The 110,216-nt window shown below is 37.7% G+C and overlaps 4 protein-coding genes across 7 annotated transcripts in view; 1 reads left to right on the top strand and 3 right to left on the bottom strand.

Annotated features, from left to right (window-relative positions):
* Window positions 1-1,155: 1,155 nt before the first annotated feature.
* On the bottom strand, window positions 1,156-40,112 carry scai (suppressor of cancer cell invasion). 2 transcript variants are annotated; one of them, XR_005709695.1, is made up of 18 exons: window positions 39,847-40,112; window positions 38,460-38,584; window positions 30,460-30,555; window positions 30,141-30,227; window positions 28,303-28,401; window positions 27,802-27,898; window positions 22,473-22,571; window positions 22,207-22,359; window positions 19,343-19,444; window positions 18,717-18,818; window positions 17,646-17,724; window positions 15,121-15,220; window positions 14,597-14,678; window positions 12,878-12,950; window positions 10,849-11,022; window positions 10,188-10,288; window positions 6,518-8,033; window positions 1,156-1,844 (listed from the first exon to the last, which is right to left on the bottom strand). XR_005709695.1 is itself a non-coding variant. In XM_040157556.1 (17 exons), the coding sequence occupies exons 2-17, from the start codon at window positions 38,564-38,566 to the stop codon at window positions 7,887-7,889; spliced, it is 1,698 nt and encodes a 565-aa protein (XP_040013490.1). In that variant the 5' UTR covers window positions 38,567-38,584; window positions 39,847-40,112; the 3' UTR covers window positions 1,848-7,886. The 2 variants fall into 2 exon arrangements, 1 of the variants encoding a protein (XP_040013490.1); XM_040157556.1 differs by lacking the exon at window positions 1,156-1,844 and having other exon boundaries at window positions 1,848-8,033.
* Window positions 40,113-43,280: 3,168 nt separating this feature from the next.
* LOC120806408 (serine/threonine-protein phosphatase 6 catalytic subunit-like) lies at window positions 43,281-53,824 on the bottom strand. 2 transcript variants are annotated; one of them, XM_040157572.1, is made up of 7 exons: window positions 53,621-53,824; window positions 52,812-52,907; window positions 52,110-52,175; window positions 50,916-51,057; window positions 50,746-50,825; window positions 43,983-44,192; window positions 43,281-43,870 (listed from the first exon to the last, which is right to left on the bottom strand). In XM_040157572.1, the coding sequence occupies exons 1-7, from the start codon at window positions 53,693-53,695 to the stop codon at window positions 43,622-43,624; spliced, it is 918 nt and encodes a 305-aa protein (XP_040013506.1). In that variant the 5' UTR covers window positions 53,696-53,824; the 3' UTR covers window positions 43,281-43,621. The 2 variants fall into 2 exon arrangements, with proteins under 2 accessions (XP_040013506.1, XP_040013507.1); XM_040157573.1 differs by lacking the exon at window positions 53,621-53,824 and adding an exon at window positions 53,240-53,560.
* Window positions 53,825-56,193: 2,369 nt separating this feature from the next.
* On the top strand, window positions 56,194-85,273 carry LOC120806244 (stromelysin-3-like). The gene is made up of 8 exons (XM_040157182.1): window positions 56,194-56,406; window positions 68,961-69,244; window positions 78,261-78,404; window positions 79,710-79,843; window positions 79,975-80,189; window positions 80,306-80,510; window positions 83,646-83,906; window positions 84,036-85,273. The coding sequence occupies exons 1-8, from the start codon at window positions 56,293-56,295 to the stop codon at window positions 84,161-84,163; spliced, it is 1,485 nt and encodes a 494-aa protein (XP_040013116.1). The 5' UTR covers window positions 56,194-56,292; the 3' UTR covers window positions 84,164-85,273.
* Window positions 85,274-109,599: 24,326 nt separating this feature from the next.
* Window positions 109,600-110,216, bottom strand: part of LOC120806245 (SWI/SNF-related matrix-associated actin-dependent regulator of chromatin subfamily B member 1-like) — a 21,051-nt gene continuing 20,434 nt past the window's right edge. For both annotated transcript variants that reach the window (XM_040157183.1, XM_040157184.1), the window contains one exon: window positions 109,600-110,211. In XM_040157183.1, the coding sequence (XP_040013117.1) occupies window positions 110,172-110,211 (40 nt within the window). In that variant the 3' untranslated portion in view covers window positions 109,600-110,171. The remainder of the gene's footprint in view (window positions 110,212-110,216) is intronic.

The raw sequence follows: 110,216 nt of genomic DNA, 5'->3' as shown, positions 1-110,216 counted from the left end.
GGCAGGTCAAACAGTGAAGTCTGGGCAGAGTGATAACATAGCATCTTAATTTTCATGTAAAATAACTGAGTAATATGAATGCTAAACCTTAAACGCTGCAATGATGTCCCCAGGTCGCCTGTATTGGAAAATGTTGAAGATACGGCTGTATTTGAGTTGCATGACTCTCACTCAGTCACTGATGGTACCAGTATTCGGTAATTAATATCACCTGGCACCTATCATGGAGACGGGGTAAGCAAGGAGCCCTTATTTTCTGTCGACCGCGATATTTCTTGCGATAGTTCCGTTTGTCGCAATTTCACGTTGTGCAAGGCGACTTGTTAGTTAAAAATGTTTTTTCTCTACAATAAAAAAAACCCCCCCAAAAAAAACGCAGTTTTGAGCGCTAGTCCGCGAACCAAATCTGCTGATGTAAGGCCAATCATAATGTAGGGTTTAAATAACTGTATATTTAAAACATGCTATCAGCTGGGACTTTGCAGTGGTGCCCCGATGATCTCATTTAATGTAATGCTGTAGTCCTTCAACATGGCCACAGGAGGGCAGTGAAGAACCACAAATTCTCATGTCACTCATGACAACCGCCAACCCCAACAGCATCAAGGTAGACACAACAGCAAACTACCAACTCCGGAAACATTTTAATAAAAAAAAAATAAATCATGTATGTAAATATGAGTGGATAAAAAAATCTAGGAGGTAGTTTGTTATGAATTAACTTCATTAAATATTAACATTAGCACTAATACCAGAATAATTATCTCCAAGAATAAAATAAATAATACAAATAATAAAAATCAGTATTAACGCCTGCATCATTCCCGTGGGAGAATGTGGAGTTGTAGTCGATCACTGTGATCGCTGCAGGGCCTCGAGAACTAATGATTTCATATCATCCGTGTTCCACTCTAAGGTCAACTCCAGTGTCAAAGTGTCAAGGCAGACACTACCAATGAGTCAACTATCTAGCCCCTTTCTTGGTATGGCATATGTCTAAGACATACAAAAACAAGTAAAGCTGATTATGCAATTACACTACCAATCTTTAAGTGTTTCCATTTTGATCTTTGCTCAAATGTTAAACTTTTCTTGACAAACTGAAGGCAACAAAGCAGTCCGGCAATAAAGACACTTATCGGTCCTGTTATGAAGCCAGATTTTCTTTATTGGCTCCATCTGGCAACATACTGAAAAAAAAACAAACACCTGATACAATAATTTATCTCAATCATTGTTAAGATGGGAAAGTGACAGTACAACAGTCTTTGGCACTTTCTATTCTAAACAAACATGCTGCTTACAGAGATAATCATCTGTGCATTTTTTAAAAACTGAAATATTGAAAATACATTTGACAATTTGACACTAAATGAAATTCACAACAAGCAAGTCACACATGTCGCTATAAGGAGGGCTTCACCCTACTGTTGGACTTTTTTTTTTTTTTTACACGTATAAAAAGATAGAAATGACCCCTGCATATCTGGGGGAGAAAATAAGATAGATCACTTGGCAGTTATTTGTGATGTGTTCCCAAAAGGTGTTTTGGACAGGCTTCTCCATGGAGATGGGTCCGGTATATCGAGCAGTGGCCTCTGTACTAAAGTTTATGTCATGTGCCCTGGTGGATTGGATTCTAATACTGGTTGTGTAGGGCGAGCACCGATTTGGTCTCATCAGCTCATAATTCTACGACTGGCCATCAAATCCGGACTGTTGCTGTCTTCTCTTACTGTCAAGTCTGTGTTGGTTTCTATTTTTCAATGCACTTTCTCTGTAGGAATGTTGGATGGAAGTGCATAGTGGCAGCTTTAAAAAAAGAAACCATTGATGCTGTGGTACTGCAAAAGAAAAAAAAAAAAAAAAAAATTTACCTAAGTAGCTGAAACATTTTTTGCTAGGAAATACTGTAGCTGTTGGAAACCACTCAAAGGACTCAAATCATCTGTTTATCTAGGCTTGAATAGTTATCCATGGGAATAAGAAAAACAAACAAACCCCAATAAGGGGTCTGATATGCCATATTCCTAGAAGCAGCAAGGCTTTAAAACAGTGACACTACTTATCCAACAAGGCTAAATCAGGTTACAACACATGAATCACTTATGATCTGTCTAAATACACTGCAGTTTGCTAACTATTTAATTATAGGGAAAGGAAATAGCGGTTGAGGAGGATGTAAAGCCTTATGTTTTTTGAGTTGGGTTTTATCTTGGCTGTGTCACAGTGTCCCCCCCTGCATAAGGCTTTATTATCCCATGAGTATAGTATGAACTCTGCATGGTCCTATATCCTATATCAGCCACCACTTCCGAGATCTGATAGTCACTTCAAACACACTATCAAAAAGATCGCAAATGATCTTTTTTGCAGAAGTTAATATGTTCTTCGTACAAGTTATTATAATGTGTGCATAACTTGTCTTCTTTGCACAATATCTTGTTAATTTTATTATATCTTGTTAAGTTATATTGTTTACACGTTACTGTCTTGTCTGCACAAGTTAATATCTTTTTTCTGTTTACACAAAGTTTATCGCTAAGATCTTGTGATAAAAAGAAACAATCAGCTTCCAGGACTTAAGGGGCTGTGTAACAATCTGTTCTGATATACACATCAAATTATGTGAAGCAGGAGATTCCATTTGCATCATAGAGAATCAATCAATGATACTGCACTATGCTCCATGTGCTGCTGGGTACTTTATGTAAAATTGCAAATATGAAATAAAAAATATAAGACATCAATACAGCAAACGGTCTGAGGAGAGGCTAGAAGTTATCTTGTTTATTTGTTTCTTTTTATAGTTATAACTATGATGGAGTACAGTGTCACTTAAATGTTTGGGGTTATTTTCCCTTAGATAAAGCTTATTTTGTGCCATTAGGCAACAATATTTTCTCTTTTCATGGATTCTGAGTTTAGGGAACACACCATACAATAACATGTAATAACATATAAACGTGAGTTTTTGACACTTAACATACAAACTTGTCAACATGCAATATTTGACAATTTAAATGAATACAGTTCTTCACTTCTTCTTCTTCTTCTATCCCAGTTAATGTCCAAACATGTAAAAAAAATTTGTTGGTATTCCTTTGGAAAGTAAAAAATCATGACTGGCGTTGCAGTCCCCACTGACAGCAAGGTTTTAGAGCACCACTGGCTATAAAACACTAGGGTTTCTAATTCTTTCACACGTGTAAATGAACATGTTATTGCTGTCTTTTCGACATTTTTTGGAAATCAGCCAAAATGTTTGATGACGAAAAGTTTCTATAGGAAAATGTTTGAAATCACTGAAATCACACAATTTTTTTTTCTTTGTAAAAACGAAGTTAGCCATCGTGAAGGGCTAGCATGAAGAACAATAACACGGAAGGATTTTTTTTCTTTTTTCCTTAAAGCACAACAAACAAGATCATAACATTATTAAACTTCATAAAGTGCAAGCCTACAATATCTTAATCATCATAAATGTCAACACAAGGGAATGTAGAAGTTGATATTAAAATGAAAATAGGAGAAAATATAGAAAACTGCTTATGTAAAATGGAGAAAACAGCGGTAGTTTTCCTCTGCCGCTCTTCAAGTCCTTGGAAAGTTGGAATGTAACATCTTTAGAAAAATGGCCAAAGAACAAAATGGCCTCATTAACATTTTGCTCCTCCTTAATTTTAACTTCCTATGTTATTTTATAGACTTACTAAATACTGAACAAACACATCTGTGCCAAAACTTTGCTTTACATTATCTGTACACATACTCTCACAATGTAAATAAATATAATAAACACTAAAAATAGTGTTCTTCCCATTATTCCTGTCAATTCACAAATCTTAATTTCAACCAGCCGGCTTGGCTACTTCCTGCACTGCTGCATTCTTTAAACATTTTAGTCAAGGGCAGTTAACTGTGAGCCGGTTTCAGGATCAGCGTCACTACAATGGCCTGTGCAATTACCCCCCCCACGCTGGTGCCAAAAAAAAAAACCCCTGCAGAAACACTTGCTTAACGTTATGACTTTCTGTAACTGTATTCCTTTTTGGGGTATGTTAAGATTTAGAGCATAATTCAAAATGCATGAAAGTGCCCAAACAAAATTGAGAAGCCTGAAGCCTAGCTTGTAGCCTTAGCAGTGTTGGACAAAAGGATATTACGTTGTGACAATTCAGCTCTTCTAAGACCCTTACCAGAAGTGGGGCTAAAATGTTTTAAAGGATGAGGCAGGTGACACTATATATTTTTCTTACAATCCATAAAGACCCAAACCAGCAATAAATGTATCCTCCTAACAAGTATTGTGTGTGTGTCCAAATCCTGATATATCTTATAGCTCCTTGCCACAGAGCTCCATTGTTGTCCAAAAACTATTGTCCAAAAAACACATTAGTGAGCTACACTGTTGCACTGGGTAACTTGTTCCTTCATTACCATGAACACACACACAGTAGTTTATTTGGACTCTGTCCCACACACACCATCCTACTGCCCCAATACTCACTAGAGAACCAAATGTGATGAATCTGCTGCTGAATCCACTTGATAAAAGCTACAGTGTTCAGCTGTTTTGCGAATAATTGAGCGTTTAAAAAAATAAAATAAAAAATAGGAAACTAAATTGTTTTATTTTAAATATTACATCTTCAGGAGGAACCTGAAGAGGAAATATAAATAAGTAAGGAGCTTTATTTTTTATGCTTAAGCAAATTTCATGGCAGGCTCTGCCTATTAGAATGGATTAGATTATCATTGGGGAGAGGTCCAGGAGTCATCAAGAAAAGTATTCATCATCTGGGGACCATGGGCAGTCCTAGTAATGTTTGGAAATATGGTCAGTAGTTTTGGCACGACCTTGTCTTGAACAAAATGTTAAGGCGGGTATCAAAATCTTTAGGAATCTACTTTTCAGTAAATAGGCAATCTCTTGGCAATCTGGCAAGTACTTGTTTGAATATCCTTCTTCGAGTCAAAGTATTGGATGGAGAATTGCTGACAGGCACCGGCGTCTTTGAGCCCCTCTGCTTGTGGGACAAGTATGTAGGTTACGATGGCACCTATTCATGATAACTAGTCAGGAGCCTGCACACCCTTTGGCACAATGCAGCAGCATATACAGTAACCGCCTGCCCTAAGCAGCCTGAGTGCTGAAGGGCTTTCTGTGAAGCACAAGCTAACTACAAAATTTGTAGTTTCTTAGATTCTGGAAACTAAAATATAAAATACAATATCATTAAATTGTTTAAATGTCATTTGCACACAACTGATTTAGCTGTTGTCACCACCATTGTTCCCATGACCCCTTAAGTTGACTTAAGTCAACAAGTATACTTTTTCTTGACTCAGCAGCTCTTTGGGCTCTCATAATGCTTTAGGAATAACTGCAGCGTGAGACTGCATGAGGGATTTAATTCTGTCACAAGTCGGACAACAGACTACTGAAGTCTACTGAAATGTTATCTGCTACTGCAGAACAAAAGTCAAAAGAAACAATGCATGAAGTGAAGGAAAAAGTACATAGACTATTTCTCTGGAAGTGCTAGCTAGGATAGCAAATGTTTTGCAATCTGATTCTTCATTATTCACTGGTTTGTTCTGAGCATGTCTTTTACAACTGTGGAGACAGAAACGACTGTGAGAAAGAGGGGTGAATGATAATATAGGTCTTGTGCCACATTAGAGCCCAGGGAATCAAGGGAAGCGCATTTCACCTGCTGACTGGATGCAATGCCTCAGCACCAACTACACTTCAGTCAAAAGCAGAGTTCCTCAGGTGGCTGCTTGGCTTAAGGCCACTGGCAGGATCAGTTTAGACAACATGATGCTCCCTGTTATCCACTTCATTCCTCAGTGAAAATTTTGAGAATTTAGAGAACAGCCAATTTTAACTACCTACAAACTACTAGGGGTTTTTAAAATCTCAAGAGTTCTTGCTTAACAGGCAGCAACTAACATGAATGAGTGATGAAGAAGTGCAGATGATGCCATTTTTGTTTTAAAAGAAGAATTTAGATGGTAACAGATGCTTTGTGGCTGTACCTTAATACAACAACCTTTTTGTGCTTCTAACCTTCTCTGTCACCACTCGTTTTAAATGTCAGTATAGCCATTCTCACAACACGGCTGCTGTGCCTGTATTTATGTTTATTTTGTCTGAATGTGTCATGATGATAAAATAGTGATTTTATCTGCTGCTCAGCATTTTAGGAATAAATGACTGCTAGTCCACATAGAATTTATGAGCCTCAATCCAATTTCACACTGCTTCAGCTGACGAAACAACAGAAACAAAATATGTAAATGAGAACTACTATAGTAGATGGTGAATTCCGTTGCATTAACAGAGGAACCTAGTAAACGGGTCACTCAGGTTAATGGTCAAGGTACACCCCCAACAGATGCAGTCAAAATCAGCAGATGCAAAAACTAATATTTGGGCTTTATAATTTAGCAGCTTGTCTTTTCAAGATAAAGTGAAAAAGAAATCCACAAAGGTGATGGTGAAGAGTACCTTCTCAGCAGGTAAAGTAAGCCTGGTTGCTGCGGCTTGTTCATCCTTCCTCAGCTCCACCCGGCCTTCCTCTCTTTTCACCACGTTTGGATTTTTTTGTGGTTCTAGTAACTGACAATGGGGGCACCATCTGTAAGCTTGAGGAAGTGGGTCAGTGGCGGACAAATAACATCCACGAAAGGTAACAGGACTGCAGGTCATGAAAGGGGGACATGACTGGTGTTGCCTGTAGTTCGGAAGGAAGCGAACCAGTGATATTCCATTCAAGCTACACAACCGGTAGCTGACGTAATAATCCTGTGTTACAGAATGTTACAGATGTGTTTTCATAATTCATTTCAGTAACAAATAGAATGGTATTTGTTATATTGGTATATAGTATCATTGAAAAAGTGGGTGTGCATACCACATGTTACCTCTTTACAAGGTCAGCTCCTCTGCTCTCTCTAACTAGATTGTCTTCATTTGTTGACTCAACTATAAATGCACAGGCTCATGAAACACATGCACCAGCTCCACTTACTCCCATCTCCCAACCCCACGCCTTTGTAAAATCTACAACCCGTTTTATATCCTTAAAGGTGGATGCCATTCTTTGTGGATAAAAGAACGACATGGATACGTTTCTTTGCTTTTTTACATTGAGACACAGCAAAGTGATGTGGAAAAGAAATAACTACCACTGTCAAAACGCACAAGGCTGAAACCAAGGATGATGGATTGCTGGTAAATGGCACGAAGGAGTGTGATGTCTTTACAACTAATGATGTCCTACAACAAGCAACAGAACAAAACTGCATGCACCTCAGCCTGTTCTGCCTTCATACAGGTAAGTAAAGTCCCACCTGGAAGCTGCCCAGGATTTTTCCACTCTCTATCCTTTAGGCTTACACAACTTTCACTCTGATAAACAATGATAAATATTATTTCAAAAACAAAGCACACAACCAACACTGCCAACTTCTTTACAGTTGTGTGACATGAGGAATAAAGTCACAGGCTGTAGTTTTTAAACCTTGCGTTTGGATAGGGAATGATGAGTTGAAAGGTTTTTTTTACATTCTCTAATTTGTTTGTTCGTTTACGTTTATGTCTTAAATGATAATTCTATTTACGAGGCAAGCTGTTGAGACTCAAACTGGGGAATTTACACCATATTAAACTCTGGCTTACCTATTTTAACATTTTAGTGCTGCACTACATTTGCTTCAACAAGTAACAGTTAAATGCAGGACATGAACTTGTATGTGCTAAATCAGTTATTTCATTACCTGTTATTAAAAAAAAAAAAAAAAGAAACCCGAACAGCGAGGGCTCTGGCAGTTGAGTCTGTATGTACACATTTGCTCTTTTGCCCGTTGCGAAGATGTTAGTAGGCTTCCAGTGAATCATCCCAAAAAAGGCTCTGCACATCCAGCATGGTTGCCAGCTCCAAAATATGCTTCTGTAGAACGCTGCTCTCCACTGTGTCCTGTTTTGGCAGCTCAGGGTAGGACTCTGGGAAACTCCGGGACTCCTGCAAGGACAACAACAAACAGCTCTGACCCCATCAAACATCACAACAAACATGGTTTGAAGGAATTCTATTGATAATTGGACGTTTTCTATCATTACTAGTTGCCATAAATTGTTAGGCGTTTCACTGTGGTCTGAGGTTTCTACTAAACGACCTTGGAGGCACATCCACACTAAACTCATTAAATTTATAAACGCACCATTTCTCTCTATTTCAGCCCTCCATCCAGACTGAAAGGGTTTTTCTCCCCGGCTTGGTGTTTCACTGTGTACAGGGTAAGTGAAGCTTTTACAAAATGATGTAAGGTGCTGAGTGAGGGTCAGGGGCTGTGTAGCAGTAAAGTTGAGAGGACAAGCTTTATTCTCCTCTGACTTTCTCTATGATCATTCATTCTAAATGCTGACCTTGAAATAATGATTTGGTCCCACTCCTTACCAGAATACCAAGTATTCACTCAGAAGGCAGCCCAAACCTTTTCATAAAACTGTTATTATTCTGGCTAAATATTTGTCCTTTTTCTGTTTTCAGACAACAAAGTGAGTATTTAATTGCTGCCTCAAGAACACTACATGTTAACCAGCAGTCATTCCCAAGCTGCTGCACTACAGTGATAAAATCGTTTTTTTTATAATTGCAATGTCATCCATCAAGATCAAGGTGAAATCAATGTAAACAAGGTTAATGATAAGAGCTCTGCTGTGTATTATGCTATATCGGGTTCATTACATACATCCTAATGAGATTTCCTGGAATTTGAAGGCGTGGGGTGTTGGGGTCTTTACTGAAACTCTTTTTGTACTCTTCTAATGTGTGCTTAAACAAACTACAAAACGATAACTGGCCAATAAATTAGGCACTTAGTCCACATAACATTTTTTAAAGGCACAGAAAACAGAATCAGTACAGAATTTGTAGCTAAACAGGTGTCAACTGTGTTGGTGGTCTGGTCATTAGCTCTTAGAAACTGCTGTCGGTTCTCCCCACATTGTTTGTTAAATTTGATCATCTTCATTTCCTGGTTTAGATACTGGTTTTAAAATAGTTGGGCAGTTTTCTGGTCAGTAGGGATGTCTGAACCGTCGGAATCGAATGCCTCCGAGCTTTTCAATTCCTTTTATCAATCCCGGCATGTTTTTCTGACGGTTGTGCATCGCAAAACAATGCAAACCGTCATGGCGAAAAGTAAGAAATGGTCCAAAGTGTGGCTTCATTTCACGAAGAAAGATAACAACAGTGCTAGTTGTAATATCTGTAAAATGGTAATTTCAAATAAGGGAAACACCAGCAACATGCTGAAATGCAGCATAGGCTTCAAAAATCCCGGAATGCCATGTATGTACTCTATGCACGAGTGTACTGCTTCCCAACTAAGTAGCACATCCGTTACTGAGAGTAAATATTCTGTTATAATAAAACTAGCACCACGTGGGCAGGCTTAGCAAATTTTTTCTTTGATTAAGAAAACCTAAATGAAAACAGTGGATCCTTTGCACACCTGAATCACATGCATGCCTTTTTCCAACTCTGCTTCTACTATGTTTTCAGACTTGGAGATAATAAAACAGTCGCACTGACGCTGAAAACCTGTGTGGGGCTACTTTTTTTTTTTCGACAACAAAAAACTGATCAGGAATCGTTAACAGAATCAATAAGAACTGGACTGATAAGCACAATCGATAATGCCATTAGTATCAATAAAATTGATATCATTGAGGCTTTTATTTGTATTATTAAAAATCCTGTATGAGTTAAAGAAGGATAGATTTTCTATTTTAAGTGATAATTATCTGTAAAGACCCAGCCTTCAAAATTCTGAAGCAGGATAAATATCCTCTTTTTTTTCCACATTTCTACAGCTTTGGAGTGTGTTTTGAATATGATCAGCAAACCAGCGTCTCGGTGTATTACCAGCAGGTGTAGTGCAGTAGGCTGAGACAAATTGGACAAGCTTGCATCAAGTGTGGGTTAAGTGTATTGTGTGATGGCATTTTTCAGAAGTGGGACACGCTTTCCTATGTGTCTGATGGTGTAGGAACGGGCCTTAAGTGCTCAAGACTACAAGACTGAGTACTGGGACAGACCCATACGATGCCTTATTGGCATTCAAATGAACAAGGCAACTTACTCAGGATAACTACAGCAGCAGTGACTTACCCGGAACAGTTTATGCAGTCTCAGTGCAGCTGAGCAGAACACAAAGCGGATCAGCAGCAGTCGAAGGAACTCGTCACCAAAAAATTGCAAAAAGGCTTGATCTGTGCAGACAATAGTAAAAAACAATATTAGCACTGAACCAAGAAGTTGATTCTTCGATCAGTTGATCAACAACAAATAATCTGCAACAATTTTATATTCTATTAATCATTTAAGTCATTATTTCAGGAAAAGAATGCCAAACATTCATTGTTTTCAGCTTCTCAAATGTGTCCTTTTTTTTTATATCCTTCTTAACTGAATATCTTTGGATTTGGACTGTTGGTCTGACAAACAAGCAATTTGAAGACATCACCTTGGGGTCTGGGAATCTGTGGTGGGCTTTCTGCACTGCTTCTTGACATTTTACAGACTAATAATAATGTACAGATTGTGAGGCACCCTACAGTAACCCTTAGTTATTATTGTGAATTTAATAATAATTAAATGACTATTGGCCAAAACACATTACTTTTTTTTTTTTTAAACCATGATTAATACTATGTTTGACATACAAAAATAAAATAAAATAAAAACATGTATGAAGAAAGATTTTTCATGGTCCACTCTAATCTTAATAACAGACTTGCAGACATAAAATAATCTATTGCAGATATGCTACCTATGGTCCGCGATCGAGTTATCATCTGCCCAATGTCACGGTAGACTTTGCGAAGAAATTCTTGAGCCCTCTCCCACAGTCCTCGTCGCACACTGTTTAAACCACAAACAGAGGAAAAAGCCAAGAGTGGGCTGTAGAGGAACAAAGTGAAGAGACTCCCACGCTGAGACTGATCTGAACAGGTAGGCAAAGACATAGCACAGGTCAGAGATAAAACGTAAGACACATTTTCTCTCCAGCTAAATGGACTTCCTAAAAATGTGAGTACATCATAAAATACAAATACACAGGAAAATGTAAAACCAAAAGGGAGAGTTCTTTCATAACTCTGTTTACTTGAGGAAAACATTGTAACAGCATCTTTGAGATAAGGACCGATTGTCAGCAAAACTGACTGAGAAGGACCTTGATGCAGACAAAATGGTAAACCTCCGAAGGATGCACCTCCACAGCTGAGAGCAAATCACATGACCTCAGCAGCAGAGGGTGGTCTTCTTTGTGTTGTTTTTGCGTGAACATCTGCATTATGCATGTGCTCAGTCCACTTGTGGCATAAAAGGCGAGAAGGCGGGAGGACTTTACAGCGGTAAGATACGGAGTCTATTAATGATCTTTTCAATAGTTTGACGGTTTTTCTAAGGTTTTATCCAATGTTGTCTATCAAACTTTGAAATACTGAAGAATCCAGTGAGCATAGGTATACCAATATGGAGAAACTACATTTGAAAATGTTAAGGGACTCCAAGCATTTAACAGTACTTGGCCAATAATAATAATTCTGATTCTGAACAATGTGTTCATTGCTGATGTTCTGAAGTGTAAACTTAGGAAACACTTTCAATTACAGTAATTTTTTGCAGGTTTAGGTTGTAGTTTACCCCAAACATTAAAGATGTCAGATTGACAACAGAATATGCCATAGAAGTTCTAAGGATCCCTTTTTTCATTAGTAGCTCACAGGGTCTTCCAGTTGGGCAGACCCTATTCAGATTGTTTAATTAATTGTTTGTAAGAAATTGTTTGATAAATACATTTTATTTAAACATTACATAAACATTTAAAATAACTGGTGACTTCTTAAAGACGAATCGAATCAACTTTATATTATCCCATTTTTAAAATCTGTACTAATTGCAAACTTAATTTAAATACTGTATAAAGCCTTAATGAGTCAATTGACTTTTAAAATATATTTGTAGTGAATAAACTTTGTATATTTTTTTTTTAAATCCATGTGCTATTTCACTGAAAAAAAAAACAAGAAGAAGAAGACCAACTTCCTTCTGCTGAGGTCACTTGATTTCCTGTCAACTGTGGAGGTGCCTCTTGCAGAGGTCCACCATTTTGTCCGCAGTCTTGAAACGGACAGCTAATAAATAACTGCAACTTTTTGTTAACTTAAAGGGTGAAATTCTATAGCCCCATGATAAGACCAAACCAACACCGAATGTATCCTACTAGTAAGTATTGTTTGCTCGTATCCAAAAAATATTCATTTTGTGGATTAATCAACTGCTGAAAATAGTAAATAATTCTCAATAATGGCTGCATGGTTAAGGTATGAACAGCTAATGTTTTCATGTCTGAATGTGCCGATGTGCACCACATTCATCTTTCCCTACTGCTTGTACAGCGTGATTGGCTGCTTTCCGTGTATATTCAGTGTGTCCATTGTCAGTTGACTGACCGCACACTTTTTGTAATATAAATTTTTATGTTTGGGAATAGCGAAGGTATCAAGTCATCTCAAGTCAAAGGGCTAAAGTCCAAGTGAAGTCAGGAGTCACTGGTATTAAAGTCTAAGTTGATTTGCAAGTCTTTTATGATTTGATCAAATCTAGTCTAAAGTAATCAAATTCATGACTTGAGTCTGACCACAGTCCAAGTCATATGACTCAGGTCTAGAGAGATGAACTAACACGTTTTTCATTTTGTCTTTTCATGGAATTTTTTGACAGCAAGACAAATAGAAAATAGAATATCACCAGCTTTCTCCTTTAATGAACTGTTGTTCTAGAGTAACACACACCTTGTACACTTTTGGGATATACTGTAGGTGATAGTAGGCACACCAGAGGCTGGCCAAACAAGTTTGTGAAATTCTATTAGGACAAAGAAAGGACAGAAAAAGTCTTGTTAATTACAAGAATATAAAGCCACAATGTGATCAGATCGTGTGTGTGTCTATATATATATATATACAGACAGACAGACAGACAGACAGACAGACAGACAGACAGACAGACAGACAGACAGACAGACACAGACAGTTACACTTTTTGTTCTTCAGGCTCTGAGCTTCAGCACATTCAATTTGAAATAATGGATACTACACCAAAGTGCCAAGTCCCTAAATTTTAGTGAGTTTACATTGTGACTGTTTGACTTTTTGGTTTTTAAGGGTGCCAGCCAGTGGACTCATTTATAAATGTTGCATACGCACAAAAAGGGGCTTGAAACATGCGTACACTACTTCCCATGGAAAAGTTGGGATTTAAAACAAACAAACATGACGGGACTGTACGTGAACTCTGACCCATGCATACTATAATTTTGGAGACGGGGGAAATTGGCGGCACAGATGGTGAAGTAGTGAATTGAAGCCAGATTTTATGGTGACCCTTTCATTGGTTTAATTTCACCTCATATTAAATGAATAATCATACATCATATCCACTGCTGTGATAAACATGAAGGTCAGCTGTGTTATGTGGTGTTTCTGCTTGTCCATAAGCACCTCTCTGATTTAAAGGTACAGAAGAACTGAAATATTAACCCATTTACATCTGTAATTCATTATTAAACTATTATTCAACTATTGAGTTCCTGTTGCTGGCTCATCTCCACATTCCCAAACCCTCAGAACTCAGAGGAGAGGATCAGGACACATGATGCCCTGGTCGGTTGCGGAGTACACCACAGTGCGGCTGATCTGCCAAGGATGATGCTAGTTTTCGTCTGGGTCGCCTTTCTCCAATTTTAACCCTGAAAATCTTGTTTCTTTTCATCTCGACCGCATTAACAAAACAAAAAAAAGAAACTGGGGACTGATTAAACTAAAATTAACCTCTATCAAAAGGATGGAAAGAGGAAAGGTTGCAGAAAAAAGTAACAGCATATGGTGATTCTGTAACTGGCACACTGACATTTATTGACGATTTCACTGCTGATGGAAGCAACGGGATGAATGCAGAGGTATACAGAGGTGTGCCCAGATTCAATCAAATGCATCAAAATTCATTGGATTACATTTTATCATTCAGCAGGACAATTTTATCAAGCAGCATTCCATTTGTTTGGTGTCTCTGCCTTTAGTCTGGTCTTTACCAAGCAAAAGCTGAAGGAGGCTGCAGTGAAGCTCTGGGAGAGCATCACTAGGAAAGATAAAAAGTGTCTGCTGATGTCTATGGGTCAAAGACTTCAACCACTCATTGACTGCAAAGGATTTTCCACAAAGTGTTGAATATGAGGATTTTGTTTGACTTCATGTCCAGTTACTTTTGCATCAATAAACCTTGCACCTTGTTAAAAGAGCTATATCTCACACACAGCTCTTTCTATATTGATGTAAACCTACTCAAATTAAAGCTGAGACTTAGTTATTTACTTTTTAATGTAGTATCCATTATTTTAATTGAAATTAATAGTGCTGAAGCACAGAGCCTGAAGAACAAAGTGTAACTGTCCAAATCCTTGCAGTCTGCACTGTAGATGTTTTTTTTCCAGGTAACTTAAACTACTTACATACCTTGTAGGCTGTGCTGTTTGAAGAATCCACAATGACAAAAAGAGGCTTCCGAGTGAAAGGGAATAAGTCCCCTGGATGAAGGCTGCAATATTACAAACAAGTAAATATCAGGAACCTACATTTCTATCCCAACTAGCTCATGGATAGCATCTGCACTGCTAAGATTGTTATTACCACAGAGTGTGGGCAGCACTCAGATGTCAGATGACGGAGATGACGGACACAGACATAGCTGTTATTTGTCAATAGTCTCAAAAAGCAAAAGTAAAACATTTAGTCCATTGGTTTTTTTCTTGGGTTAAGTCAAGCAACTACCAAATAACTGAACACAGGAAGTGGGAGGAATTGCTGGGTACACTTTCGAAGTTTCAACAACCTATGAAAGCTCACATTTTATTATTTGAAATAATACAAAATCTCAATTTTAACTTTTCTAAAAAAAAGTAAATAAAAATTTGATGACATCATAATAAATTTATCAGGCAGAGAGATGAATAATCAACACTCTTGAGGCAGTTTCTCACCAGTGCATTTCTTTCTGGGCTTGGTTCCTCTTCTGCACTGTCTCTCCATTCACCACATCCCGATTTGTATTTGTGAGAACTCCTCCAAAATCATATGGTCCTACAGGGAATGTCCAAGATAAAAGCTTGATTTCATTAACTTGAAAAGACATGACAGACTGTGTCATGTAGATCATAAGTTTCACTGAAACTCTCTGAAACACCAGATATAACTATCTACCAGATGATCTTAGATACTTGTTTAAGAAGCAAGGATACCTGTCGCTATAAATGCGAGCAAATGAGTGACCTCTAGCCTGATTCAAACATAATCTGAATATCCCAGTAGCCTTAAAGGCACCCTGGGGAGTTTTGACCACCAGTACCACTATGGAGAAATGCTTTTACATATGGGTCCTCCATTTATTTGTTCCTGTGCATTCGCACAAGAAAATTCATACACGCACATTTGCATGCAGGTGATGTGATACACATTAGTGCCAATGGTTTCACATTATTCCACTGATCTACAGGTGATGGTAATGGGGCAAGAAATGCAGAAATCCACCGACAAAGGCAGTTAAGAAGAACACTGCAAGTAGATAAATGCAAATTCAAGTTCAAACTTTAAAAAAAAAAAAAAAAAAATCAGCCTTGCAAATGTTTTATGAAGAAGGAAACGCATTCAATAATTGTTTTCGATGACAAACGACCTTTAAATAGAATGACACGGCCTTATGTCTACTTTAATAAATAAATTGTACTGTCATACAAATGGCAGACATGAGTTTGACTAACAAATGTTTTTGATCAATATCAGCTTTTCCTGGTTTTTGTCTTTTTCATTCAGTGATGTTTGCCATCACAAAGCAGCAGTATTAAACATATACTATGGGTAGTAAAATTATTTTGAAAAACTAACAAAACCACTGAAATTAACAACACAAAAGAGAATTTCTGGCAGTATGTTGTAGAACAGCACTGAGCTCAGGTTTTGACACAAGGTCAGATGAATTCGAATCAGCTAGAACTCTAGTAATGTTAACTCTAAGTTAACTAAGTTTGTTGAAGCGTTCAGTTTGTAATTATGTCATCTTGAGTCCCAGTTCAGTGTGAATAATCTGGATTCTCTTTGTATCATAAGTGCTGAAAATTAATATAGACATGTATAAGATGCTACATGACATCTTATGTGTTATGCAGCATCATATGATTACAAGTATCATATAGGATTCCAGCCAGGTAGTTTATTTCATAGCAAGAAAATAAAATATAATTTTTCTGGATGGATTGGATTTTACTAATCGACATAACAGCCACTATATGGTAACAGACTGCCTGTCTGTTCCTCTTGTATTTTAATAGATGGATTTCTGGGTGTCTGATTCTTTAATTTAATTTTAGTGACATTAAAAAGAACAACAAAAGGTGAAAAATTACTATGAGGCTACGCCGTTTTGTTGTAGTGTTTGGTTGTAGTTGTTTTTTAGTTTTTACTTTAATTGCAGTGCATTTAAAAACACAATGTGACTGGACTACTGTGCAGATACTTTAGACTGAAAAGCATATGAGCTTAAATTTTAATTACACAATAAACATAGCCCATGTCAAAATGTGATCAATTTGACATGTACTGGAAATGGACCTATGTTCACAGCGCAGCAGTAAAGAGAAACTTCCGAGAAGGAACATGGAGAAAACACTGTGTACAGTCTGACAGACTGATTGTAACACTGGCTCAGCCTGAGGTGAAAATAAGATTGAAAGCTAAATTGACCAGGACCAGGCTAGTCTGAAGGGATAGGTTTCCATGGTAACTTAGGTCAGACTTACTGAAACCTGCTTTATGAAACAGATCTTCCTAATAATAAGTCTAATTTAATATGCCTAGTTTAGCGGGTATTCTGACTTTATGAAACACCCCTCAGGAGACCAGGAGGTGATGCAACAGAGCTGACACTCTGAGCACAGAGCTTTAACTGGGCTTCGTCTGTCCCACTCCTGACCACAATTTGGCTGTGATGCACTATTTTGCTGTTTGCTGATCAAAACAGGAGAAATTGATGTGATTACTCAGTGTGGATGGGGAGCTTTATGAGAATGACCTTAAAATGTTGGTGTGGAGGCATGTCCTTTTCACATGTAAGCAGTGTTTTCAGGTTCAGCAGGCTTAGTGTGAACGCAGGCTGAGAGGCTAGATGCTGTGCTAAATGCACATGTTTAGCCAGTCTTTGCCTTTTAACTTGTAAATGTATTCTAATATTACATTGTACAATCTTATTTTGTATATATATTCTAGGATCCCTGATTTGGTGCATCACAATTAGTCATTGTACTTACATATCTAAAACAAAATGGAGCAAGGATTAAAAACCTAAAGTATATAGCTAAATGAATTTGCACTAAGAGGTGAGATATCTTTTGTTATTTTGAAAGAAACAGAAACAATTAAAAGAGTTTGGTGGCAAGTCCTGACCTTAAAATTTCATGAATATTACATATGATATTAGAAAAACAAATGTGGGGTCTAGTAAACGGCATTTTACCCTCATAATCTGTATGCCCAGCGGGGAAGACTCCAGTAGCTGACAGGTAAACAAGCAGAACGCTGTTGGCTGGCAATTCCTGGAAATTAGAACAATGAAAAAAAAAAAAAAAAAAGATAATATAGAAAAGTAATGTCGAAATGAAATGATTAAAATAGCAAAAGACCACATGCTGTGTCCCTAAAAGCCGAGGTCCTCACAACCTCACAGTGACAGGGAATATTTGCACTAATCAACAATTTTGGAAATGATAAATAGCAGCAGATAATGTTTAGATACATTAATTTCCCCTCAACTTATTGTGAAGTTATGTAAAAACAAGCTGCATACATGCAAATCATTGATTTATTCGTTTAACTCTTTATTTAAAATTACAAACGGTGGGGCTGTATTTCTGATTTTTGCATAACCTAGATATCTTAGTTACCCTTATTATCTGTCTATACATATAAAATAAATGTTATTTCTGGCATTTACAATTTTACCACTGTCTAATACTCTAAACAGCAACTGTCAGAAAAACTACAACACATCTTCATAATTCCTACTTTGCAGGTGAGAGTGATATAAAATAGTGATGTCACACTCTCTCCCAGGAGTTCTCCTTCTACTGATGAAAGTCAGTGTGGGAACCCTCAAACTCATCATGCCTCTCAGTCGCTCCCTGAGGCAGGAGAGATTTTGGTCAGGAGGGATTAGAGTTCAACTTTCAGCTCAATTCCTAGAAGTGACTCTGAGACGCTGATAAATACAGGCCCCAATAAAATTTAAAATGTCCCGCAGTCAGTAAATTACTTGACTTTGTTACAATTAATGTTCTCTGCGTAAGACAGGACACCCCTCCTTAAAATGTTATTTTATTCTGAAAAGAACCTTTGGATGTTCACATAAAAATAGCAGAGAAAGCTGAGAATCTAAATAGTAACAGTGTAACAACTTCGATAGTCAAGGATGACAGATACTGTATTTTTGACATCTCTTGACAACCTTGCATGTCTAGTAATAAACCATTAACTTTCACCAGTACGTGATATTTAACTCAAAATGGCTATGATTAAAGTGAATACTGACCTTAAAAGAGGCAGACAAGAAAGTAAAAAGCTGGCTGAATGTTGGCTTGTACAGCAAATACTTGTGAGGGTTTTCTCGTTTAGCTGGCTTCTCATTGGGTTCCTGTGGAGATATATTTTATATTATTACTATTCATATTTCAGTTCAAGTTTACTTACTATGTATGACGGCGTAACTGTAACTGGTCTTCTGTTAGGTGAGGGTTTGTCCATTTGTTCATCATGTTTGTCACCCAAAATTAGTCAGACACCACTGGGGATCGATGCAACTTTCGATGCATCTCACCTAGCTCACAATTACAGCATTAATTACAGGACAGCTGTTACAGGCCAAGACATGGTGATATATAGGTATTTTTTACTGATTTGCCCTGAGAGAGGGTGTATCATTTATGAGACACAATATCTTTACTGTTGCTTTGGTGGGAATATTCTGCACTGAATTTTTTGATGCAAATTTAACGTCCTTATTTCATTTGAGTGAAATATAACAGTAAGAAAGAACAGTGCATCATAGCAGCTGGTGGCTTCTCTCTTTATGCTGTAAAAACCTTAGGTCACCAGAAGGTTTGGCAAAAACACCACCACAGGTACACCATCCTAAGACATGATGGACATGACACTCACCAGCGTTCCTTGTTTGGAGGTCTGTGTAGCCAAGTTTACAGGTTCCCTCTCCAAAGCCTGAAGCATGCGGAACATATCGATGGTTAACTCACTGAACTTCACCTAAAAAAGGAGGAAAACAACACTGACGTCAACTAACTGTTGAGAGATCTGTGGAGAGTCAATAATTTAGGCATTTTGCTTTTACTGATGATATAAAGGTAAGGTTTAGTAAGCTCCAATTCACTTTCATAGGGATATAAAACTTTTGGCCAGACAGATATTACAGCCAGCAGAGGGCACAGCAACTACTGGTAGCACCCCCTAAACCTTGCGATGTAGAATGGGTTATACAGTTACTGTAGGCTGTGCTGAGAGCTGAAAGAAGTCAGATTATGTTAGAACAGTAAAATAACACTTGACTGTGTTCTTGGGAAATACTAAATATAAATGTTGACACAGACCTAACGCCAACCAGAAGGTGCTACTTTCAGAATACGACTGAACATTTTTATAAATTACAAGTTCCATACAAAGCTTGTTTTAGTGTTTGGATGTCATCTTTTCATTGGTGTTGTCTCTTCCTGAAAATTCTGTGTGTATTCTGTAAACTGCCTGTGCGTTATAGGACACCATCAAGACACTCCCATAGCCTAATACAACTGTTTATGGGCTAAAATATTCTAGTTTATGTGGTGGGACCCGGAAAAAACAGAAAAAGTCACATAAAGTAAATGTAGGGTGGCACATGAATTCATGTTTACTGTACATTATCCTCAACTGTATGGTGACCAATTACTTAAAGATTTCTTCCCCCTCATACAACTCAGGGGGACAATTTCTTGTCCATCTTGTCAACTGAGCAGAAAAAACAAGTCCACACATGCAATATCACCAGGCTTTCATCAATTTGTGTAAGAAGCTAAATGGGAAAAGTACCCTTTGATAATAGAGTTTCTTCCTCAGACAGAAATTACTTGAATTCTCCATATACTCTTGTATTAAAAAAATATGAAGTATCTGTGATTAAAATTAATAAGTTTCAGGGTTTGTCATTATATTTTGAAAATTTGTCGATGATGAAGATTCTGCTCTGTTAGAGGACAATGACTTGAAAGTGAAGGTCAACACTTTCCTTCCCCATAGTGTTGTGTTAGTGCTGCTGTCATGACCAGTGGGAAAATTCAGACTTGTGTGTCAGACTCAGGAACGAGAGGCACATGAAATGCTGACAGTAAGTCTATACAAGTTGTCAAGCCAAAATACTCAATCAATCAATCCTGTCTTCGTCCTTCTCAGTAAATCGGCGGATGTAGTCTATCAATATGCTGAACAGAATATTAATTTTACATTCATTTTCATTGTTATTATTTTTATTTTAGTTGACATCAGTAACATATTTAAACTCCAAATTCATTAACTATTATAATCCTTTAGTCAATAATTTTACCCAAGTGGAGAAATGCAGATTATCCTGTTTGTGATTTTGTAAATTTCCTTCATACCTTGGGGAAAACTCTAAATTCAAAAAACTTGGTAAATGTGACAAGTTTTCCTAAATCACTCTTCCCTTATGAAGTAATCTGTTTGTATGAGTGCTTCTTGCATGAGGGCTACTGACTCTAACCTACATAAGAAAATGCCAATAAACTACATTATTAACAAGACTAGGTCAAATCCTAGTATATGGCTGGACCACCCTTAATCTGTTTGCTTCTCTTCCACCCTCTGTGCTCACATATACAGTAACTGAATACAGTCAAATTCCCAATAAACCTGTTCTCATTTACATGTTGTTCTTTTTTTTGTCAGACATTGGAAGAAGTATGAAATAGTGACTGAATTGCGGGCCATTAAGACTACATGTTAATCAGCAGTCACCTCCAAGCTATTTTCAAGCTGCTGCTCTGCTCTGCTAAAATCCTGATTTTATAACTGCAACGTCATCTTACAAAATTACCATACACATTAGTTAAAGACAATGGTTGTGCTGTGATTTCAGCTATATTTACTTGTAAAATGATCAGTCAAAGAGAAAGTTAAAAGCTCATTCACGTCTGTGTCAACTGCCGTGGTCAGTTCAGTGAGACACACACAGGCATGCATGTGCAGGGAAAGCCTGACTTCATGCTTGGGGGCAAAACAAGCGACTCTCTTCTATGGAAAGTTGCTAAAGTTTGTCCAGTTTTGTAAAGTTTTGTCCAAAAAGTCGATAATAATAATGTATCGTTAGGTGCTTTTGTGAAGAAAAGTCGCCAAAGGGGTCTGAAACCTCAGTAAATCTAGCGACAAAGGCGCTAAGTTGGCAATGCTGCCTGTAAACGACCCCCTGATGATGCAGTAGAAACTGGTTGTGCCAGTTCATTTTGAAAGAGCAACGGCCAATTGAGGAACTCAGCACTCAGTCACACGGCATTCGGCTGACCAATGGTATAACTTTATCACACACTCAGTCAGTCAGTCAGTCACAGACATTTGCGTCTGTGACTGGCTGGCCCCGGCAAAAAAAATCATGTAATGCTGTTATTTTGTTCTACAATGACTGTTGTCACTATACTACTGGTTGTGATTAGAAATGGTGGGCTAGGACAAGACCTAACAGTTTGTGAAGCAGTACATGGCATGCAGCTTGACTCTATGAGGACACGCATATCAATTAGAAAAAGTTTAAACAACTAATACACTTCATCCATACTGTAGTACAGTAGTGAAAAAGGGGCAATATAAGATGAAACCCAGACAACAGAGCAGTAAGTAATACTGATTTCTGTATTGTTTGTTTGAGAGCTAACATCACACAAGTTTTCTTCAGTAAGGCTGGTCAACAACTGTGTTGATGTGTGTGACGCATTAGGAACTGTAAATTAGAATTAGTGGGTTAAAACCTGGTTGTTACAGTTGCCGATGATTAGTGCATCTGCAAGGACGAGCTGCCCAACCACCATGCCTTGTTCCAGTGGAGGCACACTTCCTTCCTGCAGCCGATTGCTGATGACGATGACAGAATTGTTGTCATTCAGAACTACCACTGGATCTGCCTTTTTTACACAAACAAAAGGAGAGAGTCTGTCTATAAAGATGACAATTTGTATTATGTATGCTAGATAATGAGTCAACAGTTGAGTCGTGTCACATTTGGAGGGTTGTTTACCTCCACAAAAGCTGCCACTTCCTGTAGAACCAGGTTCCACTCCAACTGATCCTCTGTGTTGAATCGCTGTGTGTAATCTTCGATTTCCTCAGATAACTCCTGCAGGTAGCAGACGGGGGAAGTTTGAGATGCGATTAGCAATCTTTAAAAATACAAACACTTTTTTTTTTTTACACTAATGCAAAAGTTTGACTTGTGCTAGATTTAGAAAATAAGGTCTCATACAAATTTCATGAGGGAGGCTATCTTGCCCCACTATTCTGAATTAAGAAAGTGGAAGCTGTGAAAGTTTTTGTTTTGTTTGTAAAGCTAGTGCATTAGTTTCAATGTCTCACTAAAGGATGCATCTCCATTCATTCTTAGAATAACCTTAACAGTTGTTTTATTGACACTACTTCAGGGTCCATTACCAGGTTGGGTACCTGCAAGCAATTATATGTATCAGGTAAAAAATATGTTTATACTAATTCACGGGTAAGGGCATGGGTAAAAATGAACTAAATGCGGGCAGGCAGCGAGTGAAATAAACATGAGAATGAAAAAAATAAAACAGAAAACACTAATTAAAATAAAGGCTAGTTTTTCAAACTTCTAAACCTGCATAATTTTATCAAGCCTAATTAACCGCCATGATTTTTTTTAATTTTGAAGGCCTGTGACAGAACCTTTTACCCCTCAATTCATCATCATTCCAGAACTGAGAATGCATCAGACTGACAGCAATGGGGAGTCATTTTAGATATGTGGACAGATGATTACTGCATAATCGGTTAACTTTGTGTCAATTTGCAGTACATCAACAAATGGGAGCTCACTGATGGAGTATTATCTCACATCTGAATGGGACAGTAAATTACACAAACCAGTGGACAACCTCAGACCAGCCATTACACAAGCCCTGCTTAAATGCAATCTGGATGAGTTTTAAAGTGAATGACTGTGTGTGTGTGTGTGTGTGTGTGGGCCACAGATGAAGAAGAAGAGGAGAATTCTTCCTTTGTTCACCATGCTCACACTGTCAGTTCTTCCACCTGGGCTGCCTAGCCTCAGCCCTCTTCTCTCCCTTAGCATTGACAAGCACAGTATGTGCAAAGATGGCATGAGGAAACTGAAAATGTCATATCCCACCTTCAAAATAGAGAACCCCTTGTCTCACTAACATACTTGGGGAGCCAAGTATGTTAGTGGGACCAAGTGACAGGGAAGCCTGTGGACATGCTGGTCAAACTGACCAGCTTCACCAGGAAAAGCAGGATATTTTGGACATTCAAGTTGTCCCAAGGGCATATTTGGCACAGCTCTCAGGTGTGAAGCCAAGAACCATGTGGATAATGCATTGCAGCCCTGTCTTCCATGGAGAGACTTAGGCCACTATGTATCTGCTCCCAGGCAGACTTTAGCATGGGTGCCTAGGTTGTTGTCATTCAAAGTGTCACATACACAGCCAGAGCGTGTTTGTAAAATGTACTGAGGCAGGTATACTGTAGCTCTACTGAGGCATCTTCCTGTACAACTACTGCTGACATGCTATGAATGGGAAACTGTGATGCACCAGGGCTTAATGTTAATTATCTATGCACCTGTCTTTGTGGTAAACATGGAAAAATAACCAAACAAGAAAACAGGAAATAGCCTTTCTGGGATTTATGCTGGACTCTTTTTTTACTCCTGGTCCACCAGACTACGAGAGATCTCCAGCATTTTGTGGCCTCTCTCAAACTAAACCCTGTGCTCCAGAGCCATAGCATGATTGCAGTCTCTGTGACCATCTGAAAAATGGGCATATTTCCTCACAGAAGGCATGTTACTGGCCACAGTTCTGACCAGAAAGATGATAACTACATATTTCTGTCTGCTTGGCTGGAGTGATGTGTTTGAGGGGAGGACTGTGAATAGGGTTTGGAGCAGTTGTGTCAAATATGGCCATATTAACATTTTCTTCCTTCTCAAGGGCCATCATGTACTGCGGAAAAGGATAAGGATAGCAGGGGTCTGAAAACCTCAGACCCCTGGTTTTGTATGAAACTTTCTTCTTGTGGTTCTTCCTGTGAATCAAATCATTGCTGAATTAGCCTAACACATTCTAAGAGGGTCTACATCGTAGTACATGCCCGAACATAAATTCTTGAGTGCAAGTTCCACCTAGAAAGCTTTGACAGTGGGCCAGTTGTTGTTGTCTGTTGGCTAAACCATGCTAGCCCATGGATATATAGCTCATACAGTGAGTACTGTTGGTATGGTTAACGCAAATGAGAAACCAAGTCTGGACTTGTTTGCTAGTAAGTTACAGCTACTGCTGACAAAAAGTGGAATCATGTTGGATCACATGAAAACTGTGCCAGCACTAAAGTTGGTTTGTGTCAACACAAACAATCAGTGCATCCATTACAGGGCCTGAGCACCACTGTAAGTTTTACTTACAGGTGCATCAGTGAGTCAAGCCTACTCTGTATAAACAGCAAATACAGTCATACAGGTTGCTGTCTGCAACGTTGAATGGACTTCCTCGTACCTGTTGTGGTGTTTGAGTATTTTTACATGTTCACCACAAAGACAGCTGACTGAAATAGGAATATAAAGCTGAAACGGCACTGTTGGCTGTAATAGTCAGTTTACATCAATTATAAATATGCTGCACTTATCTTAATGGATCATTTTGAGTATACCAGTTAGAATCTTTTGTATTACCAATGGAGTATTACTGACATATTGAAATTTGTAGGAGATTTTGTTCTTGACCATACGCATTTTAAAGCCAATGTTTTTTTGTTTTTTTGGTCTTTTGACAAAAATGTATGTTAATTTTAGTCAAATTTTAGTAATTTGATTTTTGTTGCTTTTAGTAAACAAAAACTTAGGACATGTTAGTCATAGTTTTTGTCATGCATTTTTAATTACTATGTCTTCTAAGCATTTTGAGGCTACAACTGTTGCCATCTTTGTTGTGTACAGTACTCTCCACTGCAGAGTAACTGGTCATTATGAAGGTGATTCACTAACTTGTTGATTTCAATTAAACTAGTAACTTCATTGTCTGGGTTTAGCTTGAGAGGAGAAGCTAAAAGGGTAACACGTAGTGATATTTCTTTACCAAACATCTAGAGAAAGACTTAGATGTTTGACTGTCGATATTAATCCTGGAGCTTACTCATTCCCTCGGATAGCAACATGAAAGATAGCTGACTGAAAGTAATGTTAATGTTATCTCCACATCCACAGTACTTGATAATGTGACATTATTTTACCTTATGCCATGTCCACTGAAAATTTGGGATTGTGATTGATCAGAGGGTGTGCATGAACTTTTAGTAACTGGACAGTTTAAGCAGACACCTATGACGTAGGTGTTTCTTTGCTTTTCTAAATTAATGCAGCAGTATTACACTGTACATAAAGACTACAACAGCTGAGCCTCAGAAACAGAGATTGGAGCTGGGATTATTTTTATAACCACCATCCAAAACCGAAAAAAGGATAAACGGCTTCTCCGTGAGGACCATGCAAATGTAATTTTAAATGTATATCATATTTGTCTGAATGTGGAAGTCCGAGGGACAGCTGCAGGATGAGAGGATCACAGAGCAAAGGTGACCAGAGAGGTGGAGAAGTTACAGGTAAGAGTGATGGGGAGAGAGAGGCTCTCTGTTCTTAAGATTGACAGCAATCAGTTAAAGTTCTCTTTCCTGCTTTTTAAACTTTTTTATAAAACTCCTGGCCAATCAAGCCTTGCAGACACCTTACTGTTTAACTAGACGACGGAAAATATGAGGCTCAGGAACCATATTTTACGATGTTTAAAATTGGAGAGTGAGATCAGAATTAGTTATATGTGTAAGTGTAAGTTAACAAAGACTATATTTTGTTTAATTACATATGGTATTTGTTGGCAAGTGGCCATGGTGCAAGTGGGAGAATACCTGACAAGTTGAACATTCTATGATTGTAATGCATTCTGCAGAGGAAAACCACCTAGCCCGCGTTCATCCATTACAATCATGTAACTTACAACCTGATGGGTATTATCTCGTACATAAATGTCGGCATGCCTAGTAAGTGATTTCATAGTTTGTCTCAGCTGTTTTGTTGCTGCTTTTTGTCTAATTTGTCTAATAAATCTGTTTCTTCCAAGAACTGGGAACGTTTGATAACATTTACTGACAGAGACAGAATGTTACTGCGGGCAAGCTGCTGCTTATTAACGGCAGTGGAACTTGTCAACCTGCTAAATGAACATCTGAATATTTCGGACATTTTGAATGGTGGAAGAAACTTAGCTAATCAGGAGCTAGGCCACAGTGTGTGATTCCACCAATCCTTACAGATTGTCAAATAAGACTTTGCATTAAAAAAAGTCATTAGTTAATATGTCCATCTTTTACATTATCATTTCATTTTTATTCAATGACAAAAATTGTAATACCTTTTGTTACCGTTCTTGTTTTTAAAGGTTACTTTTTAATTTTTGTTTTACTCTCATTTTCTTTGTGGAAAATATGTCATCAATGATTATTTTTGAATCATATTTTTTGTTGAAGTAATTAACACTGTTGAAAACATTTTAATGCTGTAATTTTCCAATGGCCAATGAGCTACCATATTTACATTTTTCAAAACAAAACATAAAAACTGTATGTTCTGCATTTCTCTTGTTTTTCCTGCTGTACAGAAACTGTACCAAACCATGACCTCAGACCCAAGGTATGTTCTAAACCGTGAACCTTGTGTACCATTACACCCCTACAATGTATGCATTTTTTCCACCTGCCTCAAGTTCCCAGAATTCGGGAGCATCGCCTGAACCAAAATTTAATTGCTCTTCACTTGCCATCTGTGCCATGGCTTGCAGAAGGGAGGCAGCTCCTCTGCTCCCTTTCCACCATGCAAGGACCTGCTTTCTTCAGTAATAGAGAGTAGCTTTCACTTGGAACTTGGCCCGTGAATACTAAAAGTACTAGGCTGCCACTGAGAGTGCGCATCCTCCACCAGGTCTCTGTATGACTATAAATATAGAGTGTTTGAGGATTGGTGTGCTAATGTGGAGGGAAATCTGTCCCATGATCTAATTTAAGCACAATCTTATCATTCCTACAGGAGTCCAATTCTGTTACTTCTATATGAGGGTGGTGTTGGTCTGTCAGATTAGCTTTACTGGTGTACAGGCGGGTCCATATCCTATAGCGAGACACTGAAATTAATTGTATGAATGCAACATGAAGTGCTCCGGCAACTGGGCGGTGTTTTCATGTACCTCAGGAAAACCAGGGTTGTACAAGTAACAAAGTTTTTGGTCACACAGCATGCTGTAGTCAAAAGAATGTTGCTTCTATACCTTCACCAAAACCTTGACTAGGTCCATCTTGTTCAGCAGTAAACAGACGACTATGTAGCGAGCATAATATCGAAGCTTCTTCACTACTAATTCTGGCCTGATAAAAGAAAAAAGAAAATAATAAGAATTTTGTAGAGTCAAACAAACCCACACTAAAGGACAGGCACATTTCAAGCCATGTTCATTGAGGCTACGGATGACACCTTATGGTTCACTCTTCAATCTGAGGATTATAAATTAGCATGTTTCTGTTTTCTTGCTTACAAATGGTCATCTTATTTTCCTTGCTAGTGTCTATGGCTGAGGAATTTAAATAGTAAGTCTTATAATTCTATTATCTTATTAAATCTATTTCTCTTATTGTAAACAACTCCCATGTTGAGACCCAAATAAACAGTGAAACTATCCTCCTAACCCTATTGTCCAAAAACTATTAAAATGACTCATTCCCACAAATTGCAGTTCACAATATTTTAAGAAAGAAAAGTTACAGGAACTTACCTGTCCTCCTTATTGACCTGAAAATAGTAGGATCGCTGACGGATGGCTGAGTAGAATGAAAAGGCCTCATTCAGGTAACTTGTTTCTGAGGTACGAAGGCTATCAATCAGAATAAAGATTAATGATAAAAAAGAAGATGTTAATATCTCTGGAGTGGAGCACATCTCAAATAACATTTGATTCCGATTACATGCAGCATAAATTAACAAACTTGTGGTTGAAAGTTTTTTTTTTTTAAATCTCTTATTTAATCAGTAGAAAATCCAGAAAGAAAAAATGTTAGAAAAATCGAAGTTAAATTTATGAAACGTGCAGACCCCTCACACACAAAAATCCATGTTGCCTTTCGTTAGCAGCACAAGCCTGACAAATTGCATTTAAAAGAAATTAACCTGTGGAGTTTTCTTGTAATCAAATTCAGTGTTTCTCACCAAATGAATAGTGTGTATCCTTAAGATCTAACAAACATACAGAGTATGAATGTCCCAATCAAGTTTTTTTGGCACCGATCCCAATCCAGGTCCTTTATTATTGTTTATCTCTGGATATTCAGTTCGATCTGTCACTTACATTTTCCTACACGTTAAATAAATATGTTTCTGACATATTGAAATAACAGCTGTAGCCTGCTTAATCTGATAGACCTTATTTTTATACAAGGTACTTATTCTAAATCTAAATACTGAAGATCCTTTTTAAAAAAAATTAAGTCCATAACCTTTAACTATTGATATGATATGAATGAAAGTTTTACTGGGAGACTGCAACTCCTGAAACTGACACGACTGATTCTGTTCTTCCTTCAGAAGGTCTTTGACCTAGCACACAGACGACACCGGCTGCAGAGAGCACACAAACCCGACAACAGACAAGTTTAGATTTGACCTGCCATCAGGTTACTCATGGAATGTTAATGAGTGACAGCTAATATGACCTGCCACTGCCGCTGTTTGTAATTTTAACCAGTAATAGTGATGGTCAACGACAGCTAAAAAGGAGAAGCTGCTACTTTAACGTTTCGTACACTGCTGTTTGTAAATGATAATTAGCTTCAGAGCTTAGTGAATCCATACATTTTGTCAATCTCAGTTTCTGAGCTAAGTGTGCCCAAATAAATTTTCACATTCACCCAATCTAATTTTCACACTTATATATAGTGGAATGCTGCTCTCTAGAGGAATGTATATAGATTGTCTGCATGCATCTGTATGACTATCCTTGTGTGTGTGCACGAGATACAGACAAAAGGGGGACCTGCTCCACAGCGTAACTGAAGAAGAGTAATTTCCCACGTGGGGTGTCATGTTACCATGATTTCCTGGGATAGATTCCAGCCCAGGACCTTTGCCCCATATTTTTGGCCACCCTACACTGAAAACTATCTACAGACGAGGCAAAAGAAAAGATATGATATGATACAATACGATATGCTTTGTCCCCTTAGGGAAATTTTTCTCGACGGCACATCATATCACATTAGGTTTCAGTACACTTCGAACCCCTGGAGGAGCCAGGGATCAAAGCACCGATTAATGGACAACCAGCTCTACTGCTCTACTGTGAGTGTGTCTGTGTGAATGGGATGTATGAATGTGTGTGAGACTGGGTGAATGTGGCATGTAGTGTAAAGCGCTTTGAGTAGTCGAGAAGACTAGAAAAGGGCTATATAATTGCATTCCATATACTGTATATTATAGCATGACTCATGGTATGGGCCAGGACTACATCGGGTGGTAATTACACCTTTTCTCTATTATCAATACATGTCTATAAAAAGACAACTGTGAGACAGGGACAACAGTTGGTGATGTGTGTGGTTGAGACATAGTTTGACTTACTAATAGTGGTAGTAAAGCTGTCCAATTTTGGATGCAACTTCCCCGATCTGCCATCTCTTCAAGCCGTACCGACTGTCCAAAACCTGCCTGTCAGTTAATACAAAAAATACAATACTGAGCACTAAACAATGATATAAATCAACCAGAGTGTGACAGAACATCTGGGGAAATCACTGACAGTCATCACTAATTATAAGTGCATCTTTCTTTGTGTTAATGAACTGAGAAACATATATAGTGCTGTGTTACAATTTGACCCCATTTAGATTCATTTGCATCATATGTGATGGCATGATAAGGGATAAGAGATAGAAATAACCTGTGCTGCTGCTGAAATTTCCACAGTTTAGTGTAGACGTCAAACGTCCGTCCAAAGTAGGACTGCCACTGCTTGTGTCCATACTGAGGAAGGTCTCTGCAGCAAAGAGCACAATTAAGAACAGAGGATAAGAGAAAGGAGAAAGAGTCACAAACATAACATCTTTGAGTGCTATCATTTTGCAAACAATCAGAGTACAATAAAAGAGACAGTCAATGGTCCTGGTGCTTTGGTTCCTCAGAATGTCAAACGTTTCAGTTTTCTCTGACACTTTAGACATGATCACAGTGAATTAGTGGTTGGTGGGAGGGGAAAGGGTGGTCGATTGGACGGCTAAACAACATTTTTTGTCCTGCTCTTCTATGATAAAAAAAAATTTTTTACAGTTATGTAGCAGGTCAGACTGCTGCATAAGACAGCTAACCATTGCTGGCTGTCATAGTAACACATTTCAGTACATGATTTTTCCAGGCACACAGTGGTTAGGATTTGCGACTGTTAGAGAAAACTCTGGAAAGAGTTATCACTGTTAAGAAACACCAATACATCTCAATCCTCAGACTCTGAGACGACTGACCCTGGGCTGACTGTAAGAACTGTAATCACACTTAAAACTATTGGCTTACTGATTTTTATGGATAGGGGAAGGTACATATCCCACATCAGATTACCTCATCTAGAAGAAAAAGAAACTGTGAAATGCAGCAATGATACCAAATGAGCTCATACTTAGCAGCTCCCATCGTTAATTTTTTAAATCATGGTTTAGTTTAAGTTCAATATTTAGCTAAATCTGCACAGTGACATAAAACAAATGACCTCTATTCTGAGTTAAATCATTTTTTGTGTGTTTTAAAAGAGTAAAAGCATATATACAGTTAGGTCCATTAGTGTTTAAAATTGACACCATTTTCTTAACTCTGCCTCTGTACACCAGCACAATATTTCATTTCTTTGTCTTGAGAAGCTCTTCGGTTGCTTTCACAGTATGTTTTGGGTCAGTACTTCCAGTCTTGACTGTATACTTTCCTACTTTCAACATATTCCTGTCTTCTAATATTCTATACAAATTCTCATTTCATTAATGTCAATAAAATCTATACAAAGTCCTGCCTGTCCTATGTTCTACTTCCTTACATTATTCATAGCATGAACGTACTTCGAAAGACCACCTCATGTGGCCCTATAGCAACCTTGTCTAACTGAATAATTTATTGATGAAAAGATGGTTTCCATGTCACATGTATTTGTGTCACATTTTATGATCACTATAGGAGAAGATGGAACAGCCAGATGGATTTTAGGCAGTGCTTTGTTTGCTGTGACCACTTGGTTCAAATCAAAGCCCAATGTTCACTGTAAAAAAAAAAAGAAAAAAAAAACACTACTGTAGATAATTATGAAAAAAAAAAAATTTGTTTCACAATTTCAATCATTTAACATGGGTCTGAATTTGTGAGCACTTTAAAATGGGCGCTTTGAGTTGATGATCAAGTCATTTTGTCAGTGATTCAAACATGATGAGAACACAGCAATTCTGACTTATACAGCACAAACTCAGCATGTCACTCTCAGCTCAGATAATAAGCAGAATGTACCAAAATCAAGGTGACATGGTAAAACAAGGGAGCAGTGGGTGGATGGATATTTATCTAATCTACTATATCTAGTAGAAAGCAAGACTCTTCTAAAGTCTGGCCTTTTTCTTTCTATCTGTCAGTTTTTGCCTGCTTGGCAGATAGCAGGTTAACAAACACAGCAGGAAAACTTCTGCTATTCCAGATGGCCAGTCTGTCTATTTGCACTTCAGTCTTTCTGAGCTTGAAAGACTGAAGTGATATTCGTGAAATTCACTGTAACAATATCACAACAAAAACATCCAGAATGCTTAATCAAGAATCAGTCTGAGGACTTGATCCTGGCCTGACTTAAAAAAATAAAATGAGCTGCTGGATTCTGGTATGAGGTAACCTTAAAAACCATGGTGCATAAGAACACAGATACAGTTTTAAGTGTGAAGCAAACGTTTTATTCATTCTACAGGCGCCAGGCGAACTAAAATAATTCCGTACTGTGCTCCAGAGAGGGGCATTTTTTAGCCGCATTCTCAAACTGTCACACTACATTTGTTTACTGTTCGGCATCAATAGTAAACCAGAGCATTTTGAGCAATATTAAAACATCATTAAACTTTAATGTTTCCTAATGAACACAGAATATACAAAAGAACACAGAGCCTGATTTAACAGACAAAAAGTGTCTCTGCTCTACTCTCTAGAGTAGTAGAGTGTAGTAAGTGTATCTATCATTTTAATATCTACAAAAGTATTTATAATAAAGCTTAAATTCAGTGCATGAATTCACTGAACACAAATTACCAGAGAAGATACAGTGGCTTCAGAAAGTCTTCAGCCCTCTTCACTTTTTTCTCACGTTATTGTGTTGTCTTATTTTAAATGGATGAAATTGACATTTTTTCACATCAATCTATACTCAGTAACCCATAATATCATAGTGAAAACATGTTTTCATAAATTTTTGCAAATTTATTAAAAATCAAAAACTGAAATCTCTCATCTACAACAGTATTCAGACCCTTTGCTGTGAACTCCAAATGGTGGTCAGGTGCATCCTGTTTGCTCTAATTATTCTTGAGATGTGTCTAGCACTTGATTGGAGTCCACCTGTGGCAAACTGAACTGACTGGACATAATTTAGAAAGGCACGCAACTGTGTATATAAGGTCCCACAATTCACACTGCATGCCAGGACAAAAACCAAGCTATGAATTCAAAGTAACTCTCTGTAGAACCTCCATGATAAAATTGTGGTTAGGCATAGATCAGAGCAAGGGTATAAAACCATTTCTAAAGCTTGGAGTGTTCCAGTAACCGGACAAGAAGGGCTTTGGTCAGGGAGGTCACCAACAACCCAAAGGTCACTCTAACGGGCCTTCAGAAGTCCTCTGCAGAGATGGGAGAACCTGACGGAAGAATGACCATCTCAGTAGCACTTCATCAATCAGGCCTTTATGTCAGAGTGGCTAGACGGAAAACACTTTGAGTAAAAGGCATATGACAGCCTGATTGGAGATTGTCAAATGGCATTTAAAGGACCCAGAGCACGAGGGGAAAAAGATTCTCTGGTATGATGAGATAAAAATTGAACCCTGTGAGCTGAACTCAAAACACTATGTCTGGTGGACACCAGGCACTACAGCGAAGCATGGGGGAAGGAGAATCATGTTGTGGGGGTGCTTCTCAGCAACAGGGACAAGGAGACTGGTAAGAACTGAGGGAAGGATAAATGCTGCCAAATACAGAGAGGTCCTCGAAGAAAACCTGCTCCAGATTGCATGCCACCTGAGACTGGAGCGACTTTTAACCTTTCAGCACAACAATAACCCGAAGCATACAGCCAAGACAACACTGGAGTGGCTTTGGGACAAGTCTCTGACTGTTCTTTGGGTGGCCTGGCAAAAGCCTAGACTTAACCCCTGTAGAACATCTGTGGAGAAACCTGAAGGTAACAGTTCACAAACGCTTCTCATCCAATCTGATGGAGCTTGAGAGGATCTGCCAGGGAGAATGGGATACACTGCCCAAATCCAGCTGTGTAAAGCTTGTAGAGACTCACCCAAGAAGACTTGAAGCTGTAATTGCTGCAAAAGGGGGCTTATACGAAGTACTCAATTAAGGGTGTGAATAGTTTCGTAAATGAGAATTTTTGATTTTTAATACATTTGCAAAAAAATCCTATTCTCCTAATCCTATTTGTCATTATTTGTAACTGCAATGGTTTGCTGATATTATCATTTATTTGGTTTGTTTCACTAAAATTTAACTTCTTCCTTCTTCTCTTCTCCTTCTGCTGAGATGGACTGATTAATAAATTCTTTTATCAGCTTCTGAAGGGGGGCATGGCAGAAAAAGTTTGAGAGCCACTGGGTTATTGAGTGTAGACAGATGGGCAATTTTATTCATTTACAATTAAATCTATAACACAGTAAAAGGCAAACAGTGAAGGGGTCTGAATACTTTCCAAATCCACTGTATGTTAGACCTTCATCAATAATAGCTTTCCATCTTTCATGACTTGCATGATGTAGGATATTAGAAAGAAGGTTCAAATTTCACTCTTCCACCTGAGCACCTCCATCATTATTCCTCTGGCACTTCTCCATGTTTACAGCTGTGTGCAGGAGAGCATTCATGTCATGGAACATGTAGAAGTTGGCACACTTGGTTAGGCAAATACATTTTTTTTTGTCTACCGATATTTTTAGTCTCTTCACTGGAACTGAAGCTTCAGTGAATGTTTAAGTCACATGCTTCATGAACATCATGGCTTATTTGCTGTCTGTTTCCACTGCACTTTGTAACATTTTACTTTTCTTCATACACTAACTTTTCCACGAGCCAAGCTTAAAAACTTTTTTGTGATATTTGACTTTTTATGGGATTTCTGGAGTTATAAATTTATAAATTTCACATTTATAAATTTCAAATGCATATATAAATATGCATATGTATACAAAGAAACACACGCATGCAAGCTTATACACACACACACATACACACACTCATATACATTCATACACACACACACACACAAATACATACATTCATACACACACACACACACACACACACACACACAAATACATACATTCATACACACACACACACACACACACACACACACACACACACACACACACACACACACACACACACACACACACACCACATCATCTGTCAAACATGGTGGAGGCAGTGTTATGGCATGGCTATGTAGGGGCCAGTGGAACTGGGGGGCTATACTATCTGCTCAGATTCAGCCAAATGCTGCAAAACCCAAGAGCTTCTCGAGTCAAAGAAATGGAATACTCTCTAATGTCAGTCAGTCCAATGTCAGTCAGTCGCCTGACCTCAACCCCACTGAGCACACTTTACTGAAGACAAAACTGAGGACAGAAAGACCAACAAACAAGCGGCAACTGAAGGCAGCTGCAGTAAAGGCCTGTCAAAGCATCTCAACAGAGCAAACTCAGTTTTGGTGATGTCCATGGGTTCCAGACTACAGGCAGTCATTGACTGCAAAGGATTTTCATCCAAATATTTAAAATAATCTGTATATTTATAATATCTATATATAATATATAAAAATCGAAAAGTTACACAATGGGAAAAATTTACTCAGAAAACGTGTCGATATAAAGAACCAAAAGATTTTAGCACTACAGAAAAACAGCACATAAAGGAAGAGATGTGCAAAACAGCAAAAATGGCAAAAAAGCGTCGTGCAAAGAAATCCGCCTGTTTTATTACTGACGGCCGGGCATGTGTCTTAGGGGCTTTACCGATCTTCTCTCTTTGTTTCAACTGGTGAAGTGAGTAATTTTCTATAGAATTTTACAATTCTTTAATCCAGAGTTTACTTGCAAAAAAAAAAAAATGTCAAAAAAAAAAAAAAAAAAAACACATCCACCTTCCAGCATTACCCATTGAATAAATCAATATATAATCCTATTTATGACAGAAAGGTACAATACAAATGTGGATTTCACATCAGTGCATTATTCAAAACTTGAGCATACTGCAAGTGGTTAATTGACTAAAGAACAAAATGGTTCCCAGCACTAATCATAAATGAATGGTGATAACACAACAGTTTTTTAATTAATAATTATAGAATATATATATAAGATAAGTAAGTAGAAGATAAACTGATCTCCAAAAGGAATAAAGTTAAAAGTGAAACATACTTTACAACATTTTAAACAAGATTAGAGTATTATTTTTATTTTGTAAAATTTTACAGTGAAAAAAGGAAAGAAGCTCCATTTAAAAGTTTGGGCGCCCCAAGAGATTTGAGCTCTTAATTAGCTTTTTAGAGCTATGGCTTGTTCACAATCATCATTGGGGAAAGGCCAAGAGGTGCAAATTTTAAAGCTTTATAAGTACTGTGTCTCCCCAAACCTTGTCCCAACAATAAGCAGCCATGGGCTCCTCTAAGCAGCTGTCTAGCACTCGGAAAATTAAAATAATTGATGCCCACAAAGCAGGAGAAGGCTATAAAAAGATAGCAAAGCTTTTTCAGGTAGCCGTTTCCTCAGTTCATAATGTAATTCAGAAATGGCAGTTAACAGGAACCAAGGAGGTTAAGTTGAGGTCTGGAAGACCAAGGAAAAATTTCACAGAGAGCTGCTCGTAGGATTGCTAGAAAGGCAAATCAAAACCCCCGTTTGACTGCAGAAGAACTTCAGGAAGATTTAGCAGACTCTAGAGTGGTGGTGCACTGTTCTACTGTGCAGCGACTCTTGCACATTTATGACCTTCATGGAAGAGTCATCACAAGAAAACCTTTCATGTGTCCTTACAACAAAATTCAGCAGCAGAAGTTTGCAAAAGAACATCTAAAAAAGCCCGATGTATTTTGGAAACAAGTCCTGTGAACTGATGAAGGTGAAAGAGAACTTTCTGGCCACAATGAGCACAGGTATATTGGGAGAAAAAAGGCCAGTGGCACAGGGAACATGCCACTGGCTGAGGGAAGAATAGAGAGGGAAGAATGGATTCAATTAAATACCAGCAAACTCTGGGAGCAAACATCGCACCGTCTGCAAAAAAGCTGAAGGTGAAAAGAGGGTGGCTTCTACTACAGGATAATGATCCCAAACACACCTCAAGATCCACAATGGACTACCTCAAGAGACGCAAGCTGAAGGTTTTGCCATGGCCCTCACAGTCCCTTGACCTAAAAATCGTCGAAAATCTGTTGATAGACCTCAAAAGAGCAGTGTATGCAAGGTGGGCCAAGAATCTCACAGAATCAGAAGCCTTTTGCAAAGAAAAACAGGTGAATGTCCCTCAAACAAGAATTGAAAGACTCTTAGATGCTACAAAAAGTGTTTACAAGCTGTGACACTTGCCAAAGGAGCTGTTACTAGGTACTGATCATGCAGGGTGCCCAAACTTTAGTATCATCTTCAACTTCATGCCTTTTGGAAATCAGGCCATCTTTTATTCACTCAACTATTCACAGTAATTTTAACCAGGGGTACCACAAACTTTGTCATGCCACTGTATATGGGAAAGCCCAGTTAAGACCAACTCAGGGTCTTGGAGAGAGTTCTTTTGGATCAATACAATATGATATTTTATAATTCCAAAATTTAAATTTATTTAAAAGGGATTCAAGAGATTGCTAAAGAAATATTAAAAATTTTTGGAACAGAAGTTGATTACTCTTTTGTCACATTATATTCCTGGGCAAAATCCTTAACAACCTCATGGCTAAGGATGAATATTTCTTTAAAATACTTTTGGCTGCAGCCAAACCCTCCAACAAACAATGACTGCACTACAACTGTCAAAGAAATAACTGTATAGAGAAACTGACCCTTACCTTGAGACTACCATGCGATCAGTATTTAAAATACTCGAAAAAAGGACTACATATATTGTTTGTGTCGATAAGATGTAATCCATTACATATTGCATATGTCATTGACAGACCCTTTCCTGTACAAGTAGAATGTCAACCCCTTCTTGATGCCTGCAAATGTCAATAAAAAAGTCCTATCGACCACTCAGTGCTTTACACTACATGCCACATTCAACCATTCGCATACACATTCATACATTGGATTCATTTGGTTGACTACTTGCCACCCAACTGAGGCAGTGGAGGCACCACAACCGAGCGGCGCAATTTCAAGTGTCCAACCTAGTCTGACTGCCTACTATGTGGCACACACAAGATATGGGTGGAAGGGTGGTTTTTTTTGTTTGTTTGTTTGTTTGTTTTTTTTTGGGGGGGGGGGTTGTCATTTCAAATATGTTCAACCTTGATTTTTGGAAAAAGTGACAGCCTTACTTCCTTACATACAATTCCTGTACACTGCATGTATTTCCCACAATTACCCCCTGGAAGTGAATGCTTGATTACGAATGAATTCCAGTAGACGGGAGACAACAGAGTAAATAAACACTGACCTTAGTCCATTGAAGAGTTGTTTGGACTTGTCCAGGAGATAGCAGAAATCCGTGACAGTCTTCCTTTCACCTAATGGAATATCATCCTCAGTCTCAGCTCCAGTCATGACACTGACTTTTCAATCCTGATTACAAACAAAAGGGGATATACTGTGTATAGACTATGGAGATGTAACAATATTTTAAAAAAACACTGGTTAGTTAACACTGGTTAGAAAAGTGAAATCACCAGACCAAAGTACCATTTGTACCAATGGGAGTTTATAATTTATTAATCTTAAACTAACAAGAAATACATTTCCAAAAGTAAAAAGAACCTACTGATTTCTAAAATGCTGTTATCCATAATGTTACTGCTAAACAGACCTAGCTGGTTGCAGTGTCTTACAGGTGCCCTACTTAAATATGAATAGAAATCAGAAACTATAGAGGAAATGTGTCACATGGTCACCTTTTTTGGGTTGACCTGGGCTGTCCCAGATTTCATTCTTATAGTGTCTGCAACCCCCACTTTGGTAACATAAATGTGCAATCAGGTCAAAGCAGCACAGAGGCAGGTCACGATGTTCCACTAGTGCCTATTTAAAATCATTTGCAGCCAAAGAAAAGTTTATTACTGACGATAGCATCATAGCTACTAGCCTTTGGAGATGGGATATCTGCGTGTGCCTATATGGATGGATGAAAGCAGTCAGTGTTGCCAGAGAGAGACGGCAGGAATACCTTAGCTGCTGTGCACCATGTGCACCATCTCTAACAAATGCATTGCTCGAAACCCTCAGCTTTCTTCTCATGTTATCGCTAGGAAAGGTCGTAAACACCTGCATGACTACAAAATATTCAGACATTTCCCGTGCAGGATTGAATATTTGTCTTTAGACATCTGACAGCTCTCGTTCAGTTGCTGAGAAAGGCTCCCTGACCTGTAAATGACAGGACGTGCACGGGCGCAATGATTGGAAATAAATACATGAAGCAAATCTGACTGAAGGATGTTTGAAGGAAAACATGTCACTACAGATATGCATAAAAACCACCAGGACTCGGTTCGGGGGAGCTGGTGATAATTGGTGTAATGTCTGAGGGAACAATACATCAATTATCAATATTAAGTCAGCTGTAATGTAACGTAATGTTAATATTACTCTACCTAACTAGCTACCAATGGGATCAAGCTCAATTGGGGCGTAACCTATAACATAGGTATTGCTCTGTATTAACGTTCTATCAGTCTTCTGTCATCCCCAACCTCGTCAAAGTGAAGTCGAGACACCATTCCTTTAACGTCAGAGCAACACCTGGATAACAAAGCTAACCAGTGACGGCGAACGTGAGTCAGGCAATGAATACCTGGCTGCATCGGCTTTTAACCCACATTTCTTCTTACCTCGCCGGCCGGCCGTCGATGAACAGGAGCGCCACAGAGTTGGTGCTCACAAATCAGTGCAAACGAGCTCTGTCGGCGAAGCGCGACTTTCTTGGCATCTCACTGTGTGTAACTGACAGTGGACCGCTGTCTAACAAGCCGTACCCCCTCCCGCGGCGTTGATGGGACGGTTGTCTGTTGGAGCCTAAACGTTAGTATGAGTGAAGGTTTGTTGTTCTGTGACAGACGGGGAGGTAGGAGAAGGCAGGGTGAGGACCGCCGCTGGCTCCGCTCCAGTACGACTGGCTAGCTACTTCCGGGTCAACATTTTCAAAATAAAGGCTTACCCACTGAAGCACTCTTTAACACACACCTCAGTCCTGTCAACAACGTGTGAACCAAGCCAGGTAGGAATTTTAATTCCAACAGTCAGGCTTTATTGGCAGAGCAATAACCAAGCATTCATATTTGCCAAACGAAATCAAAATAAAATGGGATTCCTTTACAACAGGAATTCATAAACCTTAATTTTAAATAATACATTTTAAGCAAAAAGATTCCTTCTGTTCATTAAATAAATTGGGAGATGCAGAGATAATGTAGTCCTTCAATTTGTAGTCGCTTATTCCTTATAAATTTAACTTTGTGAGCCTCTAAGTTATTTTAATCACAATAATATTGGTACTTTCTCCTTGTTCTATTGTTCAAGTGTGATATAGTATTTAGCTTGCTAAAGGTTTATATAACCCATTTAAGGCAGGCACTTTTAGGATTTTTGTCTGGATTTTCTTAGCAGGGGTTGGTTCACTGTTAATCTGATTTAACGAAAATTCTAGCCTGCAATATTAAGTGTTTCGTAGGACTATGAGCCATAACTATATTACATATACTATATTTGGGACTATTAGACTGTTGACTATTCGCTGTCATAAAAAAGTAATCGAAGGTATCAGTTTTTTCCTTTTAAGGTCTGAAAAAATAAAACATTGTCAGCCAACTGTTGCTACCTATTTTGGATTTACAGATTCCTTTTCATACCGATCATTGTGATATGCAAGAGGCTCTTAACTTGCTGTCTTCAAGAGCCAGTAGAACATTTTACTGGTTCATATTCATTCTTAAATGCATCCATTTTAATTACCCGATTTACAAGCATTTTTTACAACCATATACTGTACCTCAATTTGTCTGTGAAGATTCTCAGTCATCGAAGCCACGGTACTTCTAAATGCTACACAAAGGCAACTGAACACTGATCAGCTATGCCTCTCACATTTTTTTTTCCCAAAAAAGCTTTCTGTTTTAAGGCTGTTTTATTATTACATTATTATTATATATAACATTAACTTTTAGATTATTCAAACAAGGATTTTTTCTTAGTTGAAATCAAGTTGCTCTTCTAATGTTCCTTTAATAAGTATGATTTAATTTCATGCCAGTCATTTTTAATATTGTTCTTTAATGGTTGTCATGCTTTTTTTCTGTGTATGTTTTTGGTATGAACCACTGAATGGTTGTTAAAATGTAATGACTTGTAATGAGATGATGCATCTCCGGAGGCTTATCCTGTAAATGAGACATTTGCTCAGCTAGTCAAATATGGATATTATTACTTAAAATGTTGATATTACTTTATTTATTTAGAATTTGTTAAATCTCTTACTAGTAATAAAAGAAATGCACTTCCCCTAACTAATTACGACCACTGAGACACCCATGAGCAAGGCCCTTAACCCCCAAAAGGTCCAGTGAAGCTGCCCAGAGTCCAATAGATCAGACTGTGATTATAATGGTTGTGGTTGTGTGAAAAAAGTTTAAAAAAAAATAAATTAAATTAAAAAAGAATAAAATCCCATGATCCACTGACTGCTCACTAATTTGGCTTCAGAACCATGAAAGATGTAAAATGAAAAAGCTTAAAAATTAAGGGTCAATTGAAATCAGCAATACACACTAAAATTCACCAACTGTTATCATGTTGTGAGAATATTTACTCCAAAGATAAGGGCACAGGCCAGTCTGAATCATGGTCCTGACTCTTAATTTTTTGATGTGTATATTCAATTATGGTTTTCGTGATTCGAGTTAAGAGAACTGACACTGAAAGGAGCAAAAAGCTCGATTTAAAAGGCTGCGTAAATGCAATGTTAGAGATAGCCTCTAATGAGTCTAGATTAAATATAGATTGGAAGATGGTATCTCTTAATGGCATCTTTTTCTGACTTGAATAAAAATCTGAAAATCAAAGGTGCCTGTTAAGATTTCAGAAATCTCCTGTGCACTGTATGGGGTTGTTTTCCCTTTCATCTGCTTTCATTGTTAAATCTCCACTTTTGTATATATATTTTACCCTATTTATTTATTTTCTACACCATGCATTTTAGTAATGTGTACTGCTCCTGTGAAACTGCTATAATGTATTGATCTACTTGATGCTATGTTTCAAGCCTTTTCTTTAAAATATTGATAAAAGAAAGATATATGCAGAAAAATAGTTACGAAGGTATGTAATAGGACCTAAAATGCTCTGCAGACATGCTATGTAAAGATGTATCTTTGGAACCATGCAACTAGGACATAGAGTATAGAAGAAGTACTCAGATCTTTTTCATGAGTATTAGTACAATAATGTAAAAATACTCCACCATAAATAAAAGTACTTCCTTCATATTCCTAAAAGTACATAAGTATTATAAGCAACATGTACTTTAGGTATGAAAAGTAAAAGTCTTTGTTATCCAGAAACATGTCCCCTGTGACACATTATCATCTTTGACGTAATTGCTGTAGCTGTGTGAGATGGACCTGGTTTTGACTACAGTGAGGTTAGTTAGTTCGGTGGTTCCAAACCTAAGTTTTTGGCCACCTCCAAAGACTCATTATTCATTGATGCCGGGTCAGAATGACCCTGTTGTTTTTGCTCACATTTTACAATGATTAGCACTGCATTATATTAACCCATTCATGATTCAAGGGGCTACTATTCAGAAGATTTAATGAATGATGTTTTATTCAAATTACAAAAATGGGGAACCTCAAATAGAACAGCTCTCTGCTACAAATGCAACTACTGAGCTAAGCTCTTCAAGGAAATGCACTTGCACTGTAAACTTTATTTTCAAATTTAAATGGGATCTTTATAAAAGCCACTGTTGCAACAATTCATCATACTATAGACAGAGACGAGAAAATGCTAAATAAAATGCCACGTTAAGACAGACACTTGAGGATGTACATACATGGTATCTGCAATAACACAGGATACTTTTAAAACAATAAATTAAAGTCTGAAAGATTACATTTAAAACTGAAACCATCATTTGAGACAGAATGCTGTAGGATGGGCACAGCAGCTGTTTATACAGTGTGTCTGAGGTGTCTGAAATTATCATGCTAAGAGGAGAAAACTAGTGTTTCCAAAAAAAAAAAAAATAATAATTAAATCAAACTGCTAATCATATTTTAAGAAATATTTATCACTTTATTTGAACACGTATTATTGGCACAACTTCGTTTAAATGATTTATATGCTTCAGTGGGATACATCACATCTAAATTAAACAATTTAACATTTTTTAAAAATCTAAAATATCAAAAAAGTGTGATTTTCTCATTGCAGGTATAAGAGGATTTTTTTCCTTTGTGACAGAACCAAGTGAGCCTTGGAAGAAATCCTTTGAAATTCAAGATGCTGTAGACATGAAGGGGACATTACTTTCTTCAAATATGTTGCATATAAATAAGTTTGAGAGTTGAGATCTTTAAGGTGGAGAGGAGAGAGAACTGAGAGAACTGATTACAGGAAGTAGGGTGTGGTTGTCCGAGGAGGTATGACACGTTCTGAGTCAGGGACAGCGCGGAACAGCTTGGGTTCTCGTCTGTTCACGTCCTTGAAGACCATGATGGATGCAATATTTCCACAGCGGTAGCAGTAGTTGGGCGCGGACCACACGGTTACCAGCTTCTCGTCAAACATAAACTTGTAGCCTTCATGAACCAGCTGATGTGCACGGCAGATAAGCTTCAGGTTGTTGATGTGAACAAACTTAAATGTAAGAGATATGAGCATTACTTTCAAAGATGCAAGTGTGAAGGGTCAAAATAATTTATTTTTCGCTTTCCATTGATAAGTTTCAAATGTTGACAACACAGCTTACCTCATTAGTAACCTTAGAGCCAAACAGCCAGCCGGCACCTCGTGGACTGATAGCCCAGGTGTCCACATCCTCCGGGTCTGACCACACAAGATCACAGAAGGCCCCCTTGTGGGGAATCTCCTGGTTGCGTTCGATGGTGCGGATCTGGTCCAGAGTCTTGATGTCAGGTGAAAGACCACCATGGACACACAGGACCTGCTCATCTATCAACTGAAATTAGAGATTAAAATATGTTTTTTAAAAATCAAGCAATTGTAAAAATATCACAGTAAATATGATCCAAGTTGTTGTATGTTATTTCTGTAAAATCAGAGTCAATAAATAAAGAAGGCTGCATCAGTGATATTCCAAAGTGGTGTTTTTTTTTGGCGTTAGGTGTTGGAAAGGCGGAATATAGTTGCAGCCAATCAGTGAACTGGACTGAGCCTGTTGAAGATTTACAAAATGGACAAAAATGAAAGCTGGAACACGCACTTTTATACTTTAGTTTAAGTGTAATTCTGTTGCTGAAGTGTGTTCACAAGATTTGGTATTTTAAATTTGTGGCCAGTCTGCTGCTTATGTGTGGGCATCTGTGTATGTGTATATATAAAGTTAGGTCTATAAATATTTGGACAGCGACACAATTATTGTAATTTGCCTCTGTACACATCCAGAATGGATTTGAAACGAACGAATCAAGATGTGATTGAAGTGTAGACTTTCAGCTTTAATTGAAGAGGTTTAACAAAAAGAGTTTAGGAATTGCAGTCATTTTTATAAATACTCTCATTTTCAGAGGCTCAAACGTAATTGGACAAGCCACCATAATTATAAGTAGAAGGATTATTTTTAATACTTGGATGAAAATCCTTTGCAGCCAATGGCTGCCTAAAGTCTGGAACCCATGGACATCAGCAAATGTTGAGTTTCCTCCCTTGAGATGCTCTGCCAGGCCTTTTCTGTCTGTCTTTTTGTCTTCGGTAAGTGAACATCAGGCTCAATTGGGTTGAGGTCAGGTGACTGATTTGACCATTGAAGAATATTCCATTTCTTTGCCTTGAGAAGCTCTTGCGTTGCTTTCACAGTATATTCTGGGTCATTATCCATCTGTACTCTAAAGCACCATCCTATCAGTTTTGCATCATTTGGCTGAATCTGAGCAATTAGTACAGAACTTTACACTTCAGAATTCATCCTGCTGCTTCTATTAGCAGTCACATGATAAATACACCAGTGACCCAGTTCCATTGGCAGCCATACATAGCCATGCCATAATACTGCCTCCACCATGACTGACAGGTGATGTGGTGGCTTTGGATCATGAGCTGTTCCTTTCTTTCTCCATACTCTTATCATTCTGGCACAAATTCATCTTGGTTTCACCTGTCCAAAGAATCTTGTTCCAGAACTGTGCAGGCTTTTTTTCTAAAAATGTTTTCTGGCAAAGTTTAATCTTGCCTCTCTGTTCTCGAGTGTTACCAGTGGTTTGCACCTTGTGGTAAAGCCTCTATATTTACATTCATGAAGGTGTCTCTTGATTGTAGACTCTGACGATGATAAGCCTACCTCATACAGAGTATTCTTGACCTGGCTAGATGTTGTGAAGGGGTTTTTTTTTTCCCCACCAAGAAAAGAATTCTGCCATCATCCACTTTAGTTGTCTTCTGTGGTCTTCCATGCCTTTTAGTCTAGCCGAGCTCCCCAGTGCATTCCTTCTTTTTAAGAATGAACCAAATTGTTGATTTGGCCACTCCTAAAGTTTCTGCTCTCTCTCTGATAGGTTTGTTTTGTTTTTTTAGCCTAATGATGGCCTCCTTCATTTGCATGGAAATATCTTTGGACTGCATATTGAGAATTCCCATGACCAGCTATCAAATGCAAATTCAACACTTGGATTCAACTCAAGACATTTCATCTGCTTAATATGTCAAGAAATAAGAGGGAACAGGCCACACCTGACCATGAAACTGATCACTTGTCAATTGTCCAATTCCTTTTGAGCCCCTGAAAAATGAAGAACTATGTATAAAAATGGCTGTAATTCCTAAACGGTTGATGTGATATTTTTGTTAAACCCCTTGAATTAAAGCTGAAAGTCTACACTTCAATCACATCTTGATGGCTTTTGTTTCAGATCCATTGTGGTGGTATACAGAGGCAAAATTACAAAAATTGTGTCATTGTCCAAATACTTATGCACCTAACTTTATATACGCAAACCTCCACTTTCAGTTCAAAGAATATACACTCAGTTGTCAGTTTATTAGAACTATTGCTATTACTATAACTATTAAAACTAAAATAATGCGATCTAATACTAGGTTATAAGGTCTAATATATGGTTATAATGTTCGTTTTTTTTTTTGTTTTGACTCAACTTTATGATTATTTTGGAGGCTGCAGTTTGTGGTGCTGTTGAATTGCAATGTATTATACTGACAGTATGAGCCAATAATACAAACAATATTATTTTATTCACCCCATTAAAGTGGCTGTAATCCCTAAACAGTCAATGTGATATTTTTGTTAAACACCTTAAAGCTGGAAGTTTACATGTCAATCACATCTTAATGGCTTCATTTCAAATCCATTGTGATTTGCAGAGGCAAAACTGCGAAAACTGTGTCACTGTCCAAATACTGAAGTACCTAGCCGTATATTGATGGGTAGGCTAAACAAAATAAGCTCCTCTCTGTATGATGTAATCAACATCGTACAGAGACATCAACAGCACTACAAACTGCAGCCTCCAAAATTATCCCACAGTTGAAAACCTCTCTAAAACAGTTTCAATGAAAGCTGAACATTAGAACCCTGTCTGGCAAAGTCAAATAAAGCATTACAATAACTGTTTGTCTGCCATTTGGTGCTGGAAAGGTAGAGTGGTGCTTGACAGGTAGTGTGTAGCTGCAAAAATCATTGTGTCATAGTGGAAGGTAACCTGTACAGCATCTGGGACACCTCCCAACGTCCTAACAAACACATGTCAGAATTTCTTTGCCTTCTCTCACCTAGTTTGACAACTTCTACTTGTTCCATGACATGAAATCTCTCCTGCACATGACTGTAAACATAGAGAAGCGCAAGAAGAATGTTGTTGTTGGTGTTCGGGTGAAAGTAAAATTGGAACCTCCTTTCCAATAACCTAAATCATGCAAATAATGAAAGATGGAAAGCTATGATTCATTAGGGTGTAACATACGATGGCTTAAGAAAGTATTCAGACCCCTTCACATTTGGCACTTTATTATAATGTAGATTTACTTGTAAATGAATAAAATTGCCATTTGTGGCAGTCAATCTACACTCAGTCCTAGTTGTTCCAAATGTCTTCTGTTTCACAATTATTGAGGCCAGTGTGCTCCTAGGAAAAGGCAAAGCTTTAGAAATGGTTTTATACACTCGCCCTGATCTATGCCTCGCCACATTTTCATCACAGATGTCTAAATCGAGTTCCTTGGATTTCATGGCTGTGTTTTTATCTTGAGATGCACTTGTGAATTGTAGGACCCAATTATACAGCGGTGTGTGCCTCTCTAAACTTTGTCCAATCAATTCAATTTCAGTCCATTCAAAAATGGAATGAAATTTTAACCATATAAATTATCGGTCCCCCGTGGCCAGTCTTTTAAACCCCTACAGATCATGCTACGAATACTTTACACCCAGAAATAGTCAAACTCCATACCTCTACTGTATGTGGAGTTAGTCTGTTGGTTCGCTATTGTGTAAACAGAGAAATGTTTTTACCCATGTTAGTTCAGATCACGTTGCATGTAGCCTTCAGTATAAAGTCAGCCCATCCTAGTCTGGAGTCACGGTTATCTGGCTATGCCCATGGATTCTAGCAGACACCAATCTGTCGCGTCTAGGGAGGCGAAAGCAGCCATCTCTTTTGACCTTGGTTACCAAAGCAACGCTGATTCACTTTTATCAGAATGGCTCTGCTTTCCCCGAATAACATCAGACAGCTGCCCAACATTTCAAGGAGAGAGGACAGTGTGCCTTTCAGAAAGATTTACTGCTGTTTCACCTGAGACCTCAAGTCCCACGCTTGACCTGCGTACCCCAACAGAAAATTCCCTAACACACACGGAGTAGTGTCCAACAACTTTTCATCGTTAAGTGTTCAACAGCCACGCTGAGAGTGTTGAGAGATATCCAAATATGGACAAAAGCACATGCTTGTGGAAAATCTCCCCTGGAAGGCATGGTGTTGCACTACTTTCTCACCTCCACACACACGGCCAATCACTGTGTGAACCGCGTGTGACTGTTGGACTCTGTTTCAGATGCTGTTTGATGATCTGACAAGTACCAAAGCTGAGGTATACTGCATCCTTATATTTGTGTTATTCCCATTTATTACACTTATTATCTAGCAGCCTATTTTTAGTTGTTCCCAGAAATTATGTAAGTAGTTTAACAACTATGACAATGCCTCAGGTAATAAAAAGTTGAGAAACAAAATCCTTCTGTTCCGATATCAATTCAAGGGAAGGTGTATACTGTATTACTGCATACTGTACATTATTTATGGAGATCAGTGACTGCGGCATAGTAGAGACTCCCCTTGTAAATAACTGGTCAAATTACCTACCACTGAATGATTATGGGAATACAGCCATGTTATTAGCTGGCTTACTATCAGGCATGGTTTAAATCACTTAAATCCAAAGCAAATTCCTACCTGTACAAATTCTGCTAGGATGATAAACTGTGTTGTGTCGATTAGGCTCTTTCAGTGTTTATGTGCCTGAAGTATGGAACATCCTGCTGAATTGTGGTTTGCACCAACACTATCTTATTTTAAAAATAAGCTTACAACATTACTATTTAATTGAGCTTTTAGTTTTAAATGAACTTTTATCCAGTTTTGTGCATGTGTGAATATGGGGTTTGTGAGTGTAGGTGTTCATGTATGCATGTTGTCTGTCTTTATGCTGTACCCCTTTTGTCTACTATTCCGTCATTCTGTAAAGCACTTTGAATTGATTTTGTATGATATTGTGCTATACAAATAAACTTGAACTGTTTGAAGACAATTACAAACAGATACCAGATGTATGATTGGAAACTATTCTCTATCAAATGCACATAATACTGAAAATGTCTAAAGTTAAATAACTAGATACAACTAAAAGTTAGTAGGAAAATGTTTGTTTTTGTTAAGTCACCCTTTAAACTAAACTACACATCACACGGCCAGAAACTAAATCGGTGCCAATCCTCACCTAATGCTCTTATTACATTGAACAAAAGACTGATTTAATCCACCCCCCCCAAAACACACATACTGTCTTACATTAGTTGTGAAGACACTCTTTGACATAATGTATTCCCTAACCCCTTACCATCACTAAAAAAAGTGCCTAACCCCAACCGTTATCCTTACCCTAAAACCAAGTCTTAACATGCAAACAGTCCTGTAAGATGTGAGGACTGGCCAAAATTTCTCAACAACAATGGTTTCAAACCAACATTTCTCACACACAAACACACACACATAAACACACACACACATTAACAGATTAATTCCATTAAATGGGAGTTTAAGGACCAAGCCAATGCTTTTGCATTTTGCAATAACCACGATCTGAATACACCGTCTTGTTAGTGTAAGTCATTCCCCAACGGATGCAGCAATATTTTACATGTGGGAATATTTTGCAGAAATGCACATTTAGAAGTCATGGTAATTGTGATTTTGGTCACAGAACAATCTTTTTTACTAACTTTCAATTGGAGATATATATTGCTTTTGTGTAGTTCTGTGTTGGAGTGTATTGGACAGAAGTGCCGCCTACAAGTAGTTCTGATTGGACAAAGGCTGCTGCTCTGGTTGATCCGGTGATATAGCAGCAGTGTCGTGTCTCCTTGCCCTCTCCCTGTCTCGCTCTGCCTGCCTCCTCTGTATACTCTGGCTCAAAGTGACACTTTACAAGAGTCATTCAGTGGAAAGCATAATCATCTTGTCTACTCTCCTCAGCATTATATTCACTATCTTGACATTTTCTTGTGAAAGCATCACTACTGTGCAGTTATTTCTTATCCAACTACTTTTTGTTTACTAACTAGTATGCAGGTTTTCCAGCCTTGATCATCCAACGATAGCACACATCTGAATTCCACATAAAGGAATGCTGCGTTTACATACTGTCATGTAGCTAAAACAGTCTTCCACTCTTATAAACAAAATAATTTTTGTAGACCATTCAATAACTGTCAAATTACGTTTTTATGATATTCATGTCTAATAATTATTTGTGTTCCCTGTTAAATTTACAAACATAGTATTTTAGTATAATGCTATATGGCAACTGAATGAAGAAACTGTCGTCAGACCTTCAAATTAGCACCTGAATGCACCACCAAGTACAATTCACAAATCACTCCATGGTTTACAAACTATTAAAACTCTATTAAAATTAAGCAAGTTTAATGAAAACCAGTTTGCACATGTTTCATTATGATGCATTATCCGTGCTGAGTTAAGTGTCTGTGAGTTGATTTTGATAGCTTATTAAAATGAACTGAAACAAATAGGTCCTTGGGAACTAGGAAAAGCACATTTAAAAATTGCAGCGCCACTTGCATGAACTGGGAAACTGTTGTCAATAATCTAAGTTGTATGCACAGAAGATTTAATAGGATGATATTCTCGGGTATAATTCTTTAAGATCTCTAAATCATTGCTTTGGGAGTGAACTAATCCACTGCATCCAATACACATCCTACAGTATGTATGTAAACAATGTGAAAGAACCATGAATTAACTTACAGCTGCCACAGTCAGCATGTCAAACACTTTTGTGCAATACCGCCAGGCATTTGCATTTCCATATTTAGTTTGGCACTCATCTAAAAATAAGCAGAACATACATGGTAATGTGGTTTGATGAGCTTGTGAAACATAAAACATTTGCATACATAAAAAGTGACGTTACCCACCATAGAAGCCGTACACTTGAGTTATTTGTCTGCTTTCGTGATTTCCACGTAGAAGTGTGATACGATCCGGCCACTTTGCTTTTAAAGCCAGCAGGTGTGTAAATGTCTCCAAGCTATAATATCCTCGATCTACAAAATCTCCCTAAAGGGATGATAAGAAGACACCATCAGAGACCCCAAAACATTAAAGAGCCTTCCCATAACCATTAAAAACATAATACACTGGCTTCCGCATACAGTGCATCTTAATATATATAACAATCTGGGCACAGAATAATTGCAGTTACTTTCAACCTGTTTTCTACTTGCCAATAAGCTTATACTGGTTAAAGTAACACGTTACATACTAAAAACTTTTAAGCCTTTGTGTGTCATGTGCTTGATTAATCAGCCGGGGATATGGGGCATTAGAAATCTTGTGAAATGTGTGAAATTATGAAAAAACAGTGCTTATTAGATATTTGTGTGTTTGCAAAAGTATGGACCAAAGTTGGCAATGATGGGAGATATGGCATGGAAAGCGTGTGGGTCGCTGGCGTATTTATGTAGCTCAGTTATGGAATCGACTTGCTAGAAGGATATTTATATATTTATTTCGGTGTGTGTCTTGTACAGTATATATGTTGCCAGAAGATGTCTTGATATTTTTGATATTTAGTATATCCATGTCTAGTAATACCATGTGGAAAGGGCCAAATGTTTAGGGGTACATGGAAATTAAAACTAACTAAAGAACTGAACTATAACACTATAATATAAACAGATTCAATGGAGTGTCACTGTGCTGAAAGACAATGTTTTCATGATGTTATAACCTTTTTCAAATTCTAAAATATGCAATATATAATATTTACTACTTGTGTGTATGTATATGTATATATGTACACACACACACACACACACACACACACACACACACACACACACACACACACACACAATAAATAAATAAAAATTAAATTAAATTAAAAAGACAGATATTCCAAGATAACCATCTTTGACAATATTTGGGTAAGGCAAGACATGATTCATTACTTTTTTCCCCTCACCGCATTATGAAGACCATTCAATCCTAAAATGAACATGGAGATTGACTGACTGATTGAAAAATACGCCATGATTAACAGCTTCTGCATTATTCGGGTATATTTAATTCTGTTGTTGTTTGTTCTGTAACAAAGAAAACTTACTCACCATGAAAATGTAATTTGTGTCTGGAACTTGACCACCAGTTCTGAAGAGCTCGCAAAGATCATAAAACTAGACAGGAACAGTAAAGAGAACTCAATTAGTCATGATTTCTTTCTTTCTTTTTTTTTTTTTTTTTAAAAACAGACAATCATGATCATTCAAAAGTGCCACAGTATTAGCAATTTAATAAAAATTAAACAAAGTCACTTTGCATTTCATATCGGACTGTTACCTATGTGGAAACATGTTTCATAGCATAACAAATTATTAAGTATTGAGGCCGTCTGCTAGTAAGATATTTGTTTAGCCTAAGACTAAAGGCTAAAAGTAGGAGTGGGACAATTTATTAATTTTTCAATAATTATGTTATGAAATTCACAGGTACAGTAATTAATCTTTTTTTTGACTACATTCATACTGTGTGTGTAATTTATAAATGCAAACACATACACGGTTTAAAAACTAATTTAAATTTAAAATGTATACAGCTTTCAATATGAGCAACAGTAAAAGAAAATCGGTATTTATCAGTAATTCTCAGTCTCTGGGATGGATTATCAGTCAATTTTAATGACATACTAAGATTTGATAAAATGCAAGGTTAATTTATCATCCTAGGATTGGTTTGAACAACAACAACAACAACAACAACAACAACAACAACAACAACAACAACAACAACAACAAAAAATCAGTTAGGCGTACCTGACCATGAATATCTCCACAAACAGTAACTGGAGTAGATACTGGCTGAACATTTGATTCTTCCAGCAGCAAATCACAAACATAATCACATAATCTCTGGAAAAGTATAGTATGACAATGGTTAATCAATCATCCTGTTACAATGCAGCATCTTAACTGCACAATGTAGCAAGCTTATTGGTCACCTACTTTACTCCGTGACAATATAGGAGTGGAGAAAAACAAATCAAATCAAAGACTAGCACTAACACAGCTCTAATTGACCCACACGGTAGATTAGAGGCTAATTAGGGTAAAGCTAGGGCAAACCCGTTTACACTGACCCACTGCTTTAGGGTCCCTACAAAGAACATTGCAGAAACAGGGAGTTATCAAACAGTACTGCATTATCATTGTTTCCCCGAACAAGTGTTTTAGTTCACTTTTACCTCACATTTGAGCGCCAAACATTTGAAGTTAACAACGCCCCAAGTAGCTTGAGTGCTGATGATATGCTTCTGTTCGGTCTGCCGTGGTTCCCATTACACCATTACACACTGTTAGCTTGTAGTACTAGGTTAAGCATTACAGCTTTCTCTTTGACTTCCCTGCCCACTCTGGAATTTTCATCCGAGCCAGCCAATGGTCGCCATTGTCGGTGACGCTGGCAAAATGTACAAAAATAACGGTAATCCTTGCTTCTTCCGAGTAATAACGCGCGGATAAGTTACTAGCCACGCTTGTCGAACAAACTTCGTATAGTCACACTGTTAGCTTGTACTGATATTAACAAATAATGGCCTACGCTGAATTCAGCAAATTAAACTCACCTTTAGATCATTTTCCGGTAGGTATTTGCAGTGTCTTGCTATTTCAACGTACCTATCAAGGTCTAAAGGCGCCATTATCTTAACGCTTAAAGCAGAAGATGGATAAAGTCGTTAGCCAGCTAGCAAGTTTCCTTTCTTCTTCCCCCTCACCGCTCCTTCATTTTCAACTTTAATCGCTGTTGTCAAGTTGTTAAAAAAGTTAACCACATCCTGCACGGACCTTCAAAATAAAAATATTTCTCGACGAATCAGTCTTCTAGTGACAAAGAACACCAAAAAGAAATCAAGTAAGCTATATAAAACCAAATATAATGTATATACCCATGACTGCTCATTCTGGAAAACGTTCTGAAAATGCTATTAACTGTTTGTACACCTTTATTTCGAAGGTAACATTAAAGTGGCATTGTTTACAACAAACTTGACGTTCTCTTCAATGCCGTTTGGTGTGCAGAGTACACGCGACAGCAACTCCTGCTGATATAATGGCAACTGTCTCTAAAACAATATCCACTTTTAATCGTTAATATGTCTCTAGACCTGTAAGTGTATTTGTCTGTCACCTCCGCCAAGGAGGCTATGTTCTCGCCATTGTCTGTTCATTTGTCAGCAGGATTACACAGAAATTACCGAACCGATTTGCACCAAACTTGGTAGAGGGATGGAGCATCGGCTATGGAAGAACCCATTAAATTTTTTTCTTTGAAGTCCGGTGTATTTTGTTAGACATTGGCCTTGCGGACGTACGCACTCTCCTGAATTGTATCTGTTTTCCAACATGAATCTGCATCTAGCCTCTCCTGTCAATCTGAAGCTGTCTCAAATAAAGAACCTGCACAGTGTTGCCTTTCATACGGTGCAGCAGCGGCTCTGATTTTACAACGCCTGCAAACATAAAGCCAGTCACAGAGGCATGTAGACATGATGCAGACAGATGAGCAACTTGTTTTACATATCACACTTTTTACATGTAACCTGGACGGGAGAGAGGGAATCGATTGTCCCTCACGCAAGCTGTAATTAACCTGTGCAATACAGTCACAGAGCTGATGTTTGTTGCAGGAAGACTTCAGTTATCTGAAGTGGCTCTCTGGTTGAGGAACAAACTTGGTTCGACTAAAGTAACGTGGAAAAGTTGAGCTGGAGAAAGCTGAGGCTTCCACCCGTTTGCAAATCATCCATAAAAACAGCTTGATGTGGTTGAATGAAATAAAACTAAATCACATCCTCCTTATTAACTGTAATCCTGCTTCGATATGTATCATCTTTATAGTAAAACTAAAGTAATGTTCAATCATTTTTCAAGCCAACTACATTTTTACGTAATCACAGGAAAATTAACAAATTACATTTTTTTTTTCAGTTTTCCAAAACACCTTCTGCACTTAAGCTTATGTGACTTTGAAGTTACCATTATGCATTTTTCACACTCACTTTCACTTTGATTCTATTGAGAATATACGATAAACCCAAATTCTAACCATAGGCTTTTATGCAGTCAGTGTCTCATAGGTCAAAAATGTAAATGTTATTATGATGACTTATTCATTTGTAAATGTCACTATAATGCCTGGATAAAATAAAAATGACAAACAAATTAGGGATGGGAGTCCTAGTAAGACAGATGTAAGTCATTATTTTGGAGAGGGATTGATTGATTGATCAGATTGATTGACTGATTGATTTTTGACACTTTATTTCTGATTTTTATTTTAGAATAGACAATTGGACCCAAAGGATGACATTTAGCAGTCCCATAACATCAAATGATACAGTGTCAGTGAATATCGCAACAACAGTAACAACAACAAACCCTACCACCCAGCACCCTCACACCTACCTGCATAACTTGTTGGGAAAGACAGGAGTCATTACGCACACTTACTGTGTGGTTAATTCACTGCACACCCAAGTAAAGCCACTGTATCCTTCAAATATTCCTTAATGCAACTATTTAGACTGCAAAGGAAAGCCCACATTTGAATGAAATTTGGCCAGTACCGTTATGGAAGAAATGATCACTGTCAACATTATGGCAAATGGCAGCTTTTAAGATATCCCAGCGTAACGGATAGTATGTTAATGCATAATGTCAGTGACAAGTTAATAAGTTGTCCATAAGTTTAAATGATGGATAACATTATACTTAATTAGTTAGAAACTCATTTTACCATTATTGGATCCTGGCAATTGAGACATAGACCCTAATGACTCATGCCAGCTTGCATTTGTTTTCAAACAGAGCCAGTATACAAAATAACAGGAACACCTTACAATTACAGAAATCATATACTTGCTGCTGCTTCACGTAGGAAAAAAAACATCTGCCAACAACATGAGGTAATTAAACATCTAAAAAGTATCTGAACAGTTCCTCTGTTTTATGCCATTCAGTTTATCACCTCAGGCTATTCTGTGTAATTGCCTCTGGAAGAGGGGTTCGGAAACTTTTAATTTCTGTTGGTTGCTGTGCCTTTGGAGTGAAAGGGGTTAAGTCACGTGTGGAGTGTAGCTGAGCTGGGAGCTCCTAAAAGTGTAGTTTCAACAGAGCAGACAGAGGACGAGCTGCCGCTGAGAAGGACGCTGTGTAGTGAAATGTATGACGGTAGGGGGATCCTATAACCATTGTCCTCTTACACTGTTACTGAATCAGCCCGTGTCTGTGGGAGAAGATGATGCGGACTGTCGTGTTTTGCGGCAGCATCTTGCCTCTGCACCTTTTCCTCTGTGTCCATTCCCTGCCGGTACATGACCGGAGGACTGCCAGCAGGTCCAAGCAGCCACAGGTGAGTCCAACACAGACTTAAAAGCATAGGTATCAAGGAAACTTTATGCACAGGGAAAAAGGGGGGATTATGCCCGGGATGACACAGTGTTGAGCAGTTAGGGACAATACAGGATGCAGTGTGTGTTTGACAGAAACACACAACATTTGATACAGTGGAATTCCATGTGAATGATTTAATTCAAAGTAGATTCCAGTCAATAAAGCCAATAACTAGAATCAGCGGAACCGTTTATGCCTTTTCTCATAAAACCTATACTGTAAAACCATATGTAGTTAAAATGGTGAAATTGTGCACCACTTTTTATCGTATTTAAAGGCAAAATCACAAACTCCTTTGTCAGTTTCATACAAGACTTCAACCAATTTGTTGTTCAAAAAAAGGTCTGTCACTGTCAGTGCTTCTGTTCTTCAACATTCGCTTTAGTTATCTGGCTGATATGTTATTAAAGATAATTTTGCCCACTGAAAGCTTGTGATGGTCAATTAATCAACAGGTCAGATTTGCTAAATATCTGATAGCTGAAATCATTATTAAACCAGGGGAAACTCAGTGGTCCTGTAGTTGCAATATATTTTCAATTCATTTGCAGATGAGTATGCTTGTACTGTGCTTTTTTATTTGGAAAGGAATTTTTTTTTTTTTTTTTTTAGAGATTTAATAGAATCAAACGTTCTGTTAATTACAGGGGAAAAAAAAAAACAGTAAAGCTTTATCCATGTTACGTCATTGTACTCTATGCCCAAACAGGACGATGTTTGTTTCAAACTTTCTGCACCTTGATGGATGGCAGGCCTACTTTCCGGTATAGCTGTCAACAGCATGACTGAGACTCAGATTATGCAGGCAGAGGCAAGTCATTTGGCAAGTGTTGGAGGTTTAAAAAAAAATCAGGCTTGTTTGCTGACTCAGGGAAAAGGGAGAAAACAGTAGATAGCTACTTAGAGAGAGAGATAGAGAGAGAGAGAGAGACATCTGGCCAACAGACACTGAGTGACTGAAACAACCCTATGGAGGCGTTTGTTTGTACATCATTCTGAGTGCCTCCGGAAAACAACCAGCCCTGCCAAACATGGCAATACTGCAACAGTATCAAGCATAGCTATTCATTTTATGATCTTTGATGTTTAAGTGCTTAATTGTTAATAGCTAAATCAGACTTATCGTTGAAAGATTAATCTTCCTAACATGCAGTCAAACCCTCTCAGCATGTTGTTTGAAAAAACAAGCCACCCTGTAAGACACTAGATGGCTGACAGTGAATGATTTATGATTATATTGGTAGTCTGATGTACATGAATTTGTTAATCAGCATATTCTGTTAGTGGTGGAAGGTAACTAAGTACATTTACTCAAGTACTGTACTTACTGTATATACAGCTTTGATGTTTAGATTAGTAGCTACTTTTCACTGTAAGATTTTACATAAAACCCATACACTGTTCATTTGGACAAGCAGACTTCACTTGAAATATTTAAGGCAACTGCCTTTAAAAATGTAAGAAACCGATAATGTAGATACTAATTTGTATGAGTGAAACTGACTTGAATGCTAATAGAGTCGAAGTAACAATTAAGGTTCAAGACACTAAAGCCTGATCATTTGCACTTAAAGTCTGCAGTAAAATTCAGCTATTTGCCCAGCTATTCAACTCAGCATTTGAAGTTACAATGACTGGATTTTCTATTTTTATTCATTGTTCTTTATCCTTCATTTAAGCTGAATATTTAAGTTGAGAAAATGCAAAATGTGTTGTTGTTTATTAATAAACCCACAATGCAATACATCTATTAGAAAATTATTTAATATTGTTTGGTATTGACATATACATACAAAAAATGTGACGTGACCTACCATTTCAATCTTAAAAAATATTTGTGTACATTTTGTCAGGGCATGACAGTCCTACACTTGGAAACTAAATTTTTAGATTTTGAATTATGGGTGCCAGCTCTACCCAGGTTCAGCAATACAGTGAATGTTGAATAAAGCTGAAATGTTTTTGATGCACTTTGGGTACTCCAGGTGCAATTCATAAATTAGACCAGACAGGAGGCACATTGCCTGAGGTGGGTTCTTCAATTCATCTTTGACAACACTGCCTTCCAAGAAGTTTCCTGCTTGGGTTCAGGGGGTTCGTGTAAGGAGAGGCCATTTTTTTATGTTTTGATCCTTTTGAAGGAACTCACTCCTAGGTTGGGAACCACTGAATTAATTACCCAACTGTAGAAACAAATCTGGGTTGTAGGCTGAAGTAAACAAGTAGCTGTTACTGTAATGGCACCTCACTTGTTAACCTGTGAATAACACTGTGACATACAGTAGGTAAAAGATTTCACTGGGTGCCTTTGCCAAAAAATCTGTCTAGGAGATCCCGTAGAACTCGTTAGCTGTGTGTTGAAAATACAGTATAGGTATCAATGCCATCAAAATAATGGATATAATCCAAAAAACTTTCAAACTTGGAAAAAACAGAAAGTAAAATCCACTAGCCTCTGAAATCAGCTTTACTTTCATAAATCGCCAAATTCCACTGAAATTTGAAATTTCACTTTCACAGTGTAATATGTTTCCAATTTTTATTAAATGATGCACTTGTTGTGATTACAATGTCGGAAATTATGGAGTTTGATGATTTAAATGATAAGCTAACAAGTTATTCCTGCTGGGTTTAATTAACTACTCCTCACAAGCACACATCCACACTGTGAAGGTCAGACAGAAGCATTAGGCTATTGTTATCTTTCTGAAAGCCTGTGTAATAACCAATTTCAGACTGGTGTTTGGGGACTGAATAACTTCCACATTCACAAAGACTACTTGGACGTCAACTTCTGTTGACCTTTTCACCGTGGTAATGGTAGCAGCTCTTGAGAGCGCTCTTAAATTAGCTGTTGAATTCTAATTGCTTCGCCTCTAGCAACTACAACAGTTAATTGCTACTTACTCATCAATGCATCAATATTAACAATCTAATAATGAAATACATAAAATATAGCACTCAAAAGACATTTTTCTGCATAACAAGTACTTTTGCTATTGATACTGTAAGTACATGATGTTTAAAGACCATTTTGATACTTATGTATTTCTTACTTGTACTTAAGTAGGATTTTAAATGCAGGATGTAGAATGAAGTATTTTTCCTCGTGATATTGGAAGTTTTACTTTAGTAAAGGATAAGAACACTCCTTCGATTACTGTCAGCTGTCGCTCTCACAAGTGTATTTTATGTAGCAAAGTTAAATTCTATAATGTACCTTGTTTACTCAAGAGGTTTGGTAAGAGTTGTTTACAGTGGAGGAGCAGTCTCCCATTTCCATTCATACCAATCCTCTTTATGTTGCAAGCATTGCCTCCACTTAGCATAATCATCCGGTTTGTATGCAAAACATTGAATTCCTGCTTACATCTGGGACTTTTTGTGGTTAAATATCTAGCCTTGAGAGATTTCATCCAGCATGTGCATTGTTTGTCTCAAGTTTGGACTACTTTTTATAAGCCAAAGGATGTCTGTGGGAGTAGTTCTTATTACAGTTGTAGTGTGGTGGTTTAGGGAGCCAAATCAACCTCTGCCCACTTTTTATTATTGCAAGTCATAAGGTTAGCGTTTCCCACTACTGTCTGATCAGCATCCTCGAAAACCTTTCATACAACACTCCCTGTGTTATGGTGCAGACAATCTGATGTCATGACTGAACAGGGAATTTCCAGACATCTGCTCACTGCGTGTGATGGAGCTTTGTAGGGGTTTGAAGAATAGATTTGTGTGTGTGTGTGTGTGTGTGTGTGTGTGTGTGTGTGTGTGTGTGTGTGTGTGTGTGTGTGTGTGTGTGTGTGTGTTTTTGTGTGGTGCACAGTTTTTAGTCATGTACATGTTCATACCTGCATGCACACATTGTATTTACATTTAAGACTCCCCGATGTAATAGATGCCATCTATTAGATAAAACAACAATGCTCCCGTGTGTAGACTGGCTCAGCACTTACTTTGGGTTGATGCTTGGGCATGTCAGTTTGGACGAGATGCAGTAACCACACTATTTAGTGGTGTCATATTAGCTCCACCTCCAGGATTCCCCTAGTATACAAAAAAGCTTTGTGTTTATGCTTTTTAAATGAAAACTTACTCCTTGCCCACACACTTGCTTTAGTTCTGTCACTCAACTTAAATTTCTCTCAGTTCAGCTAAGCCTGTGGCCTCAATTTTGTTGAAGGACTAAAACCTCTTCAACCCTGCCAGACCCACCACTGGGTCCATTATGATGTACTATTGTTGTGCAGGCATTGTTCATATTAGCATGTTTATTTAGCTTCAGTGTGAAAATCCCATTTAGATCTGAAATGATTAGCTTCAGTTGCAAATATTTTAATAATCGATTAATAGTTTCAGTCATTTTTCAAGCAAAAATGACACGTATTCACCTCTCCAACAGAAGATTTGCTGCTTTTCTTTGCCATACAGGATAGTAAACTGAATATCCCTGGGGTTTGGACTGTCAGACAAAACAAGGAATCTGAAAATGTCACTAACGAAGTTATAAGGGATACATTTCACCATTTTCTTTCATTTTATAGACAAAGCCATTGATCAAGAAAATGAACAACAGACTAATTGATAATTATAAAGATAATTGTAATATTATTAATTTCAAATACAAATAACTTTAAAATGAGTATCAAATTATGCAGCGGATAACTGGAGGTTTTTCATTTGATAAACTGGTGCAGCCACTGAAACTTGGCATCTAACATGTCAGTCAATGTAAACATCATACAGCTGCCAAGTGCCAAGCAGCCAAGTGTGGGAATACGCAGATAAAGACATATACAGTATATGTGATAATAATACTATAATAATACTGTGTATTGACTAGTAAAAATTTGTAATTATTAATCAAAGGGGTACACGAGAGATTTTGTACTGTGCATTCACAGAGATGAAGGTCAAGCTCCCAAAACACTGAATCCTAAACTTCCCCATAATGCAACTCAATAGGGTCTCTCATTAGTGCCTCACTTCCTCATAAATGCAGACTTTTAAAACTTGAAACTCAAATGTCAAAACTGATGTCAAAAATTTTAAGTCCAAAACCCAAGATGAGATAAGCCTGATGATATCATCAGGAATATCTTGGAACTTTGGAAAACTCCTTTCAGAGCCACAGCCACATTACACAGATTTTTTCACAGGCTGAGTAGGACTAACCATGAAGAGTAAGCGAGTAAGGGTATGTGTCCATAGAACGTTTTCTTTCTGAACGCCAGTTTGTTTTTTCAATTGTTTCCAATGAGGAGAGAGCGTATGCGGCCGCTGCACCCAGCACCTTTTTTCAGAGTTCTCCGCCTTTTTAGACTCTAGTTGAAAATCTCAGAACTTAATAAACTTATACTGGTAAAAAACCCAAGGGGCGATGCGAGCCTATCCTACAACAGCGGTGGTGATATGTTGTCAAGATATTGTTGTCATAAAAAACAAAACCCACGCGCAGTGCTTTTTTGATGAAGCCCTGGGATGAAGCGCACCTCAGCGCCCTGCAAGGGGTTTTCTACCAGAGAAAAACGCTATGTGGACATCCAGCCTACACTGAACTTCATGCGTAAAATCAGTGGAGTGGCTCGTTAATATTATATTCAACTATTCACAGGTTTCAAAACAAAGTTTACATGTTTAATCACAGATGCATTTTAATTCTCTTTGCTATTTTGAAACATGACCAAAATCTTTCCTTGCCTGTCAGTCAATGCATGTTAGGAGAGGCTCCAGCCTCATTAACCCTGAATATGCTTATAGAAAATGTACCATGACAATATCAATGAACAGCTGGATTTGACCCAGATGGCACATCTGAGTTTATGTCAAAGACATTGTTGTTTTAAGGCTGACCCAGGGCCAATGTGGTTTTTGATTGTCTAGTATTTGAACAAATGTCAAGCCATAATCCTTTTACGTTAGAGCACTTTTGGAGCTTTGCTTAAGCACAAAATTATTCTCATTGATTGTCTTATTTGCCTTCCAACCACGAAGGACAATTAATCAATAAATTAGACTCTTTAATCATGGGTCGAGGGGACTTCCTCACATGATTGAGGTTAATTCGACTTGAAATTTTGAGAAATATATCACATTAATCGTTTAGAAATTACAGTCATTATTTTACATAGTCCCCCATTTTACATTTTGCTGGCTATGAAACTGATAAATAATCTTTTAAACCCTTTGAATTAAAGCTAAAATATATATATATATGGTTTTAATGTTGTGGCTGATTGGTGTACATCATAAGTTCATTGTGACAAGCACTTGATTACAGTATTGCATTGAAACTGTAGGTGGTCTGATTTCAGATGAAAACATGAAACATGTTTTCCAGAATGGTAACTATTTCCATGTTTTTTTTAGAGAAAAGGAAAAGTGCGCCATTTAACAATAGCTGATGAATATTATGATAGAATATGATAGAAATTTGTCTGTTTCTTGTTCGACCATTGGAAGAATGCACCTTTTTCCTAACTGCTCACATTCATCTCAATAATTTGAGAATTAGTAACACAAGACAATGATGCAGCCCCATGACAGTTCTAACCTAATAATTTTCCACCAGCTTGCTATGTTTTCAGTTACAGCAGTATATTGGTCCAGTTTTTTGTCTTCTCTGATTAAAATGGCCCCCTCAGCAACTCTGGACCTGAACTATACCAACAATCATAGGCTAATGGGATAGCTGACCTTGCTGGCTTCAAACAGTCAAATCAGCAAAAGAGAAACCAAACCAAGTCAGCAAACAGCTGACTTTAGTGTGTATGGAGTGTGACAGCCACCCAGCACAGCACTATGTGACACTCATAAACTCATGTCATCAGATGAATTTGTGACCTGAAGCCCTAATCCCCTTTTTGTGGTCAACATCAAACACTCTCTGGTTTCAGTGTGACGATTTGCTGCTTTTCTCTGCTTTAAATCATTGCATAAACTGATTACCTTGGGGTTTGGATTGTGGCCCAGATGAAACGAGTAATTTAAAGATGTCACTAAAGGTGACAGGTGAAGGCCAGGTGTTTAGTGATGCATTGCCGTAATCTCTTGTTTGATTCTGACTGGGGATGTCTGTTGCATTTCATTCTCCTCTCTGTCTTCCCTTGTTTCCTGTCTGCCTCTACACTGTCTGCTATATAATAGAGGCAAATATGCCACAAAAAAAAACCTTTAAAAAAAACTAAAAACTCAGCCAGCATTCCTTAATGAATGTAACTGCATTACTCGTAGTCTTTCACACCCAAGCTGAAAAATGCAAGAACCGGTTCTACTAGTTACTGCATATCATCCAATTGCCCCTTACTCAGGATTTTATCTGAATTCCAAGACTTTTTTCTGAGTAAGTTCTTAGTACAGATAAAATAATTGTAGTGGGTGATTTCAACATTCATGTAGATGTTGACAGCGATAGCCTTAGTTCTGCATTTAATTCACTTAGCTTCAATTGGCTTTTCTCAAAATGTAAATGAACCCACTCACTGTTTTAATCACAACCTTGATGGTGTTCTGATATATGGCATAGAAATTAAGCATTTAATAATATTTTCTCAAATACCTTCTTTTGTCTGACCATTTTTTAGTAACATTTGAGTTTACAATAATGGACTATAGAGCATTTGGGAAAAAATTCCATTACATTGGGTGTCTAGCTGATAATGCTGTAACCAAGGGAAGAATTCCATTGTTATTTACTCCAATGCCATGTTTCAACTTTACTCCCACACAAGTTGATGATCATTTAGATAGTGCTGCAACCTCACTGGGTACGACACTCAAAACTGTTGCCCTGCTGAAAATGAAGAGAGCGAATCAGAGGAGGCTCGCTCCATTCACAAATGCGTGCTTCAAAGCAGACATCACGAAAGCTGGAAAGGAAGTGGCATTCCACCAATGTAGAAGAATTTTGCCTGGCCTGGAAAAATAGTCTAATAACATGTAACAAGCCCTCCGTAATTCCAGAACCACCTATTATTCATCATTAATAGAAGAAAAATAAGAACAACCCTAGGCTTCTTTGCAGCACTTTAGCCAGGCTGACAGAGTCATAGCTCTAATGAGCAATGTATTCCTTCAACTCTCAGTAGTAATGACTTCACAAGCTTTTTTACAAATAAAATTCTAACTATTGGAGAAAAAATTCATCAGCTGCTTCCCACAACTAGCACGGCTGTATTGTCCAGTACAGTAGTCTTAGAATCAACTGGGATGCCTGATTTATATTTAGACTGCTTCTCTCCTATAGATCTCTCTGAGCTAACTTAAACAGTTTCTTCATCTAAACCATCAACTTTTCTTTTAGGCCCTATTCCAATCAGGCTGTTTGAGGATGCTTTACCTTTAATTAACACTTCCATATTAGATCTGATCAATTTATCTTTTTTAACAGGCTACTACTGTAGGGTTTTAAGGTTGCAGTAATTAAACCTCTACTTAAAAAGCCTAGTCTTGATCCAGATGTTTTAGCCAATTATGGACCTACATCCAACCTCCCCTTTATTTCTAAAATCCTTGAAAAAGCTGTTACAACCCAATGACTGTATGTGATTATTTGCACAGGAATGGTTTGTTTGTTTGAGGAATTCCAGTCAAGATTTAGAGTACATCATAGCACAGAAACAGCACTGGTGAAAGCTACCAACAATCTTCTCATGGCCTCCATCAATGGACTCGACTCTATACTTGCCCTGCTAGATCATAGTAATGCATTTGACACCATCAATCACAAGGTTTTATTACAGACACTGGAGAATTTCATTAGGGATTAAAGGAACCACGCTAGGCTGGTTTAAGTCATATTTATCAAATCGATTTCAGTTCATTCATGTTAACAATGCATCTTCCATTCATACTAAAATTAGTCATGGAGTTCCACAGGGACTAGTATGTTTAACCCTACATATGCTTCCTTTAGGTAACATTATTAGGAGGCACCACATCAATTTCCATTGCTACACAGGTGACATCCATCTGTATTTATCTATGAAGGCAGATAAAACTAATCAGTTAGTCAAACTTCATGCATATCTTAAAGACATAAAGGCTTGGAGGACCTGTATTTTTTTACCTCTAAATTCAGACAAAACTGAAGTTATTGTACAGTTATTGGCCTTAAACACGTCAAACACAAAAAAAAAATCTAATCATACAGTTAGTTTGGATGTCATGGCCTCCAGTTCTACTGTAAGGAACCTTGGAGTCATTTTTGAACAGGGCATGTCCTTTGCCTCACACATAAAACAAGTCTCTAGGACAGCCTACTTCCACCTGTGCAATATACGGAAAATTAGAGACATCCTGTCCCAAAAGGATGCTGAAAAACTAGTCCATGCATTTGTTACCTCTAGACTGGCATACTGTATTTCCTAATTATCAGGATGTCCCAATAACGCTGTGAAAAGCCTCCAGTTGTTCACGAGTAATGAGGAACAAGATCATATTTCTCCTATATTAGCTGCTCTGCATTGGCTTCCTGTAAAATCCAGAACAGAATTCAAAATCCTTCTTCATACGTACAAAGCCCTTAATGACCAAGCTTCATAGTATCTTAAAGAGCTTATCCAAATAGAACACTCCACTCTCAAAATGCAGGCATATTTGTGGTTTTTAGAGTTTCCAAGAGAATAATGGGAGGCAGAGCCTTGAACGACCAGGCTCCTCTCCTGTGGATGCAGCACCTAGATTGGGCTTGGGAGGCAGACACCCTCTCTACACTTAAGATAAGGTTTAAAACTTTCCTCTTTGATCAAGTTTAGAGCCAGGGCTGGCTCAGGTGAGCCCTGAACCATCTTTTAGTTATGCTGCAATAGGTTGAGGCTGCTGGGGGAACTCCCATGACAGACAGGGTACTTCTTCTCTCTTCTTTTCTCTCTCTCTCTCTCCCTCCATGTATTATATCACAGTACTGCATGTCATTAACTTTGTTTCTTCTCTTTCCTGTAGTTTGTTCTTTTTCTCTCTGTCCTTGCTTTCCCTGTCCTCATTCTGCAGATATCTCTGATTCTGGAGCTGACTCATCTATGACTCATCATCATTATTAATTTTTGTTATTATTATTATTAATAATATAATTAATTGGTGCTGCTATCATTGCTGTCGCTATTATTAATAACATTAGTACACCTATATGTATTGCAAGTATTATTATTACCATTATAAATACCAGTCTGACAGTGCTTGAATACAACAGTATATACAGCTGTTCCTGATCTCGCTCTCTCTTCTGCCTTGAGATAATGTGTGTTAATATTTGGAATAATACAAATAAAATTGAAGTAAATTGAACCTGAACCTGAATAATCAATCAATCAATCAATCAGGCAAATCAAATCCAATAATTGTGCTTACAATGCTTACAGTATGTCTCTTATGGGACTGTAACTTGCTCTCAGTGTCTGTCCGCATTTACTATTTGATTTTCCAGTCTCCCTTAACTCTTCTGTATGGAAGGTGTAGTGGGTCAAGCTATTATTCTGGAACTGATAAACAATAAAAATACCATATTTTTTGGCATAAAAAGGATTACAAAGTGTTCAGAATTAGAAATATAAATCATCAGCATTTAAAGTAAAAATTTCAGTTGCAGGAACAAACCAAGTTCAAGCAACCGACTTGTGTTCTTCAGTTTTGGAAGCATTTCAGAACTTATACAATGCATGTGTTGACTAAATGTCTTGCTGATTGTTCATTCAACTCACCAAATCAGGTTGTTTCAAAAGATTGCAAGGGTAATAGCATACTTCCCAGCATGCACTGTATTTGGATTAAAATTTTCCAGTAAGTGTTCATTTGACTAATTTGTGGAATGTTCTGATGAAGGTTTGCTATGTCTTTTTATACATGTCTCAGATAACTCTTGGTCTTTACTCTACTGACAATTAAAACAATGCAAACATGATGTCCACTTCAACCACTCATAGCTCTTTTTCTTTGTAACATGACTCAGTCACATGGTCAAACCAGGATCTGCTGATCCACATTTGGATGTGGCTGTGCAGCAAAAGCTATAGTAACAATGTACTACACGGGGGAGCCAAACCTTAAACTGCTTTACCAGTAAAAAAATTAATCATGTCTAATGACACCCTCTTGACAATATAACTAAATAACTAAACCTAATTTCTTTTTTTTCCTTTTTTTTCTTTTTTTTAACCTTAAAACTTAATTACTTCGATAACTCAAGTTATCTAACCAAAACATTATTAGATGATACAACTACACTGTAAAACATTATACAGTATGTCAGTGGAATCAACTAAGCTTTTCTTATTAACTAAATTGAGATATGCAAGTTCTGTTAATTTCAACAGAATGTCTAGTTTTAATTTTCAGACCACTTTGGAAATTATTAACATAAGTTTTTGAAACTTGAGGTCAATGCTAACCACTTTAGTTTCCAATTCAGTCCCTACCTCCGCATGTGTAGTAATTTTAAACTTAAAAGCTTTAAACTTAGCATAGAAGAAGGGAGCTCCACCACTTTTTACACATCTAAGTCAGTCTAGAGGATTACTACTGCATATTTGAAAAAGTTGTTGAAAGCCTTTTGTGGCTCAAGAGGGAGCTGTGTGAAGTCTGATCAATGTAACCATGGCACCAGAGATGATGTCTAGATGATATCTCTGGTTCTGCTGCATCGATTGTGGTCCTTTTTTAAAAAAAACAGTCCATCACGACTCCGAGAATGTCATAAGAGTGCAATGCTAAATCAGTGGAGCCCTTTGTAAACTGAGTTGACACAACTAGCTGGCCCTAAAGTTGAGTAACCTCAAAAAGACTTCATGATTGGCTTATTTCTTTGAGTTTTCTCCCACTTTTACATCTACAAAGCTAAGTTTTATTTATTTTTACATATATATATATATATCAACAGGTAGAACTTTAAAGTCGCTTAGATGAATGAGGGTCTGTAATTTCAGTTTGTGACTAGTCCTCCCAAGGAACTTTTAAAACTAATCTATCCTTTTATCTGGTGTCATGGGTGTTAACTCTGAACTCAACTAAGGAGTTTAAATACATCTGAAGGCTCATAGCAAGGATTATAGATGAAAACACATATATGCTGATGCCTTCTACATGTATATATCGGTGATGACCATCCGATCTTTTCAGAAAGAAGTAAATGCACTCTGACATTATGTATGACAATCTTCTATAGAACCAAATTCCTAAGCATGTATAATGACTTACTGTATCAGTTAGATTTCTATTAAGAACATGGATCATCTATTGAGAGCAGGAACATCAAAGCATTGTGCCTGTGTAAAATGCACACATTTCATCTTTTTGGAATTTAGAACAAGCTTTATAATAAAAAAAAGGTCTGGAGGTTGTCAGAAGCTGAGCGTAACCTAAAGAATGCCTGGTCTGTGGTAGAACGGATGGCATACAGGATGATATCGTCAGCATAAAAATTCACATTGCAATGCTCAGTTGGAAAATAGATTTTATTTATTAGTATTTATTTTGGCTAATAAAGACTCTGTATGAAGACCTCAATGACTGTGCCTGTGTTAGCAGGGATGGCCTCACAGCAACAGTCAAACTGGCCTGAAGAAGAGGGGCCGGCATGAACAAGACACACTAAATGAAGAGTACCATTTGAAGTCTGTACCGGGATCCAAAAATGACACAGAGTTCTGGAAGCGCCCTCGCTGTGGAGTCCCAGACTATCCCACCTTAATGAAGGTTGACCTTTTGTACTACAACCTGAAGAAGAAGAAGGGAGGCCTGAGTAGACAGCAGCGCAGGAAGCGATTTGCACTGTTTGGAGGGCGCTGGGAAAAGACTGACCTCACTTATAAGTAAGAAACACAAATATTCTGTTTGTAAGTACATTGGCTAATTCAGTTATGCAGTTGTTTAACACTGCTTTTGTCACTGTCTCGTAATCATGAATGCACTGCTCACACGAACTATTTCTGGGATCACTGAATATTATACCGTGGACCTCTCTGTACATTTAGAAAATGTTCCTATAAAATAACTCAATTTAAATTACGATTATTTTAGAATACAAGATAAATGAGCTCTGTGGTACTCAACTTCTAAAAATCTGGCCGTTTTGCCTTCTCCATTGTAGTTAATAGACAGCCCCTCTCTGTAATCTGGTTTGAGGATCTCATGACCTCCAGAAAAACAAATCCATTTTATCTGAGTGTATTTAATTGGAGCAAAGCAGAGCTGACCGCTTTAGTTTGGTATTGATCTCTGACACCAGAGATCTAGGGAGGTGGGTTGAGATGGTGAGCTAATAGTTACGCACAGAAAATGTGTTTGCATTTTAGCTTCACAGGAGGGCTTGTGGTGTAGGTTGTTTGTAAATTCAGATGGTCAAAGCAGGAAAATAGGCAGAGTTGTAGCCACCTCGTAAATTGTGGAATCATCCTGGAACTAAAAGCTACACTGTTTAGTTATTATTATAGTTTGTTACTTATGTGTTTACCATGATGGTCAGTGTGACAAAAGCAGAGTTCTAAATTAATTTAGCACTGCAGTACCCGGTTTGTCTGGGTGCATGTGTTGACAATGTACACATACTGTTGCTACACTACACAGACTCTTGTGTTGTGTGTAAAAATATTCTGATAGGCTGAAAAACAGATTGTGCTCTTTTTCTTTTCTGGTGTAAATAAGCATGCACAGTATCTGTTTCTCACAGAGCATTCCAAAGAAGGCAGTTCAAGGATGATTGGAAACACTGTTGTCTTTCTTTGCCATTGCCAAGAATAACACTGACTTTAAGAAAAACTTTGTGAAACTGCCATTCTACTCAATGCATAACAAGCAAGGTAGATTAACTGTAGCCAAAGCCACTCATGCATGCATTCAGCTTACAGAAGTATATTTACAGATTGATTGACTGATACATTTATTCATTTTGCTAAAAAAAAGCAAGTTCAAATATGACTCACTTAGAAAGGATGCTTTCTGATCTTAAAAATAAATCCAACCTATAACACTAAAAATTGCTCCAAACAAGTCTTATATTGAAAATTGATCAAATGACTAACCTATGTGTAATATAATAGGGGTTTTTGGTAATGGTAAACAAACAGAAAGCTATCACCTAACTCTGCAATTCCCCTCAGCACTATAGAGTGTTCAGAGCCTTTCAGCTCATTGTTTCTGTTTCACATCCCAACTTTACTATTTTGGTTCAGTGTCAGTGTTCTCAGCACTGCTTTCCAGCAGCATGCAGCTGTTTTGAGTGAAAAAACCCTGATAAACCCCCTGTAAACTAAGCCCTGCACCAAACAACAGGCAGACAAATTTACCAACAGCCAGTGAACAGTGTAGAGCATCTAGCAGCTCAAGAGCCAGATCGATTATTGCAAATTTTAGTTTTTGTTTTCCCCTCGAATGAGTGACAAAATCTGACATACAGTGTCATGTTCAAATATTTTCAATAAACCCAGAATTCTAAAAGAACAACAACAGCAAAAACCAAATAAAACTGGGTCTGCAGGCAGTTATTAACGGGGTCCAAGCCCCCCACGCAATTCTCAACTGGTGGCCTGATGAGGCGATTCAGGTTGGACCTGCAGGCCCATGGGCGTGATGCAAGTCTCAGGTTGAGAGCAGCACAGACATTGGAAAACATTCCACCAAGGTTGAAATGTTTCTGAGGGATATATTCTAGTGGGCATTCCAGAAGGTGTGGTTAACCTAGCCTGGCATAAACTCTGGATTTGGGGTTGAGTGGACCTGTTGCAACTTACCTTAAGGTTTGGTGTAAGTGATCCGAAAGTCATGAGGGTCCTTAGATGCTATGTACAACAATTTATGCAGATTGAACTTCAACCTAAGTTGAGTTTGTAAAGTAGGTCTTGCATATTTTTCAACTTTGTGTAAACGTGCCACCTAGTGGACAATATGCGCCAAATTTTGCACAGATCCTGCATGTGGCAAGGCAAACCACTGAGCCAACGTTTGTGTCGAATGGACCTATGTAAAGATTCAACATCATTGCTTTGTAGGAGTACAAGTTTTTCCTTTATAAGTTTTGCATTTTTTGGAGCATCAAAATTCTTTTAATAACTTGTTATCATGGTAGTACATAGATGATACATGCAAATTTTCATGCATGCAGATCAAACTTACATCCTAAGTGCACTTATATCCTTGGAGAAACAATTTTAGCATATTTCATCAGTTTGCAACAAAAGTGCCACCTAGTGGCCAATTTGTGCCAATTTTTGCATAAAGCCTCAGTGGAGCATGGGAAACTACTGAGCTACGTTTCATGTTAATAGGAGTGATTATTGCCAAGACATGTAACAATTCCTGCTTTGACTGCAACCTATGGGAAAGTTGTTCCTTTATAACGTGCATATTTTTTGGATAATCAAAATAGATAATAGATTATGAGAGAAAAGTTTTGTGCAGATCAGACTTAAAATGTAGGAGGAGTAAAAAAACAAACAGGTTTTACATATTTTGAAATTATTGCGACAAAAAATTATAGATGGAAATTGGCATGGCCTATAACACGAGATTCAGCTAAATTCAGGGAAAGCGAGCATATAAGGTTTTTAAATGTGCAATGTACAATGTGGGACTCACTGGCCAGAACATCCTTACCTTGATTATAGGTCCAACTGTGGGTGGACATGTGTCATTTTTGGTGTCTGACAAGTGTGCACCATTCTATACCTCGCCTGAAAATTTCACTTGCATAACTTTTACTGTGTATGCTGCAGTACCACTTTTACCAACGGAAGAATATAAATAAATAAATAAAAATAAAAATCTGGGCAATTACAATAGGGTGGCTCCTGGCCGTGCTGACATTGGGAGTCATGCTGCTTTGCATGCTTGGCCCCCAGACCACTTGGGCTTGGACGTACATCGTACATTATGGTGCTTTTAGCAACATGTGTACAATGACAATGCTAACTTGCTTCTGTTTAGCAGGTATAATCTTTACCATATTCACCATCTTAGTCTAGTGTGTTAGAGTGCTAAAACTTATTAATAAGCAGTAAGCACATAGTACAGCTGAGGCTGATGGGAATGTCATTAGTTTAGCAGGTAGCTGGTCCTAAACCAAAGGTTTGGACAAAGGGTAATTTTGACCTGATGATGGCACTAGACAAGAAATTAGGCGCTTATCAAAGTACTGCGCTATTATACTACTGTTGCTAAAAAGCACCATTGTAGAGACCTCAGTTCAGTTCCAGGTTCTAGTGGTTTAGTCTTAGCTGGGCGCCCCTTCAAACCAACACATTCTCACCCCAAAGTTTTCACATATGGAGGCTTGGTCAGGACTCATTTGGCATCACTTTTTAATGCACTGGGTACCCCTTTAGCGTCACCTTTTAGCATTCAGGGTACAGCATTAATGGAGTACTACATTTATTAAGGGCAGCAGAGTTGCCAGGAGGTGCCTGGGGAGGATGGTGAATGTAGAAAGTGCAGGACTGTCACAACAGAGACTAGGGTTTGCACCCAGAGTCCTGTGTGTGGTTAGGTTTAGTCAACAAAAGTACTTTGGTTAGGGAAAGATGGAGGTTTTAGTTAAATATAAATAAATGTGTTTGAAGTCACTGTAAATTTTTTCTGTATTAAACCAGACAACAATCTTTCCCTAACCTCAACTAAATTTGTGAGTGCCTAAATATAACCATTAAGTTTAATAAGTGGTCACTACAAATGGATATTGTAGAGCAAAATCTGATATTCCGGTGGGTAACAAGTATGTTGCCAGTGAACATTTTACTGATATGTTCAGTATCATCATATTTGCGACTTACCGAATACGTAAATTAACAACATATCTTCATTATGTTGGTAAAAAACCAGTGACAATTAGGTTTCATACAAAACGTATTTGCTGTTGTGGTTTAGTTGTTTACAAAACTCAAATTTTTAGGAGACAGCTCTATTTTTGGACTTCCCTGCACACTGAAAAATGATGCTCAAGGGGTACCCAGTGCATAAAAGTGATGCCAAAGGGGCCCTCACCAAGCTTCCATATGTGACAACTTAGGAGTAAGAACACAACCTGGCAGTAATGTCAACCACAGGCAACAAGGCCGGTGGCTCCAATGGATGAAATGGATAACCAACATTTAAATGAGGCAAGAACACAATGTGTGTGTTACATGTGAGCTTAATGTTCTTCTTAAGCTGCTCGCATGGCTAAAACCCTCATTGGTGTAGACCTGTCAGAAGTGCAAGGGCTCCTACCACAACTCACAATTTTACACTGACAGTTATAGTTATTCAAGGACACATTCAGAATGTCAGAGACCAAACACCAGTTTTATTGTATACTGTATGAATAAAGCTTATCAAGACTGCACAGTAAGCAATTTAGTGAGCCCTAAACACTACATCCCCTATACCAAGACCATCAATTTATACTACCTGGGGGTTATTTTAACTGTAGCCACCATAGCAGAGCAGTGTGGTCAAACTCTGCTGTCTGTTCATTTTAATTTTTGACTCATGCTTTTTCCTTTCACAGCAGCACAAAAAGCTCACCATCCATTTGGTGTGAGGGGAATCCCTTACCGAAGGTAAAGAGGTTCATATTACTTATTGTGTGTCGTGTCTGCTCTCTTCCACACAACTGAACCTTAAGAGAGAGCCCATTCTCTTACCAGTGTCTTTTAACACAATATCATAAATTAAACACTGAGGCCATGTATGCGTACTTGGGGTCTTGTAGTGAGGGGGAAAGTGGAACTAAGTTTCCATTTACCAGGGCCTCAACATGGGGAGAGCCCTCAAAAAGACTGGAATTAAAACAGTGCTCTTATCTGTATTATGGAAATTTGACAGTATTGGCATGATAAGTAAGCTGTTACAGTTGGTTGAATAAATAGTTTGACAGACTATTTCTTGTATCTAAAACAATATTAGAGCTTATGAGAGGCGCCCCCCTCTGGTAGGAACTGACGGTTAAGTCCACTCCTGCAGTGCAGTGGACAAAATTAGTTTGTCTCCAAATGCCTTAATTGTGCTGAAGCTGATGGCGAGGACTTAAGGTGAACTTTAAAGCAATCATATCATTAAAAACAATTTGGCTACTTAAAGAGAAAAGAAAGAAAACTATCATGGGGAAAGCAGCCGAGAGTTCCTATGAACACAGCTTGGTAGCAGTGTTTGAGAATGGTTTAATATAATAAATTATTAAATTTAATAACATGTCTAGTTAGCAAATATTATCATAGGTAGCTTGTTGATAAATGAAGCAGCATTTGCCTCAGTTTGAGAAACGTGAAGAGTTTGAGAGAGAATGAATCAGCTGCAGGTCCATCATCACCATGTTTTGTAGTTAGTGAGGGATGTCAGACAAGCTGAGCTCATAAATGTGTTATTAAAAGTCATTTTAAACAGTCATTCTCAGCAGTGTACACTGAAATGAGATTTACAGCAGTAACACTAAGCAATCTGTTTTATTTTACATTATAAATATTGTACATATTTTTCAAATTTTAATATACTTGTAATAAACAATGTTTCTCAAGAAATTACCTTTGAAACATGATTGGTTCACTATATTGTTCTGATCAGTTTTACTGATGGAAATAAACCTTTAGAAAAGTTTGATACTCAAACAGTTATTTAACATAGCACCTATATTAAGACAAGTCAATCAGTTTGAGAATGATATTTGCAGTTTTAATACTCAAGCAACCTTGTTTGTATATCTATGGATTGTGTTTTTAGGTTTATAAAGCTTTATGATGCTAATTTTATGTTGCAACAGTCCCTACTAGCACCTGTTGGAACTAATTCACCTTAATTCTGCTGATAAAACATGTTTCCAGTGAGATTGACTTTTATTATGAAATACAGCAATACATTAAGAGAAGTACCTTTGTCTTATTCTCAGGATATAATGAAGACCTGAAAACTATGATGGAAATAATGTTGTAAAACCTCACAGTGAAGTATCGCACAGTAAATTCAGTATGTCGAGAAAACGGGACTGAAATACAATGGCTGCAGAAAGTATTTAGACTCCTTTTCTTTTTGCACACTTTATTGTAGATTTAATATTAATTGGATACAATTTCCATTTCCCCCATTAATTTACTCCAAATAACTGATAAAGGCAAAGAAAAGACATATTTTTTTAACACATTTATTAAAAATCAAAAACTGAAATCTCATTTACAGAAGTGTTCAGTGGCAACGTTATCAATTTACATTTAAATCTACAGTACAAAAAGTGTGCAAGAAGTGAAGGGGTCTGAATACTTTCTGAAGCCAATGTATATGAAAGAGATAATGATATCCTTGGAAGGTGTAAGTCACACTGAATCTAAAAATATGTCTATCATGTCTATGTGTCTTCTTATTTGACTGAGTTATAACTCCGAGAAGGAAGGAAGGAATTTGATTGATGATTATTTTTTTGCCATTTTGAACCCAACAACAACAACATATCTTATTTGCTGTTAGCTGTGTGATGGGAGCCCCTACAAACTCTTCTCCATAGACTCTTCTCCATATATTTTTTCTTCACATACTTTGTATGGAAATATCAATAAGCAGAGTGCTTGGGACTATGCAATATACCTTCAATGTGTGAACATATGTTGTGTGGACTTTTTTCCTTCTTTTAGTTCCTTGACATGTTTTTTAAAATTGTTTTTCCTAAGTGTATACATCTTTGGTATGCAACGAGAGTAATTGTGTGTGTGTTTTTTTAATTTGTTCCTTTATTTATTCACAGCTTTTAACAATTGTTAACAGCAAAAAACAAAATAAAACAAACAACATAAAAAAAAAAACTATTGAAGTATACACTGATCACAACATTAAAACTGGTAACTGGTTTTAATGTTGTGGCTGAATGGTATATATATGCATAAATATATACTGTATATATATGCAGTATATATCTATATACGGTTTATTATATATTATTTATTATATATTGGTGTATAGCTGAATGTTTTTAGGGCTTGGTTCACCCAGTCATTAGATGTTTTTTTAACTCCTAGTGAACAACAGGCTGTTAAGTCCTCTATGGAAATAGATTTGGAAGGAATGCAATATTAACCACACAGACAAGGATGGCCCTCAATGAAAACAGAGCACCAGCCTTCCACTAGAGACAGGACAGAACTCAATAACCACTTTGCTGAAAAGTTAAAAATTACAGTTAGGTCGATAAGTATTTGGACAGTGACAGATTTTTGTAATTTTGCCTCTGTAAACCACCACAATGGATTTGAAACAAAGCCATCAAGATGTGATTGAAGTGTAGACTTTCAGCTTTAATTCAAGAGATTTAATTTAAAAAATCACAATAACTATTTAGGATTTACAGCCATTTTTATACATAGTTCTTAATTTTCAGAGGCCCTTCACAGTTGTGGGACAAGATACTTCGGACAGATGAAACTAAGATTAACTAGTACCAGAATGATGGGAAGAGAAGAGTATGGAGAAGGAAAGGAATGGCTCATGATCCAAAGCCACCACATCATCTGTCCAACATGGTGGAGGCAGTGTTATGGCATGGACATGTATGGCCCAAAACATACTGCGAAAGCAACCCAAGAGCTTCTCAAGGCAAAGAAATGGAATATCCTTCAATGGCCATGTTGGTCACCTGACGACAACTCAACTGTGTCTGCTTTTCACATACTGAAGACAAAAATGAAGGCAGAAAGACCCATAAACAAGCAGCAATTGAAGGCGGCTGCAACAAATGCCTGGCAAAGCAACTCAAGGGAGGAAACTCAGCATTTGGTGATGTGGTTACAGACTTCAAGCAGTCATTGACTGCAAAGGATTTTCATCCAAATATTAAAAATAATCCTCATAATTATGTCGGTTTGTCAAATTACTTTTGAGCCTCTGAAAATGAGGGACTTTTTATAAAAATGGCTGTAATCCCTAAACAGTTAATGCAATATTTTTTGTTAAACCCCCTTTAATTAAAGCCTAAAATCTACACTTTCAATCTCACCTTGGTGGCTTTGTTTCAAATCCATTGTGCTGGTGTACAGAGGCATAATTATGAAAACTGTGTCACTGTCCAAATACTTATGGACTTAACTGTATATACAGCATTTTACTATTTCAACACAAAGACTGTGTCTGGTTTGTTTTAGTTTTAATTAGAATTGGAGTTAAACTCAAGTCATGGTAAGAGTTGTCTGTAACAACTATACCTTTTTTTACTTTCTCTTTTTATTGTAATTACTTGTAACAAATTCTTCTGTCACACTTACAGCATGCTGTAATTTTCTGTTTCGATCAACCAAGTGCATATTCTCCAGGAAAATTTGCATTTTCATTATCTGTGGTGTACCATTTTGCCACAGATGTTGGTAGTTTGGGGATCAGAAAAGCAGGAAAAGAGCTCCATGTCTTCTGTTAAAGAGGTGCCCAATATTTTATATTATTTAGCCCGTTTTTATCAAACTGAAATTTTAGACTTAAGTGAAAGATAAATGTAAAAATCCTCCACTTTTACTCACAAAATTAATAATAAAAACTTGTCAGGTAGGTACTACATTTCTCCTTATTATATGATTTCTCAGATGTACCTCATCTACCAACAGCAGAACGTGTCCGAGCAGGATTTTGTTTCGATTTCAGACCAGTATCTCATCCATATTTTTACATGTATACATCTATACACTATAAATATATTAGATTAATGTTTGTTTCACATATTAATTATTCCCAGGAATTTAAAGATTTCACAAAAACTTAATTATATTCCTATAGATTCTGGCAGAATACAATACAGCAAATTGGTGTGTGTGTGTGTGTGTGTGTGTGTGTGTGTGTGTGTGTGTGTGTGTGTGTGTGTGTGTGTGTGTGTGTGTGTGTGTTTTCCAATAGGATTGTGCGGTTCCCCTGGCAGATGAGTGAGGGCAAAGTGCAGCGTGTCTTCCAGGATGCATTCGGTGTATGGAGTGCAGTGACTCCACTAAGGTTCAGAGAGGTCACCACTGAAAAAGCTGATATCATTATTGACTTCAACAGGTAAGAACCAGCAAGCTACACAATACACAGTAGGTTGGTTATAGCCACCATTTGACACTATGATACAGTAGATTTCAGAGAATACACCTCTAAGAATGAACTGAGGAGCCAACCGAGGAGTAATGAATGTTTTGTTTAAAGTGAAGAATGAGCCCAATTCATCGAGTAACTTCCTCCTACTTACAGGAAAATGTGGAGGAACCTTTAATTGCAACTCTCAAGTGATCACATAATTAATCACATGTGCTCAGACAGTAGCCTATTACAAACAAGGATTTAACCTACACCTACCCCATTGTCTATTCTTTAATAAAATCTTTACATTTTGATATATTATTCTGCAAAAGCCTAAAAAATATCTCCAGTAGAAATTAACATTAAATCACCAGCCATGTAAAATAAAAAAAACTTCCGTTGGAAGACAAGGCATATCAGAATTTTTCGTTTTTTATAATTGCTAAACCACATTTCTCAATACTGAGTTCACTTTTTTAAACCTCTTCCCACAGTTCTCTTTACCAACATGCAGCTCAACACAACAGTTAATCTCATATCCAAAATGCACTAATGCAGCCAAAACACCAGAAACACATCTCAGGATCAACTCTGGTACCAGGACATTGACAACATTTGTCTCCCAAAAACAAAAAGTTTTCAGTCAGAACACACAACAGCAACAGGTGGCATAATAACATGGATCACTATTTTCTTTGAAGTACATTTTAATCATTTAGTATAAACAAAGATTCCATTAGAACAAAAATGCTGGAACATGCTTTAATAGGCTTTATTTTTTTTTGCCATTTTTGCACAGAGTAATCTTAAATGCAATTCATGAATAGCAGCCACTTATAAGGGTTAGTTTACTGTTGGATGTACATGAAACCATATTTGGTCCACAGATTAGAGATTAGTACAAAAAAATGAAAATATATTATATGTTTAAAAAATTAGAGTGTCTACAAAAAATAGAACATTTAAAAAATAATATATTAAAAAAAGTCACCATAAAACAATGATTGGAGAGTTTGAAAATATTTAAAAAGCCAAAAAAGATAAAAATGAGACAATAAAAATCTTCATTCATGCTTCTTGAAAATAAACTTTTTAGGTAGGTAACTGGGATGGCAGCAGTGTGAACAGGTAGGAGGGGCATTCTCAAATACTACACAGGCAGTTCAAATGATACAATTTAAAATTATATTAGTCTCTTATTCTGCCACCTTGACTTTCAACATTCCTAAGCATACAGAAGGTGTGATAATAGCTATTCGATTGTGTACAATAAAAGAAGTCCTTGTGTAGGTACTGGCATGGGGACAGCTTACCATTTGATGGTCCTGGAGGAATCCTCGCTCATGCCTTTTTCCCCCGGACACACAGAGAGGGAGAAGTCCACTTTGACTACGATGAACATTGGACAATGGCCAACAATGTGGGTGAGTAAATTTGCACCACTTTGAGGTAAATGGAGGTCTTGTTTTATGATAAGCAAAACCTGGTTTTAAAGGGTTATTCTTATAACTGCAATTCAGTGAACTGCTTGTTCATCCTTTGCTTCCCCATTTAGGCACCGATCTCCTACAAGTAGCAGCTCATGAGTTTGGCCATGTCCTGGGCCTGCAGCACTCTCTGGAGCCCGATGCTGTGATGTGTCCTTTCTACAGCGACTCCTACCCTCTGCAGCTGAGTGAGGATGACAAGAGGGGTATTCAGTATCTGTATGGCCCTCCTCGGCACGCACCGCCAGAGTTGACGGAGACCAATGAGATTGACATTGGAATGGTATGACAATAATATTTGGAATGGACCTCAAAGCCACAACCACTTCTGTATTTTGCAACTTTGCATGTTAGTCCACAGACAAAAATATCCCTGCTGTGTATGTGATTGTGCCCCAGGCGGATGCCTGCAGAACAAACTTTGATGCTGTGTCCATGATCAGGGGAGAACTGTTCTTCTTTAAGTCTCGATATGTTTGGCGTATCCGTGATGGGCAGTTACAAGCTGGCTATCCAGCCTTGGCTTCACGCCACTGGAGAGGCATTCCTGACCACATCGATGCTGCATATGAAGACAAGTCTGGCAACATCTGGTTTTTCCAAGGTTAGTCATAATATAGAAGCAAACTTGAAAAGACTAGATTTTCTGAAGTAAATGTATGTGTACTCGCTACTGAAAACTTGCAGTTGAAACACATGAAATAATTCAAATTCTATAACATTTGAAGTCCTACTTAAAATGGTATTCAAAATACAAATACTGAAAGAAGATTACATTTCTGTTTAAATGTAAGCACTGTGAGTAAGTGAAAAATTAGTGAAGTTGAAGTATAATTTGAAGTGAAAGTGCTGTTGAAGATTCAGTTGAAGTTTGAACAATGAAAGGAGTTGCATTGTCCAACAAAGTTTGGGTGAAAAATTGATGTGAAAGTGTCAGAAGTGGAAGTCCTGAAAAATATTATTGTCAAGTGTATAAACTGGAAAGTGTCAGTTGAAATGTCAGATTGCCAAATGGAGTGAAAGCAGTTGGAGTAAACTATGTATGAACAGTGTAAGTTGTGTGACAGAGGAGCTGAAGAGGTTTCTTTTTGTTCAAAGGTGAAGATCTGAGACCTGAAAGGGTTTTAAGTGTCAGTTGACATGTACAGTACACAATAAATGGAGTTTAGATGTTGAAGTGTAATCACTTAATGCAGATGAACTCTCAGATAAAGAATTGGAAATTAAAACAGTGAAACTGTCCGTTGATGTGTAACATCTTGTCATTTGAAGAGTAAAAGATAAAAGCAGTTGAAATGTCAGTTGATCTTAATGTGCGGAAGACTGACTGAAATTTCATGAACGGAGACAAATTCATCTAGTGCTTTAGCATGTAGTTGAAGTTTGGGTAATCTGACATGGAAATTTGTGCTGTTGACCAACCGACCATTTGCTAAACCCTCCCCTCAAACAGTGATTGTCCAATTCTAGCTTAGTAAAAGTAAAGCTGTGATCCAGGTAACACGCAAACAGCTGCAAACTTGCACGTGGACAGTGGACACGCATGCGCACCTGCTTCTATATATACTACAATCTGGGGAATGCGTACACTGACATATTCAGCGCATGCACATTAGAAAACATGATGTGACCTCCTGACAGCAAGAAGAAGCACTCCTTTTATGGTTGTATCTGGCTCAACGTGACTAAGAAGAAGAAAACAGTTTGAAAAACTGCAAACAATAATAGGACCAAGGAAACAAGTGTCCAGTTTTCTTTTCTAGCACATTCAAATTTTGGTCTCTGCGTGGACCCCTGTGGACTTGGGCAGATACTGAAATTTATGTCACGCAGACCCATGTGGCCATGCAGACCCACATGGCCACGAAGACCCGCGTTGATATGGAAAGAATGAATTGACCTTAACTGGGCACGGCAGGTCTGTTAAGCTTTGGATTTCTCCACATGCAGACTCAGTGTGCATGGGTGGTGACTTTTTTAATGCGTTCCCAAAATCTGTTCTAACTTAAGATACAAGCATTAGCATGTCAAGCTAACTAACTTATTAAGTACAGCAGTAACCAAGCATTTCTTCCAAAGTCAATAAGCATATCAGTAGCTATTATTACGTTGGGTAACAGGTTATGTTACAAAAAGGAAACAACCCACAATGGGAGCCTTGCTACTACACCAGCATGAAGGTTAACGTTAGTGGCTCTGTCCTGTTTTTTATTGGATTTAGGGGAGTTTAAACTCTAGCAACCCAGGCCAAACTTGCTACCCACTTCCCAAAATCAATTTTTTTTCCCTTCTCAACAAAGCCTTTTTTGTATAAGTTAAACATATTGTCTGAAAATACAAAATGATAAAGTTAAAGGCAAAAGTGGTGAGGTTGCTGATTTTTTGCCTGGGACATGCATATTTAGCCCCATGTATTTGGTCATCAAGTGCAGATTTAAGACTCCTACACATGGTCCTTGTTTTAAAATGATTCAGCTGGAAAAATTAAAAAGTCAGCTGGAGTTCTCAGCCGACTAAGTTAGTGTCAATTAACTTAGCTAGCTAATAAAAGCTTATAAAATCTACTAGTGACAATTGTCATTTCAGCCAACAAAATCTATGGTCATCAGAAAGAAATGAGAAGCCTACTTTTGTTTACTTATGTTTGAAATCAGGAACTACTTAAAAAACAATTGCAGTATAATTTTAATGGTTAACTTGCCACTGTTATCATTGTAAACTGCACATGTGGCAAGGACGAGTGGAAAAGTTGACAGCATAGACAGTAACTAGGGGGGCAGGGCTCTGCAAAAGGGTCACTTGCAAACTGTGCTGGCAATACTTATCTTTGAGGGAACAGAGAGAACTGAGAGTCCAGTATGAAGGAAGCTCTCATATTAGTTCCGTCCCACCATCCAATTTTATATAAACATGCTCTGCTGGAGTATAACTATACATCTATACTATATAAAGGGTACAAGTCGATATTTTGCAAGGCTGCACAAATAACTCTTGGTGAGTCATTTTAAGTTGTGATTTCTAGCGCAATGTCTTTCCAGACATAATGTCCAGTTACTCGAGATAATTCACGGAATATGATGTCAACAGTTTTCATTTGGAATCATTTCTGCTTAACAAATAGTTGTTTTTGTTGTTTTTGCCCCCAATGAATTACCACCTTTCACCTTGCTGCCTTGATATTAAATCTTACTCCATGGTGTGTCAGTACACCATGACATCACTGTTGGGTGTGGTTACAGATGCAACAGACTGGAACCTTTCAACCAGAGGATACAGTAAAACACTGCTTTTCAGCCAACAGTTAACCCTATAAAAGACATTTTAAATAGCATCTGAATCATACCAAGGCCAAAGCATCCCACTTGTGAGATGGTGTATTTTATTAAGTCACTCTTTAAATACATTAATGTTCTTTGAGCCAGATCAGGTTGTGTCAAAACATTAACTGTAGGGAAGATAAAATAACAAACATCAGACAAAGCATAACATATTATTCCAACTAATGGCAAATTCTACTCTGCAAAAACAGTGGGCTCAATAACAAATAGTGCAAAAAAACTGAAGATATTAACTACAATTTTATTTTCCTTATTCTTATTATCACTGTAGTAGTAACATATATAACTCTTTAGTTGTAAATGTTTTTTCCAAAATTAGGACATGGCTAAAAAAATATTTACAAAGGTCCATGAAATATTAGGTGCACCTTGGGTTTTATTCCATCTTTATACCGTGACAGGTGACAACTACTGGGTTTTTGATGCTGAGAGGAAGATAACAGGACCGGATTCAGTTCAGCGGCTGGGTCTTCCTGTAACAGATATCCAAGCAGCTTTGAAGTGGGAAGAGGACAGTGTTGAGAAAGTGTACCTCTTCAAGTCCACTTCTTACTGGCCCTTCAATCCTCAGGAGAATCAAGTCGATAATGTCCATCCTCACAGCGTGCGTAAGTGGGGAGGAGTGCCCAGCCATATTGATGCAGCCTTTCGGGACATATACGGTGAGGAATTTAATCAGGAAAAGCAACATTTTAACTTTCAAAATTTATTTCTCTGCCTCTGTCCTAGTGACTGGTAAAAGTCTGTTCATTGTTTTGAAATCCATAGTTGCCTTTCTCACCCTCTGACAGGCTATGCCAACTTCCTGAGTGGGCTGCACTATTGGAAGTTTGACCCTGTGGCGTTGAAGGTGGTGGAAGGCTACCCCCGCAACATTGGCGTGGATTTCTTTGGCTGCTCTGCCTTTCTGTCTAAATAAGTTCATACATATAACTGCAAAATTTGTATGTTGCTTTTTCAGCTTAATTCCCCATACAGAACATTCTAGCTATTTTGGAAATATAATCAAAGCTGATGTATTTTGTTAAGACGACTCCAAATAATTTTTTGACAGCAATGGATTTGCAATGGATGGATGGATTGCTGGATAGATGTAAATGGTTTCTAATTTACTGCAAGTTCTCAATAACAGTCACACAGTAGTTGCCTACATTCACAGGAATGATCAGTTTGAGATGAGAATAATTCCCCAAACCTAACCCAAATAGCTTAAATTGTGAGTAACTCCATTATAGATCTCAGAGGAACAGTACTGCTGCACTGACCTCTGTGAGTTGAAAGGTTCAAGTCTGTAGTGATGCCTTATAGTGTACTAGTACAGTGGTTGTGTTGTGGAAAGAATATTTAGCCTCCAGAAACTGGCAGTGCAAGCAGGATTATTAGGCTGGGTTCATGTACCCTTTAATTTGTGGAGTAGAAAAAAATAGCCAAATCAAGCAAGACCTTGTTTACTAGCAAAGTTGAGGGATGTATTAAGGCTTCAGTATGCTTCAAGGGACTAGGCTGTACAATGTGCTTGACCAAATCTAAATGCAAATATGATTATATTTGTTCTGAGTGCCCACATCAAAAGGACAGGTACAAAGCCTACCTCTCCTTGGCTCCATCTAGGGTCAAATACTGACCCTAGATGGAGAACTGAGATCAATATTTCACAGAAATTCTTGACAAAATCTGCTCCCGTTTCCTGGAAAAATACCATCGGAAACCAGAGATTGTTGGCATGTCTTCTTGACTGTCTGTTTACACCCATGTGTTCAAGTACTAAAGACCACTGTTGCGCAAGTTTCTTTAAAAATGAAACTTGCGTTTTATCTTGTGTTCCTCATTACATATTACTTGTTGAAAAAGTAATTACAATACTTAACTAATTACTCAACAGCAAAACTAATTAGTTCCATAACTTGTAACATTACTTTTTGTTACCTAACACAGCACCATCAAAGGTGTGTTTAAGTCTCTAAAGCCTCCACACTCACTTGTTGCATCTTCTGTATTTAATGTGTAGAAATAGAAAAACAAGACATTGTGATTTTTCATAAAGTTAGGGTTCAAAATTTGTTATTTTATACAAATTAAGTTGAGATGTGTTTGAAAGCTTTGTAGTGCCAAAAAAGATTTTTTTTAAACAACAAAAAAAAGTGACAGGAAATACAGTGTTTACTTGCAGGGGATGACTTTTTGTGGATCTTTGTCACAGAGATCCTGAGATCCTTCTTTTGTATGTCCCTTGCTTCCAAGATTCACGGAAAAAGTCACGGAAATTTTTGGAAAATGTTGTAAATTGCTTTTTCACAGGGTTGTAAGGAAGCAGGCTGCTTGCTAGGTAATGAACTCTGACATGCCCACAGTGACAAAGGAAAAATGGGAGGGGGGATGTTTTGCAATTTGCTCACTTCCAGTGGTTTTTTCTGTTATTTGGATTAGTAACAATTGTATAATTAATGAATTTAAAAATTGTAATCCCTTACACTAATTGGTACTGAAAAATGTAATTACATAAATGTAAAGTGTTACTAAATAATATGTTACTGCCCAACACTGTTGAAGATTATTGAAGTACTGAAACAAACATGCCTTCACAAAAACATTCCAGTTATTTTTCACTGGTCACCTGTGTGGCAAAATATTTGTAGAATGACTTTGATTCAATGACAAGAAAAACTAAATAAATGAAAACTATGCAGGTAGTTCAAGTGTCTCTGTCTCAGACAAGCGGGATGAATATTTCATCCCCCACGGGGCATTTAAATGGTGAAACATCATATGCATAGATGGCCCCAATTTTACAACTATACAACAATCCTCCCATTCCTCAAAATAACTACTCCACCCTCTCCGCACTAGTCTGATTCAGGACCTCTGAATCACCATTAACGTTTGAGTTTTTTAGTGATTAAAATGCTAATAATAACAACACAATAATAACATTACCCTATTAATAATAATAGTAATAGTAATACAACAATGATGTGAAAAGAAAATGGTAATCCAATATTAATACTAGGCTTCATGAAGGTCAGTATTATAAAAATGGTCATACACTCCTGTTAGCACTTTGACATATTTAACACTCACAAAGTTAAGATGATATGCGGAAAAACAGATCTAATGATTCTGTATAGTGTATTTTTAGCATGAATTATAGCTCTAAGCTGAAGGATAACATCAGACATTTTGAATAAATGCCATTTTATGATCAGTTATCTCCAGTTCTGTGTTTAAAGTTACACTATAACTATAGTCAGAAATGAGAAAAGAGTGCTATGTTCATAGGAAGTAATCATTTTAAAACCACAGGAAATCCATCAACCTAGCTGCATCCCACTACCTCCCTGGTCTCCCTCCAAGAACTGTCTTTGTAGTCTCGATTTGGGGATTCATACAAGGGCCGTGAGTTGCGACTTTGTCGAATTCACCCTCTCGCTCTTTGTCAAATAATCCCTAAAAAGAGCTTGTGAGACAAGCTCGAATGCTGCCTACTTTCTCATCGCCACACACCTGGGCCTATAATAAGTCCGTGTCATTTAAAACATGTACACTTTATGATCAATGTATTATTAATATATAGCATGGCTTACAGATATTAGCATCAACTTCAACACAGATAGCTGACATTAAGAAGCTCTTAATGACATGCCCGTGCACTCATTGTACTGCTTTGGGAAACACGTATAAGAAATTAAAGAGCATTTGTAGAGACCGTTCTCAAAAAACACTTCTAAGATTGATCGTCATTGGGAAATGGGGCCTTGATCACTGGCTGTGTATAGTGTGCTTGATTGCCAGATTTTCTGTTAAGGAAAGTTACAGAAATATTTGATTCTGTTGTTGGATATTGGGTTTCAGGTTCTATTGGTTGGAACTTTGTTTAAAGCATACAGAGTCTTTAAAGATAACAGTGCTTCAAGCTTCAAGCTACACTGCACAAAAAGCTGTTAGTTTCCATCTTTCCCTTTGAAGATCATGATAATAACATTGAACACACACAGAGAGTGTTCTTGCCTTATGTTATGTAATGTTTGTTAACCATTCCATCAATTGGAGCCACAGGGCTCATTGCTTGTAGTTGACAACACTGTTGTGTTCAAAGGGGAGCCCAGCTGAGGCTAAAAGCATTAAAACCTGGAACTGAAGTGAGGTCTCTACACTGGTCTCATACATCGGTACTTTTTCTCTATGCTAGCAGCAGGATAATAACGTAATAACTTTGGTGACCCTCTGAGTCTTCATCTAGCATCATCATAAGGTCAATTTTGAATTTGTCCAGTGCTTTGGTTTATGACTTCATACCTGCAAAACTAATGACATTCCCATCAGCCCCAGCTGTACTTTGTGTTTAGTGCTAATTATCAAGTGTTAACATATTAACATGTTAAACTCAGATGGTGAACATTGTAAACGTTATGCCTGCTAAAGATAATAAAGTTATCAATGTCATTGTGAACATGTTGTCATGTTGATGTTACCCTGACAGAGCTCCTAGCATGGCTGTGAAATCTACACATCTCATTCGTGCTTTGACTGCTTCCTCTGCTTCTTTTGATTTGAGTTATTAGTGTCTTCTGCTTGCACACCCACTGGACAATTCAAAACACCACTTAGGTCCAACCCTGGAGCACTCTGCACAGCCAGTCTTCTCAACACAGCTCCTATATCCACTTTAACACAGACCATTTAGCGGAGATGATTGAAGCAAACTCAGAAAGGGACTCGAGTCAGGAAAATTACTCCTTTTTGCAGGTCAGCATTGTAATTATTCACAAAATCCTTCCAGTCTAGTATTTAACATGCAGCTAGATAAAGTGTTATCCTGGCAATGGCCTGACATCGTAAAGGGTTTGTTGTTTTTCTTTCTTGTGTAGGTGAGCAGTGTATGTCACAAATGTGACAGGAGAGTGATATTCATCGACATTCAGTCCTGAAAATCAACTTTGTGTTAATTTGGTCAAGTTAAATTCACTGCAGCATGCAGAAAATGAATGAAGCGATGCTGAATTTTTAAGGTGCAATTTAAGGTTCTGGAAGCAAGGAAAAATAGAACCTGATATAGTACACAATCTGTTCTTTTCATCATTCAGTGTACTCCTTTGGTAGATTTTTAATGAGCGATACAACGGTACTCATTATCTGTTGAAGAGCTTTGTTTCAGTTCCCTGATTAATATTGTACCTTCCTTAGAAAAGCAATGAGACTTTTTAGAAAATTTAAAATCATATTATACTTGCTGACAATATATTGTGGTCTGATATAAATCATGTGTTTCAGTCCTAATCAAAGAAATGACATAGAGCTTCAAAGTGCTTTGACTAACTATATTTTTATGAATATCACGCTTGTTAATTTGTATTCAATGTGTTACTGTTGTTAATCAGTGCAGGACACTGACGATTGCATTGACTTTAAAATACACTGTGGTGTGTCTGCAACAATAGCAGTCCAGTGTAGCTCAGACAGTTGTGATTTTGTCAACATGTCCCGACATAATGTTTTAAGATCTATTTTGATGTACCGTTTGCTTTTATATTCAGCTATTTCAGTCAGAATATGTATCCCTGATGTGAATATAACTGTAAAGTTTTTTGTTTACAATAAAACCAAAAAATAAAAACATATCAACTATTTTTTTCTTACTGGTGAAAAGTAATATAAGTGATGCTATCAGTTTTTATTTAGCAGAGAGGATTTCAAACTGTGTGGTGTGCCTCCCAGGGGTCTGCGGGGCATGGAAGGTGACGGATTCATGCCAGTGATCTAAAAACAACAGGAAGTTAGTTGTTGTAGTTTGGTTGCTAGTTTGGCCCATTTCAACATGGACAGCAATTGCAGCGACAGAACAGTGGTTGTGACACATGGCTCATGGAAGCACTCTAAAACCCTTGGCGACCGATTGCTGCAATTTGTGTCAAAAATCGTACCCCTTCTTGGAATCATAACTCAGCCAGATATAAACACACAGACATCATACTATTCCATTTTTTACGATATTAGGATGAGGTTTTTAAGTTTTCTTCAGTATAAAAGTAATCCAGTAATATTTGTCGGTACATCCATGGGTACACTGCTAGTGCTAGTTAGCCACAATGTAAACAAATATTGGCCAAAAAAAGTTGTAGCCCATAGCTAACTGACTGAGTCCCTGACAACATTATGCTTCCTGTGTGTTGGGGGTGTTGAGTGGGCACAGCTGTCTCACTGCTGTCTGAGATGGGGCCCACAGCGACACACTTAAAAACTGTGATGGAAATCTGTGAGCTGGATGAAGTGATGGAAGAAGTTTCAGGAGACCCAGATGTGTTACGTAGAAGCATTTGTTGAAGCCCAGCCGAGGACAATAGAGATTAGCAATACAAGTTCACACTGAGTAATGCCACCCAATTCTGAAGATTATCTTTCTCACATGGCCCATTTAAATCCATAAAGAACTCATATACTGTAAAACTTACTACATGTCCAAATAAGGATATTTTTCATGGGACCACAGCACTTATCTATACATGTGTGAAAATTACATTGGGTACAAAATCCTAAACATTAAGTCATGTCATCCTAAGTCATGTTGTGATTCTATGCAATACTTATATCCTCCTCTTGTAACCTTGGTTGCTATGGCAACTGCCACTGGGGGACTGGAATAGCTTGACTCATCAGTGTCAGACAATGAACTGTTGCTTTAACGGCTTACCTGTAAATGACCTGTGCAAACATTGCCTAATACTACCTAAAGCCCTAAGGAAGGAAAAATTCTTTTCACATAACCCTCTGATTTAGATTGTATGTACCCACACAGCTGTTGCTGTTTGTAGTTATGTGTAATCCCTTAAAAACTTAGATGCATCACTTTATCATCCTGTCTTGGACATCTGAATAACAGTAAGTCAAATTAAGTGACTGACTAAAAAACACAGCAGGCTGGCACATGTTCAAATAGAATTCCATTGGATTTATTATTATAAACACTTTGATATTTGGCTGCACCATTAAACGAGGTCCACCCCCAGTGGGGGTTTTGGCAGTGTTGCAAATGGTGGGGTGATATAATCTCTTTTAATAATCCTTTTGTGTTAGCGAAAATCCTGTCTGCAGCATTTTGAAATAAGTGGTTCTTCATGTTGTTAAATGATGAATAAAATTTTGGTCTAAGTCTAAATCTAACTGGATCTGTTAATGCAGTTTCCATAATCAATATCAAGTGACTGTGATCACCTAAACAAAAAACTTTCTTCCTGAATGTTCTTAAATCTAGCAGAAAAAATCTAACAGAAAAAGAAAAAATCTTATTTGTCAAAAACATAAACAACAATCACAACTATAATTCAATAAGACAGTATTATAATCAATAATTTTTTTCATTAAATAAATTAGTATTTCCACAGTTTATTTAATTTAATTGCTGTTACATTTATTTATTCCAAGTCAATTTAAATCCATTGGTGGATTTGTAATTTAACACTGCGAAAGTTATTACATTAATGCATTTACAATCAAGTACAGTCTAATTCACAGTACATTACATTCTTGAAAAACAGTCAAGCAAAGCTTTAAATTTCTCCCATAGATGCAAATAAGTTTGTTTTCAATAAGACTAAAACAAAACTGCTCCACCTAGCCCACACCACTTGCTGCCATGCACTCCAGCTTCAATCCTTCCATTTCTTCAATTTTTTAATTCTTGTTTAATATGGACTATATGGACTTTATGGAATTCCGGATATCCTTATCTAGTTTGACTATCTATCAAGATTCGTGATGCTAGAGCAATCAGTTCCAAGAGCAGAAAGATCTAGCAGAACCTAGGCTTCTCCTGCTTTTGCTGGTTCTGGTTCTAAACTTTGCATCATCTTTCATTGAGCATCTGAATTGGAGGCATTCATGCTTGACAGATTTCAACTTTATTTTATATATATTTATTATATATATTTATTATTATTATTTATTATTTTTATTTTTACTATATTTTAAAAATTATCAATATATTATTTTTTATTTATTTTTATTAATTTATTAATATAAAAATAAATAATTAAATAAAAGTGCACAAGATGCCAGAGAAAATTCTGAAAAAGCAAAAAACAGAAGTGGACCCTGAGTTTTTATTTTATTTTTTTTATTAAAGTTAAAAATGAAAAAAAAAACCACAATGCCTAGATGCACATTTTACTGCTGAAGAACTGCACAAAGAACAAAATCATTAATTTTCAAAGCTTTTATTTAATTTATGTTTCAATTGTCATCTGACAATCAAAATTTCATTTTTTCTCAACACTTTCTCACACAAAGTCTAAAGTTTGTCATTAAAGTAATTTTAAGTGGTGACTTAAATGTGTTTGTTCTGTCTATATTATATGTGTTACTTCTATAACCAGATAATTTTGTTAAAGATAGACTAGATAGACTTGCTTTTAGGCATTATTATTGCTAGGCATTGTTATGAACTCCTGAAGTGGTCATATCAATGGATGCTCAGAAGGCGTTTGACTGGTGGGGTGGGGGGTGTCTGTTTTGTTTTGTTCAAATTTTTTGATTGACAACAAGTGTAACCCTTTTTTTTAAAATTTATTCTGCCCATTAATCACATTCCGATTTAATAGTAAATGCAGATAATTTTGATCAACCACAAAAGGCTGTTCAATAAGTCCATTGCTCTCTGCAGTCACTATTGAACCTCTTGCTATTGCATTAAGATCTGACCCCAGAATTACAGCTATAATTATAAACAATAGGGAGCAGAGAGTCTTGCTTTACGCTGATGATTTCCTAATATACAGTACATTTCTGAAACACTGGCATGCAATGGTTTGGGCACCCCTGGTCAAAATTTCTGTAACTGTGAATAGTTAAGTGAGTAGAAGATGATCTCCAAAAGGCATAATAGATGAAACATTCTTTTCAACATTTTAAGCAAGATCAATGTATTATATTTGTTTTATATAGTTTTAGAGTGAAAAAGGAAAAGAGCACTATATAAAAGTTTGGGCACCCCCAGAGATTTGGGCTCTCAGATAACTTTTACCAAGATCTCAGACCTCAATTAGCTTGTTAGGGCAATGGCTTGCTCACAGTCATCGTTAGGAAAGGTGAGGTGATGCTAATTTCAAAGCTTTATAAATACTCTGACTCACCAAACTGTGTCCCAACAATCAGCAGCCATGGGCTCCCCTAAGCAGCTGATTAAGCACTCTGATTAATTAAACACAATACAATTATTTCAACTTAAGGTTAAGGCTTTTCAGGTAGCTGTTTCCTTAATTCATAAGAAATGGCAGTAAACAGGAACCATGGAGGTCAAGTTGAGGTCTGGAAGACCAAGAAAACTTTCAGAGAGCTGCTCGTAGGATTGCTAGAAAGGCAAATCAGAATCCCAGTTTGACTGCAGAAGACCTTCAGGAAGATTGAATGCAAGATGCAAGATTGCCCTTCCTTTTGTAGGAAGAAATTGGTGAAAATCCCTGAAACAAGAACTGAAAGACTCTTAACTGGCTACAAAAAGCGTTTACCAGCTGTGATACTCGCCTAAGGGGGTGTTAGTAAGCACTGACCATACAGAGTGCCCAAACTTTTTCCTCAGGCCCTTTAACTTCTTTGTTATTTTGAAACTGTAACAAATGGAAATAAAAAAGTAATCTTGTTTAATTTTCAAAAAATGTGTCAACTTTAACTTTATGTCTTCTGGAAATCAGGTCCTTCTTTACTCACTTAGCTATTCAAAGTAACAGAAATTTTAACCATGCCGCTGTATATCCAAGTCCATACCTGCCATGCAATTCATTCTTGATTCTATATCCAGGTACAAATTACTTTTCCATAAGTGAGCTCTTGCCTCTTTAGCTTGCTGCATGTGAATACCAATTCGCATACTTTGTCCCTTAAAGTTGCAAATGGAAAATTTAAGTACCTAGAGATCTGTATCGCAGATAAATTTGAAAATTAATTCAAGGCAAAATTTTACCCTTTTGATAAGTAAAGGATTTTAAATGTTGGTCACTCTTGCAAATCTCTCTGGAAAAAACAATTCATATGGTTAAAATGAACACTGGGCAGCTAATCTGCAGGCTTTACTATATTACTGTACCTTGTGCCAATCAACCATTAACTGCTGTTCTACACTACCCTCTCAACTGTCCTCTCCCAGGTCACATAAATAATATATAAATAATATATAACTATAATATTACACATTATAGTTCTCTATAAAAAAAATTGGAAGCAATTCAGGAAACATTTTAATTTCTCATCTCTTCCTATGTCGGTGCAACTCTATACCAATCATCTATTCCCTCCATCAACTATGGACAGTTGATTTTCCATCTGGTCTAATCGTGGCATTGGAACATTGATGGCACTTTTTTTTTAACCCCCCCCCTCCTTTCTTTTTTTCTTTTGTAATTCACTTCATCTAAATATATTTCACCTCGGATTTACTCAGAATGATTAGCTTTATCCCTATCTCTTTCCTTTTTATTTTTCAGGCTTTACCATGTTATCTTGTCCACATTCTATTGAGAGTTATGCTCTGATATCCTCACTTCATATTATATACAGTGGCTTCAGAGGATTTTCAAACCCCTTCTCTTTTGCACACTTTGTGTTGTAGATTTAATTTTAAATGGATAGATTTATCATGGATTAAGAAAGTTTTGAAGGTTTATTAAAAATCAAAAACCAGAATCTATCATTTACAAAAGTGTTTAGACCCTTAATTCAGTACTTTCTAGAAGCCCCCTTTGGCAGCAATTACAGCTTCGAGTCTTCCTGGGCAAGTCTCTACAAGCATTGCACACCTGGATTTGGCCAGTTTATCCCATTCTTCCTGTCAGATCCTCTCAAACTCAGTCAGATTGGATGGGAAGCATCTCTGAACTACCATCTTCAGTCAGTTCTGACCAGTCTACTTGTCCCCACCATGCTTCACCGTAGGGATGGTATTAGCCAGGTTATTAGCAGTGCCTGGTGCTCACAGACATATTGTTTGGAGTTCTGCTCAGAGGGTTCATTTTTGTCTCATCAGATCAGAGAATCTTTTTCCTCATGCTCTCAGAGTCCTTTAAATGCCGCTTGGCTAAATCCAAGTGGGTTGTCATATGCCTTTTACTCACAGTGGCTTCCATCTAGTCACTGTACCATAAGGGCCTGATTGATGGATTGCTAAAGAGATAGTCATTCTCCTGGAAGGTTCTCTCAGGGGAGGACTTCTGAAGCTTGAGTGATCATTCAGTTTTTGATCACCTCCTTGACCAAGGCCCTTGTTGTCCGGTTGCAAAAAGGGGTCTGGATATTTTCTGAAGCACCTGTATATATGTTGACGTATATGCATAATTGGCTCCACTCCACCCTTTTTCCTTTTCTCCTGCCCTCCCAGTAAGCATACTAAATATGCTTACTTACATTATATCTATGAATATGCTTAGTCGACAGTGGGTCAAATGTTTGTTTGTTTGTTTATGAAAAATCACTCATCAACTGTTTAAACAGCAGTTATGGATACTTCACATGAGAAGTAATAATTGTACACAAATATATCAATCAACACTTTAAAATGTCTTTATATCTGCCTACCACTTGAGTATTGTGTGTTATGAAAACAATTTTTATATACTGTTTGTATCCTGCTTGTAGGATGGGGTTAAAGTAAAGTGTTACTTTCTTCTTCTTTTAAGATGTATAATATGTGTAACGTGTAATAAATAGAATTGAACATGTCTTAAGAGATGAATGTGTATTGGGCTTTTGGTATCACCTCCCCCTGTCTTTTGATATTTTTGTCTTTTATTTTAGATTTTCTGTTCTGATTTGTGCTTATTTTTATGCTTGTGTTTTCCTTTGTTATTGCAATGTTTGTGTTTTTTATAAAATGCCATCTTTGAGCTTGATTGCTGGCTTATATCGTCACAGATTTTTTCCATTTATTGTATTTTTTTAAGATGACAGTAAAAGATCAAGTATAAAAATGTTGGACATAGAGGAAGGTGAGTGACCTAACATTTTTAACATATCAACAGAGTTAGGGCTATCAACTAGACTATTTATTGCACACTAATCACTGCAATTAAAAGCTTCCTGTAGCAAAGAATAAAGGCTGCTTTGTATCAAACTTGTCACTTTAGAATTAACCTAAACTTTGACTTAGGAGTCCAGATACAGTATTTATAGTAAAGAGAGTCAGAGGAACTTTGTATAAAGTGTGTCACTTCACTGCTGACTGCAATGACTTCTCAGTGTTGTAGAATAAGGACTAGAAACCTGTTTGCCTACAATGCCCGACCTCAAGCACTGAGGGCTGCATCAGTCATCACCATGACAAGCACACCTTGTCGTGATTAATCCTCTGAAACACTACCATTATATTCATTGTATCAGACATTATAAATGCTTTAGTATATCGAAATATGTAAAAAGAACGATCCCATAAGATATTTCTCTCTACAGTCATGTTGACCATATCAGATATGATATGTGGGATATTACATAACGTGGTCTACACTACAACTTTGATTCTGGAATTTATCAGTCATAAGCCGTGACATTACATGGTGTACAAATCAATCTGTCAAAGTGTTACTTATCATGATCATACTGATTTGCGGTATACGGGCTTTTTAGGCTATTTATTTTTTCATATACAGCAAAATAATCATAACAACATATAATGCACATTTTTGCGCATTAGTAGCCTCCATGGCAGAATCTAAAAAAGTCCATGTAATATTTGACCTCAAATTAGAATACACAAAAGTTACCAAAATGTGAAATATTCCAGATTATGTCATAACATTTGTTAAATTCCCTGACTTTCTATGTCTGTAAAGCATGCTTTTAAATTCTATAACTTTTCATATTTTCCGTGCCCTGTGTGAACCCTGGTAATAGCCGAAAACGCAATCATTTTATTATCGTCATTAACTTTACATTCTTGAAGTGGCACAGTAATGACTAATGATTAAAAATTCAGTGTAACAGTTAGGCCTATGATTACTCCTGAATGAACAAACATTAAACAAATATAAACATGACACCGGCCGAAATTTTTAATGTCCTCATCAACCCAGGGTGGCGAGTACCATTCAAATTGTACAAGTGCTTCAGTTAGGTGCATAATTATTCGGACAGTGAGACAATTTTTTGATTTTTCTTCTGTACACCACCACAATGGATTTGAAACGAAGCCATCAAGATGTGATTGAAGTTTAGACTTTTAGTTTTAATCCGGGGGGGGGCAGTGGTGTTTAATCAAAATAACGCATTAACTGTATAGGAATTACAGCCATTTTTATACAGGGTCCCTCATTTTCAGAGGCTCAAAAGTACTTGGATGAACCAATATAATTATAAATATAAGGATTATTGTTAATAATTGCATGAAAATCTTTTGCACGCAATGGCTGTCTGACGTCTTGAAGCCATGGACATCGCCAAATGCTGAGTTTTCTTATCTGAGATGCTTTGCCAGGCCTTTACTGCAGCAGCCTTCATTTTAATGTGTAATTTCATTGTATGAATCAGAACATATAAAATACTTACGGGTTCCTGGAAAGGAGAAATAAATTATACTGCAAGTATTTGTAGGTGTGGTACCTACGGGGTACGTACTGGTAAACAGAGCCGAAAAGTTGACAAAAATGACATCCCATGGTACCTCTTAAGTAATTATGGTATAACAGACTGGTTAAAGTGAGATTTGGCAAGTGAGGGAATCCTAAAATCTGAGGGGGGGGTATCTCGATGGCATCAGCTAGACGGAACGCCAGGCTGCAGCACACGGAAAATGGAGTTGCTTGACATTATTATGTACGAAACTGCCAAACAGATTTATTTAGGCCTACTTATTAATCAGAGGTGCCAGATCGTTCCGGCCCACTTTAACCCCGGGGCAAATCTATTTTTCTCAGTTGTTACACAATAGACAAACTGCAATAAAAACAAATGCTTCCACCCTTTCTTCCTTGGCAGCTGTGACAATTGTTTTTTAGTGTGCTTTTGGCAGGCAAGCTACATCCACATTCCAGGGATTCATTATGCATATGTCTTCAAATTCATGATATGATTTGGAATAGGAACAAGTTGAGAATTTTTTTCCCCCTTCATTGAACATTATGAACATAAAGACATTCAGCTGGTGGACAATGAATGGACATTTTTGAAAAATCCAGGTTTCCAATGTGAGAATGTAACCCAGCTGTGTTATTATATTGTCACTTTTATCCAATACGCAACACTCTTTAAGCCTTAGAGAGCCAGTTGCCCATTCTTAGCACGCAATAGTCTCAGATTGCCTGCTTGTGTGATATTCTCCTGCTAGGTGAGCATTAGTGATGGTGAAATGAAGCTTAATGAAGCCCTGAAACATTCCAGCAAAGTGGATAAAGAAAAGAGTCATTTCTTGATGCTTCATGGTAACAGTACAACATCTTCTGGTCAGAATGTGAATAGGAAAAAAGTGTTTGTATATTATAAAATAAATAAATTATAAGGCAAACCGTAATTGTATTTTTTTATTCTAAGCATACCTTTAGTTAGGGTCAATATCTCTCTCTTTTGAGTAGTCAAAATACTATGTGGGCAAAGAATGTTAAATAGAGAATGATTTTGGAAAAACATTTTATTCATTTTTATTAAGAAATAACTTCTCAACTGTGTTGGGCCTAAGACGGTTTTTTTCTTTTTTGAAATGATCTCCTGTGCCTTTGAGAACAATCTTTCACAGGGCACAGATGAGGCTGGGGTACGAAAAAACCCCAATTGCCAGCTTGAAAAGGCGTAAATGAATTCAGTGGATCCTCAAGACATCCAGTGTTGGGTTCAGCAAGGTATTTCGGCTCTTCCACAGTGGCATCTGCTGTGACATTTTGGATTTGCTGACTGTTTGACACAACTCCCGGAAGGACAACCATCATTGCAACACTCCACAAATCTGGGCTTTATGGCAGAGTGGCCAGATGGAAGCATCTCCTCAGTGAAAGACACATGAAAGCCTGCTTAGAGTTTGCAAAAAAGCACTTGAAAGACTCTCACACTGTGAGAAACAAGATTCTCTGGTTTGATGAAACCAAGATTGAACTATTTGGCCTCAATTCTAAGTGTCATGTCTGGAATTGGTTGACCTTTTGGAAGTTTCTCCCATCTCCACACAGGATTTCTGGAGCTAAATTAGAGGTTCTTCGTCACTTCCCTTACCAAGGACCTTCTCCCCCAGTTGCTCAGTTTGGCCGGGCAGCCAGTGAAGAGCTGAATGTTCCAAACGTCTTCCATTTAAGAATTATGGTGGCCATTGTGCTCTTGGGAACCTTCAATGCAGCAGATTTTTTTGTAGCCTTCCCCAGATCTGTGCTTCAGCACAATCCTGTCTCTGAGCTCTGCATGCAGTTCCTTTGAACTCATGGCTTGGTTTTCCAGATATGCATCATTGGCTGTGAGACCATATGTAGACAGGTGTGTGTGCCTCTCCAATCATGTCCAATCAATTTAATTTACCACAGCTGGACTTCAGTCAAGGTGCAGAAACATCTCAAAGATGATCAAGAGAAAAAGGAGGCACCTCCGCTAAATTTCAATTGTCATAGCAAAGGGTCTGAATCCTTATGTTAATGTGTTATTTCAGTTTCTCCTTTTAATAAATTTGCAAAATTAAAATTACAAATGTAAATTGGCTGTCTTAGTTATGTGGAACTTGCTGTTGTTTAAAATTCACAATTGCAGGGGTGTAGGTTTTTATGCACACACTGATATGGTTGATTTTTTTTTTTTTTTGGTAAAAACCTATAAGATATAAAGGGCTGGATAATGTCTTTAGTACAAGGTACAGTGGCCATTGGAGTTTTGAGTAATTGAAAATCTAGAGCACTATGGTAAAACAGAATAGAAAACAGAATAGAGAAAAGTTTATGAACAGAGGAAAGAGTAAACGTTTATGGACAAATAATGTTTGCTTGTAAAGCTTTCCCTTGAAGTTTTCTCTTTGGTGCCTAAATTGGATCATAGGCCTAACAAATGATAGTATCCTCTGAGATATGACGCAGAAGAACGCATGATTACCATCATTGAATAACTTTTGAGGGATGGAATTATTGTTTCATCTTTGACATCTCTATGCAATACTACTTTTTCCATAGAGCAAAGCTGATGGCAAATCCTGGCGACCTGTTCATGATCTGCACGCTGTAAATGAAACTGTTTGCTCGAGCACCAGCTGTATCCAACCTAGCCACAATTTCGTTTTCTGTGCCTGGCAATGCATTTGGCAAATGCATTGCAATTTGGCTAATATGTTCTGCACTGGAAGATATTTGAAAAAAGAGATTTGAGAAATTTGAAAGAATAATGTATTGCTGATACAAATTCCCTGATGAAATATTTGGTCTTACGGGAGAAGAGATTGTTGTTAGAAAAAACTCCAGCTGGTGAAACGAGTGTACTACTTGGGTTATGAGATCTCGCAAAATAAATGAACGATTGGCACAAATTGACAAAGGCAGGTGTTGACCATTTTAGGATGCAGAGGCTACTATAGACAGTGAATCTCCCCTGTAACACTCTTTAGACTGTTTTTTTCCTCAAAACACACTACTCGTCTACCTGATCCTATTCCTTCTAAATTTATTACGGACCTCTTTACAATCCCCAGCCCACATTAATATATATATATATATACATATATAAAAAGGGGTTATCAGGCCTTGTCTGAAAAAGCATAACCTGGACCCCGATCTGACCAATCACAAATTTCCCCTTCTTTTCAAAAATCCTTGAAAAGCAGTGGCACAGCAACTCATAGATCATCTTTCATCCAATAATTTGCTCGAACCTCATAAACCCGGCGTGAGAAAATTCCACAGCACAAAAACTGCTCTGACAAAAGTGGTAAATGATTTATTACTTGCTTCAGACTCTGGCTCAGGTTTGATACTAATGCTCCTGGACCTCAATGCAGCTTTCGACACTATTGATCACCACATTTTTTTAGATCGTTTATAAAGTTATACAGGCCTCCCCGACATTGCTCTCTCCTGGTTTAGATTATATTTAATTGACTGATCTCACCTTGTTCTACATAATATCTGTTCATCAGACCACACTAAAATCAGTTATGGTGTGCCAACAGGGTCTGTGCTTGGCCCTATTCTCTTCTCTATCATCAAAATAATATCAACGATATTATAAAGACTGCATATTTCCATTTACCAAATATTGTCAAAATTTGTCCCATTCTTTCCATGGCTGATGTTAAAACACTTTCTCACTCGACTATTATAACACTCTTTTCTCTGGTTTACCAAAATCAACTATCAGCAAATTACAATTTGTACAAAACACTGCTGCTAGGATATTGACCAAGACTAGAAAATTTAACCATATCACCCCCATTCTTATTTCATTAAACTGGCTTCCTGTATATGCTAGATCGAACTTTAAGATCCTTCTTTTAATTATATAATATTACACGGACTTGACCTATCCTACTTATTATGTCTAGTCACTTTTCATAAAGCTGTTAGAGTGCTAACATCACAAAATGCTGGTCCCCTAACTATTACTAAAATAAACAAAAAATCAGTAGGTGGCAGGTCATTTCTTACCAAGCCCCTCTTCTCTGGAATTGTCTCCCTATTCAAATTCGAGAAGCTAGCTTGGTTGATTCATTTAAAAGCAAACTCAAAACACATTCATTTGCATCAGCCTTTAAACTCATTTAGCCTGACCTGGGCGCTGGATGTCCATTTTGTTTATATTTTTGTGAGCACATGGTGAAATGTAGCCCATATAGCCCATTTCTCTTTGTGGGTTTCCTCATCTGTATCCAGGTGTGAATTTACAGGAGTTTTTATTTTTGTTAATGTATTACATGTAATTTGTCTCACATTTTACATTTTTGTATTTTGCTAATGGTGTTCATTGTTTTATGTACAACCCTTTGAGACATATTTTGTGATATCGGGCTTTAATAAACTGTCTTTGAGTTGACTTGGGTCTGTGATTATGCTAAATTCACTCAACAGCTTTCTGACATGGCGCATGAGAATGGACTGACTGTACATTGGACTTCTGAAACTACTGACTTTTTTTGAGAAGTTAAGGGACACTTTAGCTTCTGTGCTTGCATTACATCCTAGACATGTCTGGACATGTAGACAGATCTACAGTTTTTGCTCTTGTAGATGAGAAAAATGGGATCCAGTTGGGTTTAGCATAATGGCAGAAAACTTTTGCAAAAGATGCCTGGTGTGTGCTCAATAAAACATAGGTAAGTCACACAGCACCACACAATCAGCATGTTCTATTCCTGACAGTCTATTTCAATATCTCATGATTGAGCTACATCCAGCTAGAAGATATAAGTATTTAGTTGTAGTAGATATGTTCTTTAAATGGTTAGAAGCCTTTCCCTGTAAACTGGCAAATGCAAAATCAACAGATAAATATTTGTTGCAGGATTCTACTATAGGTTTGTCACCAAATGAAGTTTTCATATGCAGAATTATTCCCATGGGCCAAAATCTGTACAAGGGAGCACATAAAAATCAGATTCTTGTAGATGAGGCCATAGTGGCCTACTAGGAAGCTAACCCAGATTTTGAGTTCTGCCTCCACCCACGTGAAAGCAGCTTTTCCGTTGCCTCGGAGAGAGAGAGAGAAACCACTCATCTTTGTCATCCTGGTGACTGGGTTTTGGTGAAGGTCCTTAGGAGATGATACTGCTTTTCTCCATGCTGGAGATGTTTGTTCTAGGTTCTGCTCAATACACCAACGGCGATGAAAGTGAAGGAGAGAACAACTTGGAACCACGTGTGTCACTGTAAGGAAAACAGCCATTTTGGTGCTTCTGGTGTTGGCTTTGCTGGTGGGACCACTAGTACATGCTGGGGGGCTGCTGGCCTCCACTGCTATTTTGGACCCTACTATAGACTTAATGGAGTCATAACAGGTACAAGCCAACTCACTAACAGGACCTTATCACAGGATTAAGAGATATTTGTTTGATAGAGCCAAAGAAAACTGAAACTATGGAAGAGGTAGATGATATAGGTCCTCCAGGGACTTCATAGATGAATTTGTTCATTGTGTGATTTAAACTTAGCTTCTCCGAATTCCTCAGGTCTCACACTTATACCTGAACTCCACCCATGGGCCCAACAATCAGATACCACTGGTTACTGTTTGGCCTATGGCCCATGATGTCGCCATGTCAGCAAAACCTCAGTGCTCCTTTGGTTCCCTCATAATCAACCACTAAACATTTGTTGCAGGACATCATTCTACTATAAGGTTACCCCCCTCTCTTCTTCCCACTGGCTATAGGGGCAGCATCAGCTCTTCCCTTCACGGCTCGCTTCTCTGGAGGCCTGCTCGGAGCAGGCTGCTGCACTTAACTCTTTCTCTCAATGGCAGCAATGCAAGAACCTACCTAAGATTAACAAATGGTGAACAAGTTTGTTGTGTGCCAGCGGCTATGACACAAGTTCTGCCATCTGATTTTACAAGCAACAGGAGGCGCGAAGCAACTAACTCTGTAAGGAGAACAAAGGAGCGACCAGTGACACAGAAGACACACAGCCAGAATGGCCTGTAGCCCACCATGAAGCTGCATAACCCTGCAGCTCACTGGATTTAAACAAAGCAGCACACCAGAAAGGACCTGTCTCCATGACCTTGGTAATGCTAACTGGATCTTGCATAGCATAGCATAACATGGTTGAGCACAGGTCTGGTCAAAATTTCTGTTGCTTTGAATATGTAGGTTTCTAGTTCTGAGATCTTGGGCTGTCTTGCATGCACTGCTCTATGAGGTCTATCCACAGATTTTTCGATGGTCAGGTCAGGGGACTTTTAGAGCCATGGTAAAACCTTCAGCTCATAAATAGACTGCACTTTTATGGCACTTTTCTAGTCTTATCAACCACTCCAAGTGCATGCCACATTCACCCATTCACACACATTCATACAGCACTTTCTATACACACACATTCACACACCAGTGATACACACACAATTTGGGGTTCAGAATCTTTAACCTGAGTCATAGAAGCCATCCTCTTTGCCAACTTCCGCTTTTTTAAAGACAGTGTGCTTTGCTCCCAGAATTTGAGTGTGTGTATGTATGTGTATATATATATATATATATATATATATATATATATATATATATCATAGCTGTGCGCTTGAGAAAGGTAAGTTTGTTTTTGACTCCAGCCTGCCCCTTATGAGTTGCTGCAGTGCCGGATTTAACAGTGGACCCATTTCTCGACTTGTTCTCACATTGGAATCTTGAATTGTACAAAAATGTCCATTCCATGTCCATCAGCTGAATGTCTGGATGTTCATAATCTCCAAAAAAGAGAAAAAAAAGAAACTCGACTTGTTCTTATTCCAAATAATACCATGAAGTAGAAAACATATGCACAATAAATCCCTGGAATGATGGGGTAGCTTGCATGCCAAAGGCACACCTGTAAAAAACTGATTGTCACAACTGCCATAACAAAATTTCAAAAGCATTTCAAGTGTGACAAGTATAACTAAGATGGTAGAAGGATGAAATGCGAGAAACGGTGTGAAATTGATACCACTGTACAAAATAAATTGGAATATTACCTCCATGTATTATATGTGAAGAGTTCATTTGCAAAAATCGATAAACTCAAAATCAAAACATAGGAAGTGGAAGCGTTCACAGAACACATCAATGGAGTGGACAGTTAACACAGTTAACGGGCAACACTGGCAACACTGTTATTCCTTACTTTGTGGGAGTATTTGAAAAACTCAGCTTCCCTGTTGACTTCAAGCCCAGTAAAAATGATGCGGAAACTCGTCCACCCTAAGGACAAAACACCCAGGCATAAGCAGGGCAATGTAGTGTGAGCAGTTCAAGGCAGGGAGCAATGTATAGACCTGTACACTGAGGAAACAAAACAACCACTTCACAAGCACATGGCACAACACATGGAACCAACTCCTCATGTCAGGTATCAGCAGTCCACCTACATCTGAAGGACAAGAGACACTCATTTGATGACAGTAATGTACACATTTTGGCGAGAGAAGACCAATGGTTTGAAAGAAGAAACCGTCAAACCGGAACAACCATCACTAAACAGAGAAAGTGGCCAAAACACCAATTATCAGCCACTTACAATGCAGTCTTGAGATCCATCCCAATGCAGCTTACAACCATTCACACCAGGACTCCTGTGACCCTGACAATTCACATGATGGCTGAGCGGGTAAAAGATTAATATGTGACCACGACGACTCTCAAAGTGTTAACGACCACACAAAGAGACCAAATATCTGGGATTCCCCACCAGTCACTTGAATTTAAGAAGCCTTTCAAATAAAAGGAGAAACGTCTTCAAGAAGCTCAGTCCAGTTGCCATCATATAGCATTTAGAATAATTGTGAAGTGCTTCGAGAGGCTGGTCCTGCAGTACTTTAGGCCAGCCTCCCGCCCACCTTTTACCCACACCAGTTAGCCTACAGAGCCAATAGGTCTACAGAAGAGTCCATTGCCACTGCTCTTCACACAGCACTGACCCAGCTTGAAAACCAGAGTAGCCATGTGAGGATGCTTTTCATAGACTTAAGCTCTACCTTTAACACCAGTGAAAACTGGTCACAAAATTTACTAACATAAACCCACCTGCCACTGGATCAAGGACTTTCTGACTAACCACCCCCAGACTGTTGGACTAGTACCCCACCACTCATCCACCCTTACACTCAACACCGGCACCCCACAGGGATGTGTGTTGAGCCCCCTCTTCTACAGCCCCAACACTCATGGCAGTGCCCCCACCCATCCCACCAACAAAAATCATCAAATTCGCAGACAACACAACTGTTGGACTTATCTCTGGAGGAGATGAGACAGCCTACATGGATGAAGTCAAAAGACTGGCAGCATGTTGTTCAGAGAATAATCTTGTTTTGAACTCCTCAAAAACAAAAGAACTCATAATATATTTCCAGAATAATAGTGTAGACCCCGATCCATTATATACATCAATGAGGACTGTGTGGAAAGGGTCCCTGTTTTCAGGTTCTTAGGCACGCACATAGACAAAGTTCTTTCCTGGACCACCAACACAACAGTAGTCAAGAAGGCACAGCAATGACTTTACTTCCTGAGGATCTTCAGGAAAAACAACCTGCAGGAGAATCTAATGGTGTTCTATTACCACTGCTCCATCAAGAATGCGCTGACATACTACATCTCTGTACGGTACACCAGTTGCTCAGCAGCAGACAGCAGAGCCCTTAAGAGGTCCATCAATACCGTTCAAAGGATCATTGGCTGCTCATTGCCCTCTTTGGAGGACATTCGGCTCTCGCTGCCTAAGCACAGCAGCCAACATACTGAAAAACCCATCCCACCCTGGACTTCATCTGTTTGACCTGCTGCCCTCTGGTAGATGCTTCTGGTCCATCATATCACGGACAAACAAACTTAACAACAGCTTCTACCATACAAGAACGGAAAACTGCCAAACACTGACACTGACTGACACTTACAGCAAATCCGGTTAGGTACATAAGTATTTGAACAGTGACTTAATTTTTTGTAATTTTGCCTCTGTACACCACCACAATTGATTTGAGAAGCTCATGGTTGCTTCCGCAGTATGTTTTGAGTCATCTGTACTGTGAAGCACCATCGTATCACTTTTCCAGTTTTGGCTGAATATGAGCAGATAGTGTAGCCCTATAAACTTTACAATTCATCCTATTACTTCTATCAGTAGCCACATTATCAATAAACACCAAAAACCCAGTTCCATTGGCAGCCAAATATGCCCATGCTATAACACTGCCACTTCCATGTTTGACAGACGATGTAGTACGCTTGACATCATGAGCTGTTTATTTCCTTCTGATTCTGGTACAAGTTAATTTTGGTTTCATCTGTCCAAAGAATCTTGTTCCAGAATTTTGCGGGTTTTTAAAAAAAATGATTTCTGGCAAAGTCTAATCTGGCCTCTCTGTTCTTGAATATCAACAGTGGTTTGCAGCTTGTGGTAAACCCTCTGTATTTACATACATGAAGGTGTCTCTTGATTGTAGACTTTGACAATAATATGCCTACCTCCTTGATAGTGTTCTTGACCTGGCTAGATGTTGTGGAGGGGTTTTTCTTCACCAAGGAAAGCATACTGCAGTCATTCAATTTAGTTGTCTTCAGTGGTCTTCCAGGCCTTTTGGTGTTGCTGAGCTCACCAGTGCATTCCTTGTTTTTATGTACCAGATTGTTGATTTGGCCACTAATAAAGTTTCTGCTGTCGGATAGGTTTCTTTTGTTTTTTCAGCCTAATGATGGCCTCCTTCATTTGCATCGACACCTCTTTGGACCACATATTAAGAATTCCCATTAACAGCTACCAAATGCAAATTCCACACTTGGATTCAACTCCAGACCTTTTATCTGCTTAATATGTCATGAAATAACAAGGGAACGGGTTAGGCCTGGCCATGAAACTGAATGCCAGTCAATTGTCCAATTACTTTTGAGCCTCTGAAAATGACTGTATAAAAATGGTTGTAATTCCTAAATGGTTACTGCATTTTTGTTAAACCCCTTGAATTAAAGTTGAAAGTCTACATTTTGTGTCAAATCCACTATGGTGGTGTGCAGAGGCAAAATTACAAAAATGGTGTCATTGTCCAAATACTTATGTACCTAACTGTATATACATTTTGTATTTTAGTTATATATTTTGCACTTTAAATTAGTTTAGTTTTAACTCTATTGTTTCTTATGTGGCATACACTGTCTACTACTCAATTTTGTTATACTCTTTGCAATGATAATAAAGGAATCTATTTATACAAGCATTGTACATAAGCTTAATAGCTCAGCAGCCAGTTATCTACAACAGTTATCAGACTGATTGTTTTGTGGCTTTCACATTTTTTTTCTTTTAATAATAATCACTGAGCTGATAATCGTGCTCAGTCATCAGTGAGGAGCTCCACTGTTAAATGCTACTGATTCAGTCAGTGAAAATGGTTACTTACTAATTCCCAGTCAGTTCCCTTTGATTTTAATCGATAGATTCATTTGTACATGTACTTGACACCTCTAATGTTTAGAATAAGCGTTAATTGTAATTTCAGTGTTTAATTTTTCGTCAAAAACTAAGCAGAATTCTTCCATTTGTAGATGTGGTAGAAGCCCTCTAACATGAACATCTGATTGTATTCATGCTGAATCCATCATGCTATTTATTGGAAGATTTCATCTTTGTCATAATGTGAGGTATTGTGACATATCACTCAGAGCAAGCCTGAACAGTTGAGAACATTCATGAATAGAACCTCTTTTTAATTCTACGTATGAGCGAAAAAAGCAAAAAAAAAAAAAAAAAAAAGTTTGACACATAAGACCAAACTTTTCTGAGTGACTTTATACATACCAGCCCAGATTCTGTCAGTACCTCTGAGGAATTATTCATCTTTCACACAGGGAAAATGTATATTTTCATCCATGTTGTACAGGGTGATTACCAAATAGACTCCTGTATCTGCACGTTTCTCAACCATCTTATTGAGAGAAATGAACAAAATTCCAAGTCAAAATCATAGACATATTTTCAACAAGCTTTCTTTATTATTTTTCATATAAAAAAAGATTCCACTCTAAAGCTAAAGCAATTTTACAAAAGACGAAAACAAGAAGCAATAGTACATAAATGAACATACTCTGCAAATGATGTTAAAGTTGAAAATCAGCACTTTAAAAGACACCATTGGTTCTTGTCAGCTTGTTTTTCTTCCCCCTCTCTACTTAACCAAAAGGACTCAGTAAAACAGGGGCTCTAGTCTGCTGACACTGATGAACTGTGAGGCACAGTGCAAACAGAAGTAACAGCGGGGACAATTAGTTCCTCATGCACAGGGTACAGAATGAACTACCTATGTTTTAGCATGCATATGAACACTGGTGCACATAACTGATCAGAATCAGTAACCAAGATCAGAATGTAGTCTACATGCTAAAATCAAACCAACACTCTTGTAAACACAATGTTGATCTGGGCCACTGCCATTGTCTTAGGACCTGTCTGGACAAAAGTAACTGTACAAGGGAATAACGTTGTTTGGATTTACACATGCACACTGGTGATTTCAGTCAGGTAAAAACACTAACATCAGCCACAGTACAGCCAAATCACTGATGTGGCTCACAATATTTGTTAAAGCCCTTATACGTAGGATGTTTTATGTGATTTAAAAGACAAGAGACCTAGTGCTCACTGTGTTGCACTGAATCTAGGAAGTCTAATGGTGGTCTGGAGAGATGAAAGATGAAAACCTGAACACATTGAAGAATAGAAAAGGAGAATGTTTTCTTTTTTCACTGTTTTATGTGATTAGTGCATCTGTCAAATGATTCTGATAGCATAAGAGTTGTGTTTGTAGTTTACCAATTCTCACCATCCCAACGAGAACAGGGACTACTTTTCCGTTTTTTTGGTCATCCCACTATAAGTTACCAAAGTCAGAAATGTTCCAACCCTATTCATAGGGTCATTATGTACTATTTCTGTGCTGTCATCCACCAACAAAGGTTTGATATGCAAAGCCAGTTTGAAAACAGTGTTATACAGTATACTCCTGCCACCAGGACACTACGGCTGCATCTAACAATTATTTTCATTATTGATTCATCTGTCAATTATTTTTCCATTAAATCGATTAATTGTCTATAAAACATTTTTAAAATAGTGAAAAATGTACATCACAACTTCCTATAGCCCATGGTGATGTCTTCAAACGTCTTGTTTTGTCTGAAAAATGACCAAAACCCAAAGATATTCAGTTTACAATGATTTCTGAAAAAGAAGATCAGTAAATGCTCTCATTTTAGAAGATGGAACAAGAAAATGTGTGACACCTTTTCACTATTTTTGCTTGGAAGCTGACTGAAATGATTGATCGATTATCAAAACAGTAAATCATTTTTCTGTTGATTGACTAATTGATTAATAATTTAATTGTTTCAGCTCTACAGGACAACCTACTTCAATAATCCCAAGCGCTGGTCATATGGAACAAAAATACTTACAGGCTGTTTTCTCTATAGACATTTTGACCTGTCACAGGAGGAGAAGCACAGTTGACATTAATATTACGAACACTTCATTCCATCTGGCTGTCAGCACTGGGACACAGAGCCAGCATTATTGCTATTAGTTATGCCTGTGCTTCTCCTTGCCTTTCCAATATGTTCTTGCTGTTGGCTGTAAAGGACTGTATTGTGCAGTACTATGTTGATTAGGACAGGATCTAAATTAGCTCAATCATAGATATTTCAGTTATTTCAACTGGAATTTGACCATGGTAAACAGAGAAAATGACAGACTCCTCTTACAAGTCTCTAGAATGTAATTGAGTTGTCATCAAGACTGGGGATGTTATACAGATGCTGTCCAGAACAGTGTAACATCACAAACTCATGGTGTCATTTCTATAACCATTCATACAGATACATTATACTCAGTCATTGTACTATAATGCCAAGGATTTTGTTTTGTTGTGTAGTGTGGATGTTGCCTGGTGTGGTGTGTAACAGTAACTTATAACAGACATCAGATAAACCTTCAATGACAAAAACTAGTAAACACTGATCTAAGGTTAGATTTGAGTTGTTACCATGACTGATGTCCTAAAAGCATAGTGAAACATGATAATGGTAAACTGTATGTGCAGAGGAACGATTGGATTTGTGTGTGGCGTTCAGTCCGTGACATGCCCATTGAGACTGAGCCCACCTGTTTTCATGCTTACAGGGACATCCAGATGCTTCATTAATGACCTGTGTGTGTGTGTGTGTGTGTGTGTGTGTGTGTGTTTGTGTGTAACTCTCTGTGTATTTACTTGATTAAGAATAACCAAAGACTCCAGGGGACACGTCAACTAATGTAGCTTCATGTCTCTTTCTACCAGGACGGAGCAGTGTTGGCCAGTCTCCTCATACGCCTAGA

The sequence above is a fragment of the Xiphias gladius genome, chromosome 20, assembly GCF_016859285.1.
Source record: "Xiphias gladius isolate SHS-SW01 ecotype Sanya breed wild chromosome 20, ASM1685928v1, whole genome shotgun sequence".
Lineage (NCBI taxonomy): Eukaryota > Metazoa > Chordata > Actinopteri > Istiophoriformes > Xiphiidae > Xiphias > Xiphias gladius.
This window is presented reverse-complemented; position numbering and strand designations above follow the sequence as displayed.

Excerpts from the sequence above, each read along its gene's own strand:
- scai (XM_040157556.1), bottom strand. The coding sequence starts at position 38,566 with ATGACTGGAGCTGAGACTGAGGATGATATTCCATTAGGTGAAAGGAAG. Across the intron at positions 17,725-18,716 it reads TCTTGTCTGCCTCTTTTAAG|GAATTGCCAGCCAACAGCGT; the intron begins GTCAGTATTCAC and ends TCTAATTTCCAG. Across the intron at positions 10,289-10,848 it reads AACTCGATCGCGGACCATAG|ATCAAGCCTTTTTGCAATTT; the intron begins GTAGCATATCTG and ends TTGTCTGCACAG.
- LOC120806244 (XM_040157182.1), top strand. The coding sequence starts at position 56,293 with ATGATGCGGACTGTCGTGTTTTGCGGCAGCATCTTGCCTCTGCACCTT. Across the intron at positions 79,844-79,974 it reads GACAATGGCCAACAATGTGG|GCACCGATCTCCTACAAGTA; the intron begins GTGAGTAAATTT and ends TTCCCCATTTAG. Across the intron at positions 80,511-83,645 it reads CAACATCTGGTTTTTCCAAG|GTGACAACTACTGGGTTTTT; the intron begins GTTAGTCATAAT and ends ATACCGTGACAG.
- LOC120806408 (XM_040157572.1), bottom strand. The coding sequence starts at position 53,695 with ATGGCGCCTTTAGACCTTGATAGGTACGTTGAAATAGCAAGACACTGC. Across the intron at positions 52,176-52,811 it reads GTGGAGATATTCATGGTCAG|TTTTATGATCTTTGCGAGCT; the intron begins GTACGCCTAACT and ends GTTCCTGTCTAG. Across the intron at positions 51,058-52,109 it reads ACACAAATTACATTTTCATG|GGAGATTTTGTAGATCGAGG; the intron begins GTGAGTAAGTTT and ends TCATCCCTTTAG.